The 140,180-nt window shown below is 42.6% G+C and overlaps 3 protein-coding genes and 1 long non-coding RNA gene across 5 annotated transcripts; 3 read left to right on the top strand and 1 right to left on the bottom strand.

The window, feature by feature from the left end:
* The first annotated feature begins 1,787 nt into the window (after positions 1-1,787).
* On the top strand, positions 1,788-33,665 carry LOC145860342 (uncharacterized). Its single transcript, XR_014380346.1, has 2 exons — positions 1,788-2,036; positions 28,685-33,665. It is a non-coding gene; the product is annotated as an uncharacterized LOC145860342 (long non-coding RNA).
* A 7,136-nt stretch (positions 33,666-40,801) lies between these two features.
* On the top strand, positions 40,802-76,149 carry LOC106569312 (epidermal growth factor receptor). The gene is made up of 27 exons (XM_082960930.1): positions 40,802-41,412; positions 43,320-43,471; positions 45,356-45,542; positions 46,561-46,692; positions 46,946-47,014; positions 47,860-47,978; positions 50,242-50,383; positions 53,497-53,613; positions 53,956-54,082; positions 54,207-54,280; positions 54,363-54,450; positions 54,598-54,797; positions 55,669-55,801; positions 56,818-56,908; positions 58,621-58,778; positions 65,085-65,123; positions 65,280-65,424; positions 65,538-65,660; positions 66,004-66,102; positions 67,175-67,360; positions 67,814-67,969; positions 68,268-68,343; positions 69,560-69,804; positions 69,973-70,140; positions 73,487-73,540; positions 73,695-73,788; positions 74,083-76,149. Exons 1-27 carry the CDS (start codon positions 41,316-41,318, stop codon positions 74,478-74,480), a joined length of 3,669 nt encoding a protein of 1,222 aa, XP_082817056.1. The 5' UTR covers positions 40,802-41,315; the 3' UTR covers positions 74,481-76,149.
* A 229-nt stretch (positions 76,150-76,378) lies between these two features.
* Positions 76,379-107,089, top strand: npc1 (Niemann-Pick disease, type C1). Its single transcript, XM_014140538.3, has 25 exons — positions 76,379-76,578; positions 84,535-84,663; positions 84,821-84,927; positions 85,137-85,300; positions 86,974-87,141; positions 88,177-88,426; positions 88,532-88,614; positions 88,755-89,125; positions 89,394-89,620; positions 89,893-89,993; positions 90,409-90,511; positions 90,664-90,853; positions 91,201-91,383; positions 91,522-91,636; positions 93,511-93,638; positions 98,159-98,293; positions 98,504-98,593; positions 98,722-98,912; positions 99,199-99,314; positions 99,973-100,102; positions 100,358-100,543; positions 103,564-103,795; positions 103,986-104,099; positions 104,659-104,821; positions 105,127-107,089. Exons 1-25 carry the CDS (start codon positions 76,507-76,509, stop codon positions 105,207-105,209), a joined length of 3,831 nt encoding a protein of 1,276 aa, XP_013996013.2. The 5' UTR covers positions 76,379-76,506; the 3' UTR covers positions 105,210-107,089.
* Positions 107,090-110,624: 3,535 nt separating this feature from the next.
* Positions 110,625-138,529, bottom strand: LOC106569315 (CDK5 and ABL1 enzyme substrate 1). 2 transcript variants are annotated; one of them, XM_014140540.3, is made up of 10 exons: positions 137,778-138,529; positions 126,223-126,294; positions 125,755-125,847; positions 124,302-124,379; positions 122,599-122,704; positions 122,269-122,428; positions 121,967-122,073; positions 115,306-115,412; positions 114,893-115,100; positions 110,625-114,356 (listed from the first exon to the last, which is right to left on the bottom strand). In XM_014140540.3, exons 1-10 carry the CDS (start codon positions 138,344-138,346, stop codon positions 114,216-114,218), a joined length of 1,641 nt encoding a protein of 546 aa, XP_013996015.1. In that variant the 5' UTR covers positions 138,347-138,529; the 3' UTR covers positions 110,625-114,215. The 2 variants fall into 2 exon arrangements, with proteins under 2 accessions (XP_013996015.1, XP_013996016.1); XM_014140541.3 differs by lacking the exon at positions 124,302-124,379.
* Positions 138,530-140,180: the final 1,651 nt, after the last annotated feature.

Raw genomic sequence — 140,180 nt, 5'->3', positions numbered from 1 at the left:
GAGAAAGAGGTCAGTGAGTGTTAAAGACAAGACAAACCATCTGGGAGAAAGAGGTCAGTGAGTGTTAAAGACAAACCATCTGGGAGAAAGAGGTCAGTGAGTGTTAAAGACAAGACAAACCATCTGGGAGAAAGAGGTCAGTGAGTGTTAAAGACAAGACAAACCATCTGGGAGAAAGAGGTCAGTGAGGGATAAAGACAAACCATCTGGGAGAAAGAGGTCAGTGAGTGTTAAAGACAAACCATCTGGGAGAAAGAGGTCAGTGAGTGTTAAAGACAAACCATCTGGGAGAAAGAGGTCAGTGAGTGTTAAAGACAAACCATCTGGGAGACTGGATATATAAGGCACAACAATACAGTGGAGGCTGCTGAGGGGAGGACGGCTCATAATAATGGCTGGAACGGAGCATATGGAATGGCATCAAACCATGTGTTTGATGTATTTGATATCATTCCACTGATTCCACGCCAGCCATTACCACAAGCCCCTCCTCCCAAACTAAGGTGCCACCAATCTCCTGTGCAACAATAACTACCTTCCTTTAAAACGGGCAGTTGGAGTCTAGTCCACTTGAAAGAGTATTGATGTTCCTCTCTGTCCACAGCTGAAGAATGCTAAGGCAACATCAGATCCAGGAGAAATGTCAGGTTACGGAGGTCCAACACAGCAAGGTGAGTCCTGACCTCTCATATCAGGTTCAATTGTGTTCAGGGTAGGCTGCCATAAACTACAAACCCCAGATGCCATAGATCAGCCATACTCAACAGACGGACCGTGGTCTGGATCTGGACCCAGAACGGGGTCAATACGGACTGTGTAAAAAGAAAAGAAAAATGGATTCCTTTTTCCTAAGAAACAGTTGCAACACGTCCACATTCTCAAAATAGCATAAAAAATAAAACCCTACTGTACCTATGTCTTTAGCCAAGCACTCTGTGAGGAGAGTAGACATGGTAATAACTTCACCGATACACATGATATCCTCTTCCTCCTCTGTTCAGCAACCAAAGACAATTTGCAGAGCCATTAGATTCCAGCATAATGAGATAACGACCGATGTGACAAATGTTTTCTATCACTCCTGTCCCCATAGAGTCTGCTCTGTGTACAGAAACACACACACACACACACACACACACACACACACACACACACACACACACACACACACACACACACACACACACACACACACACACACACACACACACACACACACACACACACACACACACACACACACACACACACACACACACAGCTCTGTGTACAGCAACACAAACATCTCTGGCTCGGCGGCCATTTAGATCCCTTTGACCAGGCTGACCTTCTGTCAACAATTGTCTGCACATGCTATTAATTGCCCATTAACTTGTCAGCCCCTGACGGTGTTACTCTAATCAGTTGTTTGTTTTATGTTCAAAAAGTAAGTGAGGAATGGTTATAATGGTTATGCTATGGTTTTAGTCAGAGTAACACTTCCTATGAATACCCTCTTCATAATGCATTAGAAGAAGAACATGTATGCCTCTATTTAACTAAAGGCTTATGCATGTAAATTGTAGTTAACTATTTATATAGTCTATCAAATTAATTATGTCTTCTGTATTTTCGTTAATCATGCAAATTACATTAGAATACGTAACTTCATATAGAAAAATTGAAAAAGGACCCTTTGTAATTTCTTATCTGGTGACCTGAGAGGATGCATGAGAATTTACACCAATGGTCCTCCCTACTGATGACGTCAGAAATCCCTTCTGTTTCTCTCGCTTTCCTTCGAACGTCTCGCACTGTTGAGAAATACAGGAGGAGAAGGAGCTGTCAAACATACAAGTAAAGAAAAGTCCTTCAGTTGACGCCACCTCACAGTTTTAATGTAAAGTTAGTTGGATTTTATGCATAATTAGTATGGACTGACACGTTTTCATACATTCGGGGAGGAAGAATGAATACGACAAATACCATGGCTACACAGTTTCAAATCTGGATCATTTTCACCTCTTTGATCTCCTATGCTTTGCCGGAAAAGAAAGGTAAGACAAAGAAATATCATGTGCTTATATTCGTCTATTTTAGTGAACATTTTTGGAATCCTAGTTGCATTTCTTTAGATTGTCAACGAAAGTTCAGGCATTTCACTACCGCGAGCGTAAAACACTTTCAAGATTTAGAAACTCCAGACAACCAGCATGGGAAAGAATCCAGTAACCTTAGTGAAGAAGTCTTGCTGGTTATTACTTGTCTGGGACTATGTAGCCCACATGTAAAAAAATTGTTCACTCAAGGTATATTATGATTGCCTACATTTATAGAAAGTTCGATGATAGACTTTCATAGTAGGTACTGTTTGAGGTGCCAAGGAACACATACATGGACCAATAGACCACTACAGCGTAACTACAGTACGCATCCCATGCGAAACGAAGAACTTATGCTATGTTCATAACCAAGTGGGAAGGTGGTATTTACCATATACGAATTGGAAAAATCCACTTGAAAGCCCATCTAACTGGTAATTACTAGGTCTATCATCCCTGAGCTCCGACTTCGCCCACATGTTGACCTCTGATGTCACCTACTAAGGAAATGACATCAGTAACAGCATTTTCAGCAGTTAAATGCAACAACATGATTTATAAAAAACAATCTATTCATATGTTTATTGAACACTAATATCTTTACAAGCATGTACTTTTAGTGTATGGTTGACGCAGCTTGTTGGCCAATGAGTTCAAAGCATGTGAATGCATCCAACTGGTCTTTAAACCTTGACAACTGGTAATTACCACCTTCCTGCTTGGTTAGGAATGCAGCATTAGGCAACGCACCAGAATATTCCAGCCATTGATGATGCCCTGGAAAGGGAGGAGAGTTGTTTTGCAATGACTTCCACTGTATCACATTTTACATTGTAACATATACTACATGACCAAAAGTATGTGGACACCCGCTTGTCGAACATCTCATTCCAAAATCATGGGTATTAATATGGAGTTAATCCCTCCTTTGCTGCTTATAACAGCCTCCATTCTTCTAGGAAGGCTTTCCACTAGATGTTGGAACATTGCTGTGGGGACTTGCTTACATTCAGCCACAAAAGCATTAGTGAGGTTGGGCACTGATGTTGGGCAGTTAGGCCTGGCTCACAATTGGTGTTCCAATTCCTCCCAAAGGTGTTCGATGGGGTTGAGGTCAGGGCTCTGTGCAGGCCAGTCAAGTTCTTCCACACCGATTTCGACAAACCATATCTGTGTGGACCTCGCTCTGTGCACGGGGGCATTTTCATGCTGAAACTATAAAGGGCCTTCTCCAAACTGTTGCGACAAAGTTGGAAGCACAGAATCGTCTAGAATGTCATTGTATGCTGTATGTAGCATTAACAATTCCCTTCACTGGAATTAAGGGGCCTAGCCCGAACCATGAAAAACAGTCCCAGACCATTATTCCTCCTCCACCAAACTTTACAGTTGGCACTATGCATTGGGGCAGCTAGGGTTGGCATCCGCCAAACCCAGATTAGTCCGTCGGACTGCCAGATGGTGAAGCGTGATTTAACACTCCAGAGAGTGCGTTTCCACTGCTCCAGAGTCCAATGGTGGCAAGCTTTACACCACTCCAGCCGACGCTTGGCATTGCACATGGTGATCTTAGGCTTGTGTGCGGCTACTCGGCCATGGAAACCCGTTTCATGAAGCTCCCTAAGAACAGTTATTGTGCTGTCGTTGCTTCCAGAGGCAGTTTTGAACTCGGTGGTGAGTGTTGCAACCGAGGACAGACAATTTTTACATGCTTCAGCACCTGGCGGTCCCGTTCTGTGAGCTTGTGTGGCCTACCACTTCGCGGCTGAGCCATTGCAGCTCCTAGAGGTTTCCACTTCACAATAACAGCACTTACAGTTGACCGGGGCAGCTCTAGCAGGGCATACATTTGACGAACTGACATCCTAGGACGGTGCCACGTTGAAAGTCACTGAGCTCTTCAGAAAGACCATTCTATTGCCAATGTTTGTCTATGGAGATTACATGGCTGTGTGCTCAACTTTGTACACCTGCCAGCAACTGGTGTGGCTAAAATAGCCAAATCCACTCATTTGAAGGGGTGTCCACATACTTTTGTATATATAGTGTATGTTGGAGAATAATTTTTGTACATACTTAATTGACAGGTGTTTTATTTTCTTTGAATATGCCAGTATGCCACTCACTTTACCTGCTGGATGATTTGTGTATTAGCTTTGAGAAACTCCAGGTGGTGATTGTCCGCTTTACTTGGTCAGTTGCCATTGTCCACTCTTCTCTCCTGTTCTTTGGGACTTCATATTTTAGACTTGACGTTAACATAGTTTTCTTATCCTGGGGTGTTTTTTGCTCTCGCTACTATGTGCTTTTGACACCTCAAATGCATTTAAACCAGAGTCAACCAGGAGCCTATAAGAACAACATCCAGTGAAGTACATGTTGTCCCTCAGCTGACAAGAAGGCAAATTGATTATTTTGTGGTGGCAATATCGTGGAAAAAATCTTTATTGAGATCAAAACATTTATGTTTCATTTGAGTCATGTTGGGTAGCTTGCGGATGTTGTTATTTAGAGCGATTTACAATAAGTGCACTCAAACTAGGAGGCCAAAAACATGGTTCCTGACTAGCTCCAATTGCAACGGGTTTCATCTGCTGGTTCTATTAAGTTTAGGGCTGGGAATTGTCAGGAACCTCACGGTACGATATTATCACGATACTTGGGTGCCGATACAATATGTATTGCGATTCAAAAATGTGATTGAATTTTTTTTTTAAATATTTAAACTTCATTTTTTTTGCGATTCGATGTTTTAAACATATTGCTCACCATATGTCTGCCTCAGAGCGACGAGAGAACATGAGAAAACGAGTTTTGATCAGCCAGGGAAATAAAAGTGCTAAAAACAAATTGGCTCTCTATTTAAAAAGAAGATGGAGAACACGCTATGGAGGAAAAACACCCCCCCCATCACTAATTAAGATACGATCCTTTCCCAGTCCTAGCCGGTGTTCACAGAATCATAACAAGGCAGGCGTGTTTGTGAGCCAAAAGACAGATTTCCTAAATATTTCAGAGCAGCTAAACAAACCGGACAGCGCACATTGGCCCACTGTTGTGAAAGGACCCTAAATAAGGCTTTTAGAGAGCCAATAAAAAGAGAGGGAAGCAAAGAAATAGTCACTGGACTGGAGAATTTGTCTTTTTAAGTTTCAGTACATAGAAAATCCTGCCATATGCTTTAAGAGGACGAAGGCAAAAATGTTTTTGTTGTTTTGCCACGGGCTGTGACAGATGTTTCTTTTACTCGCAACTTTTTCATGACACACACTCACAGTTCCCAAAATATTCAAGCCAGAATGAACATGGTGCCAAATTACAGTATGTAATAGTCTGTTACTTTTACATAATTCTCCTCATTTTGGCTGATGTCAAAACAACAATCTGAAACGTTTCAGTATGTCTTATAAAAGTAGCTGAGAGGTTCGGATTGCTGAGTGTTTGTGGATACACATAAAGTGATATGAGTTACTCAGTAAAGAGAGAAGATGTCAAGAATGTCACAATATGTTAATGAGGTTCAGGTTGTGCCTTGTCTTTCCCATTCAACTCATCTTTTGAAAAGTACTCTAAACTAGTGGCTTTTTCTAGAATTCAAGAGATTATTCTATTTCTCTCCTGGGGCTAAATGTCAGTGTTGAACTGGTGGGAGAATAACACTAACAAACCTCCACAGTACTGTTCTTCCTAAATTAGTGACAACAAGAGCTGAAAGTCCTGCCTGAGTTTGCACTGGGGATCTGAACATATTTAGTAGATGTGGTTATCCTGTATGCATGGGGATGACATCAAGGCGAGGCAGTGGGCTAATGTGCTCCCTATCCCCTCTTTGAGATGAATGGGAGATTTGACAATGCATTTAGCAACAATTACCCATCTCCCACAGGAAGGAGGCCATGTCAATTATTTTTATTTATTTTTTATTTTATTGAACCTTTATTTAACTAGGCAAGTCAGTTAAGAACAAATTCTTATTTACAATGACGGCCTACCCCGGCTAAACCCTCCCGTAACCAGGACGACGCTGTCCCAATGGTGCGCTGCCCTATGGGACTCCTGATCACGGCCGGTTGTGATACAGCCCGGGATCGAACCAGGGTCTGTAGTGACGCCTCTAGCATTAGAACTCTGTGCCACTCGGGAGGTCAAAGCGTTCTGCCAGTCCTACTGTGACAGCCTGGGCCCAGCACCCCATTTAGTGCTGCTGGTGGTGGGATTTAGGTACAACTAGTGTTGAGAGATCTTCCAATGTTTATTTCTGCAAGTTGGTGCTAACCTGGTCCCAGATCTGTTTGCACTGTCTTGCCAATGCCATTGCTGTCATTGTCATTCCAAACAGACTAAGTTGGCGCAGAGTTTCCCCTAGATAGTTTTTCACTGGCGGGGTCCCTAAATCAATATCCATGGACTCTAGTCAAGGGCCTGCCTACAATATTTGGTAAAAAAATTCATCTGGGAGCTCACCTGATGTTTCTTCCTGCACGTCATTGGTATCAATGATGATAAACTGTTATTTTCTGAGAGGACGCTAATATAACCCAGATAATTATCCTCATCATCCACCCAGAAGCAATCACTCCAGCAATTATACATTACTGGGCTCGAATGCATTTCAGTCAATGTGTCTTCCAGTGGATCTCTATTTGGAGAACTCGGAGATGGTTGAGACGGTTCTTGTTGCAGTCACCCCAAAATTCCTGTTTTTGATAGGTAGAGATGACACATCGAATTTGCAGATGGCTGACATTTGTTCCTTATTGCAGGCAGTCCTAAAAATTCCTCCCATCTTTTTGATGTGTCATCTCATCACATCTCTCCCCATGCCAAGCTGTCAGAGGGAGAAGAGATATGGAGTAGGAAGAGGTCGCCTCAGGTCCTTTCTATCTGTCTCTGTGGGTCTAGAGATAATAAAAGATTACCTGTGACAGATCAGTCTAATCATAGGGACATGTTCGCAGCTAAATCCTTAATCCCCATCACCACACCAGGCTGCCTGCGAAGCAAGGCCTGGCCTGCGTGGGCACAATCTACCTAGCCCGCTTATATCAATACGCTGCAATATTCTGCTATTCCCAGTTAATAGATGACTGGAGCTCTTGTATGATGGTAGGTCTGGGTGAGTGAGAGCATGTGAGATGTGTAGGTATATGTCCAGTGAAAGTGCCACAGCCAAACTGCTATATTTTAATGAAGCTGTGTGAATAGTATCATATATTCAGACTCATGTATCTCCCCTATTCTTGTATAAGAGAATATTACATATTGGCACAGCAGGTGCTGGAGGTCAAATATTATGTTCAGGTCTGACCTGAAAACAAAGTGGAGCGAGCTTTCAGGTCGCGCGCCCCAACCACAACAGTACACTAGACTTGACCCTCGTTCTGAACAGCCATACTTCTTTATTACTCAAAAGAAAAGAAAAACATCAACCAACCAGTGGAAGCGATAGGAACTGCAAGCAAGTGCCTTAGAAATCTAGATCCACATAGAAAACCCATTGAAAACACTGTCACCTCAACAACAACAACAAAAATTCCTGGATGGTTTGTCCTCGGGGTTTCGCCTGCCAAATAAGTTATGTTATACTCACAGACATAATTCTAACAGTTTTAGAAACTTTAGAGTATTTGCTATCCAAATCTACCAATTATATGCATATCCTAGCTTCTGGACCTGAGTAGCAGGCAGTTTACTTTGGGCACGCTTTTCATCCAGACGTGAAAATACCGCCCCCTAGCCCGAAGAGGTTACATTCTTTTTTTTAAATAACAGGATATTCGGCTAATCGCTCAGCACTATCATAAGCTGAAGCTATAGGAGCCCATTGTTATTCTTGAGTTCCGTTATGTCATTAGGACACCATTAATACCAGCTTGTTATCATTAATCTTGCTTCTGTTCATGTTTGCTGTCATGGAAATGAATCAATATGTGTCATGATAAGCAGTTCTTGTGCTGTTAGGCATACTAGATGGTCAATAGTGATGGAAAGTATTGATCAGTCCCTATCTCACACAGAAAGACACACTTACAGTTGATTATCAATAAACACACTGTTTGTATCCCTAGGTAGACTACTGTGTCATCACCAATGCAGAATCCTGAAGATATGCATGGGAAAAGTGACTTTGTCGGCATGTAGTTACTCATTGAGCTTATTTCTTTGTTTGTGGTAACAGAGTCATGGAGTTCTTTTTTAGCCTTTCCATGATCCAGTGGGTCACCTGTGGCTGTGTGAGAGGCTCCAGTGGAAAGAGACGCATTAATTTTGTCTGGAAAAACTAGCTAAAGGTCCTGCTGTTATCTTACCATCTCAACAGGTGCAGCCAATCTGGTGTACCAGGAAAACAGCCCACTGTTCACTTGAATTCTTTGACCCCCTCCCCCCTTATAATTACTGCACTCAAGCCATATTTTACCAATAACAAAGTTTATCAGTTAATACAGATTGTGAACTGAATGTTGTCTTCCACATAACCAAAATCACTCCCAATATCCATTAATACAACACACAGATAACTTGTATATGTTGTTGCATGATTTATAAATGTACCATATTCGGTAACAGTAGGCCTGCATCAATATACAGCAGCAACCAGCTATTCAAATATTGAACAGTAATAATGGCACAAACATCGGCAGTTGTTCCTCCGTGTTGTAAAAGAGACAAGACCAGAGCCATAAGTGCAAAAGGAGTTGTATGTCAATAAAACCATATTGATGACAGCTAATTGAAAAAGCCACTTCTAGTTTCCAAGCTTGGTTTTTGTCTGCTTGGTTGGCTGAAAGGACTGAAATAGTTTATGCAAACAGAAGTAGTACGTAAAGATGGAAAGTGGCAAATAAATGCATTTTCCATCGTGGCTTAGGCCTATCCTGTGGGTCTCTCACCCTCTCTTTCTCTCTGTCCCTCTCTCGCTCTTTCTCGTCTTGACTCGTCTTGACTCTCACTGCTAAACCGTGGTCTTCAGCAGATAAGTGACTCATATTTCTTCTCTTGTGACCAAAAAGGAAGATCTGATCACCTAAAAACAATGCATATTTTCCTGACAGTGGCTTGCAAAGGATATGCATTTTCATACCTTTTTTGTTATTGTGCATATTAATTTGAACATGGTTATACAAATTATAGGTCGACCGATTATGATTTTTCAACGTCGATACCGATTATTGGAGGACCAAAAAAAGCCGATGCCGATTAATCGGCCGATTTTTATATATATATATTTTTGCAACAATGACAATTACAACAATACTGAATTAACACTTTTATTTTAACTTAATACATCAAGAAAATCTATTTAGTCTCAAATAAATAATGAAACATGTTCAATTTGGTTGAAATAATGCAAAAACACAGTGTTGGAGAAGAAAGTAAAAGTGCAATATGTGCCATGTAAGAAAGCTAACGTTTAAGTTCCTTGCTCAGAACATGAGAACATATGAAAGCTGGTGGTTCCTTTTAACATGAGTCTTCAATATTCCCAGGTAAGAAGTTTTAGGTTGTAGTTATTATAGGACTATTTCTCTCTATACCATTTGTATTTCATATACCTTTGACTATTGGATGTTCTTATAGGCACTATAGTATTGCCAGCCTAATCTCGGGAGTTGATAGGCCTGAAGTCATAAACAGCGCAATGCTTGAAGCACAGCGAAGAGCTGCTGGCAAATGCAGGAAAGTGCTGTTTGAATGAATGCTTACGAGCCTGGTGCTGCCTACCACTGCTCAGTCAGACTGCTCTATCAAATCATAGACTTAATTATAATATAATAAACACACAGAAATACGAGCCTTAGGTCATTTAATATGGTCAAATCCGGAAACTATCATTTCGAAAACAAAATGTTTATTATTTTAGTGAAATACGGAACCGTTACGTATTTTATCTAATGGGTGGCATCCCTAAGTCTAAATATTGCTGTTACATTGCACAACCTTCAACGTTATGTCATAATTATGTACAATTACGGCAAATGAATTACGGTCTTTGTTAGGAAGAAATGGTCTTCACACAGTTCACTACGAGCCAGGCAGCCCCAAACTGCTGCATATACCCTAACTCTGCTTGCACAGAACGCAAGAGAAGTGACACAATATTCCTAGTTAAAAAAAAATCATGTTAGCAGGCAATATTAACTAAATATGCAGGTTTAAAAATATATACATGTGTATTGATTTTAAGAAAGGCAGTGATGTTTATGGTTAGGTACACATTGGTGCAACGACAGTGCTTTTTTTGCGAATGCACTTGTTAAATCATCACCCGTTTGGCGAAGTAGGCTGTGATTCGATGATAAATTAACAGATACCGCATCGATTATATGCAATGCAGGACAAGCTAGATAAACTAGTAATATCATCAACCATGTGTAGTTAACTAGTGATTATGTTAAGATTGATTGATTGTTTTTTATAAGATAAGTTTAATGCTAGCTAGCAACTTACCTTGGCTCTTGCTGCACTCGCATAAAAGGTAGTCAGCCTGCCACGCAGTCTCCTCGTGGAGTGCAATGTAATCGGCCATAATCGGTGTAAAAATATGCTGATTACCGATTGTTATGAAAACTTGAAATCGGCCCTAATTAATCGGCCATTCCGATTAATCGGCCATTCCGATTAATCAGTCGCCCTCTAATACAAATGATGTGTGTTGTTGACAGATGACAGAGAGATAGACAAGATGAACAGGTCAAGGAGAGAATCATGATCATAGAATACAAACATGAAAATCAAAGATGCACAAATTTCAGAAAGACAGGGTCAGATTTTTTTGTCTTGCGAACACCAGCCTCTCTACGTGGGTTGCGTATCAGCCAGGCTACATATTCTTGACTTTATGTTTGGAACATTTCAATATCCTTGCCATTCCACAGTTGCCTATCATAGTCAGTAAACCATATCACATTTCGATACCACAGTCTGGAATTTCTAATTTTCTCATCAGTCTGGAATTTGTAATTTTATCATCACTCTAGGTGGCAACTTTAGTTACAAGCCTACTCTTGGGTCTTTAACCAGAACATTTTTGTTCAATATGGCTTGCACAAAAAGGGAATCCCCCACTGGGAAGAGAACAATGGCTCCACAAACCAAACAAAGTGGTTGGTGGTTGTTTGATTTCAATAATGGGTGCGCTTTCCTAATACCATTTAGTGTGTTCCTGTGTAGTCCTGCCATCGGTCTAATAAACTACATGGTTATATGAAATCTCTAAATGAATCTCATGTTTGTCATTCATTTTTCATGTTTGTGATGGGTCCTATCATGCCTGCTCCATTAGTTCACATAGCCTACAGTGCATTTGGAAAGTATTCAGACCCCCTGACTTTTTCCACGTAATGACAAAGCAAAAACACGTTTTTTTGAAATTTTTGCACAGCTATTTTCAGGTCTCTCCAGAGCTGTTTGATCGGGTTCAAGTCCGGGCTCTGGCTGGGCCACTCAAGGACATTGAGTCGTTGTCCTGTTGGAAGGTGAACCTTCACCCCAGTCTGAGGTCCTGAGCGCTCTAGAGCAGGTTTTCATCAAGGATCTTTGTACTTTGCTCCGTTCATCTTTCCCTCGATCCTGACTAGTCTCCCAGTCGCTGCTGCTGAAAAACATCCCCACAGCATGATGCTGCCACTACCATGCTTCACCGCAGGGATCGTACCAGGTTTCTTCCAGATGTGACGCTTGGCATTCAGGCCAAAGAGTTCAATCTTGGTTTCCTCAGACCAGAGAATCTCTTTTCTCATAGTCTGAGAGTCCTTTAGGTTCCTTTTGGCAAACTCCAAGCGGGCTGTCATGTGCCTTTTACTGAGGAGTGGATTCCGTCTGTCCACTCAACCATAAAGGCCTGATTGGTGGAGGGCTGCAGAGATGGTTGTCCTTCTGGAAGCTTCTCCCATCACCACAGAGGAACTCTGGAGCTCTGTCAGAGTGACCATTTGGTTCTTGGTCACCTCCCTGACCAAGGCCCTTCTCCCCCGATTGCTCAGTTTGGCCTGGCGGTCAGCTCTAGGAAGAGTCTTGGCGGTTCCAAACTTCTTCCATTTAAGAATGATGGAGGCCACTGTGTTCTTGGGGACCTTCAATGCTGCAGACATTTTTTTGTACCCGTCCCCAATCTGGACCCTCTCTTCCTAAAATTATCCGCCAAAATTGTTGCAACCCCTATTACTAGCTTGTTCAACCTCTCTTTCGTATCGTCTGAGATCCCCAAAGATTGGAAAGCTGCCAGGGTCATCCCCCTCTTCAAAGGGAGAGACACTCTAGACCCAAACTGCTACAGACCTATATCCATCCTGCCCTGCCTTTCTAAAGTCTTCTAAAGCCAAGTTAGCAAACAGATCACCGACCATTTCGAATCCCACCGAACCTTCTCCGCTATGCAATCTGGTTTCAGATCTGGTCACGGGTGCACCTCAGCCACGCTCAAGGTCCTAAACGATATCATAACCGCCATCGATAAGAGACAATACTGTGCAGCTGTATTCATCGACCTGGCCAAGGCTTTCGACTCTGTCAATCACCATATTCTTATCGGCAGACTCAACAGCCTTGGTTTCTCAAATGTCTGTCTCGCCTGTTTCACCAACTACTTCTCTGACCGAGTTCAGTGTGTCAAATCGGAGGGCCTGTTGTCCGGACCTCTGGTAGTCTCTATGGGGATGCCACAGGGTTCAATTCTCGGGCGGACTCTTTTCTCTGCATACATCAATGATGTCGCTCTTGCTGCTGGTGATTCTCTGATCCACCTCTACGCAGACGACACCATTCTGTATACTTCTGTCCTTTCTTTGGACACTGTGTTAACTAACCTCCAGACGAGCTTCAATGCCATACAACTCTCCTTCCGTGGCCTCCAACTGCTCTTAAATGCAAGCAAAACTAAATGCATGCTCTTCAACTGATCGCTGCCTACACCTACCCACCCGTCCAGCATCACTACTCTGGACGGTTCTGACTTAGAATATATGGACAACTACAAATACCTAGGTGTCTGGTTAGACTGTAAACTCTCCATCCAGACTCACATTAAGCATCTCCAATCCAAAATTAAATCTAGAATCGGCTTCCTATTTCGCAGCAAAGCATCTTTCACTCATGCTGCCAAACATACCCTAGTAAAACGGACTATTCTACTGATCCTTGACTTCAGTGATGTAATTTACAAAATAGCTTCCCAACACTCTACTCAGCAAACTGGATGCAGTCTATCACAGTGCCATCCGTTTTGTCACCAAAGCCCCATATACTACCCACCACTGCGACCTGTATCCTCTCGTTGGCTGGCCCTCGCTTCATATTCGTCGCCAAACCCACTGGCTCCAGGTCATCTATAAGTCTTTGCTAGGTAAAGCCCCACCTTATCTCAGCTCACTGATCACCATAGCAGAACCCACCAGCAGCACGCACTCCAGTAGGTATTTTTCACTAGTCACCCCCAAAGCGAATTCCTTCTTCGGCCGCCTTTCCTCCCAGTTCTGTGCAGCCAATGACTGGAACGAACTGCAAAAATCACTGAAGCTGGAGACTCATATCTCCCTCACTAGCTTTAAGCACCAGCTGTCATAGCAGCTCACAGATCACTGTACCTGTACATAGCCAATCTGTAAATAGCCTATCCAACTACCTCATCACCATATTGTTATTTATTTTTCTCCTTTGCACCCCAGTACCGCTACTTGCACACTCATCTTCTGCACATCTATCACCCCAGTGTTTAATTTGCCATACTGTAATAATTTCGCCACTGTGGCCTATTTATTGCCTCACCCCCCTTATCCTACCTCATTTGCAAACACTGTATTTAGACTTTCTCTATTGTATTATTGACTGTATGTTTGTTTATTCCATGTGTAACTCTGTGTTGTTGTTTGTGTCGCACTGCTTTGCTTTATCATGGCCAGGTCGCAGTTGTAAATGAGAACTTGTTCTCAACTAGCCTACCTGGTTAAATAAAGGTGAAAAAATATAAATTCACATAACTGGGAATATAGATATGAATCTGTTGGTCACAGATACCTTAAAAAAAAGGTAGGAGCGTGGATCAGAAAACCAGTTGGTATCTGGTGTGACCACCATTTGCCTCATGCAGCTTGACACAAACCTCCTTCACATAGAGCTTTATCAGGATGTTGATTGTGTGGCCTGTGGAATGTTGTCCCACTCTTCAATAGCTGTGCGAAGTTACTGGATATTTGCGGGAACTGGAACACACTGTCGTACACATTGACCCAGAGCCTCCCAAACTTGCTCAATGGGTGATATGTCTGGTGAGTATGCAGGCCATGATAGAACTCCGCTTCCAGGAATTGTGTACAGATCTTTGCGACATGATGCTGTGTATTTTCATGCTGCAACATGAGGTGATGGCAGCGGATGAATGGCATGACAAGGCCTCAGGATCTTGTCACGTTATCCCTGTGTATTCAAATGTGTTCATTGTCCGTAGCTTATGCCTGCCCATACCATAACCCCACCGCCACCATGGGGCACTCTGTTCACAAAGTTGACATCAGCAAACAGCTCGCCCACACAACTCCAGCTGTCTGCGGTTGTGAGGCCAGTTGGACGTACTGCCAAATTGTCTAAAAGGACCTTGATGGCGGCTTATGGTAGAGAAATTAACATTCCATTCAAAATTGCACATTTTAGAGTGGCCTTTTATTGTCCCCAGCACAAGGTGCACCTGTGTAATGATCATGCTGTTTAATCCGCTTCTTGATATGCCACACCTGTCAGGTGGATGGATTATCTTGGTAAAGGAGAAATGCTCGCTAACAGGGATGTAAACAAATTTGTGCACAACAATTTCAAGAAATAAACTTTTGTGCATGTGGAAGATCACATTTCTGTGATCTTTTATTTCAGTTCATGAAACATGGGACCAACACTTCACTTGTTGCATTTCTATTTTTGTTCTGTATTGATAGTTAGTTGAAATGTTACTGATAGTACGTAGAGCATCCACAGATGGACTGTCCAAATAGTGTTACAGAAATATTTTATGGAGTAATCTGAGATTTTCCCCAGGTGTCAGATATATATCCTACGACAGACACCAACAGGTATCTATGTGACCTCTGAATTGTCGGCCTGAGTCTGACTGCTGTAAAAATGGATTTTCCACACGACACTTTCACGCTTATGCTGTCTCCCGGAGAGAAAACATTTCCTCTAAACCTCATGTAAGGCTAGTCCTAAAACATATCCTATATTATTTATGTGAAGATGTGTGTGTATATGAGATAGAAGAACAACATTTAAAAACCTGAAGTAGGACTCAATATTAGGAAGATGTTCTTAATATTTTGTACACTCGATGTATATACGAATGTACAACTTGCCTGTATTGCCTCAACTTGGTAAGGAGAACTCAAATGTCTTACAAAACCGAGCGAGCAAACAATTGATTCAGATGTCATGGCTTGTCTGTGACTTTTCATCACTTGACTGCATGTAATTGCAGTACGGCATGTTATCTTTCCCCATGATGACATTGCATGCTCTCTTTCAATGGGTGTGGTAAAAATGTTGATCAAAGCCTATATAGCTTTCCATTATCTACTTTAATGTTACTTACAGTGCATAGAGACTGTTTACAGATGAACAGCCATTGTTTGGTCTAAACATGCCACCATTTTAAGTACAACTGATTGTGCTTCCTGCAAGGCCATGGCCGAAGAGTCCGTAATGTGATATTATTGATCTCAGAAATTAGACTGTTTCTACTGCAAATATATTTTTCTTTCCAGGATACCAACACTAACAGAACAGGAGTTGTGGAGACTTTCAGCAGGGCAACTTTGTATTTTGTACCCCCATCTATCTGCCTAATCAGTCAGAAAATCCCTTTAATTTATTTTCACAGTGCAGTCAGTGTTCATGTGACAGTTCCTGTGACAGACAGTTCCTCTGACAGTTCCTGGGATAGTTCCTCTAATGACAAGAGATGAGCCTAAACAGAACAACCATCAAGTGATACATTTATCTCCCCAAATCAGCATCATTCAGTCAAATCCTTCTGTCAATAAATACAGGTCTGAATAATGTTGACAATTTAATTTGTATTTATTTCACCTTTATTTAACTAAGCAAGTCAGTTAAGAACAAATTCTTATTTAAATTGACGACCTACCAAAAGGCAAAAGGCCTCCTGTGGGGACGGGGGCTGGGATAAAAAAAATAAATATATATATATATATTATATAATGATCACCCGATTTATGATTTATCATTGCCGATACCGATTATTGGAGGACCAAAAAAAGCCGATACCGATTAATCGGCCAATTTTTTTTATTTATATATAAAAATAATATGTGTGTGTATATTTGTTTATATATTTGTAATAATCTCAATTACAACAATACTGAATGAACACTTATTTTAACTTACTATAAAACAAAATCTATTTAGTCTCAAATAAATAATGAAACATGCTCAATTTGGTTTAAATAATGCAAAAACATAGTGTAGGAGAAGAAAGTAAAAGTGCAATATGTGCCATGTAAAAAAGCTAACGTTTAAGTTCCTTGCTCAGAACATGAGAACATATGAAAGCTGGTGGTTCAATATTCCCAGTTCTTCAATATTCCCAGTTAAGAAGTTTTAGGTTGTAGTTATCATAGGAATTATGACGCGTCGACTATTTCTCTATACCATTTGTATTTCATATACCTTTGACTATTGGATGTTCTGATAGGCACTTTAGTGTTGCCAGCCTAATCTCAGGCTTGAAGTCATAAACAGCGCTGTGCTTCAAGCATTGCTAAGAGCTGCTGGCAAACGCAGTAAAGTTTGAATGAATGCTTACGAGCCTGCTGCTGCCTACCACCGCTCAGTCAGACTGCTCTATCAAATATCAAATCATAGACTTAATTATAATATAATAAACACAGAAATACGAGCCTTTGGTCATTAATATGGTCAAATCTGGAAACTATCATTTCGGAGAAAAAAATAAGTTTATTCTTTCAGTGAAATACGGAAATGTTCCGTATTTTATCAAACGGGTGGCAACCATAAGTCTAAATATTGCTGTTACATTGCACAACATTCGGTGTTATGTCATAATTATGTCAAATTCTGGCAAATTAGTTCGCAACGAGCCAGGCAGCCCAAACTGGTGCATATACCCTGACTCTGCATGCAATGAATGCAAGAGAAGTGACACAATTTCCCTACTTAATATTTCCTGCTAACATGAATTTCTTTTAACTAAATATGAAGGTTTAAAAAAATATACTTCTGTGTATTGATTATAAGAAAGGCATTAATGTTTATGGTTAGGTACATTCGTGCAACGATTGTGCTTTTGTTAAATCATCACCCGTTTGGCGAAGTAGGCTGTGATTCAATGATAAATTAACAGGCACCGCATTGATTTTATGCAACACAGGACAAGCTAGATAAACTAGTAATATCATCAACCATGTGTAGTTAACTAGTGATTTATGTGAAGATTGTTTTTTTTATGAGAAGTTTAATGCTAGCTAGCGACTTACCTTGGCTCCTTGCTGCACTCGCGTAACAGGTGGTCGGCCTGCCACGCCGTCTCCTCCTGGAATGCAATGTAATCGGCCATAATCGGCTTCCAACAATGCAGATTATCGATTGTTATGAAAACTTGAAATAGGCCCTAATTATTTGGCCTTGCCGATAAATCAATCAATCTCTAATAAATATAGGACAAACCCACATCACAACAATCTTAGACAACACTACATAAAGAGAGACCCAAGACAACAACATAGCAAGGCAGCAACACATGACAACACAGCATGGTAGGAACACAACATGGTAGAAGCACAAAACATGGTACAAACATTATTGGTCACAGACAACAGCACAAAGGGCAAGAAGGTAGAGACAACAATACATCATGCAAAGCAGCCACAACTGTCAGTAAGAGTGTCCATGATTGAGTCTTTGAATGAAGAGATTGCGATAAAACTGTCCAGTTTGAGTGTTTGTTGCAGCTCATTCCAGTCGCTAGCTGCAGCGAACTGAAAAGAGGAGTGACCCAGGGATGTGTGTGCTTTGGGGACCTTTAACAGAATGTGACTGGCAGAACGGATGTTGTATGTGGAGGATGAGGGCTGCGTAGATATCTCAGATAGGGGGGACTGAGGTCTAAGAGGGTTTTATAAATAAGCATCAACCAGTCGGTCTTGCAACAGGTATACAGAGATGAGGAGTATAGAGTGCAGTGATGTGTCCTATAAGGAGCATTGGTGGCAAATCTGATGGCCGAATTGTAAAGAACATCTAGCCGCTCGAGAGCACCCTCACCTGCTGATCTATAAATTACATCTCCGTAGTCTAGCATGGGTAGGATGGTCATCTGAATCAGGTTTAGTTTGGCAGCTGGGGTGAAAAAGGAGCGATTACGATAGAGGAAACCAAGTCTAGATTTAACTGTGCTGAGAGAAGGACAGTGTACCGTCTAGCCATACTCCCAAGTACTTATATGAGGTGACTACCTCAAGCTCTAAACCCTCAGAGGTAGTAATCACACCTGTGGGGAGAGGGACATTCTTCTTACCAAACCACATGACCGTTGTTTTGGAGGTGTTCAGAACAAGGTTAAGGGTAGAGAAAGCTTGTTGGACACTAAGAAAGCTTTGTTGTAGAGCATTTAACACAAAAATCGGAAAACATGGGCCTTTGACTACATTGTGAAGTCATGCATGCTTTAGGCCTACAGACAGAGCAATGCCGATGTGTGTGTGTGTGTGTAGGCTATGTGTGTTATCCCCCTGGCTCCTGATCAACAGCCTCTTTTGACATGACTCGTTCTGAGGGCTGGATTAACTAAACACACACAAGGTACCAAGAGCTTTACTCAACGGGCCGGCTGGTCTGTCTGTAACATCTAAATTCTTTACTCAACGGGCCGGCTGGTCTGTCTGTAACATCTAAATTCTTTACTCAACGGGCCGGCTGGTCTGTCTAACATCTAAATTCTTTACTCAACGGGCCGGCTGGTCTGTCTGTAACATCTAAATTCTTTACTCAACGGGCCGGCTGGTCTGTCTGTAACATCTAAATTCTTTACTCAACGGGCCGGCTGGTCTGTCTGTAACATCTACAGACATCTACAGAGTGCTGTCTTGTTTGGTTGTTACAAGTTCCGATGCAGTTATTATATGCTAGAGGGAGCAATTTAGTGAGAGAGTGAGTGCAGAGAGTAAGAGACAGCGGGAGATAGAGAGAAGGGGGAGGAAAGAGAGGGAAGCTAAATGCATCTAGCCTCTGATCCATAAACACAGACAGACCCTGAATGTATAGCTCTATCTCTGTGGAAAGCACAACCTCGTTGGACAAAAGGTTCTTTCTCCACCACTTTGGTGTCTGCTGTGACACTGGCTTGTCTTCTGGAGTGTTAATGGGCTATGTAGACATAACTTTTAGACACATTGGGATTTAGCCCTATGTCAACAGGGGGAGAAAGGCCAGTTCCTTAACTGATATTTATGGGCACCAGAGAATGCACTTAGATGGGTCAATGTTTCAGATAATAAGGGTGAAATATCCCGATTTTTAACTGATGTACCTGTCTGATAAAACATTTTGGCATAAAGCAAGCAACTGGTCCAACATTACATAGTGTCACTAAAGCTTTGTATTAACAGCCTACACTATAACTCATATAAATACTAACTAATGTGCACGTACATGATGTTAAAACTATAATATGAGTACAACATTTGTTGGTGGGAGCTGGTAAACTCTTACTTAGGTGTACTGTATGTTACTGGGGAGGAAATGACAGACATTGCACCTGATGACATAGTGCCTAGCCCTGTATGAGTTCCAGACATGATTGTAGGGTAGCAGGCAACACTAGGCAGGCTAGCAGCACGTCATCGCCAGGCTGGACAGACAAGCATTTCAGGCCTCGCTGTCTCACCCTCCAGTCTAGCCTTAGAATCTGACAGTGAAATACTTACACTCTTGTCTCTAACATGTAGGCTCAGCATTCCCGAATATTCCCATTACAGAATGTTGACAAAATGTCATTTCAACGTACTTTCCCTGTTTTTGTCCTTATGTCGGAGGTAATCTGAGACAAAATATTCACAGGGAAGCGATATAACCCAACCTTCAGTATATAGTTTTTTTCACCGCGTCAAACACTTGCACAATACAGCCAAGCCTAACTGAACCACAAACTGAACATTGTCCCAGGCAATCAGCTGGCAAATTTCACAAACACTTCCAGCTGATTGCGAGGAAGCGTGCTTCAGTCGACTACGTTCAGTTACATTCGGGTATTGTTGAAATATTTTGCATCACGTACAATGTGACAGAAATTACCGGCGCCGCAAAAAGTAACAGTATCCACAGGAAAGTGTTGTTTACCTATCTCCACCTCCTACCGTCAAATGGACCAACAGCACAGACACCCGGTAAAGTAAATCTAAATATAATTTTATTCAACATTCTGGCTTGTAGAGCAGGGGACTCCAACAGGTCGATCGGGAGCTACCAGTACCTCACAGACCACCTATGGATAGCTCGCCAAACAATTCTGAATGTACATGTCATTTTCAAGTGTTCCACCGCAAACTATCATAAACAAATCTCTTAAGTATCAGACACCGCAAGTTCCCAGCTACTATTTATCAAACGCAACATTGCCATTATCCCACCCCTGGTTAGCCAGTAGTGATAGGTTGTTTGTGAACGAACAGCTCTTTTTGAAAGGCTCTTTTTGGTGACAGTCGAGAACCGAATCGCATATGTGAAAGAGCCGTTCATTTGGCTCCCTGATTTGCATGCTTTTACTAGTGCTTTATGAGCTCGAGACATCGATTATTTGGAGATAAGTTCTAAAAACATTGTCTGAAGATGTGCAGGAACAACATAGTGAGGAGAGAGCCTCATTCAGTCTTCATCTTTTTTTTGCAGGCCATCTAATAATTTGGTCAGGTAAAAATGTATTTCAACTCACATTTCACCATCTGACATAGGCAACATTTTAGGCTTTACATTTTTTCATGCTTTTAGGTCAATTTCGAAGCATTACTAAACAAAGAGTCGTTTGGGGGCCAAATGAACGTCTTTTTTAGGTGAACGGAGCAAAATGATCCGGCTCACAGAAAATACTCGGAATGCCCATCACTAGTAGCCAGTTGATGTGATAACCGTCTTGTGGGTTGACAGAAATGCTTTCCCCAAAACCTTCACAATTAAATGCTACTGCAAAGTAGGCTTACCTGGCAGACGTATATCATAAGTAAGTATATTATTTGCTATTTGCAAACTTTGCCATGAAATGAGCAGCAGCAATACAGAACCATAACTAGACCGGCACATTAGACGGCACACTACAAGCACAATTAATAGGCCAGATGCGCAATTAAAGGGGAATTACACAAACAAATCAATCTTCCAGACCAATTCAGAACATTTCATTTCGTTGTTTCTGTATGAACAGTTGTAATTTTGAGAGTGAAAAACCCTAAAAATCTTAAACCAGGAAAAATAAACTCCAGTTCAGCCTTTACAAGCTCACATCAATGTTGTTTCCACATCATTTCAATTAACCAACAAGGAATAGGCGTTGAATTGACGTCTGTGCCCAGTGGGGAGGCATCTCGGCTATGGAACAATGTTTTATCATCCATAGTTCTTTACTACAGGAAGGATCTGCTTGTTGATATTTAGTGGGTATCATCGTTCACTATCAGTAGCATAGAGATGATCTGGTATTTGTTTGTTTAACTTGAGATACTGGTATTGCATTAACTATCAATAGCATGGTGAAGTTTCTCTTGATGTCTCTAACTTGATGTTAGAGAATAGATACCGGTCAGTGTCATTACGATTACCCGTCTCCTACCTTTTTAACTGTCTTGTTGATTCAACCAACTGAGGCCTCATTGCACTTCAAATTCATTTCCTGGTGGGAGACCGAGAGAGGGGGGTCTTTTTAAAAAGCGGAACGACTTAATAACCACATGTTGTCATAATAGGACCCAGAAGGCTGTAAAAATAACAATTTCTCCATCTTGACCGTACAATGCTAGGCTACTTCCAATTCAACCTTCATTTATCCAGGTTAGTTTTGTTGAGATGATAAAATCTATTTGAGAGAGACCTGGTTTACATTCGCATATTAGGCCATGTGTATTTCATCCCATGCATTGCATGACGTTATAGCATAATGAGTCATCTAGAGCAGAGGTATTGTCGAAATATTATTGAAAAATGTGCTCTCGGATCTAGTAGAAAGGATTCGTTCTAGGTTTATGGTGGTTTCAATGATAGATAGAAATACCCTAGAGTGCAAGTTGGACTGATTCCAGTAGGATGAGCCCAGTAGACTTCTGTTCACTGTACCGACCGTCTCACTCTGAACTGATTATGCTAGAGAGTCTCTGATTTTTAATATGGATGCACTTGTCACGCTGGGTATTATTAAGGTATTATCCACCGTGGGCATACACAGTAATAATCACCCACGTAGAATATTGCCCCAAAGATTAGAATAAGCTTAAATTGGTTTAGGAGGTCAATGAGCAACACAACAAGTTAGATTGCTTTCAAATAGTCAAGCATGAGGCATGTGAAGAAAGCCAAGCAGCTATCTCAGTTGGCAGCGAAGGGAGAACACTCTGTTGGGTCATGGTAATATGTGAGTCATTTTTCTCTGTTTCGTTTTCAACTCTGTATGATGCAAACACTGACGTTTGTTGTTTTGCAAGCAATGGATAGTCTTTAGATCGCAGGCATTTAGAGAAAGGATGTGATGTTCTCCCAGGTCAAATTACCCCTAGTTCTGTGTTGTGAAGTTTTGGCACAAACAATACCTAGAACTGGAAAAGACATGGATAGTTAGACATCCAACATTTTTAGCAAGAAACATCATTGCATCTGCTGAGAGGAGTTAGATCCAATAGTCCCATCTTTCAACAAGAATGCTGTGATGCTATTGGTTGGATGCGTGTTAGCCATTTTAGCCAAACAATTGTGACATAGGACCAAGTTCTTCATATCTTCTCCCTAGCTACCCACTCCTATAATTGGTCTGTGTGTATGTCTGTAGTATAGAGCATGTCTCACCCATTCTGACTGTGAGCCAGGGCCCTAGTGCTCAGAAGTGAGTGCAGTGCACTCTGATAGGAGAGAGATTCCCTGGCCGCCAAGCCCCAGACCCTTTGACTGATGCAAGACAGCCAGCGCTCAGCACTGAGGTCCTGAGGTGCCTGCCAATAGCACTGTTTTGTATCCAGTGAGATGAGGGGTCGGCTTTGAAACAACTGTCACACAGATGATCATCACACGCCACCGGATCTAACATTAGAAGACATACGAGCTGCCGTTTCTGTAGAGAGAGGCTTTTCACATTAAGGAAGTGTTACGGCGTTTAATGTCAGTCAGGTTTCATGTTATATTGTTCACCCCATTTCCAGAGAGGGGATTGTTTTCTAAATACTCTAAGGATTATTAACAAGCTGAATACTTTTTGTTATTATACCCCAAGCTCCAGCTCTTGGAGTCTCTCTCTCCCTATCACCAGTAGGAGGTTATAGGAGAAGCCCTCAGTCCGCCTAATGCCTTAACCAGGGGGGAAACTGACAGTGAGTAAGAGCTGAGCAACAGAATGCTACTGAAGAACTAAAACCTCAGTCTCTTTTAGAAAAGGCCTATGACTTTTTATGGGAACCCTTGTAGGGCAACTGACTGATGTGTGAGTCCAGGCATAGGGTGAGTTAATAGGGAAATTACTAAGGCATTAGCTGGGAAGTGGTTGGAATCACACACTGGGAGAAATGCAGTGGGATCCCTGATATCGCCTCCCTCCAAGCATCCCTGGTATAGACTGTTTTCATACTACTCTGTCCCATTTAAAAGTTGAGAAAGTTTAGGTTCTACTCATGACAGATGATGTAGGATCTTCATTTGATCACCCTGTTGCAGGAGACCTTTCCTGCACTGCAGGACATTTTAAAACCTATAGTGTATTTGAGGTTTAAAAAGGCTTCTAAAGTTTGTAATTTCCACTTTGAAATGTCAGACTTGATCTTCCCTTTCACAAAATGTATCAACCTGTCACGTCCTGACCCTTGTAAGAGGTCATTTGCCATAGTAGAGTGGTCAGGGCGTGACAGGTGGTTGTTTTGGGTGGTTTTGGGTTTTATATGTGGGGTTTTTCTAGATTTCTATTTCTATGTTTTGTTTTCTATGTTTTGGCCGGGTATGGTTTCCAATCAGAGGCAGGTGTCTTTCGTTGTCTCTGATTGGAAGCCATACTTAGGCAGCCTGTTTTTCCTTTGGGTTTTGTGGGTAGTTGTTTTCTGTTTTGTCAGTGTACCTTACGGAACTGTTGTCAGTCATTTTATTGTTTTGGTTCGAGTATCTTCATTAAAAGTTTAAATATGAGCACTATACACGCTGCGCCTTGGTCTACTCATTTCGACGCTTGTGACACAACCCCTACAAAACTGTAAATTTTTAATTATAATCCACATAATAATGAACATTTCCTGTTGCTGCAAGATTATTTTCCTGCTGTAGCAAACTGGCTCAAATGAAGATCCTACACCTGTAGCACTGACTGACTACCTTGACTTAACTGTAGCTTTCAGTGTAGGTTTGATAAGTGGCAGTGATTATGTTGAGGGAGAGCTCCGCCTCCTTATCTGTGCTGTGAACTGCTCCACTCTGAGCCGGGACGGCTTTGGGAATGCTGCTCAAACCAACCTGAATTACTGCGCCTTTTTCCTGCTGGAATGATGTGTGAAATGTGTCGTTTTTACTGCCTGTGGTTGTCCTTTTCCCCCTCCTTTAACAGGCATGATTCTCTAAGAGCTTTGGTAAATAAAAGGAGACCTACCTCTTTGTGTGTGTGTGTGTGTGTGTGTGTGTGTGTGTGTGTGTGTGTGTGTGTGTGTGTGTGTGTGTGTGTGTGTGTGTGTGTGTGTGTGTGTGTGTGTGTGTGTGTGTGTGTGTCAGTGAGTTAGCAGGCAGCAGTGTGTTTGTCTTGCCGGCCTCTCTGCCAGCTGACCCTCCCACTCTCTCCAGTCTTCCTCTAACTGACTTCCTGTGGGATTGCTGAAGAGGAGGATAGTGTTAGCAGTGGATGGGGGAAGAGTAGGGGGGAGACGGGGTAAAATGTCTTGCGTTTAAAGTGGGACAATGGGGAGAATGTCTGGAGTGAAAGAAGTAAAGGAGGAAGTGGGTAGACTGTTGAATGTTTAAGGAGGCTGGTGGGTAGATTATTGGACGTTAAAGGGGACAGAGGATAGGAGGTTGGGGAATAGGAGTGTTGGGTGACTGGTGGGATGCTGTGAGATTTAAAAACGGTCAACAGATAAATTGATAGCACAGAGATAGTGCCAAGCATGGTTTTGTTTATGACGGGTGTGTTTAATGATTATAAGGCCCAGTTTCTATAGTGCTGTTCTACTGTATATTGGACAGCTGTGTGGAGTGACACTGGTGCAGATATGTATGGAAGCAAGCCAAAATACATTGTTTCGGTGTTAAATTGACACTTTTACTTGATTATTTACAGATCTATAATACCTCTTTCTGTGACCACAAAAGGGAATCATTAGGAGCAGTGAATGCACCATTGATCGTTCAAATAAATGAATAACAAGTGTCTGTTGTGTGACCAGGGATCACCGACTTGACTGCCATGAAAAGAGTTTCTTGTATGTTCAGTCGTTACATGATTGATACAGGCTTATTCAATATCAAACTGCAGCTCTGTATAAGCCAAACCTACATGTCTATTGGCAAGCTTCCCCAGTTAACTTCTATGGGCTACGTGGGACGCTAGCGTCCCACCTGCGGGACACAGCCAGTGAAATATCAGGGCGGCAAATTCAAAAACAACAAAATGTCATAATTCAACTTTCTCAAACATACAACTATTTTACACCATTTTAAAGATCCACTTATCCTTGATGTAACCACATTGTCCGATTTCAAAAAGGCTTTACAGCAAAAGAAAAACATTAGATTATGTTAGGAGAGTACGTAGACAAAAATAATCACACAGCCATTTTCCAAGCAAGGACATGTGTCAATAAAACCCAAAACACAGCGAAATGAAGCACTAACCTTTTGACGATCTTCACCAGATGACACTCCTAGGACATTATGTTACACAATACATGTATGTTTTGTTCGATGAAGTTCATATTTATATCCAAAAACAGCATTTTACATTGGCGCGTGATGTTCAGAAAATGTATTCCCACCAAAACTTCCGGTGAATGTGCACATCAATTTACAAAAATACTCATCATAAACGTTGACAAAATATATAACAATTATTTAAAGAATTATAGATAGACTACTCCTGAATGCAACCGCTGTGTCAGATTTTAAAATAGCTTTACGGAGAAAGCACATTTTTCAATATTCTGAGTACATAGCTCGCCATCACAGAAAGCTATACAGACACCTGCCAAGTTCGGGGTCACCTAAACTCAGAATTAGTATTAGAAATATTGTCTTACCTTTGCTGATCTTCGTCAGAATGCACTCCCAGGACTGCTACTTCCACAAGAAATGTGGTTTTTGTTCGAAATACTCCATATTTATGTCCAAATACCTCCGTTTTGTTCGTGCGTTCAGATCACCTATCCAAAGGCATAACGCGTGAGTGCGGTACCAGAGACGAAAAGTCAAAATGTTCCATTACCGTACTTAGAAGCATGTTAAACGCTGTTTAAAATCAATCTTTATGGTATTTTTAACGTAAAATTGCGATTAATATTCCAACCGGACAATAGCGTATTCATTCAAGGAGAAAAAGAAGGAACAGTGCGCTCGCGGTATCGAGTATATCCAATCCCTTTGTTGCCAGGCAGTCCACTCAGTACCTGAGCTCCTATTATCTGCCCAGTGACAGGAGAATGCTCAAACCACTTTCTGAAGGCTTTTGACAGCCAATGGAAGCCTTAGGAAGTGCAACGTAACCCCACAGATACTGTAGTTTCGAAAGGGACTAGAAAGAAGAACTACAATTCTCAGATCCTCCACTTCCTGGTTGACTTTTTCTTAGGTTTTTGCCTGCCATATGAGTTCTGTTATACTCAGACACCATTCAAACAGTTTTAGTAACTTCAGAGTGTTTTCTATCCAAATCTACTAATAATATGCATATTCATATTTCTGGGCCAGAGTAGTAACCTGTTTAAATTGGGAACGTTTTTCATCCGGCCGTGAATATACTGCCCCCTAGCCCAGACAGGTTAAGTCATAGCCAAGAGAGACACTGACATGACTGAAACTATCTGATGTGGCATCGTTGGGAGAATGTTTGGGGGGAGGGGGGTAGATATACAATATCAGGAGCCCCTTGGTTAGTGTTGCGACTTACGAGCAACGTTGTGTTTACTGTGTGCCGGAGTGCAGAGTGACTGGGTCTATTCCTGTGTGTTTGTAAGGAACTTACATCCAGCATTCCACCACAAGGTCACAGAATAAACACACGACTGACCCTTTTTGCTGCAGATATCTGGAGTGTCTCAGTTATGTTAGAGAACACTCTGTTAGCACAGAAACCCTGTCCAACTGGGATAAACATGAGCCTTTTGGCCTTTATTTGGTCTCTTTTCCTTCAGCTTCTAAAGGACCAAGCCGCTAAGAAGACTCCATTTTCAAAGGCGTTTACTTTCAGCTCAAACTGTTACAGCTCTCCCGGTGAGAAGTCATGGAGTTGTGTTCTGACAGAGGACTCAATGTGCTCTCCAGATAGACGTACGTCATTTAAAGTGAACACAGTTTGGAAGGATTATCGGTCATTCATAGCAATCACTGGTGTTTGCTTGTCTTGTGCGCCATAGCTGGGCTGGTGTTTTGTCCTCTATGCAACCCTGAGGGATACAGGCAGATATCCCGCTCTCTCCTTACAGTATGCAACACAGCTTCAGGCTCAGTGGCTCTTCAACATCTGGCTGGGTTGGTTAAATCACCTTCCTTTCTCTATAGCTCAGAACTAGAACATTCTCCTGGCCCCCTTGAGACAACAACCCAGGCAGCATCTGGGTTAGCATAGCATTGTAGCTCATATCTCAGCATAGCGCTCTCTGACGGGACTGACCCCATGCAAAGAAGACATTTCCTGAGACAATTCAGAGGGTCCTGCTGTGCAGTTGCAGCCATCCATTGTGTGTGTGTGTGTGTGTGTGTGTGTGTGTGTGTGTGTGTGTGTGTTTGTGGGGGTACGCACGCACGCGTGTGGGAGTGCTTGCGTGTGTATGGAGGAGGGATATCCGTCCCCCTCCACTCCCCTTGTGGGCCCTTTTCTTCTGAGAGAAGTTGTTTTCTCAAAGGAATTGATGCTGCATGCATTTCTCACGTAGAGGAAAATGGAGTGTAGGAGGAGGGTTTCTCCAACTGTCTTTACTCATGCACAGTAGGCCTGCGTAGGGTACTTCTCAGAATTAAGGTTTTAAATGATGATCCCACAACTGCATTGGTAACTGGTAAACCAAAGTATTATCTTTTAGAATCATATCGGGACTTCTCTCACCCCCTCGTCAACATCAGCCAATCAGAAAGGAGGAGAGGAGGAAGTGTGTGTGCTCAATGCACAGGAAGTATGGAGGAAGTGCTTTATTTTTTTCCTCCCTCTCTGATAGGGGGCCTTTGAGATTATGCTCCATTGAATCTGGGGATCTGGATGGAAACCTGAGGCAGTGCACTGCACCCGCCAGGAGCCGATACTGCACCCGCCAGGAGACGATACTGCACCCGCCAGGAGACGATACTGCACCCGCCAGGAGCCGATACTGCACCCGCCAGGAGCCGATACTGCACCCGCCAGGAGCCGATACTGCACCCGCCAGGAGCCGATACTGCACCCGCCAGGAGCCGATACTGCACCCGCCAGGAGACGATACTGCACCCGCCAGGAGAAGATACTGCACCCGCCAGGAGCCGATACTAAGGACATTAGTTTGGCAGTGATTTGTAATGAAGAGAGGAAGGCACTGGTGGTTGGGCTATACAAAATGCTTTGCTGGGATTCTTTCTTCATGGAGGAATATAAACAAGAGTATCAATTAACATTGCCACTTCCCTTTAATGATGAGTAAAAGTTAACTAATATAATTATCAGACTCTGGCTGCAGTGTAATTGAATTGCAGGTAGTAAATGAGGGGAAGGGAACAAGGTTGTTGGATCATTTCTATTGTCCCCAGTAGAATGGGCTTTCAATCATCATGACCTTTAATGAAGATAGGTTATAGATACATTAGTACAAATCAGTTGGCATAATATGTATATTGTTTACAGTTTGCTTTGGTAAAATGAGAGTAATTATTGATACAAAATTAAACGTGGACAAATCCCTCACCCTGACAGGCATACAGAGGTTCCCTGCAAACACACTTTAGTAACGGCTTTTAATGACAATGTAATATATATGCTCACTTTTGGAGATGAAGTAGGGACCTCATTCCATTTCCTGCAGCTTAAAGATCTGATGCCTCCAGAAGCAAAAACCTGTTCTCACACCCTTGAGTTCTAACACCAGTCCAGTGAGCAAACATCAAAAGCCACATTTCTGACTGCACATTGCAAGAAGCTCAGATGACTAATGATTAGGTTAGTGTGGGTGTGTGTGTGTGTGTGTGTGTGTGCAGGCATGCACCTGCATTAATTGCAATACAGGGCGCTCCAGGGAATGTTCTGTACACCTGGGTCTATGAAACAGGGTGTTACCTACCTCATTGCATCTCTCTCACACACACACAAACACAAACAAAGAGGTAGAGGTTGTGGAGACTTGCCAGAGCCGCCACACCCTGCATGCTTCTCCTTGGCTCCTGTACATACTTAGTGACACCACCACAGCTGGGAGAGAGGAAGTGAAGCAATCACTGAAGCGTTTTAACAATCTCACAAACTCTCCTCACTCGTCCCATTGACTTACTCAACCACTCCCTGTGTACCTTATATAGAGTGACAGTACTGTCTTTCTTGATGAGTCAAAAGTGCATCAGGTGTGACTGAAGACATGGACTATCAGGTTTGAGTTGTAGTTTCCGTTGACATTTCCCTTCAGGTTTTTTTTATGGGGAACCTCATTGCTACTTGTAGATTCTTGATAAGCTAATTCGTCAATCAGTTCTCATGAAGGATTGGAATGGAATAATATCTAACTAGGGCTGTGTCCAAGGGATTTTAATGGTTCTCAGATGCGTGTACAAAAAGCACTTGCACAAACCCAATTTTTCAATGAAGGATCTGTTATTCATTATAAATGGTTGGATCGCTGTTAAATATGAGTGTGTGCGTGCCGGTTCTGTCTTGCTGTTATTCTAACCTCAGCAGCCAGGCCACTAAAAGGACTAAGGCTACGTCTGAAAGGGCATTATATTCCTATAAAGTACACTACTTTTAACCAGGGCTACTCCCTATAGTGCACTACTTTTGACCAGAACCCTGTAGACCCTGGTCAAAGGAAGTGCTCTATATAGGGGATAGGGTGCCATTTCAGATGCACCTTAGTTTTTGTTTCTCATTGTCGTGGCACAGTGTAATATCAGGTCTTTTAGAGCACCGCTGAGCCCTGGGTCTGACTGCCATAAAACTGTTGATTTAAATCAAATACAGTGCAATGTTTACAATGGCTTGTACACACAAACACACACACACACACGCATACATATATAGATTACAGCCTTATTCTAAAATAGTTTTTTCCCTCAATCTAAACACAATACCCCATCATGACAAAGCAAAACCAGTATTTTAGAAATATCACATTTACATAAGTATTCAGACCCTTTACTCAGTACTTTGTTGAAGCATCTTTGGCAGTGATTACAGCCTCGAGTCTTCTTGGGTATCACGCTACAAGCTTGGCACACCTGTATTTGGGGAGTTTCTCCCATTCTTCTCTGCAGATCCTCTCAAGCTCTGTCAGGTTGGATGGGGAGTGTTGCTGTACAGCTATTTTCAGGTCTCTCCAGAGATGTTTGATCGGGTTCATGTCCGGGCTCTGGCTGAGCCACTCAAGTACATTGAGACTAGTCCCGAAGGGACTCGTGCGTTGTCTTGGCTGTGTGCTTATTAGGGTTGTTGTCCTGTTGGAATGTGAGAATTCTCCCCAGTCTGAGGTCCTGAGCGCTCTGGAGCAGGTTTTCATCAAGGATCTCTCTGTACTTTGCTCCGCTAATCTTTGCCTCGATCCTGACAAGTCTCCCAGTCCCTGCCACTGAAAAACATCCCCACAGCATGATGCTGCCACCACCATGCTTCACCGTAGGGATGGTGCCAGGTTTCCTCCAGACGTGACGCTTGGCATTCAGGCCAAAGAGTTCAATCTTAGTTTCATCAGACCAGAGAATCTTGTTTCTTTGCCTTTTGGCAAACTCCAAGCTGACTGTCATGTGCCTTTTACTGAGGACTGGTTTCCATCTGGCCACTTCCCCATAAAGGCCTGATTGGTAGAGTGCTATCGAGATGGTTGGCCTTCTGGAAGGTTCTCCCATCTCCACAGAGGAACTCTGGAGCTCTGTCAGAGTGACCATTGGGTTCTTGGTCACCTCCCTGACCAAGGCCCTTCTCCCCCGATTGCTCAGTTTGGCAGAGCAGCCAGCTCTAGAAAGAGTCTTGGCAGTTCCAAAATTCTTCAATTTAAGAATGATTGAGGCTACTGTGTTCTTGGGAACCTTCAATGGTGCATAAATGTTTTGTTACCCTTCCCCATATCTGTGCCTCGACACCATCCTGTCTCTGAGCTCTACGGACAATTCCTTCAACCTCATGGCTTGGTTTTTGCTCTGACATGCACTGTCCACTGTGGCACCTTATATATATATATATAGACAGGTGTGTGCCTTTCCAAATCATGTCCAATCAATTGAATTTACCACAGGTGGACTCCAATCAAGTTGTAGAAACATCTCAAGGATGATCAATGGAAACAGGATGCACTTGAGCTCAATTTCAAGTCTCATAGCAAAGGGTCTGAATACTTATGTAAATAAGGTATCTGTTATTTATTTTTAATACGTTTGCTGAGGATTTTTATTTTTTAATCCATTTTAGAATAAGGCTGTAACGTAACAAAATGTGGAAAAGGTCAAGGGGTCTGAATACTTTTCCGAAGGCACTGTGTAATATTATACACACACACAACCAGATACAGTAGAATGTTTAACATGGCTTATTGTGCAACTGCCTTGTGTAGTGTTTTCTTTAGACTGAATGTGCCACTTTACAGCCAACCAGGCCTCAGATGTTTTATTGTAAACAATAACTTTTGACCTTTGCTCATATTTCATTTTAATTCTCCAATAGATAATCTCTCACTGAAAGAAAGGTTACATTGATAAGACACAGGGTCATGTTTTAGGCCTGATTGTAGCTGAATGCTTAGTTTGATATAGTAAATAATGCTTATGCCACGTGACTGGGATCAATATGTTATCTCTCCTTATGACGATATATGATGTCAAGATAATGTTTATACAATTTCCTCTTACTGTGTATAGACAGGTTGTGATGATATCTTTTGTTTATTCCTTTTTGGCCTTTACGTCAGTCTTAATTGAGTTAATGAAATTAATTAAATCTCACATCATGCCTCTCCTAATTATAAAAGAAGAGGCAGCTTGCTGCAGTAGCATTGTAAGTCTGCCTCTGTTGCTAGGCGTTAGGGTGTTTAGGTTCTGCCTCTGTTGCCACGGTGTCAGGGCCTTAATTAGTGTGCGTACCAAATTACAACCTATTCCCTATATTTAGTGCACTACTTTTGACCAGATTAGTGCCCTATAAAGGGAATAGGGTGCATTTTGGGTGGCATCCTTAGCCAGGCCAGTGGCGTGGATGGTAAGGGTACATGTCAGGGTGTCCCTTCAGGGACATGTTAATGAGGACTAGAACTTAACGTCTTCTCAGAAGAACACAGCTGTTCATGTCCTATACGCTTTCTCTGATTGGGCCCATCTCTAGCCCAGATCTGTTTGTGCTGTCTTGCCAGCGCTTATGTTTTTGGTGAGACAATGACCAGATGAATTGTCAGGACAGCATAAACAGATCTGGGACCAGGCTAGCCCATCTCAACTGATCACGACAGGGAGCAATAACAAACAAGTGAGGTGTACCATAAATAAACAGACTTCAATTGTACTTTAACATTTGTGTTGCCAGTTTCATTATCAAGTTCAATGGCATCATACCCAGAATATTGTCAGTCTTTACAGCTACAGTATAGAATCTACTTCACTTATTTGTTTAAAATATTTCATCACTTATTTTATTTTATTGTTCAATAAAACAATATTCTGGGTATGATGCCATTGAACAAAGATCACCAAAAAAATGACTAAATAAAAAAATGGAAAGAGGACAGGCGTTGATAAGAAAATAATCCTGATGATATGTTTATTTCCTCCATTCTTGGAAATGAAAAGGTCTCTCACTGAAAGACAGCAAAGTGTTGTGCTAGTAAGATGTGTTTTATGCTGAGGTTACTGCTTGAGTTGTGGAGCTGTTCTGGCTTTGCTGTCTAGACCAGGCATGTTTAGGAATGTACTGTATTCCTAGGAACATTACAACAACAAGACTGACTGAAATAGGAGAAAAATAAATCCCCTCTTTGTCCCAAAGCTCATATTCTGACACCAGGGACAAAATCACCAGAATTTAAAGTGAGTCAGTGTCACTGTTGCTCAATCAAGACCATAGTTTTGGCAGAGCGATTTGTTAGGTAATTTATTAGGATCCCCATTAGCTGTTGCAAAAGCAGCAGCCACTCTTCCTGGGGTCCACACAAAACATGAAACATAATATAGAATGACATAATACAGAACACCATTAGACAAGAACAGCTCAAGGACAGAACTACATACATTTTTAAAAAGGCACACGTAGCCTACATATCAATGCATATACACAAACTATCTCGGTCAAATAGGGGAGAGGCGTTGTGCCGCAAGGTGTTGCTTTATCTGTTTTTTGAAACCAGGTTTGCTATTTATTTGAGCAATATAAGATGGAAGGAAGTTCCATGCAATAAGGGCTCTATATAATATTGTACGTTTTCTTGAATTTGTTCTGGATTTAGGGGCTATGAAAAGACCCCTGGTGGCATGTCTGGTGGGATAAGTGGGTGTGTCAGAGCTGTGTGTTGACTATGCAAACAATTTGGGATTTTCAACACATTAATGTTTCTTATAAAAAGAAGTGCTGCAGTCAGTCTCTCCTCAACTCTAAGCCAAGAGAGACTGGCATGCATAGTATTTATATCAGCCCTCTAATTACAATGAAGAGCAAGACGTGCCGCTCTGTTCTGGGCCAGCTGCAGCTTAACTAGGTCTTTCCTTGCAGCACTGGACCACACGACTGGACAATAATCAAGATTAGGCAAAACTAGAGCCTGCAGAACTTGCTTTGTGGAGTGTGGTGTCAAAAAAGCAGAGCATCTCTTCATTATGGCTAGACCTCTCCCCATCTTTGCAACCATTGAATCTACAGTTCAAGTCGGAAGTTTACATACACTTAGGTTGGAGTCATTCAAACTCATTTTTCAACCACTCCACCAATTTCTTGTTAACCTCTCTGGTATCATTGGGACGCTAGTGTCCCACCTCGACAACAGCCAGTGAAATTGCAGGGCGCCAAATTCAAACAACAGAAATCCCATAATTAAAATTCCTCAAACATACAACTATTATACACCATTTTAAAGATAAACTTCTTGTTAATCCAACCACAGTGTCCGATTTCAAAAATGCTTTACGGCGAAAGCACACCATGCGATTATGTTAGGACAGCGCCTAGCCACAAGAAACCATACAGACATTTTCCAGCCAAGGAGAGGACTCACAAAAGTCAGAAATAGCGATTAAATGAATCACTAACCTTTGATCTTCATCTGGTGGGACTCCCAGCACTCCATGTTACACAATAAATGTTTGTTTTGTTCAATAAAATCCCTCTTTATGTCCAAAAACCTCAGTTTTGTTGGTGCATTTAGTTCAGTAATCCAAAGGCACAAAGCGCGATCTCAACATCCAGACGAAAAGTCAAAGTACAATAAAAAGTTTGTAGAAACATGTCAAACGATGTTTCAAATCAATCCTCAGGTTGTTTTTGTCATAAATAATAAATAATATTTCATCCGGACAAAAGCTTTGTCAATAGAAAAGGAGAAACAAGAAAGGCGCGCTCCCGATCACGCGCTGCACTCATGTCTGGAAATTTCCACTGTCCACTCATTGAAAGTGCTGTATCTCCCTCATTTTTTCAGAGTAAAAGCCTGAAACAATGCCTAAAGACTGGCCACATGTAGAAGAAGCCATAGAGATCGTGAACTGGGTCCTAAGTCTTTGTATGGTGGATAGGCTTTCAATGGAAAAACAGCCTTTCAAAATAATAGTATACTGTTATACTCACAGACATTATTTTAACAGTTTTGGAAACTTTAGTGTTTTCTATCCAAATCTACCAATTATATGCATATCCTAGCTTCTGGGCCTGAGTAGCAGGCAGTTTAATTTGGGCACGCTTTTCATCCAAAATTCCGAATGCTGCCCCCTACCCTAGTGAAGTTAACAAACTATAGTTTTGGCAAGTCGGTTAGGGAAAGTTGGTTAGGACAAGTCGACTACTTTGTGCATGACACAAGTAATTTTTCCTACAATTGTTTACAGAAAGATTATTTCACTTATAATTCACTGTATCACAATTCCAGTTGGTCAGAAGTTTACATACATTAAGTTGACTGTGCCTTTAAACAGCTTGGAAAATTCCAGAAAATGATGTCATGGCTTTAGAAGCTTCTGATAGGCTAATTTACATAATTTGAGTCAATTGGAGGTGTACCTGTGGATGTATTTCAAGGCCTACCTTCAAACTCAGTGCCTCTTTGCTTGACATCATGGGAAAATCAACAGAAATCAGCCAAGACCTCAGAAAAATAATTGTAGACCTCCACAAGTCTGGTTCATCCTTGGGAGCAATTTTCAAACGCCTGAAGGTACCACGTTCATCTGTACAAACAATAGTACGCAAGTATAAACACCATGGGACCACACAGCCGTCATACCGCTCAGGAAGGAGACGCGTTCTGTCTCCTAGAGATGAACGTACTTTGGTGTGAAAAGTGCAAATCAATCCCAGAACAACAGCAAAGGACCCTGTGAAGATGCTGGAGGAAACAGGTACAAAAGTATCTATATCCACAGTAAAACAAGTCCTATGTCGACATAACCTGAAAGGCCGCTCAGCAAGGAAGAAGCCCCTGCTCCAAAACCGCCATAAAATAGGCAGACTACGGTTTGCAACTGCACATGGGGACAAATATCGTACTTTTTGGAGAAATGTCCTCTGGTCTGATGAAACAAAAATAGAACTGTTTGGCCATAATGACCATTCTTATGTTTAGCGGAAAAATGGGTAGGCTTGCAAGCCAAAGAACACCATCCCAACCGTGAAGCACGGGGGTGGTAGCATCATGTTGTGGGGGTGCTTTGCTGCAGGAGGGACTGCTGCACTTCGCAAAATAGATGGCATCATGAGGCAGGAAAATTATGTGGATATATTGAAGCAACGTCTCAAGACATCAGTCAGGAAGTTAAAGCTTGGTCGCAAATGGGTCTTCCAAATGGACAATGACCCCAAGCATACTTCCAAAGTTGTGGCAAAATGGCTTAAGAACAACAAAGTCAAGGTAATGGAGTGGCCATCACAAAGCCCTGACCTCAATCCTATAGAAAATTTGTGGGCAGGACTGAAAAAGCGTGTGCGAGCAAGGAGGTCTACAAACCTGACTTAGTTACACCAGCTCTGTCAGGAGGAATGGGCCATAATTCACCCAACTTATTGTGGGAAGCTTGTGGATGGCTACCCGAAATGTTTGACCCAAGTTAAACAATTTAAAGGCAATGCTACCAAATACTAATTGAGTGTATGTAAACTTCTAACCCACTGGGAATGTGATGAAAGAAATAAAAGCTGAAATAAATCATTCTCTCTATTATTATTCTGACATTTCACATTCTTAAAATAAAGTGGTGATCTTAACTGATCTAAGACAGGAAATTTGTACTAGGATTAAATGTCAGGAATTGTGAGAAACTGAGTTTAAATGTATTTGGCGTATGTATGTAGGTGTATGTAAACTTCCGACTTCAACTGTATATGTTTTGACCATGACAGTTTACTATCTAAGGTAACGCCAAGTAATTTAGTCTCCTCAACTTGTTCAACAGCCACACCATTCATTACCAGATTCAGCTGAGGTATAGCAATTAAGGAATGATTTGTACCAAATACAATGCTCTTAGTTTTAGAGATGTTCAGGACCAGTTTATTACTGGCCACCCATTCCAAAACAGACTGCAACTCTTTGTTAAGGGTTTCAGTGACTTCATTAGCTTTGGTTGCTGTTGCGAATATGGTTGACTCATCAGAATACATGGACACACATGCTTTGTTTAATGCCAGTGGCAGGTCATTGGTAAAAATAGAAAAGAGGAGAGGGCCTAGAGACCTGCCCTGCAGTACACCACACTTTACATGTTTGACATTAGAGACGCTTCCATTAAAGAAAACCCTTTGAGTTCTATTAGACAGATATTCATATTGTGGATTCAGAGCTGAGGTTGAAAAACCATAGCACTTAAGTTTTTTCAACAACAGGTTATGGTCAATAATATCAAAGGCTGCACTGAAATCTAACAGTACAGCTCCCACAATCTTCTTATCAGTTTCTTTCAACCAATCATCAGTCATCTGTGTCACATGTTGAGTGCCCTTCTCTATAAGCATGCTGAAAGTATGTTGTTAATTTGTTTACAGAGAAATAGCAGTGTATTTGGTCAAACACCATTTTTTTCCAACAGTTTGCTAAGAGCTGGCAGCAAGCTTATAGGTCTGCTGTTAGAAGCAGTAAAGGCTGCTTTACCACTCTTGGATAGCGGAATTACTTTGGCTTCCTTCCAGGCCTGAGGACAAATACTTTCCTCTAGGCTCAGATTAAAAATATGACACATAGGAGTGGCTATAGAGTCAGCTACCATCCTCAGTAGCTTTCCATCTAAGTTTTAATGCCAGGAGGTTTGTTATTATTGATCGTTAACAATCATTTTCCCACCTCTCCCACACTAACTTAACAAAATTCAAACTTGCACTGCTTTTCTTTCATTATTTGTTTTTTCTATGCATGAATATAATTGCTCACTGTTTGTCGTGGGCATTTTCTGCCTAAGTCTGCCCACTTTGCCAATGAAATAATAATTCAAATATTTGGCAACATCAAATGGTTTTGTGATGAATAAGACATCAGATTCGATGAAAGATGGAGCTGAATTTGTCTTTCTACCCATAATTTCATTTAAATTACTCAAGTTTTTTCCCATCCATTCTTTATATCATTGATCTTGGCTTCATAATAAAGTTTGTTCTTCTTTTTGTTGAGTTTAGTCACATAATTTCTCAATTTGTAGTAAGTAAGCCAATCGGATGTGCAGCCAGACTTATTAGCCACTCCTTTTGCCCCATCTTTTTCAACCATAGTTTTTCAATTCCTCATCAATCCATGGAGCCTTAACAGTTCTAACAGTCAGTTTCTTAACAGGTGCATGTTTATCAATAATTGGAAGAAGCAATTTCATAAATTCATCAAGTGCAGCGTCTGGATACTCCTCATTAATCACATCAGACCAACAAATATTTTTAACATCATCCACATAAGAGTCACAGCAAAATCTTTTGTAGGATCTCTTATATACTATTTTAGGCCCAGATGTTGGAACTTTGGCTTTCCTGGATATAGCCACTATATTGTGATCACTGCATCCAATGGGTAAGGATTTAGCTTTAGAACAAAGTTCTACAGTATTAGTAAAAATGTGATCGATACATGTGGATGATCTTGTTCCTGTAGTGTTTGTAAACACCCTTGTAGTTTGATTAATAGCCTGAACCAGATTACAGGCACTGGTTACAGTAAGAAGCGGACAGCTTGATGAAAACCAGTCATTATTCAGGTCCCCAAGAAAGTAGACCTCTCTGTTTACATCACATACACAATCAAGCATTTCACACATATGATTTAGATACTGACTGTTAGCACTTGGTGGCCTATAGCTACACCCCCAAAAGAAAAGGCTTTAGATGTGCCAAGTGAACCTGCAACCACAACACTTCAATAACACTTGACATAAGATCTTCTCTAAACATTACATGTTCCACTGGTTCACAGTATCACATTGTCAGTCACAACAGCCTGTCAGACCAGCTCAAGGGACAGACAGACTGAACCTGTTTCCTCCAGGTCTCCTCAGTCAGCTTCTGCTACTCTGTAAAGGATCCTCTTGTCTTCCTCTGTATCTTCAATAGTGTCTCACAGCATTGGCTTATTCAAACACGTTTTTGTAATCGTACATTAGAGCAGGGGTTTTCAAACTTTTCTTGCCCAGGGACCCCTGCTCAGGAAAACCAGGTCCTCCCATCATATGTTAGCAAAAAATCATATTTATCACATCTCGTCTTATCAGGTGAATGATAATGGCAAGTAGAAGTAGTCAACATTTTAAAATGAATAGATTTTGTTGATTATTTTGAACTGCCAACAGTTCGTTGGAAGAGGAAGTGTAAACTCTAACATAGCCTATAAGCTAAAAGGTATCTTGGTGGTGTAGAGAAAATGTTGCTGTTGTAAAGCTTATTAAAAAATATATATTGTTCCTTTCTGCATGCTCTCTATCTGGTTTTGGTCGTTTAAGTTGACACAAACGGTTTTTCCATCCCGCCTATACAGAAAAAACCCTGTAATTAGCTCCAATGACTGTAATTTCTTCCATATTAAAGGGATAGTTCGAGATTTTGGCCATGAAGCCATTTATCTACTTCCCCAGAGTTGGATGAACCGGAACAGCTAGCATGCCAACTGTTCCTGTAAACTTCACTGACGCTAGTTAGTATTGGCTTTTGAAACTACCTCTAACTTCCTTCATACTGGATGCGGAGACATAATGGTATCCACGATGCTATTCTGTTGCAGCCAGGGGCGGAAATCCCGGGGGAGACGGGGGGCACACGACCCCCCCATCCTGGGAAAAATATGATTTGTCCCCCCCCAATATATCACTGAAACATAACTATGTAATTTAAATAATATTAATAATACGCAATGAAAGCAATTGTGCTGATTATAGACTCTTAATAGCTCGTTTTTAAGTTTCAAAAGATTGCGACCCCCCCCCCACCCTTTGCCTCACAATGGTTTGATCCACTGCCAGTTCCTTAGCTTGCGAGGTAACGTAGAGGTCGTATCTACTGTCTGAAAGGCACTCAATGCACGTAACTGACGTGAGGTTAATCCAGTCAATCGCGCACACACACTAGCTGAATATGCAGAGCTAGCGCGCAAATATGAACTATTAAGCTAGCTAGTACATATTCCATTTATGTGACATCGTCAAAGATGGAATCTTTGCTATCGTCAATTTATTCCAAGATAAGCATGCATGTAAGTTAGTGCTTCAAAGTCCCTGTGATAAGGTTAGCGATAAACTGAACAGAACTACACTCTCTTCTACCATTGTTTTAAATATATTTAATGGTCTCGTTGCAAAAGCTAAATTGTCGCAAGGGAACTTTTATTTATATATTTTATTTCACCTTTATTTAACCCGGGTAGCAAAGATTATAGCAAACACCACTGAATTGGTGCTCGCTAGCTTTGCAAATTCAGCTATTGTTAGAAGCCAGCCAATATGAAACAAACGATTAAAATTACAAAAGGTTGCAGCATATGTTGTGTAAATGGTGAACTCATACAGCTGTCAACTCTTGTCACTGCAATCTGTTTCACATTTGCTAGCTACCTTTTAGATCGAAGCCCATATAGAATGATAGAAGATAAGATGATAGAAGCCCATCTCCTACTGTAAAATGCCTTCCCTGTAGCTCAGTTGGTAGAGCATGGTGTTTGCAACGCCAGGGTTGTGGGTTCAATTCCCACAGGGGGCCAGCACAGAAGAAAAAAAAAAAAAAAAAATGTATGCATTTACTACTGTAAGTCGCTCTAAGAGCGTCTGCTAAATGACTAAAATGTAAATGTAAATAACCTACATACTGTGTGTGTGTGTAGCCAACCAGGCAGAAAAATGGCAGAAAAAAGACGGACATCAGAGTATTTTTCAGTACACCAAAACGCAAAGTAAGAACCCTAGTAGCCTAATATCTCAAAGACTAGTTGATAAAATGTTCATAAGAAAGAAATGAAATTCTAATGGAAATGTTTTACAATGATGTCATTAGGCAGAGCAGGCAACAGATGGCACACAGACAGCAGAGTTGGGGACAGATATGCAGGGACAGACTGGCAGAGACAGGGAGTCTCAGGTAAGTTTGTTGAGTCTTTGTTTGGCAACATTATGAAAGGTTCTCAATTTTTTTGACTTGTAAAATAGGAACATAATTGGAAAATGCCATGGATACCCCCACTCTCAACTTAAACTGGTGACTGAACTAAGATTTGTTAAAGGCAATGGTATTGCTGTTGTGATTAGTTGTGTAGTTTTGGGTACCGGTAGTTAGGAGTACGGCAAACACCTTATTTCTTTGGTTCCTCAATATACATTTACCATATTAAACGTAGGCTATGTGTTACAGCACTACTTTTGGTGTCCCCCTCAGGAATTGCTCTTGAGAAAATGTAATGTAATTGTCCCTTCCAAAGTTGATATCAGATTTTCGCCCCTGGTTGCAGCTAGTGATATTCCTAAAATAATTATTGTTGACATAAAGTCACAATTTTTTATTAAAATAAATAATAATAATTTGCGGACCAACTGCAGTACCCCAGTTTGAAAACCCTGGATTAGAGCATTATAATCCTTTTATCGTAGGCTTTTGTTGTAGTAGCTCGCTCAAAGGCTTTATAGTTGTTGTTGCATCAACAACACTTGGAAGATCCTGAGAAGTTTGTTGATTCGTGCCAAGAATGGGAGTTATCATGCAAAATGGCTCCGGCTTTAATTTCCAGGAATTCCTTAAATAATCCTTGTTATCTAACTGGAAAACCTGTCTAAACTTCAGAAGATGCCGTATTCGTGGACCGATTTAACGTTAATGCTGCCATTATTTTTCCTAGTGACAGGGAGATGAGTGGAATAGATAATAGACCCCATGAATAACGTGTGTGTGTGTGAATATTAACTCCAACATTTCTGCAGAGATGACATGGCGCAGAGTCGTTATGCGTTTGTTTTAACTAGCCTGAATAGCAGTGGAAAGAGTCTGAGCCAAGATAAATACAGCCAGCCAGCTCAGAGCTCACTGCGACTCATGAGTAAGCACTAGCATTGTAGGGATTGAGTTCCCGTAGTAGATTGAATCCAGATCAGCTATTTAATGCATCTGAATGAGCCAAATGATGACTCTGCACACTTACAAACAAATATACTAAACATCTGTGATACCTATGTGAAGTGAAGCCAAAGAGAAACAGAGTGGGTGTCCTTTGTTGTGTTGGGTATGCCAATATGAATTTGAGCAGAGACTGCATGATGATGAGCACTATCCATGTATGTGGGCTTGGTAGCTTAGATATTTCCTGTCTACACTGAGTGTACAAAACATTAGGAACACCTTCCTAATATTGGGGTGCACCCCTTTTGCCCTCATAACAGACTCAAGTCGTCTGGGCATGGACTCTACAAGGTGTCAAACGTTCCACAGGGATGCTGGCCCATGTTGACTCTAATGCTTCACACAGTTGTCAAGTTGGCTGGATGTCCTTTGGGTAGTAGACCATTCTTGAAACACACGGAAAACTGTTGAGTGTGAAAAACCCAGCAGCTTTTCAGTTCTTGACACACTCAAACCGGTGCGCCTGGCACCTACTACCATACCCGGTTCAAAGGCACTTCAATATTTTGTCTTTCCCATTTAGCCTCTGAATGGCACACATACACAATCCATGTCTCAATTGTCTCAAAAATCCTTCTTTAACCTGTCTTCTTCCCTTCACTGATTTGAAGTGGATTTAACAAGTGACATCAATAAGGGATCATAACTTTCACCTGGATTCATCTGTCATGGAAAGAGCAGGTGTTCCTAATGTTTTGTACACTGTGTAGATCAAGGCAGCAATATTTTGACAAGGGCATATTTGTTCTGGCCACCTCATCAAGTTTTTTTTATGAGTGGGCCTACTATCTCTAAATGTTCCTTGTGAAATTCAAGTTTACGCTCTGATGCTCTCGTCTACTTTCCTGGATCATCATCTCCTCACTCTTCATCCACAGTGTGCCAGGGCGTCACTAACCGGTTCAGCCTGCTTGGGTCAAAAGAGGACCACTACCTGAACATGGTCAAGACCTACAGCAACTGCACTGTGGTCCTTGAGAACCTGGAGGTCACATACATGGAGGACTACCATGATCTATCTTTCCTCAGGGTAAGATAAAGGAATGCTAGCCTGGTACCAGATCTGTTTGTGCTGTCTTGCCAAGTCCCATGGACAATGACCATAAGAGATACCAGGCTACAGGTCAGGAACACATTTGTCTGGAGAAAGCAATACTGGATAAAAACATGTACATAACAGCTGCTTAAAACACCTTACAAGCTTGCTTTAAACTACAGACATTAGTGATGCACCGATATTTCATTTTTGGCTGATACCGATATCCGATATTTTCCTTGCTAAAACCCCCCCCCCCCCCCCCCCCCCGAAACCGATAACCGATATTAAACATTTTTGCGGCCTTTTAAGCATTCTAGTACAGTTAAATAGTTAACACACACACACACACGGACACAGTGGTCTAAGGCACTGCATCTCAGTACAAGAGGCATCACTACAGTCCCTGGTTCGAATCCAGGCTGTATTACATTGGCCGTGATTGGGAGTCCCATAGGGCCTTGCACAATTTGCCCAGCGTCGTCCTGGTTTGGCAGGGGTAGGCCGTCATTATAAATACGATTTTTTCTTAGCTGACTTGCCTAGTAAAGGTTACACACACACACACACACAACACACTGACCAAAAAGTTATTTTGTTGTCATTTACATATGACCCCATTACCAGTAAAACATAATCAAAACCTATTTATTTCACTTACTTGCTGTGCTGTTTTATTGTTCATTTGTTTCATTCTCAACCAGGATTTCATCATACTTGTGAAGTTTCAACTCTGTCTGCCCGTGGCCTCTCTTCCTCAGTGCACACTGTCACTGTGTCTGTTTCCATCTTGTCCAGCTGTATATGTAACATTTCACGTAAATCCTGTTTCTTGTCTGCATCGAAGTAGCGGTCCTTGTACATAGCATCGACCATGGTGGCGACACAGTAGAGAGAATGCCACCGAATCTGCTGCAGGTGCAGTTGATGAGCTTATTTCTCGAGTCAGTTGTTCGAATGGAGCTAGCTAGTGTGTTCATGTTGTCAAATGGCAGCAGCTGTATGAGAACCAGCACATTCTTGAGCATGCAATACTACTTTTCTCAGTAGGAAATCCTCGTGGACCCACTGTGCTGTCAGACTCAGCATGCTCATTGGGGCTGATATCGCTGGTCCAAATGTCAGTCATGAAGCGAATAGCAGTGACACTATTACTGTGTAACTCCGGTAGGGCAACATCTGAAAAATAGCGCACTTGGTAGTGTGTACCGGTGCTTGACCAGTCATCACCCACGACAGAACGGTTGATTGTCAATGGTAATGAATTCCATTATCTTGGCATTAATGGATTTCTCCTTTGAGTTGTCTCGCTGAAATGTTCTTACTCTTTCAAATGACTGCTCGACTTGTTGACTGCTCGATCCACACAGCAAACATTGTAGGCTAGGTTAGGAATGCTGTGTTGCACGTGTAGCGCTATATTTTCCGTGGCGTCATTACATCATGTACCTACATTATATAGGTATGCACGTCAGCTTTGACATCGGTTTTGCACATCGGTGTTAAACTAGACATCGGGCCGATACCGATGTTGGCCTTTTTAGCTAATATCGTCCAATTCCGATATGGTCACCGATATATCGTGCCTCCCTAACGGACATGGTCCAATGTCATTGAAAACGAGCAAGCTGTCAAACACTTGAAGCCTCATTAGAACCTTGTTGCTTCAGTTGAAATTGTCTTAGGTTGAGTTTATAATGCTGAATAGCATCAGTGCGTTACTGGATGTACCCTTGTGTGAACCTTGTCTAGCTATGAGGATATAGACAGGCTGATGCGAAAGCCAGCAGGACTGGAGCTGGACCCTGTAGGTGTGGAGTTGTTCACCCCTGGCATAGCGTGTGAAGTCCAGTTAAACCTTTCCTTGTTTGCCTCCAGTCCATCCAGGAGGTGGGTGGCTACGTTCTGATCGCCCTCAACACAGCCAACAGGATTCCCCTGGACAGCCTGCGCATCATCCGAGGCCACACTCTCTATGACAGTGGCTTTGCCCTGGCTGTGGTGCTGAACTATAACAAGTCCATGCGAGCAGGCACCACTGAGCTGCCTCTGACCAGCCTCACAGGTCAGTCTATAGGCCTGTCCCTGCTCTGTCCAGGCAGGTCTATACCCAGCCTCATAATGACTAGTCACTGTGGGACTTCTCACATACTAGAGCCAAACCAGGGAAACTCTAAGCCCTAGTTATAAGCTATGAAATAGGGTTAGGGTTGAGGATTAGGGTTAACCCGGGATGTGGACACAAAGCTAAGGTTATGGTTAAAGCTAAGGTTAGGGTTGAACCCGGATGTGGACACGAAGCTAGGGTTATGGTTAAGGCTACTGTTGGGGTTGAACCAGGATGTGGACATGAAGCTAGGGTTAGGGTTGAACCAGGATATGGACATGAAGCTAGGATTAGAGTAGAGGGTTAGAGTTGAACCAGGATGTGGACATGAAGCTAGGGTTAGGGTTGAGGGTTAGGGTTGAACCAGGATGTGGACATGAAGCTAGGGTTATGGTTGAGGCTACTGTTAGTGTTGAACCAGGATGTGGACATGAAGCTAGGGTTAGGGTTGAACCAGGATATGGACATGAAGCTAGGGTTAGGGTTGAGGCTACAGTTAGACTTGAACCAGGATGTGGACATGAAGCTAGGGTTGAGGCTACAGTTAGGCTTGAACTAGGATGTGGACATGAAGCTAGGGTTAGGGTTGAGGCTACAGTTAGACTTGAACCAGGATGTGGACATGAAGCTAGGGTTGAGGCTACAGTTAGGCATGAACTAGGATGTGGACATGAAGCTAGGGTTAGGGTTGAGGGTTAGGGTTGAACCAGGATGTGAACATGAAGCTAGGTTTAGGGTTGAACCAGGATGTGGTCACAAAGTTGAGGTTAAGGTTGAAGCTAGGGTTAGGGTTGAACCAGGATGTGGACATGAAGCTGAGGTTAGGCTTGAGGTTAGGGTTGAAGTTAGGCTTGCATCTGGATCTGAAGATTCAGTAGTTTGTTGTATTTCATCTACACAGCTTTATTACATTGATTAATTCACACCAATATTTAGCTTCCACCTGAAAATAAACAAGTCTCTCTCCAATTTCCAGAGATCCTGAAAGGAGGAGTGAAGTTCTCAGACAACCAGCTGTGTAACGTGGAGACCATCCAGTGGTTGGACATTGTAAACAGTAACAGCAAACCCAACATGCAGTTACCTGAACCCAGCAACAATCGGCTCTGTAAGGAGCTCCTGTTACAACACAAACATTGCATCACATAAATGTACCTACCATAATCCCATTCAAGGTTTTGTGTTTTTATACACCCTTGAGGCTAGACTGGTTCATGTTGTAAGATATTAACAGGAAGCTGCTTCAACAAGTTTGGCCAACAGTTTCGTAATGTTTCACTTTCAACTGTCAAATATTCCAACTTTATTTGCTTAAACATTAATCTTTTGCTAAACTTTTATTTGTATCTATGTTTTTGTAGGTAAAAGATGTGATCCTGGATGCTTCAATGGTTCCTGTTGGGCGCCCGGCCCAGAACACTGCCAGACGTGTAAGTCTCAAGTTTAAACCATACACAACTGCAAGGCGCTACAGAGTGTAGTGCATAAAGTCCATTACATCACTGGGGCTGAGCTCCCTGCCATCCAGGATCTCTATACCAGGCGGTGTCAGAGGAAGGCCAGAAAAATGTTCAAAGACTCCAGCCACTCAAGTCATAGACTGTTCTCTCTGCTACCGCACGGCAAGCAGTACCGATGCACCAACTCTGGAACCAACAGCTTCTAACCCCAAAATAATTGAGTTAAATAATTAACTAAATACCTACCCAGACTATTTTATGTTTGAGTTGTTCAGCAGGCGCTCTTATCCAGAGTGACTTATAGGAGCAATTAGGGTTAAATGCCTTGCTCAAGGGCACATTGACAGACTTTTCACCTAGTTGGCTCGGGGATTCAAACAGAAACCTTTTGGGTACTGCCCTAACGCTATTAACCGCTAGGCTACCCTGCAACTATCTGCATTGACCCTTTTTGCACAATTTTTTTGGACCAATCACAAATGCTTCTGCTACCGTTTATTATCTATCCTGTTGCCTAGTTACTTAATTCCTAGTTACTGTATATGTACATATTTATCTCAATTACCTCTTACTCCGGCACATCGACTCGGGACTGGTACCTTGTGTATATACCCAAGTTATCATTTCTCATTGTGTATTTATTTGTACTTTTACAGTATTATTACGTGTTTTACTTTTCTATTATTTTTCTATTTTCTTTCTCTCTGCATTGTTGGGAAGGGCCGTAGCTCAGCATTTCACTGTTAGTCTACACTTGTTGTTTACGAAGCATGTGACAAATAACATTTGATTTGGCATTTCTAATCCCTTTATAGTGACGAAGCTGAACTGTGCCCAGCAGTGCTCTAAGAGATGTCAGGGTCCGTCCCCCATCGACTGCTGCAACGAACACTGTGCTGCAGGCTGCACTGGACCCAGACCTACAGACTGTCTGGTGAGAGACACTAACCATAACCCACCTTCACACTGTACTGGACGCAGACCTAGACATAACCCTAACTATAACCCACCTTCACACTGTACTGGACCCAGACTGTCTGGTGAGAGACACTAACCCTAACCCACCTTCACACTGTACTGGACCCAGACTGTCTGGTGAGAGACGCTAACCATAACCCACCTTCACACTGTACTGGACCCAGACTGTCTGGTGAGAGACACTAACCATAACCCACCTTCACACTGTACTGGACCCAGACTGTCTGGTGAGAGACGCTAACCATAACCCACCTTCACACTGTACTGGACCCAGACTGTCTGGTGAGAGACACTAACCATAACCCACCTTCACACTGTACTGGACCCAGACTGTCTGGTGAGAGACGCTAACCATAACTCACCTTCACACTGTACTGGACCCAGACTGTCTGGTGAGAGACACTAACCATAACCCACCTTCACACTGTACTGGACCCAGACTGTCTGGTGAGAGACGCTAACCATAACCCACCTTCACACTGTACTGGACCCAGACTGTCTGGTGAGAGACACTAACCATAACCCACCTTCACACTGTACTGGACCCAGACTGTCTGGTGAGAGACGCTAACCATAACCCACTTTCACACTGTACTGGACCCAGACTGTCTGGTGAGAGACGCTAACCATAACTCACCTTCACACTGTACTGGACCCAGACTGTCTGGTGAGAGACGCTAACCATAACCCACCTTCACACTGTACTGGACCCAGACTGTCTGGTGAGAGACACTAACCATAACCCACCTTCACACTGTACTGGACCCAGACTGTCTGGTGAGAGACACTAACCATAACCCACCTTCACACTGTACTGGACGCAGACCTAGACATAACCCTAACTATAACCCACCTTCACACTGTACTGGACCCAGACTGTCTGGTGAGAGACACTAACCCTAACCCACCTTCACACTGTACTGGACCCAGACTGTCTGGTGAGAGACACTAACCATAACCCACCTTCACACTGTACTGGACCCAGACTGTCTGGTGAGAGACGCTAACCACAACCCACCTTCACACTGTACTGGACCCAGACTGTCTGGTGAGAGACACTAACCATAACCCACCTTCACACTGTACTGGACCCAGACTGTCTGGTGAGAGACGCTAACCATAACCCACCTTCACACTGTACTGGACCCAGACTGTCTGGTGAGAGACACTAACCATAACCCACCTTCACACTGTACTGGACGCAGACCTAGACATAACCCTAACTATAACCCACCTTCACACTGTACTGGACCCAGACTGTCTGGTGAGAGACTGACAGACACACCACCTTCACACACTGTACTGGGGTCAGGATTATTACCTTACCATGTCATGTGATTTTACCAGGAAGAGAGAGACTTAAGCCACCTTCACATTGTACTGGGGTCAGAGGTTATAGGGAGAGAGGCCATGAGTGACTCCAAAAGGGAGGACACTGGCATCTCTCACAAGCTATTATGTATTATTTCAAGTTATTTCTTAACCCAATAACAGTGTCGTCACTCAAGAGTCAAGGGTTTGAGGAAACAGACCCACATTGCATTTCACACATTATTATTTATCTCTTATAAGGCTCCCTTGTGACTTACTGGTCACGACCCACCATACACCGACCCGTAACAGTGTTTTCTTTCCACTTTATGATTGAAACCACATTGTGTTGCTCTTGCATCCAGTGACCCATTCTATCACTGGTTAAACCCTGCTTTTGACAGTGCCTTGAGAATCAGGCTGGGTCCCCAGCTGGGAACTAAGCCAGTGTCACCTATTCCTCTCTGGCTAAGCTAAGGCATGAAATACAAATGCAGTGTTATCATCTGAGTATATATGGCTTTGTTATATGGTCTTAGTGCTCTCTGTCAGTGAAGGCTGGGTCGTATTGGCGATTAGGCAGTACTTGACTTGGGCAGGAGCTCACAGGAGCTGAGTACCGGCACCTCAAATGTTCTACTGTTTGAGCTCCTGTTCCTCTTTGTAGAATAGTAGCTCAAAAGTATTGCGGAGCTCCTGCACCTAAATATAAACAGTACCGGCACCCAAAATGAGTACCCAAACCTATTTGTCCAAGTCATGCACTGTGATTAGGACATTTAAAACATTTTGCAATGGAAAGTGAAAACAAGCATTTTTTATTGGACAAGTTCAGGTTGTCCTTCCCGGTGTCAGTCTGTTTTCTTCCGTTTGGTGCCTAATAAACACAACCCTCTTTGATGTCGTAGGCTTGCCGTGACTTTCAGGATGATGGGATGTGTAAAGACTCGTGTCCCCGCCTCCTGCTCTACGACCGCAACCTTCACCAATTGGTCAACAACCCAGACGGGAAGTACAACTTCGGGGCCACCTGCGTCAAGACTTGTCCTCGTAAGAAAACCCCCATGGCCCTCCTTGTCCCCTCCATGTCCCCCCATTACCTCTTCTATGAGGCTACAGTATAGTATAAATGATATAAGGATTGTTTAGAACATGGCTGCCCCATCCTGGTGCTGGAGGGCCGAAACACTTCTGGTTTTCATCCTCTCCTAATCACGGACTAATTCAGACCTGGGACCAGGGGAGAACGACTCCCCCGTCTCATTGAAGCCACAGAAGTTCAAAGCTGACTGTGGTACAGCAGGCATCGTTAGTAGAAAACAGGTTCCCCCATTATAATGAATGGAAAATTGTCAATCTTTGTGGTCAATCTTCGTGTAAATAAATAAAATATTAGAAGACAATCATGGTACCAATAATTGCTTCTAATACACCAGATGTATCTCCTTGAACTTTAAAATTACACACAAAATAAGTTATACGGATCATCATTTAGTTACTAATGGCAGCCCACAGTACCCCGGTATGTCTTCAACTTGAGTTACCCAATGAGTGCAATTAACTACCTGGTAGAAACAAAAACCAGAAGTGTTTTGGCCCTCCAGGACCAGGACTGGGAAGCCCTGCTTTATAAACTTTGTACACATAGGGGGCTTCAACCGAGTCTACAGACAACACATACAGTACCAGTCAAAAGTTTGGACACACCTACTCATTCAAGGGTTTTTCTTTATTTTTACTATTTTCTACATTGTAGAATAATAGTGATGACATCAAAACTATGAAATAATACATTTGGAATCATGTAGTAACCAAAAAAAGTGTTAAACAAATCAAAATATATTTTATATTTGCGATTCTTCAAAGTATCTACCCTTTGCCTTGATGACAGCTTTGCACACTCTTGGCATTCTCTCAACCAGCTTCATGAATCCATTTCAATTAACAGGTGTGCCTTATTTAAAAGTTAATTTGTGGAATTTCTGTCCTTAATGCATTTGAGGCAATCAGTTGTGTTGTGACAAGGTAGGGGTGGTAAACAGAAGATAGCCCTATTTGGTAAAAGTCCATATTATGGCAAGGACAGCTCAAATAAGCAAAGAAAAATGACAGTCCATCATTACTTTAAGAAATGAAGGTCAGTCAATCTGGAAAATTTCTAGAACTTTGAACGTTTCTTCAAGTGCAGTCGCAAAAAAACAGTGGTGGAAAAAGTACTCAATTCTCATACTTGAGTAAAAGTAAAGATACCTGCATAGAAAATGACTCAAGTAAAAGTGAAAGTCACCCAGTAAAATACTACTTGAGTAAAAGTCTAAAAGTATTTGGTTTTAAATATACTTAAGTATCAAAAGTAAATGTAGTTGCTAAAATATACTTACAGTTGAAGTCGGTAGTTTACATACACTTAGGTTGGAGTCATTAAAACTAGTTTTTCAACCACTCAACAAATTTCTTCTTAACAAACTATAGTTTTGGCAAGTCAGTTAGGACATCTACTTTGTGCATGACATGAGTATTTTTTCCAACAATTGTTTACAGACAGATTATTTCACTGTATCACAATGTCTTCTTCTTCTTCAGTCTCCTTTCTCCTCTCAATTATCTTGTTTGTCTATCAACTGGCTCCACTCCTCTTTATGGTATTATAAAGCATAAAAACCCAAAATGCAACACAATTAAAAGTAGTCAAAATATAAATAGTACAGATACCCCAAAAAACTACTAAAGTAGTACTTTTTAAAGTATTTTTATTTAAGTACTTTACAACACTGGCAAAAACCATCAAGCGCTATGATGAAACTGGCTCTCAAGAGAACCCCACAGGAAAGGAAGACCCAGAATTCATTACAGTTACCAGCCACAGAAATTGCATGCCAAATAAATGCTTCAAAGTTCAAGTAACAGACATATCAACATCAACTGTTCAGAGGAGACTGCGTTAATCAGGCCTTCATGGTTGAATTGCTGCAAAGAAACCACTACTAAAGGACACCAATAAGAAGAAGAGACTTGCTTGGGCCAAGAAACATGAGCAATGGACATTAGACTGGTGGAAATCTGTCCTTTGGTCTGATGAGTCCAAATTTGAGATTTTTGCTTCCAACCGCCATGTCTTTGTGAGATGGAGAGTAGGTGAACGGATGATCTCCGCATGTGTGGTTCCCACCGTGAAGCATGGAGGGAGATGTGTGATGGTGTGGGGGTGCTTTGCTGGTGACACTGTCAATGATTTATTTAGAATTCAAGGCACACTTGACCAGCATGGCTACCACAGCATTCTGCAGCGATACGCCATCCCATCTGGTTTGCGCTTAGTGGGACTATCATTTGTTTTTCAACAGGAAAATGACCCAACATACCTCCAGGCTGTGTAAGGGCTATTTGACCAAGAAGGAGAGTGATGGAGTGCTGCATCAGATGACCTGGCCTCCACAATCACACAACCTCAACCCAATTGAGATGGTTTGGGATGAGTTGGACTGCAGAGTGAAGGAAAAGCAGCCAACAAGTGCTCAGCATATGTGGGAACTCCTTCAAGACTGTTGGAAAAGCAGTCCAGGTGAAGCTGGTTGAGAGAATGCCAAGAGTGTGCAAAGCTGTCATCATGGCAATGGGTGGCTACTTTTAAGAATCTAAAAACTAAAGTATATTTTCATTTGTTTTCCTCACTATTATTATACAATGTAGAAAATAGTAAAAAGAAAGAAAAACCCTTGAATGAGTAGGTGTGTCCAAACTTTTGACTGGTACTGTATGAGTCTCAGTGATGTGAAACGTTCAGATCTGGTATTTTGAACAAGGGGCCACATGGTCCCTCTAGCCTGGTGTTAGTGTCAGTCAGACTGAGTTTGATCATAAACTGCATAAGCGAGGAAAGAGAATGATGTAGTTTTAGTGTGTGCTAATGCAGCAGCCTCCACTTTCTGTTAGAATCAGCACTCAAACTCTGGCATGCATACAATACTGTCCTGCAGTATTGCATTATATAGGTTTATTATAAATTCTCTTAGTTTTATTCCTTTGAAGAAAACATCCTCTTGGTAGATTTTTTTTAATCGTTTCTAATTTGACTTGATTTTAGAACCATATGTATATGATTAATGAGTGCTGATTGTGTACTCTTAGAATATAATCATATTGGATGTTTTTTTCCCCCTCAGATAACTATGTGGTGACGGACCATGGAGCGTGCGTTCGGACGTGCAGTGGTGACACATACGAGGTGGACGAGGGAGGGGTCAGGAAGTGCAAGAAGTGTGATGGACTGTGCCCCAAAGGTAGTTGATACTGCTACAACTCCTACTATACATTCTGATGGCAGGGACTGTAGCGTTCACGATGATACTGCATGAATGTGCCTCTCTGTAACATGTAAAGTTCACCCCAGTGTTATTCCCCAAAGATGCACTGCACGGTTGTGTTCAATACCATATTATTTCCAATAGAGGATTTTCCGATTTTTGAATTTTACTTAATACATAAAAATGTATTTTAACCTGATGTACTGCACTAGTCTTCTGTTTTTTTGGGGGCTTGTGATTTCTCAAACTAACATTTCTGTGTGGCAAGAAATTAGTAGCCACGTTTTGTTTTTATTAATATGTTACTAATTTTCACAGTTTGCAATGGACTTGGAATGGGGAAACTTGCCAATATTCTGTCAATTAATGCCACCAACATTGACACATTTAAAAACTGTACCAAAATCAATGGGAACATTGCTATTATCTACACATCTATCCATGGGTAAGTAGTGAGCGCATTAAGGTTTTTTGAAATTGTAGAAACATCATAGATCATTTATAACCTTTGTATTGTGCAATTCACGAGTACGACAGATTCATGCCACAGTTGTTATTGCTATTCACAGGGACACGTTCACCAAAGCACCTAAGATGGATCCGGCCAAGCTAGAAGTTTTCAAGACGGTCAGAGAAATTACCGGTAAGAATAGAGCCATGGCAGTTCAAATCAGACAAAAGTGCACTTTTCACGATTATTACAAAAAAATCTATTCATCTTCCAGGGTACTTGCTGATTCAGAACTGGCCTGAGAACATGACGTCCCTCAGTCCATTTGAGAACCTGGAGATCATCCGTGGACGGACCAAGCGGTAAGATTACTGTCCCTGGCCTCTCTCTAAACCTCAGCTTCTACTACAGGGTGCCATTGACAGTGAATGAGAGGATGTGACTCATTCAATATCCCTTTAACTCCTCTCTCTCTCCCCCCATTTCCCCTCCCCTCTCTCTGTTCTCAGTGTTCTGTTGAGCTTGGCCATAACCCAGTTAACCATCACCCACCTGGGGCTGCGTAACCTGAAGGAGATCAGTGACGGAGACGTGGTCATTGCAAAAAACCCCAACCTCTGCTACACCAAGAATCACCACTGGAAGCAGTTGTTCAAGTCCGACACTCAGACCGCCCGGCTGGAGAACAACGCCGACGGAGCCGACTGCGGTAAATCATTCAGTCATTTTTTTATGATTAACATTTTTATAGATTTTTGTGGTCACATAACAGAAAAAAAGGAACACTAACAAACAGGAGATACACAACAAACACCAGGAGTCAACACCATAATATCAGCTCAAGCCCATGACAAATTAGCGATAACATGTTCGGTGCTTACTAAACGAAAGGTTACACTGGGATATGAGTGGCTCCGAGATAATATTTACCCTCTATTGTTGTGGTCATAAAACTGTGATAGATACAGAATGCAATGATGATGGAGTGTTATTGTGGGAGAAAGGAAATGAACGCTAGCCGGTTGCTTGTGCCGGGTTGTGTGAAAAGAGAAAAGGGTAAAAACTATTCTTTTGTATTGATATCAAATTTGATTTGATACAACAGGTGAAATGCTTACTTACAAGCCCTTCACCAACATTGCAGTTCAAGAAATAGAGTTAAGAAAACATTTACTAAATAAAGTCATTTAAAAAAATAAAAGTAGCCCAATAAAATAACAATAGCGAGGCTATATACAGGGGGTACCGGTACCGAGTCAATGTGCTGGGGTACAGGTTAGTTGAGATAGGTAGAGAAAGTGACTATGCATACTGTAGATAATAAACATCGAGTAGCAGCAGTGTAAAATCAAAGGGGGGGGGGGGGGGGTCAATGTAAATAGTCCAGGTGGCCATTTAATGAGATGTTCAGCAGTTTTATGGCTTGGGGGTAGAAGCTGTTAAGGAGCCTTTTGGACCTAGACTTGGCACTCCGGTACCGCTTGACGTGCGGTAGAGAACAGTCTATGACTTGGGTGACTGGAGTCTTTGACAATTTTTTGGGGCCTATCTATAGTATGTGTCTGTATGTGTGTTTGCAGGGATGCAGAACAACACGTGTGACAGGATGTGTACCAGAGATGGCTGCTGGGGCCCTGGACCCACCATGTGTTTCGCCTGTCAGGACTACAGCCGAGCAGGAAGCTGTGTCGACTCCTGCAACCTACTGGAGGGGTGAGAGGAGCCCCTTTCTGTTCCCCATTGTAACCTACTGGAGGGGTGAGAGGAGCCCCTTTCTGTTCCCCATTGTAACCTACTGGAGGGGTGAGAGGAGCCCCTTTCTGTTCCCCATTGTAACCTACTGGAGGGGTGAGAGGAGCCCCTTTCTGTTCCCCATTGTAACCTACTGGAGGGGTGAGAGGAGCCCCTTTCTGTTCCCCATTGTAACCTACTGGAGGGGTGAGATAGGAGCCATTGTAACCTTCTGGAGGGGTGAGATAGGAGCCATTGTAACCTACTGGAGGGGTGAGAGAGGAGCCATTGTAACCTATTGGAGGGGTGAGAGAGGAGCCATTGCAACCTACTGGAGGGGTGAGATAGGAGCCATTGTAACCTACTGGAGGGGTGAGAGAGGAGCCATTGTAACCTACTGGAGGGGTGAGAGAGGAGCCATTGTAACCTACTGGAGGGGTGAGAGAGGAGCCATTGGAACCTACTGGAGGGGTGAGAGAGGAGCCATTGGAACCTGATTCTGTAGCTGAAGCGGGGAAGAAGAGTGAAAGTAACTTGTACACTTGGCAAAGAAAAACGTGTATTTTGCAAGAAACGATGTTGCATGGAATTTAACAGTAAAAACAAATGGAGTATATCTAAGAAAGGTAGTAAGACAGTTACTATACAGTAGAATTGTTCACTTTTGGTAATGAGCTCAATTCATGAGAAGAAAGTTCTCTCAGCTGGAATAGAATCACTTAACTCAGCTGTTTAACTTTGGGAGTCCTCCTCTGTCAAACATTCAGCATCAACCTTGCTTACAATTTAACTACTGCTATGAGGAACGGGATCAAGTATTTCACTGCAAATGCAACCATCTGAAATTAAATGTTCAACCAATAGAAATATAGCCTGGTCCCTATCTTACCAACTCCTATGGGACAATGACTAGAGGAGTTGGCAAGATGGCACAAACAGATATGGGATCAGACTAGTGGAAATATGCGTCATGCTAACATGTGTCCTAATTGTTGCAGGGAGCCACGTGAGACTGAAGTGAATAAGACGTGTGTAGAGTGTCACCTTGAGTGTCAGCTCCTCAACGGGACCCAGACCTGCTCTGGACCAGTATGTGTGTCTCTTACATACTGTACTTAGGACGTAGCATATATGTCTCTATAATATACACTACCGTTCAAAGGTTTGGGGTCACAAAGAAATGTCCTTGTTTTTGAAAGAAAAGCACATTTTTTGACCATTAAAATAACATAAAATTGATCAGAAATACAGTGTAGACATTGTTAATGTTGTAAATTACTGTTGTAGCTGGAAAGGGCAGATTTTGTATGGAATATCTACATAGGCGTACAGAGGCCCATTATCAGCAACCATCACTCCTGTGTTCCAATGGCACGTTGTGATAGCTAATCCAAGTTGATCATTTTAAAAGGCTAATTGATCATTAGAAAACCCTTTCGCAATTATGTTAGCACAGCTGAAAACGATTGTGCTGATTAAAGAAGCAATAAAACTTCTTTAGACTAGTTGAGTATCTGGAGCGTCAGCATTTGTGGGTTCGATTACAGGCTCAAAATAGCCAGAAACAAAGTACTTTCGTCTGAAACTCGTCAGTCTATTCTTGTTCTGAGAAATGAAGACTATTCCATGCGAGAAATTGCCAAGAAACTGAAGATCTCGTACAACGCTGTGTACTACTCCCTTCACAGAACAACGCAAACTGGCTCTAACCAGAATAGAAAGAGGAGTGGGAGGCCCCGGTGCACAACTGAGCAAGAGGACAAGTACATTAGAGTGTCTCGTTTGAGAAACAGACGCCTCACAAGTCCTTAACAGGCAGCTTCATTAAATAGTACCTGCAAAACACCAGTCTCAACGTCAACTGGGAAGAGGCGACTCCGGGAGGCTGGCCTTTTAGGCAGAGTTGCAAAGAAAAAGCCATATCTCAGACTGGCCAATAAAAATAAAATATTAAGATGGGCAAAAGAACACACACTGGACAGAGGAACTCTGCCTAGAAGGCCAGCATCCTGGAGTCACCTCTTCACTGTTGACGTTGAGACTGGTGTTTTGTGGGTACTATTTAATGAAGCTGCCAGTTGAGGACTTGAGGCCATTTCTAAGTGACCCCAAACTTCTGAACTGTAGTGTACTATGTAGTAGTATGTGTCACTATAATATACTATGTCTCAGCATGTGTCACTATAATATACTATGTCTCAGCATGTGTCTCTATAATATACTATGTCGCAGTATGTGTCTCTATAATATACTATGAAGTAGTATCCCCCTGGGCACAGATGTCTTTTCAACGTCTAGTTTTGATTTACATTTGGTTGAGTTGTTAACTAACGGGAAATCAACATGAACAAAAAATGTCAACATGTCATTGGATTTTGTTTTTTTTATTCCCTTACATTGATGACTTTTTGCAAATCCAATCAGTTTTCCAAGTTGATTCAACATCATCACACAGAACTGTGTTGTTGAAATGAGGTGGAAACAACGTTGATTCAGCCAGTTTTTGCCCAGTGGGATGTCTCTCGCCCTATAATAAAATATGTAGCAGTATGTGTCTCTCTCCATGCTATATCCCAGAACAATAGGCACAATGTATTTCTCTGGCATTCTATTGCAGAGTCATTTGCTTACCCATGTGAGCACCCCGGGACACAGTTGTCGCCATCTTTGAAGTTGGCACACTGGGTACACTGCTTGTGTGGTTGTGTCAGTTAATTATTCTACGTCTCAGCACAGTAGGGCTGTTTCCTTAGAATGTTTCTTTAGATGTGTATGTAATACATTTTCCTCCTCTCTTTCAGGGCCATGAGCAGTGTACCCGGTGTGCCAACTTCAAAGATGGCGACAACTGTGTCCCGTGGTGCCCTAGAGGGGTGGCTGGGGGCAAGAACACCTTCATCTGGAAATACGCAGATAAGATGAAGGTGTGCCAGCTGTGCCACCAGAACTGTACCGAGGGGTAAGTAAGGGCATCTGTCACAACCGCATAAATACATGAATAATTCACAAATACACAAATGGCGCCGGAGAAGAAGGCAGAGGTTTTATGTGCCCCCAGCCGATTGTTTTTGTTTGTTTGTTTATTTGCGTTGTTTGTAACTTATTTTTTTTAACTTATTTTGTACATAATGTTGCCGCTACCGTCTCTTATGACCAAAAATAACTTCTAGACATCAGGACTGTGATTACTCACCATGGACTAGCAGAATCCTTTTTTTCCCTTTCAATACTCTGACGAGCCCGACACAAAGGATATACTGCTTCCTCGGGAACAAGCCCCGATTCCCGTGATCTGCGTGAAGAGGAGGCGGAGAAAGAGGGGCCGAAGGGCGGTTGCCTTCTGAGAATTCGAAGGCGATCGAATAAGCCCCCACTTCCCTCTATTCTGCTAGCAAACGTGCAATCCTTGGAGAATAAAATCAACGAGATATGCGGAAGATTAAACTACTGTAACATCAAGCTACTGTAACATCTAATGCTTCACGGAGTCGTGGCTGAACGGTGACAATATCAACATTCAGCTGGCTGGTTATACGCTGTACCGTCAGGATTGAACAGCAGCGTCTGGTAAGACAAGGGGCGGCGGACTATGTATTTTTGTAAATAACAGCTGGTGCACGATATCTAAGGAAGTCTCGAGCTATTGCTCGCCTTAGGTAGAGTATCTCATGATAAGCTGTAGACCACACTACCTACTGAGAGAGTTTTAATCTGTATTCTTCGTAGCTGTTTACATACCACCACAGACTGAGGCTGGCACTAAGACAGCATTGAATGAGCTGTATTCCGCCATAAGCAAACAAGAAAACGCTCACCCAGAGTGTGGGTGAGTTGCAGGGGACTTAAAGTCCCCTGCACTCCTAGTTGCAGGGGACTTTAATGCAGGGAACATAATTACTTTTCACCAAATTTCTATCAGCATGTTAAATGTGCAACTAGAGGGAAAAAAACCCTGGACCACCTTTACTCCACACACAGAGACGCATAAAAATCTCTCCCTCGCCCTCCATTTGGCAAATCTGACCATAATTCTATCTTCATGATTCCTGCTTAAAAGATAAAATTAAAGCAGGAAGCACCAGTGACTAGATCAATAAAAAAGTGGTCAGATGAAGCAGATGCTAAGCTACAGGACTGTTTTACTAGACCAGACTGAAATATGTTCCGGGATTCCTCCGATGGCATTGAGGAGTACACCACATTAGTCATTGGCTTTATCAATAAGTGCATCGATGACGTCGTCCCCACAGTGACCATACGTACATACCCCAACCAGAAGTCATGGATTACAGGCAGCATCCGCACTGAGCTAAAGGCTAGAGCTGCCGCTTTCAATGAGCGGGACTCTAACCCAGAAGCTTATAAGAAATTCCGCTATGCCCTCCGACGATACAGGACCAAGATTCAAATCGTACTACACCGGCTCTGACGCTCGTCAGATGTGGCAGGGCTTGCAAACCATTACAGACTACAAAGGGAAGCACAGCCGAGAGCTGCCCAGTGACACAAACGTACCAGACGAGCTAAACTACTTCTATGCTCGCTTCGAGGCAAGTAACACTGAAACATGCATGAGAGCACCAGCTGTTCCGGAAGACTGTGGGATCACGCTCTCCACAAGCCGATGTGAGTAAGACCTTTAAACAGGTCAACATTCACAAGGCTGCAGGGCCAGACGGATTACCAGGATGTGTACTGCGAGCATGCGCAGACCAACTGGCAAGTGTCTTCACTGACATTTTCAACCTCTCCCTGTCCGAGTCTGTAATACCAACATGTTTTAAGCAGACTACCATAGTGCCTGTGCCCAAGAACACTATGGTAACCTGCCTAAATGACTACCGACCCGTAGCACTCACGTCTGTAGCCATGAAGTGCTTTGAAAGGCTGGTCATGGCTCACATCAACACCATCATCCCAGAAACCCTAGACCCACTCCAATTTGCATACCGCCCCAATGATGCAATCTCTATTGCACTCCACACTCCCCTTTCCCACCTGGACAAAAATAACACCTATGTGAGAATGCTACTCATTGACTACAGCTCAGCGTTCAAGACATTTTACATTTACATTTTAGTCATTTAGCAGACGCTCTTATCCAGAGCGACTTACAGTAGTGAATGCATACATTTCATAAACATTTTTTTCCCATACTGGTCCCCCGTGGGAATCGAACCCACAACCCTGGCGTTGCAAACACCGTGCTCTACCAACTGAGCCACACGGGTCGATTGTGCCTTCTAAGCTCATCACTAAGCTAAGGACCCTGGCACTAAACACCTCCCTCTGCAACTGGATCCTGGACTTCCTGACGGGCCGCCCCCAGGTGGTAAGGGTAGGTAACAACACATCCGCCATGCTGATCCTCAACACAGGGGCCCCTCAGGGGTGCGTGCTCAGTCCCCTCCTGTACTCCCTGTTCACTCATGACTGCACGGCCAGGCACGACTCCAACACCATCATTACATTTGCAGATGACACAGCAGTGGTAGGCCTGATCACCGACAACGACGAGACAGCCTATAGGGAGGAGGTCAGAGACCTGGCCGTGTGGTGCCAGGACAACAACCTCTCCCTCAACGTGATCAAGACAAAGGTGATGATTGTGGACTACAAGAAAAAGAGGACCGAGCACGCTGCCATTCTCATCGACGGGGCTGCAGTGAAGCAGGTTGAGAGCTTCAAGTTCCTTGGTGTCCACATCACCAACAAACTAACATGGTCCAAGCACACCAAGACAGTCGTGAAGAGGGCACAACAAAACCTATTCAAATCAAATGTATTTGTCACATACACATGGTTAGCAGGTGTTAATGCAAGTGTAGCGAAATGCTTGTTCTTCTAGTTCCGACCATGCAGTAATATCTAACAAGTAATCTACCAATTTCACAACAACTACCTTGTACACACAAGTGTAAAGGAATGAATACGAATATGTACATAAAAATATATAAATGAGTGATGGCCGAACGGCATAGGCAAGATGTAATAGATGGTATGGAGTACAGTATATACATATGAGATGAGTATTGTAGGGTATGAAAACATATAAAGCAGCATTGTTTAAGGTGGCTAGTGATACATGACATCAGGATGGCAAGATGCAGTAGATGGTATAGAGTACAGTATATACATATGAGATGAGTAATGTAGGTTATGAAAACATTATATAAAGTGGCATTGTTTAAAGTGGCTAGTGATACATCTAATTACATCAAGATGCAGTAATATGGTATGGCGTACAGTGTATACATATGAGATGAATAATGTAGGTTATGTAAACATTATCTAATATAAATAATATAAAGTGGCAAGTGATAAATTGATTACATCAATTTTCCCATTATTAAAGTGGTTTGAGTTGAGTCAGTGTGTTGGCAGCAGCCACTCAATGTTAGTGATGGCTGTTTAACAGTCTGATGGCCTTGAGATAGAAGCTGTTTTTCCGTCTCTCGGTTCCAGCTTTGATGCACCTGTACTGACCTCGCCTTCTGGATGTTAGCGGGGTGAACAGGCAGTGGCTCGGGTGGTTGCTGTCCTTGATGATCTTTTTGGCCTTCCTGTGACATCGGGTGGTGTAGGTGTCCTGGAGGGCAGGTATTTTTCCCCCAGTGATGCGTTGTGCAGACCTCACTACCCTCTGGAGAGCCTTGCAGTTGTGGGTGGAGCAGTTGCCTTACCAGGCGGTGATACAGCCCGACAGGATGCTCTCGATTGTGCATCTGTAAAAGTTTGTGAGTGTATTTGGTGACAAGCCAAATTTCTTCAGCCTCCTGAGGTTGAAGAGGCGCTGCTGCGCCTTCTTCACCACGCTGTCTGTGTGGGTGGACCATTTCAGTTTGTCCGTGATGTGTACGCCGAGGAACATAAAACTCTCCACCCTCTCCACTACTGTCCCGTCAATGTAGATAGGGGGCTGCTCCCTCTGCTGTTTCCTGAAGTCCACGATCATCTCTTTTGTTTAGTTGACATTGAGTGCGAGGTTATTTTCCTGACACCACACTCCGAGGGCCCTCACCTCCTCCCCGTAGGCCGTCTCGTCGTTGTTGGTAATCAAGCCTACCACTGTAGTGTCGTCTGCAAACTTGATGATTGAGTTGGATGCGTGCATGGCCACGCAGTCGTGGGTGAACAGGGAGCACAGGAGAGGGCTGAGAACGCACCCTTGTGGGGCCCCAGTGTTGAGGATCAGCGGGGTGGAAATGTTGTTACCTACCCTCACCACCTGGGGGCGGCCCATCAGGAAGTCCAGGACCCAGTTGCACAGGTCGGGGTCGAGACCCAGGGTCTCGAGCTTAATGACGAGTTTGGAGTGTACTATGGTGTTAAATGCTGAGCTGTAATCGATGAACAGCATTCTTACATATGTATTCCTCTTGTCCAGATGGGTTAGGGCAGTGTGCAGTGTGATGGCGATTGCGTCGTCTTTGGACCTATTGGGTCGGTAAGCAAATTGGAGTGGGTCTAGGGTGTCAGGTAGGGTGGAGGTGATATGGTCCTTGACTAGTCTCTCAAAGCACTTCAAGTGCGTGCTACAGGGCGGTAGTCATTTAGCTCAGTTAGCTTTCTTGGGAACAGGAACAATGGTGGCCCTCTTGAAGCATGTGGGGACAGCAGACTGGGATAAGGATTGATTGAATATGTCTGTAAACACACCAGCCAGCTGGTCTGCGCATGCTCTGAGGACGCGGCCGGGGATGCCGTCTGGGCCTGCAGCCTTGCGAGGGTTAACACGTTTAAATGTTTTACTCACGTTGGCTGCAGTGAAGGAGAGCCCGCAGGTTTTGGTAGTAGGCCGTGTTAGTGGCACTGTATTGTCCTCAAAGCGAGCAAAACACTTGTTTAGTCTGTCTGGGAGCAAGGCATCGTGATCCACGATGGGGCTGATTTTTCTTTTGTAGTCCGTGATTGACTGTAGACCCTGCCACATACCTCTCGTGTCTGAGCCGTTGAATTGCGACACCACTTTGTCTCTGTACTGACGCTTAGCTTGTTTGATTGCCTTGCGGAGGGAATAGCTACACTGTTTATATTCGGTCATGTTTCCGGTCACTTTACCCTGATTAAAAGCAGTGGTTCGCGCAAATGCTGCCATCAATCCACGGTTTCTGGTTGGGGAATGTTTTCATAGACGCTGTTGGTACGACATCACCGAAGCACTTGTTAATGAACTCGCACACCGAGTCAGCGTATTCGTCAATGTTGTTGTTCGCAGCAATGCGGAACATATCCCAGTCCACGTGATCGAAGCAGTCTTGAAGCGTGGAATCCGATTGGTCGGACCAGCGTTGAACAGACCTGAGGGCGGGAGCTTCCTGTTTTAGTTTCTATCTATAGGCTGGGAGCAACAAAATGGAGTCGTGGTCAGCTTTTCCAAAGGGAGGGCAGGGGAGGGCCTTATATGCGTCGCGGAAGTTAGAATAACAGTGGTCTAGGGTTTTGCCCGCCCTGGTAGCACAACCGATATGCTGATAGAATTTTGGGAGCCTTGTTTTCAGATTAGCCTCAGGAGACTGAAAAGATTTGGCATGGGTCCTCAGATCCTCAAAAGGTTCTACAGCTGCACCACCGAGAGCATCCTGACTGGTTGCATCACCGCCTGGTATGGCAACTGTTCGGCCTCCGACCGCAAGGCACTACAGAGGATAGTGCGAACGGCCCAGTACATCACTGTGGCCAAGCTTCCTGCCATCTAGGACCTCTATTCCAGGCAGTGTCAGAGGAAGGCCCTAAAAATAGCCAAAGACTCCAGCCACCCTCGTCATAGACTGTTCTCTCGGTTACTGCATGGCAAGCGGTACCGGCGCCAAGTCTAGGTCCAAGAGGCTTCTAAACAGCTTCAACCCCCAAGCCATAAGCCTCTTGAACATCTAGTCAAATGGCTACCCAGACTATTTGCAGTGCTCCCCCCCCACCCCTCTTTACACCACTGCTACTCTCTGTTGTCATCTATGCATAGTTACTTTAATAACTCTACCTTCATGTACATTCTACCTCAACTAACTGGTGCCCCCACACATTTACTCAGTATCGGTACCCCCCTGTATATAGTCTCGCTATTGTTATTTTACTGCTGCTCTTTAATTACTTGTTACTTTTATCTCTTATTCCTATCTGTATTTTTTTGAAACTGCTTTGTTGGTTAGGGGTTCGTAAGTAAGCATTTCACTTGTATTCGGCGCATGTGACTAATGAAATTTGATTTGATTAGAATAAAAAAAACAATAAGAGATCAAGTATATATGTGCTAATATGTTTACAGATGTACTGGTCCTGGTCTGAAAGGCTGTCAGTCTAAAGGGTAAGCAAGTGACTCTAGTCATGTATAGTAACTTACAAACATACTGTTCAAATTCAACATAAACTTAAACACTAAACTCACTAAGCTAATGAACATTTGATTTTTTGTGTAAGTATTTTCTCTGCATTGATTGGTTACCATCTGTTCCCCTTTCAGTAACTCTGGCCTGTCAGTGATTGCAGCTGGTGTGGTGGGCGGGATGCTGGCCTTTCTCATCATGGGCCTGTCTGTCTTCGTGTTGCTACGACGACGCCACATCAAGAAGAAGAGGACCCTGCGAAGACTCCTCCAGGAGAGAGAGGTGAGAGGCAGAAACTGAACTGCTGAGCCACAAGGGCTTGCTAGGGCTGGAATTCAATCAGCTTAGTGCATCAAAGTGAACAGAAAGTAAACCTTCCATATCTGCATCTACAGTTAGTTGAACCGCTGACCCCCAGTGGTGAGGCGCCCAACCAGGCTCTGCTCCGTATCCTGAAGGAGACAGAGTTTAAGAAGATCAAAGTTTTGGGATCAGGGGCCTTCGGCACTGTCTACAAGGTAAATACAAACGCTCACAATACTAGATTTCATTCTGGAAACTCCAGTTTCATGGATTGTACTGTGGTACTGTACCTAAGGAGCTTATGGGAATGTGTGTTCAGACTGAATATAAACCAACACTTTTAGACACATCTACATCTGTTTTTCAATGAACAGCCTGATATTTAATGCACCATATCATGCATCAATCCACTCTCACCCTCCTGTCACCTTATTAGTCATTTTACCATTCCCACATTCTACTAACGACTAAAGATTGAAAGAAATGATCAAAGTACACACACTGACACAGATTTCTCCTGTTACCATGTTAAATAACCCTACTGTCTGTCCAATCCAGGGTCTGTGGGTCCCTGAAGGAGAGGATGTGAAGATCTCTGTGGCCATCAAGGTTTTAAGAGAGGCCACATCACCTAAAGCCAACAAGGAGATCTTGGACGTGAGTTATATCACTCTATATCACTTTACTCTAAGATGTTTCTTCATGGGAGTTAGACTCTTTATATTTGGAGGATAACAGTTTCTATCTAATTTACAGTAGAATCTGTATGGTATTATACAGTCTAGGTTAGTGCTGTTAGGCACACTCTGGTATCATACAGTCATTGATGGTCATCCATACCATGCACTTTCAAAAAAAATATGTTTTGACATTAGTATTTTGACCTAATTTAGCGGCATAATACACTCAGTATTATTGCATGTTACTGGCCAATTTAGGTGTCACGTTTCCTCTAATAGTCTAATTCCAAGCACATGCTCTTCCATTTAGGTAGTTGCTGAAATAATGACAACATTTAGCTTGAAAATGGAGTCAGGTTTCGAGTCAGGGACCTCAATGGAGGCGTAGGAAATGGGATTAACTCATTGAGAAGCTTTGGTCCAGGGTGGGCGTGGGAGGAGGATACTAATTCAAGGTTAAGGTGTTCTGGAAATGAATTTAGAATCTCTTCCAGTAACCACAGTTAAAAAACACATTCCACACCTGGGTTCAAATATTATTGGAAATCTTTCAAATACTTTAGCTGGGCTTGATTTAGCTTTCCTGGCATTGTTGAACCAATAGAATAACTCCACCCACCTGGCACTCCAGGCAGGCTCAAGTATTTGAAAGATTTAAAATGCTATTTGAAACCCGGTCTGACACAGTTGTGAAAATTCAGTGTCAGACTTCATGGAGTGCATGGACAGCTGAGGTTTTGCAGTGATGTTGCTCTTGACCTCTTGTAATGAGGTCAAGAGCTCTCTTAAAAGTATTCACTAAGTTGACGTATTTTTCTGACCAGTGTCATTGTCTTCAAGCTGTCAGTTGTTATGAAATGTTCATGTTGTGTGGGTTTCATAGACTCACAGTAGAATGATGCCACCATCCCTAGCCCTAAATGCTGTATACTGTACTGTTTGTGTGTTTTGTAGAATGCCTATAATGTGATTACTAGTGTGGAGCAGAGTACTGATGCCCTCCTTCTTGGCCTGTAGTAAATGTTGGTACTGTATCTATCTGACTGTAGGAGGCCTATGTGATGGCCAGTGTGGACCACCCCCATGTTTGTCGTCTACTGGGCATCTGCCTGACCTCCACAGTCCAGCTGGTCACCCAGCTCATGCCCTACGGCTGTCTGCTGGACTATGTCAAGGAGAACAAGGACAACATTGGATCCCAGTACCTCCTCAACTGGTGTGTACAGATAGCCAAGGTAAGCCTAAGCTGCATTTAAACAGTCATCGACCGGAAAGTGTTTTTTTTTAATTGCAGTGATTTTCCAATACTTCCTCATCCTCCTTTTCAAACTGCTCCAACGCTAATGGAACTTGACAGCTCCCACTACGAAGGACACATCCAACTTACTGATGAATGGCACCCAGACTATGATGAGGCCCTGAGTTTTCCTGACCCTAATTTCTGGTATTTAATCAAACAGGAGTCAGTGGAACGTCTGGTATAACCATGCATGGCCATGTATAGACTTCTAATAGACCCCTACAGTTCAACCCTCATTTGACGTCTTGTTGACCTCTTTAAAACCTAATCAAACAATGAGTCATGAAAAATGTGAATACTGTTAGAATGCTTCCTTCATTTTCATTGGTAATCGAACAGGCCCCATGTATACCAGACCATTTGACCTTTCACCTGTGGTTGATCCCAGGGGATGAGCTACCTGGAGGAGCATCACCTGGTGCATCGTGACCTGGCAGCGAGGAACGTCCTGGTGAAGACCCCTCAGCATGTCAAGATCACTGACTTCGGCCTGGCCAAACTCCTCAACTCTGACGAGAAGGAGTACCATGCAGACGGAGGAAAGGTCTGCTCAATCTCCTCATGTCATTACTATAAAGAAAATAGTGTGATTTTAATTGAATTACTGTGTAGTAATGTAACAGAAAACATTTTTTGGAGTGTAAATATAATATTATAATCCCCTTTTACTTTGATTGTATGATAGTGATAATGTATGTTGTTGTTACTATTTCCATCCCTTACCCAACCTATTATAGTCTATCGATAACACAATACTTTACCTACATACTTAATGTTGTATTAGCTACCTCAGGTTGGTCTTGCACAGTGAGCCCTATGTCATGAGAACCCTTTCTCTGCAGGTACCAATCAAATGGATGGCACTGGAGTCCATCCTCTACCGGACATATACACATCAAAGTGACGTGTGGAGCTATGGTAAGTCAGGAGAACATACATCCTGTGGAGCTATGGTAAGTCAGGAGAACATACATCCTGTGGAGCTATGGTAAGTCAGGAGAACATACATCCTGTGGAGCTATGGTAAGTCAGGAGAACATACATCCTGTGGAGCTATGGTAAGTCAGGAGAACATACATCCTGTGGAGCTATGGTAAGTCAGGAGAACATACATCCTGTGGAGCTATGGTAAGTCAGGAGAACATACATCCTGTGGAGCTATGGTAAGTCAGGAGAACATACATCCTGTGGAGCTATGGTAAGTCAGGAGAACATACATCCTGTGGAGCTATGGTAAGTCAGGAGAACATACATCCTGTGGAGCTATGGTAAGTCAGGAGAACATACATCCTGTGGAGCTATGGTAAGTCAGGAGAACATACATCCTGTGGAGCTATGGTAAGTCAGGAGAACATACATCCTGTGGAGTCAGGAGAACATGCATATACACTATTTAATAGGTTTAACCTTTATAAAACACTAACATGCCAATGCTGCATCGTGTCAGAATGAACTACATTGCTTGTGTAACTCCAGATACATAAATATTGATTCTGGATAATGTACTTATGCAAATCTGTTAGAGTCAGGTCCAAATAGGGATGGCAGATGAGAGAAACAGGTAACTGGTATCGGTGATATGCAGCGCAGGTCCCAGAGGCCCAATGTCTTGTCAAAAAAACGTTGAAACCTCAACTTTCTCAAGCCAACAACACACACACACCACCCCCGGTTTGGACACACGCAAGCATGCACACACACACGCACACAGACACACATGCTCAGCGGGCCAGTCTCCAGATCCTGTCCTCTGAGGTTGGATTGTTTCTTCCGCTCTACAAGGCAAAGACATCAGTAGCAGCAGCCAGCCCTCCTCCTCCCTTCTTTCCATCCTCTTCTCCTTTTTCTCATCCTCCTTTTCCCTTTCAAACTGCTCCAACACCAACGGAACATGACAACTCCCACTCCTAAGGACACATCCAACTTACTGATGTTGACTGTGGAATGTTTTGAAAACTAACTTAGGCAGATATCAACACAATGCTATCTGCTTTTCTGGAATGAAAACAGTCATCTTCCCTAGTGATTGAACTTTATCTGAGATTGTGCCACCATCATTAAGTGTGACAGTAATGAAAGTTTTTAACTGAGATTATGTCATTGATTGTGACTGTTTCACTGTACCTCTGTTTAGGTGTGACCGTGTGGGAGCTGATGACATTTGGGACCAAGCCCTATGACGGCATCCCAGCCAGTGAGGTAGCAGGGGTGCTGGAGAAAGGGGAGCGGCTGCCCCAGCCTCCCATCTGTACCATAGACGTCTACATGATCATGGTCAAATGTTGGATGATCGACGCAGACAGCAGGCCTCGTTTCCGGGAGCTGATAGCTGAGTTTTCCAAGATGGCGCGGGATCCCCCACGTTACCTTGTCATCCAGGTAAGCATTTTAACTCCTTGTCAAGAATAACTGTAGAGTCTCTCACACTCACACACACACTAGGCTCCCTCAGCCACTGTAAAGCTAGTGAACAACCACCTAGCTACTCTATTATTCTTTCTGCCTGTTTTTTGGGTACTGATGGTGAGTTGTATGTGTCTCTTCCAGGGTGACGACCGGATGCACCTCCCCAGCCCCACCGACACCAAGTTCTACCGCAGTCTGATCAGTGGAGAGGACATGGAAGATGCTGTGGACGCAGACGAGTACCTAGTGCCTCAGCACGGCTTCTTCAGTAGCTCCAGTACCTCCCGCACCCAGCTCCTACACTCTACGGTACAATAATAATAATAATATATACCTCAGGACCTTCAGCACCCTGCTCCTACATTATATGGTACAATAATAGTAATATATACCTCAGCACCTTCAGCACCCAGCTCCTACACTCTACGGTACAATAATAATAATAATAATATATACCTCAGGACCTTCAGCACCCAGCTCCTACATTATATGGTACAATAATAATAATATATACCTCAGGACCTTCAGCACCCTGCTCCTACATTATATGGTACAATAATAATAATATATACCTCAGGACCTTCAGCACCCAGCTCCTACATTATATGGTACAATAATAATAATATATACCTCAGGACCTTCAGCACCCAGCTCCTACACTCTACGGTACAATAATAATAATAATATATACCTCAGGACCTTCAGCACCCTGCTCCTACATTATATGGTACAATAATAGTAATATATACCTCAGCACCTTCAGCACCCAGCTCCTACACCTCCTACATTATATGGTACAATAATAATAATAATATATACCTCAGGACCTTCAGCACCCAGCTCCTACATTATATGGTACAATAATAATAATAATATATACCTCACTACCTTCAGCACCCAGCTCCTACATTATATGGTACAATAATAATAATAATATATACCTCAGCAACTTCAGCACCCAGCTCCTACATTATATGGTACAATAATAGTAATATATACCTCAGCACCTTCAGCACCCAGCTCCTACATTATATGGTACAATAATAATAATAATATATACCTCACTACCTTCAGCACCCAGCTCCTACACTCTACGGTACAATAATAATAATAATAATAATATATACCTCAGCACCTTCAGCACCCAGCTCCTACATTATATGGTACAATAATAGTAATATATACCTCAGCACCTTCAGCACCCAGCTCCTACATTATATGGTACAATAATAATAATAATATATACCTCACTACCTTCAGCACCCAGCTCCTACATTATATGGTACAATAATAATAATAATATATACCTCAGCAACTTCAGCACCCAGCTCCTACATTATATGGTACAATAATAGTAATATATACCTCAGCACCTTCAGCACCCAGCTCCTACATTATATGGTACAATAATAATAATAATATATACCTCAGCACCTTCAGCACCCAGCTCCTACATTATATGGTACAATAATAATAATATATACCTCAGGACCTTCAGCACCCTGCTCCTACATTATATGGTACAATAATAGTAATATATACCTCAGCACCTTCAGCACCCAGCTCCTACACTCTACGGTACAATAATAATAATAATATATACCTCAGGACCTTCAGCACCCTGCTCCTACATTATATGGTACAATAATAGTAATATATACCTCAGCACCTTCAGCACCCAGCTCCTACACTCTACGGTACAATAATAATAATAATATATACCTCAGGACCTTCAGCACCCTGCTCCTACATTATATGGTACAATAATAATAATATATACCTCAGCACCTTCAGCACCCAGCTCCTACACTCTACGGTACAATAATAATAATAATATATACCACAGGACCTTCAGCACCCTGCTCCTACATTATATGGTACAATAATAGTAATATATACCTCAGCACCTTCAGCACCCAGCTCCTACATTATATGGTACAATAATAGTAATATATACCTCAGCACCTTCAGCACCCAGCTACTACACTCTACGGTACAATAATAGTAATATATACCTCAGCACCTTCAGCACCCAGCTCCTACATTATATGGTACAATAATAATAATATATACCTCAGGACCTTCAGCACCCTGCTCCTACATTATATGGTACAATAATAGTAATATATACCTCAGCACCTTCAGCACCCTGCTCCTACATTATATGGTACAATAATAATAATAATATATACCTCAGCACCTTCAGCACCCTGCTCCTACATTATATGGTACAATAATAGTAATATATACCTCAGCACCTTCAGCACCCAGCTCCTACACTCTACGGTACAATAATAGTAATATATATCTCAGCACCCAGCTCCTACATTATATGGTACAATAACACATCAACTTGGCTAGCCATCATCTTCTGCTATGTAGTAGGTAACCTAGAGGCGATTTCCCGGACACTAAAATGCATGTTCAATGGGGATGTCCAGGAGTTCATCTGAATCTGGTAAACCTGTCAAAAGAAAAGGTTTCCACCAGCCCCTGGCTCTGTCTCTGCTCTAATTTCTAACACAGAGAATAGTTTTTTTTTTGTGTATTACAGGAACTGGATAATATGACATCCTTGCATAGAATCAAAGAAAAGTGATTCCATTATGTCTCACTTCATGCTCACAGCTCTTCTCTGTTGTTTTATAAAGAAGGGTCTGCAGAAAGTTGTTATCCACCTCCAAAATGGACGTAATTTGGCAATTTAGACTACTGGAGGCAATTTAGGTTTCCCTTCTACACTCAGGATTAGAACCAACAACCTTGTGGTGAATTGTTTCTGCAAAGGCTAGAACATTCTCTTTATTTATGTATTTATCCTGTATTTAACAAGATGAAACCAGGTCAGGTCATGTTGATACTGAGATTGAGTCTCCCAGTTCAAGTTAATAGTTAGCCCCTTTTGACATTGTGGTGAAATTGAATCATGGTGTACATAGGCTGGGTATGAAACAGAGTAAATTACATTGACGTGGGCATTCATACCGGGTCATACCTGGCTTGAACCAGACTGTCCTCAGTCACCCAATCGTTCCTGTTAAATTGTCATCAGGGGTAGTCTTCTTCCCCCATACTATTTCTGTTCCCACCCCTACTCCCCCCTTACCCCTGCTTCCTCCCAGGTGCACCTTGATTAATGGTATTTAAGATGAGAAGTCATCTCTCTCTCTCCTTCTCTGTCTGTCTTAAGACTCATCTCCAAGTGCAGTGTTGGCCGTATATCTAAGCTGTATGCCTGCTACTGAAAGCCGGCTGGTTACTCCATAAGCTTTCAACTTTGATTACCTTTGCAGGCAGCACTACTTGTTAAATATATTTCTAGCAGAATACAAGTGCAGGAACCTGATTATATAATTGCAGCGTTTGGTTCACTATACAGCAATTCTGACAGATGTCGCCCGTTTAACTTATTCCTATTTCCTCTTATTCAGCCCGTCGAAAATATTTACATTTGTCTGAGCTGTTTTGTCACTCTTATTTCTTCCTTGTGTTTTCTTTTATTTGAACATCTTCTTCATACACATTAATGAAATGAAAAGGTTTGACCTTTCGAAACATTACTGTGAAGAACTACTAAGAGCTTATAAGAAGTAAGCCTACAGTAATGTTGAGATGTAAAAGGAAGTGTTAACCTGAGTGTGACTATGTGTTTCAGAGCCAGAACAGCACGTTGAACAGCAGCATTGGAATGTGCCACAGCAGAAATGGGGTCAGTAACCATCACAAATGCACATTGAGGTGTACTGAAAAGGAAACTTTGCAGTATTGACTTGTCTCACCATACAAAACAACTGACCTCTAATTCATTGGATACTTGCAGTTAAGGTGTGGGTTTGGGCCAACAACATTTGTATTTTAACTAGAACGGGTTCCCAGTCAGAGAAGGAAGCATGGTTCTCCGGTACATTGCTGACCCCACAGACAGGTTCTTGGACCATGCCTTCCAGCCATCTCCAGGCAAGTATCCTCATTGACTTCCCAAAGGGTCATAACCCCAGAACATGGCTAATTCATTAGATATAGTGATACACCTTCCTTTCAAAATAAACAGTCATGTATCATTTTGAAAGGAAGAATGACCTCTGCTGGGCAATAGCTGTAGTTCATATGCCAAGTAGAGCACCTCTGTCAGAGCACCTGTCATTGCTTACAAAACTACAATTGAACGTTTCAGTCACTGTATGTCCACCTAGTACACAGAGGACTTGTTTTTCTGCTGTAGTAAGTAACTCCTGTAATTTTGCCCCACAGACTACATTAACCAGGACGGAGTTTCGGACATGATGAACCCTGTATACCAGCACCCTGGTCCCCCTCGCACCCTCCTCCCCACCATATCCTCAGACGACACAGAGGCAGAGTACCTGAACTGCTATAAGAACGGGGCAGTGGGGCCTGAGTACCTCAACACCCTCCAGCCCTCCCTCCTCTCCCCCACCACCTCCAATGGCCTCAACCCCACTGCTAACGGCCATTCCCCCATATCCAATGGTCTCCTCTCCCCCACCTCCAATGGTGGTCTCCACCGCGTCCAGAAAAACCAGCCCCAAAACAGTATAGATAACCCAGACTACCAGCAGGACTTCACCCCCTCCATCAAGACGCACATCCCAGCCGCAGAGAACGCAGAGTACGTGGGTCCAAACTGAGTCCTGTTACCCCCCTACTCCCACTGTGGAGGGAACAAGACACCAGGGAATAAGGTTCTCTATCCTACTGAGAGAAGACATGAGGTCTTTGTTAAGGAGGGGTAGCGGTACCATGGATTGTATTGTACTTTGCATTGTATTTATCCCTGCCTAAAGAAGCCAGAAGTGAGATAAGTGCAGCTTTCCATTTTGTTTCACCAGTTGTAGTATTGTATAGTACTATGAAACTCCTCATTCCAAAACCTCTTCCATTTCAAACTGTGTCTGAACAGATAGAGATGTGAATCATGTGATAGAAATTAGGGTCTGGGTGTATTCCACTCCATTGTGTTCAACAGACCAACAGAAAACCTTAGGGGCTACAGTATCTTATAGGCCTATCAAAAACCCATAAGAGTTGCCATGTTGCACAATGAAAAGTTGTGATCAGAATGTATAAGTGGAGAAACACTATTACTAGACAAAATAGTGTATCCTTCAATCCTTGATGTCAGATGCTCCAGAAATACTATTATATGTGGCAGCTCACCCTTTTCTTGCCAACACAAACAGTACTTAAAGATGTCACTCATACTGGATTGGTGTATTGAGTTTATAGTATTGTTGGGTATTTACCTTCCACGGCTTAAGGGCTTGAAACTGTTAGAACAACAGTTAGATGTCTCGGCTCTTCTGTGTGGAACCTGCAGTTTGAGACCCACTGGAGTCAAATGTTGCTGAACGTTGGTTTTAGAAGTGGGAAGGAGGAGGCTCTCATCACTGATGGTGGCTGGTCCATGGAGTTCATTGATGGAGGAACTTCTGAATCATGACGGCACTCTTTCTGAAGGAGGGTTTCATGAGGACACAACCATGTCAAATGTTGCTATTGATGACTCTGCTGAAGGCTCTATAGCAGGGGTATTCAAATCTTACACTATGAGGTCTGGAACCTGCTGGTTTTCTGCTCTACCTGATAATTCATTGCATCCACCTGGTGTCCCTGGTCCAAATCAGTCTCTGATTAGAGGGGAATAATGAAAAATTGGCTTTGAGGTCCAGATTTTAATTTGAGGGCTCTATAGCCTTTATTATATGGCCAGATGGGAGACACACTGACCCCTGTTGGTGCCCCAGTGTAAAAGCATCAATATTAGTACATCTCTGTGTTGTTGCTTATTGTCGTGAACAGTTGGGTCTTTAGTTCTGACATTACATCTGTAAGTCTTCTAACCGTTTTGAAGGAATATATGAAATAGTTACTTGACATTTGAGAGCCTGCTGTTCGACAGAGGTACATGTACAGATAATTTGTATTTTACTAGGACAAATCCTTATTTACAATGAAAGCCTACCCCGGCCAAACCCTAACAGCGCTGGGCCAATTGTGCGCCGCCCTATGGGACTCCCGAACACAGCCGGTTGTGATACAGCCTGGAATTGAATCAGGTCTGTAGTGACGTCTCTAACACTGAGATGCAGTGCCTTAGACCGCTGCGCCGCTCCGGAGCCCCAAGATAAGTGTGAGATTATGCTGTGTACAATATACTCAATATGGTCACCTATAAATTATCCTATCAACATTCCTCATCTAAATGGTCTTGTCCCTTTATATATAAATATACACTTATTCATGAACTGTAATTATTTCATTTCAAAGTGAAAATGAATAAAACGTTTTTATATTTAACTATTTCTTGTTTTCTTTAAAGACATTTACACTGTTCAACAGCAGATCTGAGTGTGTTTTATTTTAAGCTGAACATACAAGATTATTAAAGGATCTCCTGTTAAAAAACAATGTTTTGTGTGTCAAAAGTTTTTTTTTTTTTACATTTCACGATGTTGCTAGTGCTCGTACTTTCCAATCCGGTAGGTCGCAGCAGTGTGCCAAACGGTTGTTCTCCAGTCACCAATGTCGTAAGGAAGAAGACTTGAGCAATAACAGGAAACGCCGAAGTTTTTGGGGGGGATTCATATAGCTAGTTATAACGTCAGTCTTTACTGTAGTTGGAATGCCAGTGAAGTATTTGTGACAGTAAGAGGGATGGGGCTTTTATCAGAAATAAGCTATTTATTTTTCCTCTTCATCATTTTGACAGAGGGACATTATAAATGGGTAAGTCCACCTACGTATTAAATAGCTTTCTATAGACTTCTTTAGCTAGCTAGCTAGCTAATCTCTTGTTGCGTATAGTTAGTAAGCTGCCGGTTGCTTGTAGTAACCGTTTGCTAACTTGTTTTGTTGATTCAATCATCAGAAAGGCTAACGCTATTACGGCACACTCCTACTAACTTGCTAAAGTGTGTCAAACGACCTACATCGGTGTCAAAAAGCTAGCAAGTTTGCTTAACCAAATCAAGTCCTGTTCATTCTTACAAGGTGGTGTGTTCGTTTAACGTAAAGTATCTTGCTAAAGTAACTAGATCGTTAGCGTTAGTTGGCATCAATAAACTAGAATCGGCTGCCAGCTACAAATTGTACTAGTAACTAGTTTTGACCATTATCAACTAGATTCAGCCGCTGGACGATTTCTTATTGAGCGGGTGGTCAGGGGACCGGAACATGACTACAAATAATTTGTAGACTGCAAGACCAAACAGATTTGACAAAACATAATTTCAAACCTTGCTTATATTTGTATACGATCACATATCTATTGTTTGGCAATACTTTGGAACTGATTTCCAAAATGTAAATCACTTGGAGCTGATTTGATGGTGTTTTTACAGTCTAATGTCCAACAATAAAAACAAAAACAAATTCGTCCGGTTTCAGGCCGCCAGTTGGGGAAGCCTGGTTTAGGAGACTGACAGCTAAAATAAATATTTCTCTATGAGCTAGCTAGTAAGCAAACGGCCCAGACATGACCAAATAGTGTGCGTCACTGTCACGCGAGTGTCATGTAGCTCAAAACGCATTCATCAAATGCAGCTAACGTTAGCTATTCAGCAAGGTAAAGTAAATAACCACCTTTGTTTATGTCAAATCAAATATTTGCGTGACATGGGTTTACATGTAAATGACTGTACTTTGATTCAAGTGAGATTGAGACCTCTTCAAAGCCACTGATGTGCGGCGTCCGTCTCCTGCTCCAATATAAAACACATTTTGCTAAAAATACATGAATCCAACAAACGACCCAAAGCAACTCATGTTTTGATCAGATTTTCTCTCGTGGAATGGAATTCAATAGCCCATTGTTAAAATTGACAAGCGCTATCTTTGTACTCGCGCAATCATTTGCATTCCTAAAATAAATTGATCAGTCAAATCATTTCCAATACACTTCACGACAACACACAGCAAAAGGGCAATGCACTTTAAGATACAGTATGTATGGCTGTATGGAGTAGCAATAAACAAATGTTGGATACTGAAAACGACTGTAAAGGAAGACCTGTATCATCAAGGAAGTAACTGGAGTTGCTCTTCGGGATTCCCCTGCTTGAACCAGACATGTCTTTATATTTTTGGGATTTGTGAATTGTTTTGTATTGCTAGGTATTACCGCACTGTTGGAGCTAGAAACACAAGTATTTAGCTGCACCTGCGATAACATTTTCGCATGTATACACTACCAATAAAATTGATTTGACATTACTTAGCCTGTTAGGTGTGCCATACTCCTCCTAGGCAGCTGATTCAGTGGTTTGGTGGTGGATGGTGAGTGCCTTTTGAATATGCCCCACATAGAAACACAATATCTCGGTCAGACTCAGAACAGACAAAGGCTTAAGCCTTGTTCATATTGGCAGTTTGATGTGACTCAAATAAAAATCTATAATCCTGGTTCCTGGCCATGTGACTTGTCTCAAATCAAATTTTATTGGTCACATGCAGATGTTAATGCGAGTGTTGCGAAATAATTGTGCTTCTAGTTCTAACAGTGCAGTAATATCTAACAATTTCCCAACAACTACCTAATACACACAAATCTAAAGGGGTGAATGAGAATATGTACATGTAAATATATAGATGAGCGATGGCCGAGCGGCATAGACGAGGTGCAATAGATAGTATAAAATACAGTTGAAGTCGGAAGTTTACATACACTTTAGCCAAACACATTTAAACTCAGTTTTTCACAATTCCTGACATTTAATCATAGTAAAAATTCCCTGTCTTAGGTCAGTTAGAATCACCACTTTTATTTTAAGAATGTGAAATGTCAGAATAATAGTAGTGATTTTATTTCAGATTTTATTTCTTTCATCACATTCCCAGTGGGTCATAAGTTTACATACACTCAATTAGTTTTTGGTAGCATTGCCTTTAAATTGTTTAACTTGGGTCAAACGTTACGGGTAGCCTTCCACAAGCTTCCCACAATAAGTTGGGTGAATTTTGGCCCATTCCTCCTGACAGAGCTGGTGTAACTGAGTCAGGTTTGTAGGCCTCCTTGCACGCACACGCTTTCTCAGTTCTGCCCACAAATTTTCTATAGGATTGAGGTCAGGTCTTTGTGATGGCCACTCCAATACCTTGACTTTGTTGTCCTTAAAGAATTTTGCCACAACTTTGGAAGTATGCTTGGGGTCATTGTCCATTTGGAAGACCCATTTGCGACCAAGCTTTAACTTCCTGACTGATTTCTTGAGATGTTGCTTCAATATATCCACATAGTTTTCCTGCCTCATGATGCCATCTATTTTGTGAAGTGCACCAGTCCCTCCTGCAGAAAAGCACCCCCACAACATAATGCTGCCACCACCGTGCTTCACGGTTGGGATGGTGTTCTTTGGCTTGCAAGCCTCCCCCTTTTTCCTCCAAACATAACGATGGTCATTATGGCCAAACAGTTCTATTTTTGTTTCATTAGATCTGGGGAAGGGTACCAAAACATTTCTGCAGCTTTGGTCATTTCTCCAAAAAGTACGATATTTGTCCCCATCTGCAGTTGCAAACCGAAGTCTGGCTTTTTTTATGGCCGTTTTGGAGCAGTGGCTTCTTCCTTGCTGAGTGGCCTTTAAGGTAATGTCGATATAGGACTCGTTTTACAGTGAATATAGATACTTTTGTAACTGTTTCCTCCAGCATCTTCACAAGGTCCTTTGCTGTTGTTCTGGGATTGATTTGCACTTTTCGCACCAAAGTACGTTCATCTCTAGGAGACAGAACACGTCTCCTTCCTGAGCGGTATGACGGCTGCGTGGTCCCATGGTGTTTATACTTGCGTACTACTGTTTGTACAGATTCATGTTCTACCTTCAGGCATTTGGAAATTGCTCCCAAGGATGAACCAGACTGGTGGAGGTCTACAATTATTTTTCTGAGGTCTTGGCTGATTTCTTTTGATTTTCCCATGATGTCAAGCAAAGAGGCACTGAGTTTGAAGTTCGGGCCTTGAAATACATCCACAGGTACACCTCCAATTGACTCAAATTATGTCAATTAGCCTATCAGAAGCTTCTAAAGCCATGACATAATTTTCTGGAATTTTCCAAGCTGTTTAAAGGCACAGTCAACTTAGTGTATGTAAACTTCTGACCAACTGGAATTGTCATACAGTGAATTATTAGTGAAATAATCTGTCTGTAAGCAATTGTTGGAAAGATTACTTGTGTAATGCACAAAGTAGATGTCCTAACCGACTTGCCAAAACTATAGTTGAACAAGAAATTTGTGGAGTGGTTGAAAAACCTAACCTAAGTGTACTTCCGAATTAGATCGAGATTAACTTTTCACGCTAGCCAGCTAACTAGCTAAAAGCTTATCTCCGATCTAATTTGCAGGTCTTAGATATGTTGTTACTACTTCCGGTCTTTGCTTGCCCTTGAACGGTCTAGGTATTTAGAAAAGTTGATTGTTGTTGGCTTGCCTAAATGTCCTTTCAACTTGCCGGAGACCAGCTGGAGAGACAACCCTGCCCAATGGCCCAAAGTAGCCTATGGCGACATATACACATACTTGGTGGAATCTCCAGGTTTGCATAAATATCCACATGCAGAAGAATACTATAGCTGTTATTTGGATAGACACAGCTCACTAGTCCATCTTTATTACAAGGTAACTAGCAAGCATTATGCAATACACATAGCTTGTTAGATACAAATAAGTGTTGGCGACATACTGTTGATACAGTGCTTTGATCACTAATACAGTGCATTTGGAAAGTATTCAAACCCCTTGACTTTTTCCACATTTTGTTACGTTACAGCCTTATTCTAAAATGGATTAAATTAATGTTTATCAATAAACACACAATACTCCATAATGACAATGCGAAAACAGATACCTTATTTACATAAGTATTCAGACCCTTTGTTTATGAGACTCGAAATTGAGCTCAGGCGCATCCCGTTTCCATTGATCATCCTTGATATGTTTCTACAACTTCATTGGAGACCACCTGTGGTAAATTCAAATGATTGGACATTATTTGGAAAGGCACACACCTGTCTATATAACGTCCCACAGTTGACAGTGCATGTCAGAGCAAAAACCAAGCCATGAGGTCGGAGGAATTGTCTGTAGAGCTCCGAGACAGGATTTTGTCGAGGCACAGATCTGGGGAAGGGTACCAAAACATTTCTGCAGCATTGAAGGTCCCCAAGAACACCGTGGCCTTCATCATTCTTAAATGGAAGAAGTTTGGAACCACCAAGACTCTTCATAGAGCTGGCCCCCGGCCAAACTGAGCAATCAGAGAGGTGACCAAGAACCCGATGGTTACTCTGACAGAGCTCCAGAGTTCCGATTCTGTTGCAAAGCGTTTCTTAAACTGAAGCAAATGGAACGAAACGGGGAAGGACCTACCTGCATTTCCAATAGAAACTTTAGTTTAGCTGTATTTGCTTCCATTTTGTTCTGAAATGGTAAACTGTTTCTGTAATGAATACACCCCGGCTTTTTGGCTCTTTGGCTGATAATTGTGATGTACTTTCCATGCGACGGTCTCTGATCATGCTGTTTGTGATTAAGACGACATGGAAGAATGTTAAAAATTACCAACCAAGCATATGTACATTTTGTAGTAATAATAATAATAATAATTTAAAAAAAGAGTACTGCCGGTTATGAGTAAAGTAGGCAAATTAACATGGGTGTAACGGGAGTACCCTACGGCTGTACCCTACTTGGAGACGTGTTCACGCTGTATCTATCTATGGCTACATTAGTTGTCTCATTAACAACGGGTGTGTATGCAGTGGAGTAGGCTCAGCAGTGTGAACAAGGCTTTAGACTAGGAGGAGCACAGCCAAGGTCTGGTCACAGAAAAGGCACAAAATACGTGCATTAATGTCTTCAAACACACCCCTCCTTTAAATGCAAGTGTAATAACTCATAAGAGACATGTTGGAAGTAATTTAACAGTAGCAACACATAATTAGTGAGTTCAGTCTAGTCGTAGAGTGCATCTTACTGTGATTTACTTGAAACCCCTGACAGTGACAATAAGGGAACCAACCAAGTCTGTCGAGGGACCTATGCAAAACAACAGGGCGCAGTGTGTACTGTGAGAAACTTGTTAGGAAGTCAACCATCGAAAGAGTAGATTAAAAGTGGAACGCGGAAGACCACAGCACATGTGATTTGCAGAAGTGAAGGTTTTATTTTAGAATCTGAAACGCAGGGCCTTTCGAGGTGGATAGTAGGCTAATATTACACTCAGACGTGGTATAGAGAAACAAGTGAAAATAACCCCAAGGTGCACAAGATGCCAGCTCACTTCTGCTTTAATTTAGCAAGAATATAATTTGGGTAAATCATTTGAATTCTATCACTTTTTGACAGCAACGTTTTGTATTCGAACGAAACCTTCCATACATATTTGTCCATAGTAGAAGTGCTCAGAATGTGACTTTTTGGACCTGAATGCCAAAACATTCAAGAGATAAAGGTGCTCAAAGGTGACTCCTTTTGCATACCCCACCATACCATGAGACATCCATGTCTTCATCACTGGAACAGATAAACGGTTGAAATTGATATCATTTAAAAGCTTACAAACAGGGTTGTCAAACTGTTTCATTTCTAGATTTAAAAAAAAAAGTACGACACATTTAATTTTTTAACCTTTTTAATGTCAATTATCAAAAAATGTATGAACTCAGATTATTTTCATATTCATATATGTTGTAGCGAAGACCCTATTTTATATCTGAGGTTTTTGTGTTGTGACCGCCATTGGTTGAGACAACATGCTCTTGAATACAGGGTGTCACGTTTTGGCTGATAAATGTACTAAAATGGGAATGTATTTTTAATTTCAACTTTCAAATGGTACCACACAGATGGTTGGAACTCCAGACATCAGAGAATGTTGACTTGAATGGGAATATCTGTTTTAAATTATACTGTCAATCTTCCATAGGAAAACCTATGTAATTTGACGGTGGGTGGACCGGCAACCATCTTTGAATCCATGAATTCTATTTGTATGATTTGAAATGACACTCACCCTGTATTCAAGAGCATGTTGTGTCTCAACCAATGGCGGGCACAACACAAACTCCGATGGCGTAAAACGTGATATATGCACAAAGAATGCTAAAATGAATTTTAAGTATACAGTGCTTTCGGGAAAGTATTCAGAACCCTTCCCTTTTCCACATTTTGTTAGGTAACAGCCTTATTCTAAAATTGATTCCATTTTAAAAAATGACCTCGTCAATCTACACACAATACCGCATAATGACAAAGCAAAAACAGTTTTTTTTTAGAAATGTGGAGATGGGAGAACCTTCCAGAAGGACAACCGTCTCTGCAGCACTCCACCAATCAGGCCTTTATGGTAGAGTGGCCAGACACAGGACCTCAGGCTGGGGCAAAGGTTCACCTTCCAACAGGACAATGGCCCTAAGCACAGAGCCAAGACAATGCAGGAGTGGCTTCGGGACAAGTCTCTGAATGTCCTTGAGGGGCCCTGCCAGAGCCCGGACTTGAACCCGATCTAACATCTCTGGAGAGACCTGAAAATAGCTGTGCAGCGATGCTCCCCATCCAACCTGACAGAGCTTGCGAGGATCTGCAGAGAACAATGGGAGAAACTCCCCAAATACAGGTGTGCCAAGCCTGTAGTGTCATACCCAAGAAGACTTGAGGCTGTAATCACTGCCAGAGGTGCTTCAACAGAGTACTGAGTAAAGAGTCTGAATGCTTATGTAAATGTGATATTTCAGGTTTATATTTGATACATTTGCAAAAAAGAAATAGTTTTTACTTTGTCATTAAGGGGTATTATGTGCAGATTGAGAGGGGAAAAGTATTTTTATCAATTTTAGAATAAGTCTAACGTAACAAAATGCGGAAAAAGTCAAGGGGTCTGAATACAAAAAAAGGGCATCCATTTAAAAAAAAAAAAATCAATAAATTATCAGATAGTTTGACAACCCTGTTTGTAAGCTTTTAAATTATATCAATTTCAACCGTTTATCTTTTCCAGTGATGAAGACACGATGTCTCATGGTATGGTGGGGTATGCAAAGGGAGTCACCTTTGAGCACCTTTTATCTCTTGAATGTTTTGGCATTCAGGTCCAAAAAGTCACATTCTGAGCACTTCTACTATGGACAAATATGTATGGAAGGTTTCGTTCGAATCAAAAGCGTTGCTGTCAAAAAGTGATAGAATTGAAATGATTTACCCAAATTATATTCTTGCTAAATTAAAGCAGAAGTGAGCTGACATCTTGTGCACCTTGGGGTTATTTTCACTAGTTTCTCTATACCACGTCTGAGTGTAATATTATCCTTCTATGCGCCTCGAAAGGCCCTGTCTTTTGGCATTCAGGTCCAGAAACTCACTTTCTGACTTCTTCCATTGACCAACATGTATGGAAAGTTTTGTTTAAATGAAATCCTGTCAAAAAGTGATTGAATTCAAATTGATTTACCCGTTTGTCTTTAGCGTTCAAACACAGTGCCTACGTGCCTTTTTGACTTTTACACAGTAGCAACTGATCTCACCAATTCAAATGAACAGAAGGAAACTCGACTAACACTTTCTTTCTCGAGGGCCTTCAATGACCGCAACAAAAGCATTGTAAAATGTGCATCCATGGTGCAGCATATGTAGCCTACAGAACAGCAAATTTAAGTTCTGATAAGTAGCCTACCTATCTTCTCTCAGGTTCAAGCCCAGCACTGTGTGTGGTACGGTGAGTGTGGTGACTCCGACAAGGTCCCGGGGAAGAAGTACAACTGCAACTATACAGGACCACCTATCCCACTTCCAGCAGAGGGCCATGAGCTGCTCACGGTAAGGTTGACCATGGACGCTTTCTTTGAACTGGTTCTCAAGATGCCTTCTGAAATGACAGTTGACTTGCATTGAAATGTGTTCTGTCTCACATGTTTTACTTTCGCAAAACCAAGTTAGGTCATGGAAATTATACCGTGTGTCTGTTTGTGTGTAGGAGCTGTGTCCAGGCTATGACTATGGGAACCAGAGTCTGTGCTGTGATGTCGAGCAGCTCCAGACTCTGAAAGGGAGCCTTCAGTTGCCCCTACAGTTCCTCTCTCGGTACGTACCAAAAGGGACTTTGATGTTACGTGTGCCATACTTGGACAGACCACCGTTATAGCTATAGTTTAGCAAGATGCCTTGGCAGTAAGGTAGCCTTGTTGGCATCTTATCATTGTCACCCGTTTCCTTCTAAAGGTCTCTTTATATGTTGATGATGATGATGATGATGATAATAATAAGCTTTATCCTGACTCTATGTTCTCCAGATGCCCAGCCTGTTTCTTCAACCTGATGAACCTGTTCTGTGAGCTAACCTGCAGCCCCCTCCAGAGTCTCTTTATGAATGGAACCCAGTTCACTAATGACACAGCTGCCAACAAGACCAATGTGGTGGAAGTCCAGTACTACATTGGACAGACATTTGCCAATGGTGAGGGGGCACATTTCCTGGTCTCAGCTCTGTTTGTGCTGTCAGAGCCAACTCCTATGGTCATTATCCAGCTAGTGGGCGCAGTCTTTATATCACAGTTTGAGACACACTATATACACAAAAGTATATGTGGACACCCCTTCAAATGAGTGGATTTGGCTTTTTCAGCCATTCCCGTTGCTTACAGGTGTATAAAATCGAGCACACAGCCGTGCAATCTCCATAGACAAACATTGGCAGTAGAATGGTCTTACTGAAGAGCTCAGTGACTTTAAATGTGGCACCGTCATAGGATGCCACCTTTCCAACAAGTCAGTTCGTCAAATGTATGCCCTGGTAGAGCTGCCCCGGTCAACTGTAAGTGCTGTTATTGTGAAGTGGAAACTCTAGGAGCTGCAACGGCTCAGCCGTGAAGTGGTAGGCCACACAAGCTCACAGAACGGGACCGCTGAAACGCGTAGCGCGTAAAAATCGTCTGTCCTCAGTTGCAACACTCCCCACTGAGTTCCAAACTGCCTCTGGAAGCAACGTCCGCACAATAACTTGGTCGTGAGATTCATGAAATGGGTTTCAATGGCAGAGCAGCCGCACACAAGCCTAAGATCTGAATTTTGCTACACCTTCAATAACATGCTAAATATGTGTATGTGACCAATAACATTTTATTTAAGATCACCATGCTCAATGCCAAGCGTCAGCTGGAGTGGTGTAAAGCTCGCCTCCATTGGACTCTGGAACAGTGGAAACGCGTTCTCTGGAGTGATGAATCACGCTTCACCATCTGGCAGTCTGACGGATGAATCTGGGTTTGGTGGATGCCAGGAGAACGCTACCTGCCCCAATGTATAGTGCCAACTGTAAAGTTTGGTGGAGGAGGAATAATGGTCTGGGGCTGTTTTTCATGGTTTGGGGCTAGGCCCCTTAGTTTCAGTGACGGGAAGTCTTAATGCTACTGCATACAATGACATTCTAGACGATTCTGTGCTTCCAACTTTGTGGCAACAGTTTGGGGAAGGCCCTTTCCTGTTTCACCATGACAATGCCCCACTGCACAAAGCAAGGTCCACACAGAAATGGTTTATTGAGATCGGTGTGGAAGAACTTGACTGGCTTGCACAGAGCCCTGACCTCAACCCCATCGATAACCTCTGGGATGAATTGGAAGGCCGACTGCGAGCCAGGCCTAATCGGCCAACATCAGTGCCCGACCTCACTAATGTACTTGTGGCTGAATGGAAGCAAGTTCCCGCAGCAATGTTCCAACATCTAGTGGAAAGCCAGAAGAGTGGAGGCTATTATAGAAGCAAATGGGGAACCAACTCCATATTTTAATGCCCGTTATTTTGGAATGAGATGCTCGACGAGCAGGTGTCTACATACTTTTGGGCATGTAGTATATGCTGACCGAGTAGCGGTGCCAGTGAACATCTTGATAAGTAGATTTCTACAAACTAATTCATTTCCTTGTATTATGCAATTAGTTGGGGAGATAAGGGTCAGATTAACACCCCTGTGTTGAGCTGCATTTGGCAAAATGCAGTTGAAGGTCACAGCTTGAAGAGTGGAAAAATGCAATCTCTTCCTTTGGCTAGCATAACTATTGTTGACCTAATGCTACAGATGTTGGTCTGTGCCAAGGTGTTTCATGTAATTCTGGTCCTCTTTCTTGGCAGCCATGTATAATGCTTGTCAGGATGTGCAGGCTCCCTCCAGTAATGTGAAGGCCTTGTCACTGCTCTGTGGGAAAGATGCCAGTGACTGCAACGCCACCAACTGGATCGAGTACATGTTCGACATCAACAACGGACAGAGTCCCTTCACCATCATCCCTATATTCTCAGGTGAAATTATGTTAAATGGACAAACACAGAATATTTGCACTTTGCACATGCAAGGTTTGGATGTCCCAACAAGGGTAATCAGATATGTAATTTCACTGTTTGAAAATGTCGCTGGTCTCTGTGAAATTACACTGAACAAAAATAGAAATGCAACATGCAACAATTTCATTGGTTTTACTGAGTTACAGTTCATATGAGGAAATCAGTCATTTGAAATAAATGAATTAGGCCCTAATCTATGAATTTCACATGACTGGGAATACAGATACCTTTTTAAAAAAAAAAATGGGTCTCACAATGGGCCTCAGGATCTCGTTACTGCATTTTTGTGCATTCAAATTGCCATTGATAAAATGCTATTGTGTTTGTTGTGCGTAGCTTATGCCTGCCCATACCATAACCCCACTGCCACCATGGCCTCACAACGTTGACATCAGCAAACTGCTCGCCCACATGACACCATACACGTGGTCTGCGGTTGTGAGGCCGGTTAGACGTACTGCCAAATTTTCTTAAACGACATTGGTAGAGAAATGAACATAAAATTATCTGGCAACAGTTCTGGTGGACATTCCTGCAGTCAGCATGCCAGTTGCACGCTCCCTCAACTTGAGACATCTGTGGCTTTGTTGTGTGACACAACTGCACATTTTTGTGGCCTTTTATTGTCCCCAGCACAAGGTTCACCTGTGTAATGATCATACTGTTTAATCAGCTTCTTGATATGCCACACCTGTCAGGTGGATAGATTGTCTTGGTGAAGAGAAATATTCACTAACGGGGATGTAAACAAATTTGTTCACAACATTTGAGAGAAATAAGCTTTTTGTACATATGGACTATTTCAGGGATCTTTTATTTCAGCTCATGAAACATGGGACCAACACTTTACATGTTGTGTTTTATATTTTTGTTCAGTGTATGTAATGCGTACATAAACACAATATTGAGTACTTATGCCTAATGCTTTCTTCTTTTGTTTTTAATGATCACAACAAATCACTCAACATCCTCGTACCACCCCCACCTCTTCAGACGTGTCAGTATCCGGTATGACCCCCATGAACAACAAGACATACGACTGTACGGAGGGTCTGGAGGATGGCTCTGGTCCCTGCTCCTGCCAGGACTGTAGCCAGGCCTGTGGCCCCCAGCCTGTCCCCCCTCCCCTGCCCCCACCATGGACCATCTTGGGCATTGGCGCTATGGTCCTCATCATGTGGATCTCCTACATGGCCTTCCTCCTTGTCTTCATGGGAACCGTGATCGGCACCTGGTGCTACAGGTGATAACTGAGGGGCACTGATGCAGAGATTTCAGTCACACTTTTAATCAGTGCCATTTTGGAGCAGTATGTAATGCTTGTCTATTTCTCTTATTTCTTATTCAGAAAAAGGAGAATTGAGTCTGAGTATGGCCCAATATTGGACAGCAAAAACCCTCACTCTCTGAAAAAAGACAGCATTGATCAAGGTACTTTTGTTTGGCATGAGATCTGACTCTGTCTCATTTTGGAAAAATAACCAAGCACAATATTCAGTAAGATACACCTACAAACCTGTTCTTGCTACGATCTGACCTGTAACCTCCTGTCTTCCCTCTCTCTATCTCAGTGGATGCGTCATGTGGCGAGACGTTGGGCGAGCGCTTCGAGAATGCCCTGCGTTACCTCTTTACCCGCTGGGGCTCGTTTTGCGTACGGCAGCCCCTCATGGTCATCCTGGGCAGCCTGATCATAGTGGCCGTCTGCTCAGGGGGCCTGGTCTTCATGAAGATCACCACGGACCCTGTGGAGCTGTGGTCCTCGCCCAGCAGCCAGGCCAGGCAGGAGAAGGACTACTTTGACAGCCACTTTGGACCCTTCTTCAGGGCAGAGCAGCTCATCATCACCACCACATTGCAGTCAGAATCTATCTACTCCCCGTACCCCGCGGGGGCTGCCGTGCCCTTCGGAGCCCCCCTGGACAAGGACGTCCTCCACCAGGTGGGTTAGGTAGAGGAAAAAAATGGGCTGGGTGGTGATTGATTGATTGATACTTTCAGATGGAATTGTTGTAGCATTTTCAATGGGATTATTGGTTGTGGGCATTTGGTTCAAGCTATCTGCGAGCCAATAATATATTCGCTCTCTTGTAGACCAATTGTGGAGGCTCTTCTCTTCAGGAAGACGTCCTTGCTTTAGTTCTGATGTGACATTTTATAGCTTTAGTTTGTTTTTCTCTGTCAATTTTCCACAATCTCTCATCTCTCAGGTGTTGGATCTCCAGACGGACATAGAGAACATAGTGGCCTCATACGGGGACCAGAACGTGACCCTAAAGGATATCTGCTTGGCCCCACTGGCCCCATACAACGACAACTGTACCATCCTCAGTGTTCTCAACTACTTCCAGAACAGCCACAAACAGCTGGACCATAGCATAGGAGATGACTTCTACGTCTACGCAGACTACCACACACACTTCCTCTACTGTGTCAGGTGAGTGGCCCTCGGAACACATTCTCTAGTAACATCTGCATCTGGGGAATGCTGCTGAATTCATGAGGTTATACTAGTTGGAGTTCCTCTCCAACTCTCAACTCATTCACATTGAGATATTGGTTCTGATATGGCATATTTAAAAATGCCTTTCTTGCTCCTCACTTCCCTTCAGCAAGTATATACTCAAAGCTGTAAATGGTGAATAGTAGTCATAGATGTATATTACCTCAGAGTTCTTAAAGCATTCGCTCTGTCTCTCCTGTGTGTAGTGCCCCAGCGTCCCTCAACGACACCAGTCTGCTCCACGATCCCTGCCTGGGCACCTACGGAGGCCCCATCTTCCCCTGGCTGGTCCTGGGAGGCTATGATGGTGAGTGGGGTTACATGTACATCATCACACAAAGAAATATAATGTACTAGTCAGTGTGCAATATACCTTTCTATTTTGTCCTGCTTTTTCTGTGGGTATGTTTATTTGTATGTTTGAGTTGGGAAAACTTGTCAGTGCTAAAATTGCTTAACTTTATTGCATAACTCCTTTTATATAGTCAGTTTAAGCACAAATTGTTTATTTTATAGTTTTTATTATGCAGAGAGACCACATTTTTGGGGGTAATTGGCCTGTGTAGAATTGGGTGTAATTAGCTGTCTCGGACTGTTTGCAGCTTTGAATCTCTTGGATATGCTATCCTTCAGTATCTTCTGTATTGATTTACTATAGTTTGTCTACTGTCAACACAAATTCCCTGACCATGACATATTTGCATCTTTCTTCCCCACTGTAGCAACCAACTACAACAACGCCACAGCTCTAGTGATCACGTTTCCTGTCAACAACTACCATAATGACACTGTCAAGCTGGGGAAAGCTCTGGCCTGGGAGAAAGAGTGAGCAATAATCTCATACTTTGTCAGCTATCAACCTTCAGATTCTAGTGTATAGACTAAATTCATTTCATATTTCACAAGTCAAAAATGGTTTGGTTTTGTGCCATGAGTTGCCATTGCACTAACACAACCCTCCATGTCTCTGTTTCCAGATTCATCAGCTTCCTGAAGAACTATTCAAACCCCAACCTGACCATCTCCTTCAACTCTGAGAGGAGCATCGAGGACGAGATCAACCGTGAGAGCGAAAGTGACCTCAGCACCGTCGTGGTCAGCTATGCGATAATGTTCGTCTACATCTCCCTGGCGTTAGGACATATCCACAGCTTCAGGAGAGTATTGGTTAGTGGTAACTAACTTCAGACATGATAATAGTTGATTTAATTTAGTAAGATGATGTTGGTCTACATCTCCCTGGCTCTGGGGCATATCCACAGCTTCAGACGAATACAGGTGAGACAACTAACTCACTTTACAATAGTGTATTGTCCAGCTGTTCACCTTGTCACCATTTCATTTAGTAACATGATATCTGTTTCATTTGCAAAGATCATATCGTTTGCGGTGTGAGTTTGTAAAACTAATTTCGAAAGCATTGAGAATGAATGAATAATGCATCCAGTAAATCAAACGTCAGAAAAATAACACATTTTAAATGTGAGCAACTCATTGTCTTTGTCCCTTCCCAGGTGGACTCTAAGATCTCCCTGGGCATAGCAGGCATTGTGATCGTGCTGAGCTCAGTGGCCTGTTCTCTGGGCATCTTCAGCTACGCTGGCGTCCCTCTCACACTCATCGTCATCGAGGTCATCCCCTTCCTGGTGTTGGCCGTGGGCGTCGACAACATCTTCATCATTGTACAGACATACCAGGTAGGCATTATGCTCGCGTGATGCTTGTCTGACTACACTAACCATGATTTATTGGACATAGTTTTGAATACCAGTGTTGACTCTGTTTTTACACACACACACACTGTATTTACCTCCTGTGTGTGTTGTGTTGTACAGAGGGATGAGCGGATGACTCATGAAGAGCTGCACCAGCAGATAGGCCGTATCCTAGGAGACGTGGCTCCAAGCATGTTCCTCTCCTCCTTCTCTGAGACCGTGGCTTTCTTCCTGGGTATGAGAATGACCTGTAACTAGGGCTGTTACGGTGACCATATTACCGCCACACTAGTGGTCATGAAGGCAGTCAAATTCCACTTGACCGTTTAGTTTTGATAATTTAGGCTTCTTCAAGTTCTGCTGCTGATGGTCATTAGTAGCCTACCAAACTTGCTAACTGCCTGGTACTCAGCACTCTATTGTCCCTCTAATCACTCTGACATCAATGCAAATGTAATCAAAAATCGAATCAAACACTTCATAAAAGCCCATGAGCTCATGTTGCGCAACATTTTCATAGGCTATGCAATTGAGTGATGGCCTCTACTAAAAATAGGGGATCCCATCAGCTTTCTATAGGCTAGGCCTTGCTGGCATGAAAATTAACCATGGGAAAGCGTCCTCCATTCGCTATTTAAGTGCAGAGATTGTTCAAAATAGCCACCTTGATGACAGCTTTGCACACTCTTGGCATTCTCTCAACCAGCTTCACCTGGAATGCTTTTCTAACAGTCTTGAAGGAGTTCCCACATATGCTGTGCACTTGTTGGCTGCTTTTCCTTCACTCTGTGGTCCAACTCATCCCAAACCATCTCAATTGGTTTGAAGTCAGGTCTTTGTTGAGACCAGGTCATAATTCATCACTCCATCGCTCTCCTTCTTGATCAAATAGCCCTTACACAGCCTGAAGGTGTGTTGGCTCATAGTCCTGTTGAAAAACAAATGATAGTCCCACTAAGCGCAAACCAGATGGGGTGGTGCATTGCTGCAGAATGCTGTGATACCCATGCTGGTTTAGTGTGCCCTGAATTCTAAATAAATCAGACCGTGTCACCATCAAAGCACTATCATACCACCTCCATGCTTCACGGTGGGAACCACACAGGCAGAGATCATCCATTCACCTGCTCTGCGTCTCACAAAGACACGGCGATTGGAAGCAAAAATCTCAAATTTGGACTCATCAGACCGAAAGACAGATTTCCACCGGTCTAATGTCCATTGCTCATGTTTCTTGGCCCAAGCAAGTCTCATCTTCTTATTGGTGTCCTTTAGTAGTGGTTTCTTTGCAGCAATTTGACCATGAAGGCCTGATTCACATGGTCTCCTCTGAACAGTTGATGTTGAGATGTCTGTTACTTGAACTCTGTGAAGCATTTATTTGGGCTTCAATTTCTGAGGCTGGTAACTCTAATGAACGTATCCTCTGCAGCAGAGGTAACTCTGGGTCTTCCTTTCCTGTGGCGGTCCTCATGAGAGCCAGTTTCACCATAGTGCTTGATGCTTTTTGCGACTGCACTTGAAGAACTTTCAAAGTTCTTGAAATGTTCCGGATTGACGACCTTCATGTCTCAAAGTAATGATGGACTGTCGTTTCTCTTTGCTTATTTGAGCTACTTGGCATACTGAGGACGGCAGGTAGTCTGGAGTTAGTATGATGGGCCAGTAACCGAAAGGTTACTGGTTCGAATCCCTGAGCTGACAAGGTGCAAAATCTGTTGATGTGCCATTGAGCAAGGCACTTAACCCATGGTCGCCGTTGATAATGGCAGATCCTGGCTCTGACGCCACTCTGAGGGTTTCTCAGGGAGAGTTGGGATATAAAAAAATTAACAAAAAAACATTTCCAATTCACACGTGTATTAATACACACGTGTACATGTCTACAATAGGACAAATATAAGCAACCATCAAATTACAATTATTATACAACAATCAAACATATTGTATAATGTAGCCAAATAGTATGTCCCAACACACTAGATGTAGATAATTGAAGATGTCAGCTAGGTCCTTTCTATGGATTTCAGTATTGACTGCAAATGTTTTGTAACTACAATCTTTAGTCTGGAGCTCTGTCAATGAGTTAACTATTATTTTCTTCTCCAGGGGCCCTGTCCACTATGCCAGCGGTGCGGACCTTCTCCCTGTTTGCTGGGTTAGCTGTGTTCATTGACTTTCTGCTACAGATCAGCTGCTTCATCAGCCTGCTGGGCCTGGACGCCAAGAGGCAGGAGGTGAGGAGCATGGACATTACAACCAGTATATTGTGATAGTGCTGACGTGACTATGGAAAACTCCCGATGGCGCATGAAGCCGGAGGTATTTGAATTTGAAGCGTGCCATTTTGCTGAATAGGGCTAAATGGCACGAAGAAATCACTAAGGGGCATGGTGAAAGTGGCAGTAACTAGCAAAGGATCATGGTCGACGTAGTCATTTTCATCCTGCCTGAGAGTCAACCTAGTTTTAATGTATATGAACCTGATGCTAGCCTACTGTTAAACCTTTACGTCCAAAGATTCATTTGAAAGTTCACCGTTACCTAGAACTTAGCCAGGTTAACATTGGAAAACAAAACAGACAGCAAATACTAACTATGATAATCAGAATTACGGTTGACTTATTGGAAGAAATGAAGATTAGACTCTTTCGAGTGACGATTAGTACAGTTAAATACAGAACATGCCGGCATGGTGACTCGCATTGTAAAATCAAACTCAAATTTGCGCAAAGTTAATAAGTACCCTATCTAGTCTAGGTATCATGTGGCCATGGGCCTTCCACCAGAAAATTGAAAGTGAATGGGCTACCATCACAACCCATCCCAACTCGGTTAGGCTAGATTGGATTACCCCATGAGAAAAGAGTGGACTACACATACATTATCTCGATTCTGTATTTTTATATGATTGTAGACTTTTATATGATTGTAGACTTCTTTATCATTTGTGCAACTGCATCATTATGTCATCATAAAGAATGACCTCAGACATACGATCCACACTGAGTTGTCAAAAACATTAAGAACACCTTCCTAGTATTGAGTTGCACACCCCCCTTTTTGCCCTCAGAACAGCCTACATTTTTAGGGGCATGAACTCTCCAAGGTGTCGAAAGCGTTCGACGGGGATGCTGACCCATGTTGACTCCAATACTTCCCATAGTTGTGTCAAGTTGGCTGGATGTCCTTTGGGTGGTGGACCATTCTTGATACACACAGGAAACTGTGCGCCTGGCACCTACTACCATACCCCGTTCAAAGGCTCTTAAACCCTGTCATGCTGTCATCCTCATAGACGTTGGTCAGCACCTCCATCTCCACTTGACAGGCTTGTTGACTCTGCTCTCATCTGGATAATAATACATTTGATTTTAAGAGCTTTTCACGACATCCAATGTCACTTTACATGCACAAGAAAATCAGCAGGATAAAAAGCAATAATCACACATTATAATAGGTATATACAACTACACTAACCATGATGACAGACTAACCATGATGACAGACTAACCATGGAGAACACTAACCATGATGACGGACTAACCATGATGACAGACTAACCATGGAGAACACTAACCATGATGACGGACTAACCATGATGACAGACTAACCATGATGACAGACTAACCATGATGACGGACTAACCATGGAGAACACTAACCATGGAGAACACTAACCATGATGACGGACTAACCATGGAGAACACTAACCATGGAGAACACTAACCATGATGACAGACTAACCATGATGACAGACTAACCATGATGACAGACTAACCATGATGACAGACTAACCATGATGACAGACTAACCATGATGACAGACTAACCATGGAGAACACTAACCATGGAGAACAGACTAACCATGATGACAGACTAACCATGGAGAACACTAACCATGGAGAACACTAACCATGATGACAGACTAACCATGATGACAGACTAACCATGGAGAACACTAACCATGATGACGGACTAACCATGGAGAACACTAACCATGATGACGGACTAACCATGATGACAGACTAACCATGGAGAACACTAAACTTGATAACATTTGAACTAGACAGAGGATAAAAGCACAGCACAAAACACACCCTTAGGTGCACATGCATAAGGGCAGGAGCCTCGTCGTAGCCTGCCGGCCCGTGATTGGTCTGTGTCAGCACATGATCCTCTGTGAACTTTAAAATAATTCACTGTGGGGATCAAACATGATTGTAATAAATACATTTTAGAGCCCAAAATGTCAGTCTAAAAGTTTTTTTTAGTCGTTCTGGCGATTGTAATTTACATAGGCTTTCTAGGGCAGACCAGGGCTTTCAGCACCACTAAGTTGCTATGCTGTAGCCGACCAGTAGAGCTCATGACTTCACGCTCCAGGCCGGACACGGAGGGCCTGGTGAGGAGGGTTGGGGAATGACTTAAAAGCAGAAGGTGTGCTAAGAGGTGAGTTTGGCTGGGGATTAAAAAACAGAAATGCTTACACACTATTTGCTGCTCCTCTGAGAGGACTGGTGAGCACGGTGGTGAGGACTGGTGATGACTCACAGGACTAGGGTAGGGTTGGCTTGTTAGAGTATCTGTCAGCTTTCTCTGTCACTATTAACTCCCAGGTTCATTATTACCATGTCATGCCCAGCTAAGCATGAACATCACAGCCTACTAAATAATGAGCAGTGCACTGATGTCACTTTAATTTAATTTCACCTTTATTTAACCAGGTAGGCCAGTTGAGAACAAGTTCTCATTTACAACTGCGACCTGGCCATGATAAAGCAAAGCAGTGCGTTAAAAGCAACAACACAGAGTTACACATAAACAAACGTACAGTCAATAACACAATAGAAAAATCTATATACAGTGTGTACAAATGAAGTAAGGAGGTAAGGCAATAAATAGGCCAATAGTGGCGAAGTAATTACAATTTAGCAATTTACACAAGTGATATATGTGCAGATGAGGATGTGCAAGTAGAAATACTGGTGTGCAAAAGAGAAGAAAAACAAATATGAGGTAGGTGGTTGGATGGGCTATTTACAGATGCGCTGTGTACAGCTGCAGCGATCGGTAAGCTACTCTGACAGCTGACACTTAAAGTTAGTGAGGAAGATATAAGTCTCCAACTTCAGTGATTTATTTTTTATTTAATTTTTTTGCAATTTGTTCCAGTCATTGGCAGCAGAGAACATGGTGACCAGTGAGCTGAGATAAGGCGGAGCTATACCTAGCAAAGACTTATAGATGACCTGGAGCCAGTGGGTTTGGTGACGAATATGTAGTGAGGACCAGCCAACGAGAGCATACAGGTCGCAGTGGTAGGTAGTATATGGGGCTTTGGTGACAAAACGGATGGCACTGTGATAGACTGCATCGAATTTACTGAGTAGAGTGTTGGAGGCTAATTTGTAAATGATATTGCCGAAGTCAAGGATCGGAAGGATAGTCAGTTTTATCTGGGTGTGTTTGGCAGCATGAGTGAAGGAGGCTTTGTTACGAAATAGGAAGCCGATTCTGGATTTAAGGAGAGTTTACAGTCTAACCAGACACCTAGGTATTTATTGTTGTCCACATATTCTAAGTCCTAACCGTCCAGAGTAGTGATGCTAGTCGGGCGGGCGGGTGCAGGCAGCGATCGGTTGAAGAGCATGCATTTTAGTTTTACTAGCATTTAAGAGCAGTTGGAGGCCACGGAAGGAGTGTTGTATGGCGTTGAAGCTCGTTTGGAGGTTTGTTAAGTGTCCAAAGAAGGGCCAGATGTATACAGAATGGTGTCGTCTGCGTAGAGGTGGATCAGAGTCACCCGCAGCAAGAGCGACATCATTGATATATAGAGAGAAAAGAGTCGGCCCGAGAATTGAACCCTGTGACACCCCCATAGAGACTGTCAGAGGTCCGGACAACAGGCCCTCCAATTTGACACACTGAACTCTGTCTGAGAAGTAGTTGGTGAACAAGGCGAGGCAGTCATTTGAGAAACCAAGGCTGTTGAGTCTGCCGATAAGAATGTGGTGATTGACAGGTTGATGAGTCTGCCGATAAGAATACAGTGAGTCGAAAGCCTTACCCAGGTTGATGAAGACAGCAGCACAGTACTGTCCTTTATTGATGGCGGTTATGATATCGTTTAGGACTTTGAGCGTGGCTGAGGTGCACCCATGACCAGTTCGGAAACTAGATTGCATAGTGGAGAAGGTACGGTGGGATTTGAAATGGTCGGTGATCTGTTTGTTCACTTGTCTTTAGAAAGGCAGGGCAGGATGGCTATAGGTCTATAACAGTTTGGGTCTAGAGTGTCTCCCCCTTTGAATAGGGGGATGACTGCGGCCGCTTTCCAATCTTTAGGAATCTGAGACGATACGAAAGAGAGGTTGAACAGACTAGTAATAGGGAAGAGGAAGAGAGGGTCGAGATTGTCTAGTCCATCTGATTTGTAGGGATCCAGATTTTTCAGCTCTTTCAGATAGAGACACTGGAGTTGTCTAATATGGAAGTAAATTGTCAATACCTGTTTTACTAATTGGGTCCTTGGGGCCTTCTCTTGCATTCGTAACCACGTGGGAGGTTGGAATTTACCAGTTGTATGCATTCACATGTTTTCAACTGGTTGAGAAACTCATGGATACAATTTGTATGTCTCTGTGTGCAGTTTGAAGGAAGTTGAAGGTAATTTTTGGACCCATTGTTGACTAGCGTTAGCGCAATAACTGGACATCATTCTCTTGTGCTTCAAGAATGAACGTGTTGTGTTGCCAGGAGAATCGTCTGGACATTATGTGCTGTGTGAAGCTGCCAGAGGGCAATGAGGGGAAGACTGATGGCTTCCTCTTCCGCTTCTTCAAGAATATCTACGCCCCCTTCATCCTCAAGGAGTGGGTCAGACCCATAGTGGTGAGTAGATCTACGCCCTTTTCATCCTCAAGGAGTGGGTCAGACCCATAGTGGTGAGTAGATCTACGCCCTTTTCATCCTCAAGGAGTGCTGGTACTCAGATTTGAATGTAAATGTACAATAGAGCCAGCATTTAAGCCAACAATTGATGTAAACATTTAGCTACTAAACGTCCATAGTTTGTCTTTAATGTCTCCTCTTCTTGGACAGGTGGCTGTGTTTGTGGGGCTGCTGTCCTTCAGTATTGCTGTCACCAATAAGGTAGAGATTGGACTAGACCAGAAGCTCTCCATGCCTGATGTAAGTATGTCTATTACGTCTAACTCCACCAGCCCCACTCAGTGGGCTAATGACGTTTGGTTTTGTGCTTAGTTTTTGATACATTGGCTCATGCTGGACATCTCTCTATTGAATCTCCCATCCTATAGGACTCGTACGTGCTGGACTACTTTAAGAACCTGAGTACGTACCTCCACACGGGTCCTCCGGTCTACTTCGTGGTGGAGGACGGCCATGACTACCTGAGTCTGGAGGGCCAGAACTCTGTGTGTGGAGGGGTGGGCTGCAACAATAACTCTCTGATCCAACAGGTCTACACAGCATCTCTCATTAGCAACTAGTGAGTGACACACACACTCACACACCCGCCTCCCTTTCAGCAACTAGTGAGTGAAGCAACAGCAAGCCCCCCCACTCTTTTTACCTTTGGACTGCATGTTAACATCAGTATTATGCTGTGAAGTCAGTCTAGCTCAAACAGGGTGACTAGAACTCTGGGTTTAGCTGCTGTTGTTATAGCAGTGAACTCATTGACAAATACCTTCTTGTTTGAAGGAATTATGAGACTTTCTTGAATATCTTCCAATAGAAAAGGATCAAATACTCTCCATGTTATTGTCCCCCAGCACCACTATAGGATTCAACCCGTCGTCGTGGCTGGATGATTACTTTGACTGGGTCAAGCCTCAGTCCACCTGTTGTAGATATTACAACTCCTCTGGGGCCTTCTGCAATGCCTCAGGTAACACACACACACACACACACACACACACACACACACACACACACACACACACACACACACACTGTAGATATTACAACTCCTCTGGGGCCTTCTGCAATGCCTCAGGTAACACACACACACACACACACACACACTGTAGATATTACAACTCCTCTGGGACCTTCTGCAATGCCTCAGGTAACACACACACACACACACACACACACACACACACACACACACTGTAGATATTACAACTCCTCTGGGACCTTCTGCAATGCCTCAGGTAACACACACACACACACACACACACACACACACACACACACACACACACACACACACACACACACACACTGTAGATATTACAACTCCTCTGGGACCTTCTGCAATGCCTCAGGTAACACACACACACACACTGTAGATATTACAACTCCTCTGGGGCCTTCTGCAATGCCTCAGGTAACACACACACACACACACACACACACACACACACACACACACACACACACTGTAGATATTACAACTCCTCTGGGACCTTCTGCAATGCCTCAGGTAACACACACACACACACACATACACACTGTAGATATTACAACTCCCCTGGGGCATTCTGCAATTTTCTTTGTAATTTGATATTGTATTAAAGTACCTATTTGTCTACTCTCATCAGTGGTGGACACGTTGTGCGTGCATTGCCGCTCCATGACCCCCAGTGAGAAGCTGAGGCCTACGGAACAGGACTTCATGAAGTTCCTACCCATGTTCCTGTCAGATAATCCCAATGTCAAGTGTGGGAAAGGGTAATTATTATGTCTCTGGCAATCCAGGTAGTGCTCATAATGGATTGTGTATTGAGAAATATTGGATGTGGGGTTTGAGTTGATGGTAAACCACTCGTCTGAATCTTTACTTTTCACTTTTGCTTTTCACCACAGCTGATAGAATTGTCTATGAACGTTTACATTTGCAAATTAATCATTCAGTTTAAGGGAATTGAAATTCCTTTTAACTGAATGACTCTTTCTGTCTCTAACTTGGTCTTTGTGGTCCTGTAGTGGTCACGCGGCCTACAGTTCAGCGGTGGTTCTAAAGGGGAACGACACGTCTGTGGGGGCCACCTACTTCATGACCTACCACACCATCCTCAAGGACTCACCTGACTTTATAGATGCCATGAAGATGGCCCGCGTGCTGGCTGACAACATCACAACTGCCATGGGACACAAAGTCTTCCCTTACAGGTAAACTAGGCTAACTCCTATGTTAGTTAAGGATTCTTGTTATCTCACTCAAATAGGAGTTATTATCTGCTCCAGTGTTGTTTCCATATCACCCTCATGCTCACTGTTTTTGAGTTCCTGATTTTATCTGGCTAAATGAACCGGCTCTGAAAGCTGTTAAATTTTGTGGTCTTTTAGGACTCAAAAACCAGGGTCTTTGTTCCTTAAAATAACCATAAAAGGTGAAGTTAGTCAGTCCTAGATAATTCATAACATGTTGTTATGGCTGCCATTGTAACACAGTTTTTCTCTTGTTTGACCTTGACATCCAAGTTTTATGGCCACTGCTGTTTACATTTACTACACTTCCTGTTTTAAGGGTTAGAGAGGGGTTGTATAGTGCGTTTAAACACAGCATCTACCTAGAGAGTTTTCATCTGTGTTCTTCGTAGCTGGTTACATACCACCACAGGCTGGCACTAAGACGGCATTGAATGAGCTGTTTTCCGCCATAAGCAAACAAGAAAATGCTCACCCAGAGGTGGCGCTCCTAGTAGCCGGGGACTTTAATGCAGGCCAACTTTAATCAGTTTTACCAAATTTCTATCAGCATGTTAAATGTGCAACCAGAGGGAAAAAAAACTCTAGACCACCTTTACTCCACACACAGAGACGCATACAAAGCTCTCCCTCGCCCTCCATTTGGCAAATCTGACCATAATTCTATCCTCCTGATTCCTGCTTACAAGCAAAAAGGCAGGAAGCACCAGTGACTACATCAATAAAAAAAAGTGGTCAGATGAAGCAGATGCTAAACTATAGGACTGTTTTGCTAGCACAGAATGGAATAATTTCTGGGATTCCTCCGATGGCATGCCCTCCGACGAACTATCAAACAGGCAAAGAGTCAATACAGGACTAAGATCGAATCGTACTACACCGGCTCTGACGCTCGTCGGATGTGGCAGGGCTTGCAAACCATTACAGACAACACAGGGAAGCACAGCCGAGAGCTGCCCAGTGACACGAGCATAAAAGACGAGCTAAACTACTTCTATGCTCGCTTCGAGGCAAATAACACTAAAGCATGCATGAGAGCACCAGCTGTTCTGGAAGACTGTGTGATCATGCTCTTCGCAGCCGATGTGAGTAAGACTTTAACAGGTCAACATTCACAAGGTCGCAGGGCCAGACAGATTACCAGGACGTGTACTGCGAGCATGCGCTGACCAACTGGCAAGTGTCTTCACTGATATTTTCAACCTTTCCCTGTCCGAGTCTGTAATACCAACATGTTTTAAGCAGACCACCATAGTGCCTGTGCCCAAGAACACTAAGGTAACCTGCCTAAATAACTACTGACCCGTAGCACTCACGTCTGTAGCCATGAAGTGCTTTGAAAGGCTGGTCATGTCTCACATCAACACATTATCCCATAAACCCTAGACCCACTCCAATTTACATACCGCCCCAACACATCCACAGATGGATGCAATCTCTATTGTATTCCACACTGCCCTTTCCCACCTGGACAAAAGGAACACCTATGTGAGAATGCTATTCATTGACTACAGCTCAGCGTTCAACACCATAGTGTCCTCAAAGCTCATCAATAAGCTAAGGACCCTGGGACTGAACACCTCCCTCTGCAACTGGATCCTGGACTTCCTGACGGGCCGCCCCCAGGTGGTAAGGGTAGGGAACAACACATCTGCCACGCTGATCCTCAACACAGGGTCCCCTCCTGTACTCCCTGTTCACTCATGACTGCACGGCCAGGCATGACTCCAACACCATCATTAAGTTTGCCGATGATACAACAGTGGTAGGCCTGCTCACCGACAAAGATGAGAGAGCCTATAGGGAGAAGGTCATAGACCTGGTTGTGTGGTGCCAGGACAACAACCTCTCCCTCAACGTGATCAAGACAAAGGAGGTGATTGGGGACTACAGGAAAAGGAGGACCGAGCACGCCCCCATTCTCATCGACAGGGCTGCAGTGGAGCAGGTTGAGCGCTTCAATTTCCTTGGTGTCCACATCAACAACAAACTAACATGGTCCAAGCACACTAAGACAGTTGTGAAGAGGGCACGACAAAACCTATTTCCCCTCAGGAGACTGAAAAGATTTGGCATGGGTCCTCCGATTCTCAAAAGGTTCTACAGCTTCAACATCGAGAGCATCCTGACTGGTTGCATCACTGCCTGGTATGGCAACTACTCGGCCTCCAACCGCAAGGCACTACAGAGGGCCCAGTACATCACTGGGGCCAAGCTTCCTGCCATCCAGGACCTCTATACCAGGTGGTGTCAGAGGAAGGCCCTAAAAATTGTCAGACTCCATCCACCCTAGGTCTTAGACTGTTCTCTCTGCTCCCGCACGGCAAGCGGTACCGGAGCGCCAAGTCTAGGGCCAAGAGGCTTCTAAACAGCTTCTACCCCCAAGCTGTAAGACTCCAGAACAGCTAATGAAGTGGCTACCCAGACTATTTGCATTGCCCCCCCGCTTTTACACCACTGCTACTCTCTGTTGTTATCATCTATGCATAGTCACTTTAACTCTACCTACATGTACATATTACCTCAACTAACCGGGGCCCCTGCATATTGACTCTGTACTGGTACCCCCCTGTATATAGTCTCGCTATTGTTATTTTACTGCTGCTCTTTAATTATTTGTTACTTTTATTTGTTATTCTTATCCCAATTTTTTTTTAAACTGCATTGTTGGTTAGGGGCTCGTAAGTAAGCATTTCACTGTAAAGTCTACACCTGTTGTATTCGGCGCATGTGACTAATACAATTTGATTTGAAGGTCAGTCTAAAAGATGAAATCTGTATGTATTCTGGCCAGTCAAAAGTGTTGCCCTGTTTTGCTTCTTGGTCAAATCTTTTTTTAGTGTCCTGAGTGGCCACAACTAGGGCAATGAATGTTGCACCTTTTTAAATACACACTTCACAACATGTAGCTTTCTACATCCTGTAATACAGTCATGTTGAATTAGTTTAGTCCTCAATTGTAACCGTTGTTTTCCCTCCAGTGTGTTCTACGTGTTCTATGAGCAGTACCTGACCATAGCCTACGACACGGTCTTCCAGCTGGGCGTGTCGCTGGCGGCCATCTTTGTGGTTACCACAGTGCTGCTGGGCTTTGAGCTGTGGTCAGGAGTGCTGGTCAGCATCACCATCGCCATGATCCTGGTCAATATGTTTGGGGTCATGTGGCTCTGGGACATCAGCCTCAACGCTGTGTCCCTCGTCAACCTTGTCATGGTGAGTGAAGAAACGGGCTGATAGCAGCTGATTTTAAAATCATGTCTTCCTATAAATTGTCTTATCTGGGTTGTTTTGGTAGTTATTTCTTGCCACATTTTGACACCAAGAGGATGAAGAAAACTCCTTGTTGTGAACACAGCACACAGCCCAGTATTCCTAGTCTATTAATTGTTTGTGTGTGTTGCAGAGCTGTGGTATCTCTGTGGAGTTCTGCAGTCACATAGTGAGGGCCTTCTCCATCAGTGTGAAGGGTACCAGGGTGGAGAGGGCTGAGGAGGCTCTGGCCCACATGGGCAGCTCAGTAAGTACAGGGGTGTATTCATTAGTTGGATTGCATTGCAAAATGTTTAGTCTGTAAAACGGTTTGCAACTAAACCGATTGTTTCAATAGGACAAATTCCGGTAGGTCCCTCCATGTTGTGTTCTGTTTGCTTCCGTGTAGTATCTGGAATAAACGGTCAACTGTTTAGGTTGCAAAACAATTTGCACCAGACAAAATGTTTTGCAATGGAATAGGACTAATGAATACACCCCAGCTCTACTCTTGTTTTTCACCACAGACTGGCACGCTGATTCTGTCCATAGAAATGGCACACTGTCTGAATATTTTTTTTAAGAAAAAGCATTTAGTTCATCCTTTGCCCAATGATTCTGAAATATCAGTATATCTGACATGCAAAAATAGTATCGCAAAATGAACTGTGGAGTAAAATTGAATTCTTGGCTTGAATGGAATATCTAGAAAAGTAGAAATGACTTGTTTTACTCAGGTTTTTAGAAACTGGTTATTTGACTCATTATTGACTGGAGGGAATGCTGACCAGCAGAATGGAACTAAACCATGTCTCCTCTTCTCCCAGGTGTTCAGTGGCATCACTCTGACTAAGTTTGGAGGCATCCTGATCCTGGCTCTGTCCAAGTCCCAGATCTTCCAGATCTTCTACTTCCGCATGTACCTGGCGATGGTGCTGCTGGGGGCCACGCACGGACTCATCTTCCTCCCTGTGCTGCTCAGCTACGCAGGTACGCATGGTGTGTGTAGGGTGTGGTTTGTGTCTAAATGTGTGGCCTTTCACCTCACATATAATTCCCCTTCCTAACAGCACACTATAGCACTTCTCTGTAAGCTCACTAGCACCCTCTATCAACAAAAGGAAGTGTGCCCTGAAATTCATATTTGCTTAACACCTGAGTATGTTGTGCCTCATCACAGTAAGTACCAGTTTGTTTGTATGTTTACACTGCATGGAATAGGGGGGAGGTTGCCTCCCAAAAGTCCTTAACCATTATGCCTTTGAAAAAATGACACCATCTGTCTCTCGCCTCAGGTCCTTCGGTGAACAAGGCCAAGGTGTTTGCAGCCAACAAACGCTACGCCGGCACAGAAAGGGAACACCTCCTCAACTTCTAGAGACAGGACAATGGTATGAACCAACTAACCAGTCTGTCTGGTCTGGGAGAGACTGTGTGGGGTGACTCAGTGCGACAGGAGCAGCTGTTTCTATGATTATTGACACACTCATCAACCATTCACTACGCAGCGTAACGTAGGGATGCAACTCAGGAATAACAGTGTGAGGCGTCTGTCAGAGGCCAAATCAAGTGCTTCTTTTCACTTATTTAATTCTCAAGGGCAATTCTGGGTGATATGCAATAGTGCACACGGTGGCAAATGTTTTGCAACTGAAGTCCAGGGCCTGTATTCACAAAGCATCTCAGAGTAGCAGTACTGATTTAGGATCAGTTTTGTCTTTTAGTTCACCATGAATAGGATTACGTTGACAGGTGGGAGCTGGTCCTAGATCAAAATCATCAAATGTTATTAGTCACATGCTCCGAATACAACAGGTAGACCTTACCGTGAAACGCTTACTTACAAGCCCTTCACCAACAATGCAGTGTTAAAAAAAATATTTACTAAATAAACTAAAGTAAAAACACACTAAAATAACAATACTGAGGGGGTACCGCTACCGATTCAATGTACAGGTTAATCGAGGTAATTTGTACATGTAGGTAGGGGTAAAGTGACTATGCATAGATAATAAACAGAGAGTAGCAGCAGCGTAAAAACAAAATAATCACTTCCTACTCTGAAGACGCTTTGTCAATATGGGTCCAGGTAGTCCCTCCCTGTTTTTGTCCCTTTTTTCCGTTTGGTGCCAAATGAACACAACTCGTTTCAGTAACCTAGAATATCCCCCTAAATCAACATAAACAGCAATACAATGATGTATACTGTTTTCTCTCTCAACACAGGAAGTCAGCAGTGTGACATTAGGAGAAACTTCAACTCCCACAACCTTCTAGTTTAGATAATAAAACCAATTCTACCCGTTAGTTTCTTTTGGGGTTCAATAGTTGTGAAACCAGCCAGTGTTTTTTCTATTGGGATTAGCTAAGTACAATGTGTAAAGAGTGATAATATATGCAAAGGTTGACTTCTCTGAGAATAGCTATTTGATATGACGAATCATTGATGTATACTGTACCGATTTACACTGTAATGTAACTAATAATGAAAAAATGTACCTTTTGGGATGTGTTGGTAATCCTCACACAGAAACACAATAACTATAATTCTGTAATTATATTTCTATTGTTCCACAGTTACTGAACACTTTACCAGTTGGACTGAGGTCATTTTATTCATGTTATAACAATATTGTGTGATATTATGTATTCCTATAGCCTGGGGTCCGTATTCACAAAGCGACTCAGAGTAAGAGTGCTGATCTCGGATCAGGTTCCCCTTGTCTATTTAATTATGATCGAAAAAGCAGAACTGATCCTAGATCAGTGAATACGGGCCCAGAGCTCAGTCTAAGTACGGAGGTTTTCTAGGCCAAGGAGTACAGTAGTAATTCTTTCTTTTTTTTTGCCATTGTAGTGAGCTTGGGCTGACTCCCTGTTTTGAAGTGATGTTTTTGCTTACAGTTTAGGGTAGTGTCCAGTTGTCTGTAGTATTTCAGAATGTAAGGTTGAGCCTAGATATTAACATAATGGTTATTATGGGGCAACTCGTGGCTCTAGCTGTTTGTAACAGACAGACATGCTTTTTGACAATGCTGCGCATTGGTGCTGGAAAGAAAATGCACAATGTTGTAATATTGTAACCAGTCTTGAATGAAAATCTAAATTTTTAACCATTTTAATGTGTGGGCTGCATTGCAACTCGGTGTTGACAGATGAAATGTAATGTGCAGTAGAACCTCCTAGTGGTGTTGCGGAAAAGATGCACCACTATAGATTTCTCTGATTTTGTGGGGGGAAATAAATCACTTACTAATATCTCATGTGTGCCTGATTTGAGTAACCTCACACAATAGAATAGATGTTCACAACAAACAGCCTGGTTGATGGTTGTTATGTACAAAGTGACCACATTGTGGAGCCAGATATCATGGTATCTGTCTGCTGTGTCTGGAACTACCTCTCCCGACTAATGGTGTTGACCTATTTTTCATCAGTCTGTAAGGCTACAGTGGTTGTTATGCAGTATTTCCTCACTTCAGGTGGATGTGGTCTAACATGGTAGTTTCAATGCTTTACGTTTACTGCCAATTTGAGAGCTCACGTTTATATTTTTTCTGTCTTGTGGTTGTGAGACATGAGTATTTTTAAAGATTTATTCATATTTTTCCTGTATTTTAAAACCCAACAACCATTTCTAACAATATGAACTTCGGACTTCACCCACAGTGTGTCTACTTCCATGTCCCACATTGAACATAATATCCTAACTGGAATCGGCTGCCAAACCGAGGACTGATGGTTTGCAACAGTGTCAACTCCCTTTCTGTCTTGACTTGGCAAGTGCTTTAACAGCCTTGTCATACAAACTGCCACTTCATAATTTATTCATCCATTTTCTCTCTCATCGTTTGGGCTGTCCATTGAATCTGGCAGAGATTAAAATATGAATTTCCCCCTGGCTGGGGCTGTGGGGGGCAGGAGAGGGTCGGAGGTGAACACATATTATATTAGTCTATGTAGGAGAGTGGAACAGAGGGAGGGGAGAACTGGGGATTGAGGGGGGTTTATGTAAGCCCTGTGTGGCTCTCCTCTCCCTGGACCCCTCACCTGACCCACACACTGCTGTTATATGAATAACAATATGGCTGTCATGTACAGATGATTTGCCATTGCTGACATTTCAGCAGCTGTTTTTCTCCAGGTTGCAAATCACATGCCAGAGATTAAGTTTAGCATTATTTTATGTCAACTGTTTATTTGAATAGAGACAGCTCCACTGAATTATTGAATGTCAGATACTGTACATTACACCATCATGCTTTTGCTTATTTTTAGCATCAGTCCCTCAATCAGCTTAATAAATGAGAATATGAATATAGCCGTGAAACATCAAGGTAAGGTTTATGAACGGCAACCATACTATACTGTAGTTTACTATCTATCAGGTGCAAGGCTGCTGTATCTTGCAGGTATTCAAGTACAGCATTTTTCATCCATTCAGTTTGTACTGGGGAGCCAGGCAGGCTGAGTTCTGGCTGTGGCCTCTGTCTGTCTGGTCTGGATGACTGTGACTTTGGATTATCAATCCCTGGAAAAACTGTCCATTCCCCCTCTGAGGCCTCATATCATCATTAACCGAAACATAAAATAATCAATATGGTTTTATGAGTGAATGAGCTCATTAATTGGTCACCAGCTCTAGATAGATGATGAAATATGATTTGTTGACCTCAATGTTCATTATGCACTTTGGAATAAGAGTCATTATTCTAAGGAAAGAGAGTCAACCCATATTACACCACTTTGTTTTTAACAGCACAAAATGGTTAATAAAAGGCAGAGTAGAAATGTGGGCTAAAATGGCAGCAGCCCACTAAACTAAAGCGTGTGATGTAAATGTCCTACTGGCACAAAGAGTAAGAAGGCTAACTGTACAGTACCAGTTACCATACTGGCATGGTACATTATTACATTCCTCAAGTTGAATAGGTTATTATAAAAAAACACCAGTCATTTTGCATTTCTTGCAGCAGCGGAAATATTTAATGTGAAATAATGTAGAGATTGAAGTTGTGACTTTAAGAGAAGGCATACTGTAAATTGACACATTATCAGGCAGCTCCTGCCGCCATGTGAGGTCACTTTGCTTTGCATGCGTTGCCATGACGCCTTACTGTCACAACGACATATGCTTTCTAAAATACATAGTCAAGCAACGCCCACCACATGATTATAAGGGCATACAGAGGACCATCTCCTGCTCTCTTGCTAGTCGCCTACCAGGAATCCAAAGCAAATTCTCTAACACCTCCACACCTCTCAAAGCTGGTTCATGAAAATACACATACTTCTTGTCAACACCTTGGCTTTCTCCAAAGTACCCCTAATAAGTCATTGAGTGCCCTTAATTGCTGCCAACACTTTCCTTGGGGTTCAATTTCCGGCCATGTTTTCCACTTGACTGAATACATTAATAAGTAAGGTGAGAGAGATTAATACCCTGTTGTTTTGCGTCACTGGTTTTCTGTTACAGCCGGGCTCAGTTGACGCCAAACTAGACTGAGTGGAACAGTGGGACTAGAGAGTAATCTCAAATCAAATGTTATTGGTCACATACGTGTTTAGCAGATGTGATTGTGCGTATAGTGAAATGCCTGTGGAGAGGATTAGATTCACACACAGGTCCACCTGCAGTGCTGTCTGGGGTCTGTTACACAACATTCACATTGATATGATTCCTTATATCTATTTCTATCTGCAACATTTCACATCGCTGAATATACACCACCCCCCCCCCCTTGCTGACCAGACAAACAGCCAACTAGGGAGTCCCTCTCCCACTGACAGCCACAACAGTCACCATTTACTTCCCAACATTCACTTCCTTGTTTACAAAAGTCCAGGCCATAATGGTGGTGGCCCCAGCAGCGGCCAGGGTCTGACCTAGGGTGAAAAACCCTGTGTCACTGCATCACTCACAGCATCAGGAAGGGGAGGAAAGGCCTGGGGGACAAACTGCCATTTCAGCCAAATGTTATTTTAATAGCGGGAAGGGCAATAGACTAGGCCAGGGGGCTTGCCCCCCAAACGATGGAACACATATTTGGTACAATGGCAGTGGCTGATGTGTGAGCCAACCCCAGGAAGGGCAGTCAATTGTCCTTTTATGAGGCTCTGAGAGGGGTATTAGGGGTATCAATGAAGAGGGCTAAGCCATATAGGCCATGTGGCTGTGGCCAGGCCTGGAACTGTTTGTTTTGATGGTAGCACAAGACTGGGACTGGCGTGACTGCCCGCCCGCCTTGTTTACCTTGGATGTGTGTTAGACGGTACTAGGAGAGCCCATTTGTTCCCTCCCTTTCTCTATCTTTCCCTCCCATTCGCTACATTTTCCTTCCTCCCTCTCACTGAGAAACTGTCCTCTCAGATTGCATCAGAGCCATAGCCGGGCACAACATGTTCCCTGAGCTCCATGTAGGAGAGCCACAACTCACTAGCACTGGCTGGCCTTCTCAACTCGCACTGACTTGGAGTTGTTTCTGATGCTCTTATGCAAAGGGATATGTGAGACATACTTTAATATTCAGGCTAAATTACAACCGGTTGGGTGACAGACTCATCACAGTGCTGATGTGTCACAGGCTTTTTAACATTTGGGCTAAACCTCACGTTCAAGGGTTTAGAATGTGTATAATGAGAAACATGCACTGCATCATGCATGGTTGAATTGTAATAAATGTATTGGTTTTCTGCAACTCATTTTAAGAGTGAAACCAGATATGTCATGTTATGGTAGTAAATAAATTCAGCAACATCAGGAAAGAAACAAAATTAAGCGAAGCCACTCACATTTCAGGAATCTTGTTTTTAATTTAACAAGCAAAGCAGTATATTTACAAACACGTGTACTTGGATGTTGTTGACCATCAGCTTTCTGGCAAAGCCTAAAAGTGGAAATCCTATGGCAAAAACTTTTGTGCTTACAAATAGAAGCAGAACTTCTCCCAAAAGTATTTCACCCCAATTTCAGCACTATCCATCTTTTCTGATTACTCAATCACAGCAATCAGATTAAAGTCAAATACATCTTGTTTTATCCAACCCTTCTGTGTTGTATAGAAAAGGCCTGATTCAAACACATGGCAATTCACACATTGTCTATTTTTACTTGAACAATGTATCCATGTTTCTCAGTGACATAGTTCAGTATCAACCTACATTGTTATATCAAAGTTTCTATAGTCAATTTCAGATTGAGAGAATATATACCCAACATTACAGGTCAACATTACAGCTACACACATTTGAAAAGGGTAATTTAATAAGCATTGCACTTAGGGCGTGGCTGAGGTGCATGACAAAAAGATTTTCACCATCCTAAACTTTCTGATCAGACATGGATATGTGCATGTAGCATAAAGCTTGTTTCTGTAAGGCCTATGTTTGATTTGTCCATTCAAACCAAAGAAAAAGATAAGTGTTCAAAAGACTAAAGTTGGATCTAATAAAATAAGAGAAACTCTTGGTAACACTGCTATGATGTCACAACAATATCATTAGCATACCATTCCAAAGGTGACTTTCGAGCTTGAACTACTCGTCATAAAATATTGGTGGCACAACAATATTGCGATCATGACAGATACCATGCCATTTAAACACTTGGTCCGGTCATGACAGATACCATGCCATTTAAACACTTGCTGTGGTCATGACAGATATTGTGATTAAGAAGTTCAGTTTCAATACCAGACCTGTATCATTGGTCATTGGCATCATCATGACTTGCTTCCAATACCTTTCCACCGACTCCAGTATAGCACGAGAAACGCACTGATAACACACTCTAACATAGAGCACAGGAGACTACACACTGATAAGAGTAGGCCCAGTCACCGACTGTCCAAAGCAAGCACTCCACAGGTAGAAAACAAGAAGAGTACTTAAATGTACCGAATACTATACAGTATAAAATCCCATTAAATCTGTGTATTTTACCAATTTTTTATAAATTGTCATGCTGATAGTGGGATTGGTGGCTAGAAAATAGAAAAGGGAAAATGGATGAGAAAATAAATGGAGAACCATTTACATCAACTTGCCCTTTTGTGGTTTGAGTCAACTGAGTCATTCTCAAATCACATCCATCCATATCTGCATTATTCAAAAGTATACTTCTAGTGAGGAGAGACTGGAAAATGTCTTTCAAAAAGCACATTCACTTTGATAACAGTCCTGTCAAAATATGCAGCGCAATTAATTCTTATGATAATCATAAGGCCACCAAAACAAGCCAAGGAAGGATTAGGAAATAGTTGTGAACAACTTTAGCTAATTTTGGGCTACCAAGTACAACATAGGAAGGTGGGACCAAGGAAATCAATCATCTCTCTCTCAAAAAAATTAAGATGGGATCTAAAAATAAAAATGTGATGAGTGAAAATGTAACAATCACAAAGCAATAATTTGCTCTGACAAAAAAAAAAATCTTCTTGCAATGCTCTTTAACCAGAAAGATGACATGAAACCTCAAAGAAAAAAGCAGAGGATGTAAAAAGTGTTGATATTTTTTAGAGTTTGTTTTTCAAAGTGGAGGAAGATCGGATTCCCTCTTTCATATGCTACCGTTAAAGTTTGGGGTCACTTAGAAATGTCCTTGTTTTCCATGAAATGAGTTGCAAAATGAATAGAAAATGTTGACAAGGTTAGAAATAATAATTGTGTCCTTCAAAAATTTGCTTTCGTCAAAAAATCCTCCATTTGCAGCAATTAGCCTTGCAGACCTTTGGCATTCTAGTTGTCAATTTGTTGAGGTAATCTGAAGTGATTTCACCCCATGCTTCCTGAAGCACCTCCCACGAGTTGGATTGGCTTGATGGGCACTTCTTACGTATAGGGTTGAAATCCGGTGACTGTGCTGGCCACTCCATTATAGACAGAATACCAGCTGACTGCTTCTTCCCTAAATAGTTCTTGCATAGTTTGGAGCTGTGCTTTGGGTCATTGTCCTGTTGTAGGAGGAAATTGGCTCCAATTAACCGCCATCCACAGGGTATGGCATGGTGTTGCAAAATGGAGTGATAGCCTTCCTTCTTCAAGAGCCCTTTTACCCTGTACAAATCTCCCACTTTACCACCACCAAAGCACCCCCAGACCATCACATTGCCTCCACCATGCTTGACAGATGGTGTCAGGCACTCCAGCATCTTTTCATTTTGTCTGCGTCTCACGAATGTTATTCTTTGCGATCCGAACACCTCAAACATAGATTCCTCTGTCCATAACACTTTTTTCCAAGCTTCCTCTGTCCAGTATCTGTGTTCTTTTGCCCATCTTAATCTTTTATTTTTATTGGCCAGTCTGAGATATGGCTTTTTCTTTGCAACTCTGCCTAGAAAGCCAGCATCCCAGAGTCGCCTCTTCACTGTTGACGTTGAGACTGGTGTTAGCCGGGTACTATTTAATGAAGCTGCCAGTTGAGGACTTGTGAGGCGTATGTTTATCAAACTAGACTCTAATGTACTTGTCCTCTTGCTCAGTTGTGCACCGGGCCCTCCCATTCCTCTTTCTATTCTGGTTAGAGCCAGTTTGCGCTGTTCTGTGAAGGGAGTAGTACACAGCGTTGTACGAGATCTTCAGTTTCTTGGCAATTTCTCGCATGGAATAGCCTTAATTTCTCAGAACAAGAATAGACAGACGAGTTTCAGCAGAACGTTTTGTTTCTGGCCATTTTGAGCCTGTAATCGAACCCACAAATGCTGATGCTCCAGATACTCAACTAGTCTAAAGAAGGCCAGTGTTATTGCTTCTAAAACAGTTTTCAGCTGTGCTAACATAATTGCAAAAGGGTTTTCTAATGATCAATAAGCCTTTTAACACAATGTGCCATTGGAACACAGGAGTGATGGTTGCTGATAATGGGCCTCTGTACGCCTATGTAGATATTCCATTTTCATTTTTTTTTTATCTGTCATTTCCAGCTACAATAGTACAATAGACAACATTAACAATGTCTACACTGTATTTCTGATCAATTTAATGTTATTTTAAATGGACCAAAAAATTAGCTTTTCTTTCAAAAACAAGGAAATTTGTAAGTGACCCCAAACTTTTGAATGGTAGTGTAAGTCTTTTGAAGATGTAGCTAGTGTCGAATGTAGGAGTAAAAGTCTGAGAAAAATGTTGAAGTAAGAATACGTGTATGGAAATACGTGTCACTTTGGCTGCTTTCAAGTCTTGATCTGAAAATGAACATTTGAATGTGGCCTGCAGTGGAGTGTAGTGGAGCTCCAACATCACGGTCCATAATGGATCCCCAGGCTGCAGAGAGGAGACATGGTCGTGGCACCCAGTGGCGGGGTGGGGAGGAGGGTGTGGTGTAGATTCTGGTCCTGGATCAGAAGGGCATGGTCTAGGTGCTCCTCCTGACGGGTCACTAATGCTAGGAGGTCTGGATGAGGCGTCTGTAGTGGGGCATGACCTCGTGCTCAGGCAGGTACAGGTTGAACTCCAGGGCTACAAGCACAGGGAACTCAAAGGCTATCAGCTCTCTCCTGTTCACACGAAACCTCTCCTCCAGTTTCTACAAATTAGAAAAAAAGAGAGAGGAGAGGTGATGTAGTAACTAAACCACTGTACTACTTAATATATTAGGTGAATAATATGTAGTGACTGAAAATACTTTTGTCAACGATCCGTGAGCTAGCCACTTTGCTATCTGTCATGTGGTGCTTTCCTGTCACGCAGATATTTATAATGCTTGAAAAATAACTATATCAATATTATATAACCATCCTATCATATTTTTATTACATTTTTATAAAAGTTTAACATTAAAGCTGGGATCCACAAAAGGTGAAACAGCCGCCACTGGTCGCCCCAGACGCATTTGTCATTGTTTTTGTGGATGGGGGGAAAAAAGTGTTTGTTGTTGTAATATCGCAAACGGATACGGCAGTTTCACCGCTAGGGAAACACGTCTAATGAATTCATAGATATAACAATCCTATAATCCGTGCAGGATCGCTGTTTGTCTGCGTGACAGGAAAGCACTCATGGTTTCCACCAGGCTGCTCAGAGCCGAAGCCCAGTGCACAATGAGAAAAGTACGACACTTACGTCTATGAGCTGCTTGACCTCGTGCTTCTTGAGGTCTCCGCCAATCTTGGCAGCAAGCAGGACGCAGGCACCGGCGCAGAGTTTGCGGTTCTGCTTGTTGAGTTTCCCCTGGAGGACCAGCTTCTCGAAGTAGACGAAGGCCATGGCTACGGTGGGTTCCTCATAGCCACACTCTTCCTGGGCCAATTTACGGATCTCTCTCTTCAGACTGGGGTTGAAGGTGGTGAAAGCAGGGAGATAAGACAAACGCTAAAAGGTCAAAGCTAAAAAGAAGAACCCAGACGGTATCATAGTGTGGCCAATCTCAGTAAACCAATTTTGATACGATTAACCACGAGGGATTAAATACTGCTGCACCAAACTGATCATTTCAACATCATACTCCAATATATGTTTGGATTAGATGTCCCCACCTCCTGATTTTGCTGAGGGTCAACCGTATGTAGGGGAACTTCTCCTTGAACGTCTCATTCATGTCCTTCTTGAGGTCAGAAGGCTTGACGTACTCTATGACTGTAGTCTGAAAGGAAGATGAAAGTATTGGTGTCAGACAGACAGCACTGGCGTTAGGCTCTGTTATTGAATTTGTGCGAGTGTTATAGGTTATTGTATACATATGTGGAAGAGGAAACAGCGGCATCATTCTCACTATGGAAGGTGTTGGGTTCCATTTAGAGCTAGGCAGTATACAGTTTTTATGATATTGGTATTGATGCACAGATCGGTTTGGATTTTTACTTGACCTTTTATAACAGTATTTTAGTTTTTGGTTTGTTAAATGTGATACGCTGTGTGTAACGTCCATTTTTATAGTTTACTTCGCAACTTGAGTCATTTCTCTCCGCACTCAATTTCTATTTAAGGAGCTTTATTGGCATGGGAAACATGTCGACATTGCCAAAGTGCAATAAATAAAAAAATGTAACAGTAAACATTACACTTACAAATGTTCCAAAAGAATAAAGACATTTCAAATGTCATATGTCTATATACAGTGTTGAAATGAGGTGCAAATAGTTAAAGTACAAAAGGGAAAATAAATAAACATATGGGTTGTATTTACAATGGTGGTTCTTCACTGGTTGCCCTTTTCTTGTGGCAACAGGTCACACATCTTGCTGCTGTGATGGCACAGTGGTATTTCACCCAATAGAGTTTATCATAATTAGATTTGTTTTTGAATTCTTTGTGGGTTTGTGTAATCTGAGGGAAATGTGTGTCTCTAATAGGGTCATACATTTGGCAGGAGGTTAGGAAGTGCAGCTCAGTTTCCACCTCATTTTGTGGGCAGTGTGCACATAGCCCCTCTTCTCTTGAGAGCCAGGTCCGCCTTCTGGGGCCTTTCCCAATAGCAATGCTATGCTCACGGAGTCTGTACATAGTCAAAGATTTCCTTAATTTTGGGTCAGTCCCAGTGGTCAGGTATTCTGCCACTGTGTACTCTCTGTTTAGGGCCAAATAGCATTCTAGTTTGCTCTGTTTTTTTGGTCAATTCTTTCCAATGTGTCAAGTAATTATCTTTTTGCTCTCTCTCTCCATGCCGCTTTCCACAGACCTAGCCCCGTCCCCTGTCACTTAAGGAACGCATTTGTTCCTCCACCACGATACACTTGCATGTGCTGCCTTGACAATGCGGTCTGAATGCAACAATGTTGATGACAACGATGCTGTTTTCAGTTTGCTTCTTAATAGCAATCCACTAGCGTTTTATAATTACATGATTCGTTTGTGTTTCCTACATCTGCAAACAGCTAGTTTGTCTTTTCTTAGCAAGTTAGGACTAATTCGTGTTAGCCGCTAATGCTAATTACTAGTTAGCTGATTATTAGCTAGCTAACGTTAGCTAATACATGTACTGAGTCAGAGCAAACGTAATTAGCTACACAGCCTCATAATACCAGTGATGGTGTAGACCTAAAAATCAGCATGTTGTTTGTGCAACAGTATCTTCTCAAACAACGAGGAATACGCAAATCATGAATATGTTAGCTACATGAAGTAACTAAGAAAAAACATTATGTATCTAAAGATTGTAGGGTCCCCCTAGGAAACGCACTAACCCTCCCTGGCATTTTCATTTGTTGTCATGTCAAACAAGACTGTATTTAAAGTGCATACTATTATATTTAACTATATAATTAGAATACTCTTTATATTTCCAGGATTCCAAGTGTTTTGCTAAATAATCACAACATTTACCAAAAAGACCTAGATTGTTTGCCCATATTGTGCTGCCCTAAGTGGCAGTGTGGAAATGATCTCAAGTTAGTGAGGAAAATGCTGAAAATTATTTCTGGTTGAAGTTGAATTGAACAGTATAAAACAAATCAGAATGGAGAAAGACCCATTGAAGTCACATAATGTATGTGTTGCCACCCTAGGGTCACGCTCTATTCAAAGAAAATGTGGAACTTTTATTATTCCAAAAATAATAACAGCGCCATATCGCTCAGCCCTAGTTCCATTGGGTGGTTGAGTGTCGGAGCATGAGACATTGGAGTTGGGTGGCACACCATACACGGACCACGGAAAGACAGAATAATTTAATATAGAATGTTTGATGCTTTTCATTTCCAAGCTCAGTATATTCTGTTGATGTAGGGGAGAGTGGGGTAAGTTGAACCGCCCTTGTTTCTAGGAAACTATACACAAAATTAATAATTTCACCAAATATTTAGGAAGAGGTCATCATTTCATGGAGTCTAATGGAAGAAACCACGTGGTAAGCAAGTTAAGTCCAAAAAACAGATATTTACCAGTCAAATTAATTTGTGTAAAAAGTTTTGTGATGCTTGTATCTAAACCAATGTATACTGCTCAAAAAAATAAAGGGAACACTTAAACAACACATCCTAGATCTGAATGAAAGAAATAATCTTATTAAATACTTTTTTCTTTACATAGTTGAATGTGCTGACAACAAAATCACACAAAAATAATCATTGGAAATCCAATTTATCAACCCATGGGGGTCTGGATTTGGAGTCACACTCAAAATTAAAGTGGAAAACCACACTACAGGCTGATCCAACTTTGATGTAATGTCCTTAAAACAAGTCAAAATGAGGCTCAGTAGTGTGTGTGGCCTCCACGTGCCTGTATGACCTCCCTACAACGCCTGGGCATGCTCCTAACGAGGTGGCGGATGGTCTCCTGAGGGATCTCCTCCCAGACCTGGACTAAAGCATCCGCCAACTCCTGGACAGTCTGTGGTGCAACGTGGCGTTGGTGGATGTAGCGAGACATGATGTCCCAGATGTGCTCAATTGGATTCAGGTCTGGGGAACGTGCGGGCCAGTCCATAGCATCAATGCCTTCCTCTTGCAGGAACTGCTGACACACTCCAGCCACATGAGGTCTAGCATTGTCTTGCATTAGGAGGAACCCAGGGCCAACCGCACCAGCATATGGTCTCACAAGGGGTCTGAGGATCTCATCTCGGTACCTAATGGCAGTCAGGCTACCTCTGGCGAGCCCATGGAGGGCTGTGTGGCCCCCCAAAGAAATGCCACCCCACACCATGACTGACCCACCGCCAAACCGGTCATGCTGGAGGATGTTGCAGGCAGCAGAACGTTCTCCACGGCGTCTCCAGACTCTGTCACGTCTGTCACGTGCTCAGTGTGAACCTGCTTTCATCTGTGAAGAGCACAGGGCGCCAGTGGCGAATTTGCCAATCTTGGTGTTCTCTGGCAAATGCCAAACGTCCTGCACGGTGTTGGGCTGTAAGCACAACCCCCACCTGTGGATGTCGGGCCCTCATACCACCCTCATGGAGTCTGTTTCTGACCGTTTGAGCAGACACATGCACGTTTGTGGCCTGCTGGAGGTCATTTTGTAGGGCTCTGGCAGTGCTTCTCCTGCTCCTCCTTGCACAAAGGCGGAGGTAGCGGTCTTGTTGCTGGGTTGTTGCCCTCCTACAGCCTCCTCCACGTATCCTGATGTACTGGCCTGTCTCCTGGTAGCGCCTCCATGCTCTGGACACTACGCTGACAGACACAGCAAACCTTCTTGCCACAGCTCGCATTGATGTGCCATCCTGGATGAGCTGCACTACCTGAGCCACTTGTGTGGGTTGTAGACTCCGTCTCATGCTACCACTAGAGTGAAAGCACCGCCAGCATTCAAAAGTGACCAAAACATCAGCCAGGAAGCATAGGAACTGAGAAGTGGTCTGTGGTCCCCACCTGCAGAACCACTCCTTTATTGGGGGTGTCTTGCTAATTGCCTATAATTTCCACCTGTTGTCTATTCCATTTGCACAACAGCATGTGAAATGTATTGTCAATCAGTGTTGCTTCCTAAGTGGACAGTTTGATTTCACAGAAGTGTGATTGACTTGGAGTTACATTGTGTTGTTTAAGTGTTCCCTTTATTTTTTTGAGCAGTGTATATTTTAAGATTTGTTCTATACATCAGTTGGGCTCTCGATAAGCTTCAATATGAGATCCTAAACCTAGTATTAAAGTGCATCCTTGGAAGCTGTGTGGGCTAATAGTCAAAATGTTTGCCTTGGGGTAAGTTGAGCCAATGGAAAGTTGAAGTGTTTTCTTCACAGGTGTTTTGCAAGGCATTAGCTGTGGGACATGAGGTAACAACAGGACCTGGCCTATGTAAAAAAAAAAATACAAAAATAAAAGTACAAAGTGTTTGTTAGGTGTTAAGCCTGTTAAAATATGCTTAAAATAATTAAGAGACAAGTGACAAGCTGTACTGTTTACATGAATACTGGTTATTTCCAGGGATACACAACATCCTGAAATATATGTAGATATCTTTGTTAGAAAGAATACTATTTCCCTTGACGGAATGAAAAAAGAACATGGCTCAACTTACCCGACTCTCCCCTACTGTAATTTAGCCATTGAACTTTATTTCAGGTCAGAGGCTCAACTGTTATCTAGGAAGATAGAAGGAGCACTGCAGTTGACCCACACTCAATCTGGGTATGTGATAAGAGAGAGAGAGATAACAATTATGAAATTACAGCATATTGCCCAAATTAGCTCATGCCAAGTAATTTGCTTTGCGCAAGCTTGCAGTAATACAACTTATCAAACTAGTATTTTTAACTTGATATTTTTGGTCATGGATTGTATTCCTCCATGCAGCTCCCCATCAGAGTTCAAAATATACCATCAGCTATTTGTAACTATACTTCGACTACTGCAGCAAACGTGTGGCTACTATGGGAAACCTCGCATTTCTAACTAAAATGAATGTAATTTATAGATATTTACCTGATCACAAAGGAATCTAAAATATACAAAAATGATTTGTATATCATGACACAGTTAGTAGTAGAACCTGAAAAATCTGTTAAAGAAAAAAGTAGGGCTGTCAAAGTTAACATGTTTCTCGGCAAACCAAAAATGATAACGTTAAATCGAGTCGTTCTTCACCGCACGGAAATTTTTAAGCGCACATGTTTCCGCACGGACCTTTTTATGAGCAGAACACAACACGGAACACAGCTATAGTCAATGCTTGTGCTTTTACAGCGCTGAAGACCGTGTGGCTAGCTAGCAGATTACTTGACCACTGACTAGACTATGCACACATGTGGATGGCACAGGTTAGAACTGAAAAGGAATAGGCTACTCAAATACATTTTTCAAAAGGTAGGCTGCATATGCAAGATGAGGGGTGTGAAGCGGATGTGTGAGAGCGGGAGTAAGTGCATAAGAAACTCCCTGTGAGAGCGAGAGGATGTGGGAGGGTGGGAAAGTGTGAAGGCCTATGTGTGTAATGTTATCTGAACAGTACAGATGGTTACAGTGTTTTCATAACATTGTTGGACAAGTTCTTTGTATCCATATCCAGTTCTATTTCTCTTTTGTCACACTCATTTAGAATGCCTGAACATAACTTAAAGCTGTGTGTGTGTTGTGCTTAAGTGTTCAATTTCAAGAACATTGATAAGAGGGAGTAGACCTACCTAAACATTGGGAGCATTAATAGCTGTAGTGAATTTGGTGTTGTTTATGGTGAAAATTATATTATAAACTGGGTGGTTTGAGTCCTGAATGCTGATTGTCTGACAGCCGTGGTATATCGAGGGTATGACAAAACATGTATTTTTACTGCTCTAATTGGTTACCAGTTTATAATAGCAATAAGACATTGGGGTTTTGTGGTATATGGCCACTATACCACGGCTAAGGGCTGTATCCAGGCACTCTGCGTTGTTTCGTGCGTAAGAACAGCCCTTAGCCGTGGTATATTGGTTATATGCCACACCCCCTCGTGCCTTACTGCTTAATTAAAACATTCTGATGTAGATCATTTGAGTTTCAAAGCAGTGTAACTCAATAACTAATGCCATTAACTAATTTAAATATTTGGGCCCTGGTCAAAAGTTTTGCGCTATACAGGGAATAGGGTGCCATTTTGGAAGCAACCTAGCTGTTATGATGGTGGCTGTTCAAAGACCTACAGGGTAGAGAGACGGGAGTGTATTCACACACCACAGACTCTAGTGGGAGCAGAGCCAGGGATTGGGCCAATGACCTTGCTGATTAGAATGAATGGTCAGTCAAACAGACTCTTGTGGCTTACAGTGAGTTGATACAGTATATTATTATATATAGGAGTTGGTTGTGTTTCGTAGTTATTTTTCTGACAAAATATTTTTGGGGGAATACTTTTTTTTCTTCAGGAAAAACAAGGAAGATATCTCATGACTTGATACAAATGAACAGGAGAAATACCACTGATAGTGGATCCATTCAGCAATACAATGTCCTTGACCACAAATAGCCTAAGTCCCATTGCTCTTACTTACATAAGGTGGACTCTTGACAGGCCGGAATAAATAAAAACATCCCTGGGTTGTGAAGAGAGCAACATGCAGGGCCATAGTAAACAGCACACCTGTGTTCAAAAAGTATTTGAATTCGTTCAAATACTTTAGCTGTGCTAGATTGAGTTGTCTGGCGCAATGGAACCAATGGAATTGTCTCAAGAACAAACCCTGTCCCTGTGGCATAAAGGCAGGCTCAATAAAGAACGAAGTACTTGAAAGGAAACAAATACTGTTTGAAACCATTTCTGGTAAGCAGAGTAGTCTCTTACCATGTAGGAGGGGAAGATGAGGACTCTCTTGTGCTTCCCACACGGCCATTGGGGATCGTCCAACAGATTGGGGTCATACTCCCGGATCAAGTCCCCCAGATCATTCCCTGCAGAGGACAAAAGGACAGTCCCGGGACCACCTGTATGTAAAATCTATACACAAATTACTAAAAGCGTCTGCTAAATGGCATATTATTATATATTAGTCACACAATGAGCCAGGATAAACAAACACTGGGGCCGAGAAATACATTGTGAATGCCACAACTACTCCGGAGAATCCACACACTCATATGACTGACCTGTGTCGATGCTGCTCTGATTGCTGTTGGCCCGGCCTAAGCTGAGGCTGCGGTGGCTGGCGTTACGAGACTGAGAGATGGATGAAGTGGAGTCGATGGTGTTCCTGCGTCCGCTGCCCAGGGCGTTGGTGGGGTACAGGAACTGGGTGTATGATACAGTCTGTGGAGAGAGACATGCTCACATTTTATCAGCATGTTATTGGACCACTGTCTGCGCTGTTTGGACCGCTGTTACATACTCCAAAAATCCTTCCCTATTCTCTTCCTCGAGGTGATAACTGATCTGTAACAAAGTAGGGAGGAAAGGATATGTCTCCCATCCTCTCTCACCTTTCCATAGGCCCCCAGCTCCACTCCCTCCAGCCCGATCACCATCTCCTTGGCACTGACCCCGCCTGAGGGGTGACGCTGCCGCCCGCTTTCCAGTTTCACATCCCTGCCGGGGCACAAAACCTTTAGACACCCCTTCCCCTAAAACCCACAGCCCCTGCCAAACAGTCTTCTGTCTAGGGTCTAGTCTCCGCCTCAGCATCTCTCTCACCATCTATCACACAGAAAATAAATGGGAGCTCTAAAAAAGGAATGTGGAATTAGACCAGGTAGAGAACCTAAGAGAAGCTATCATTCCATGTTCCCAGAATTCCACAGTGCCATAATGCCCCAGTGAGGACTGAGCTAATTAACAAGGCAATTGAATTACCCAGTTATTATAAACACTGGGGTAAATCAACAAAAACACTAATTGGGGCAAGAAAGGAAAGCAATGCAGGGAAAAGTCTTAAAAGACAGAAGCTTGGGCTTGTGGACGTCATTTAGATAATTATTATTTTAGGCCTATATGGTCTGAGTATAAGACAGGGCATGGGATTTTAGCTTGGTCAGTTCTCTACATAGTCAAAGTGCATTTTGCTGCAATGACACTCAGCCAAGCAATCTCAACTGCCAATTAGCAGCATTAGGCAGTCAGGAATGAGGCTATTGAATTCATTAGGGGCTTCATTAGCTCATTTACCCTTCGTTGTATGGCTAGGCTTAGGAAGATTAGGCTGCATAAATTACCCTGTTATGCTCCTCACTAAGCCCCCTAAATGGTGCTTACTTTCTCTCTGTCCATTGTATTATCTGTGTTAATCAGTTATTTTTCTTTCTTACTTCCTCCAAAACAAGCTATTTCATTGGGGGGCACCAGGACCCAGGTCAAACCAACACTGCCTCTTTCCCCAGGCAGGAAGCTATATACCAGGCCGGAGAGAGTTCAAGACTACCATGGGTCCCCATAACACAAAGGAGTCTGAACCTCGTGTTGCAATAAGAAAAAACAACAGTATGACTACTGGTCAGCCAGGCTTTCTCTTCCAAGGGCCAAGAAATATAATCTCTAACCGCACAGGGAGAACAATATGATCAACAACAAACTGAGATGTCATGTGTAAACTCCAAACAGAAAGTACATAATGCTGTTATGGATGGATCATTTGGGACCACTCCGAAATGTAAATGTGTGTGTTATGCAATCGCAGCAAAGCGCATGCAAAGTTAAGAGTTAAAGTTCTGAGATAAAAACATGCTACGGAATCTTTGAGGGCAGCAACGAATTGAGGAAAAGTGCAGCCTAAATGATAACAGCAAAGCCAGAGACGGTTGCAATGGGCAAAACGAAGTCGTATTAGAATGAATCTAAACAACTTCATGATGTCTTCCAAAGACAAATAGTCTAGATACAGCAAACTACAGGCCTACATGGAAACATAGTGACATGGATACAATCCTTAAATGGGTGTGATTCATTACTTTTAAGTTAATTCAGTAGATTACTTGTTCCATCTCCTTACAAACATTTATTTTGTTGTAGTAAAAATGCATCCACCAAAACCAACCCATCTAGAACACTGTTCATTGTAATAATGTTATCCCCTTCCCAATGTAATAAAGTACCAGTTCTATATCGGCAGAAACAAAAGGGATGTGAGAACGGGGGAAAGCAGGGAACGAAGGATGGAAAAATGGAGGTTGGCATGCTGTAGGATACATACCCTGCTTGGCTACAATCTCGATAGGGCAGGACAGAAAATACACTATACAAGGATCTTCTGCCACTGATTAGGACTATCCTATAAAAACAAAAATGAATGAACTATGTGAAAAAGACACTCAGATTTACAGGTTAAGATGGAGGAAAAAGTGAGCAGTAAAACAATCAAGATTTAGAAAACTAAATGAAATACTGTTTTTTTTGTGTGTTCTGTGAGTGTATTGTGGAGTATGTAATATGTAGTCAGAGGTTTGGGAACAAAATTATGCAGATCTTTTCAAATGATGCTACTAGCCATGTCTTGCTTTGGAGACTAAACAAGACCAAACTTGTTTATCGTACAATATCAGAATAGCAGCTGCACGCGAGGTAAAAAACCCTATAGTACAGTCAAATTGAACCACTCCTGAAATTCATTGAGAAATTGCTTCATAAAACTTTGTCACTGATCATTTTTGAGTTATGGACATACAATAACAGGCCAACTCACTGATCAATATCAATGTCACAGGCAGAATGGGACGTATGGCAATTCATTACTGCTGTATATGGCACACTGATTAGCTAGATAAGAGTAAATAAAAACAACAGCAACTGCATAGAGATTGAATGTAAAGCACAACAGTTGCTGTCCCAATTCAACCACCTAAAATCCAGAAATAAGCTTTATTAAAAGCTACTATGAAGACAGAATGTATCAGCACACTCCTTTTTCTTCCTGGGCCAAAAAGAAAGGCTTTGCACCCATTCAAATACCTGTCAAGACAGACATCAAAATAAATAGGTCCGGTACACACCCAAGTGTAAAAGAAGCTTGAGGCTTGTAGTTCAAAACATCCAGAATAAAAAAAAAGATACTTGAATAATCTGTGTAAAACAAAATTAAGTCCTGTGGAAATAGTTTCTGTCCAATTCCTTTTAGATTCCAGGAAATATCCATAAAAGGCTATAGTATTTATTACTGAGAGAAGCTGCTGAACACTAGCTACATACAGTATCACTGTGTTATATATCAATTAAGTCATTGTAACATCTGTGTGACCACATTTCTTCAGTCCTCTGGAATGTCCAAGTGAAAGTGCATGTATCATTGTTTATAAAAGTGAGACAGTGTGATGCGTTTCATGATTCAAGGGTGTGGTCCTCAATGTATAACTTTGACAATGTATACAATATGAACTCAATTTGAGAGAATTTCTGTGAAAATTAACCTTTCAATGATCTGCTGATCAGTCTGATAAATTATCCTATTGAATTATAAATGTATCAATCAATAGTAAATTGATTGATACTACTAAGCAATAAGGAATAGCTTAGAATAAGTGACCTACATCTCTAGTAGATTTCATTAACCTGAGGGGTATTCAAACTGCTATGCGTTCATTGGGGGGCATTCTGCCATTTTCTATTGAAGGTTTGTATTGAATTAGGGATGGGGTTGTTTTCATTCATACCTTCCATTGCGCATATCATGTTGCCTCATGTTCTTGATGAAGTGGACCTTTTTGAAGCTCTTTGGTCGGGGTGAACCTGAGAGGGTTCTGCATCTAAAAACACACATTTTATTCAAGACAGATCAAAACAAACGTGATTGATTGAGATCCATTTGGAGCAGTTTAAGACCACAACATATCTTTAACAACCGTAAACAGAGAGACTGAGCCAGACCAAGACATTACAGTGTAGCCTGATGTTCCCACCACCACCACCCCAAAGGACATAAAATAGCTCCATATAGCAAACTGAAGTGAAACTACAGTTCCCCCAATGTCATCATCTATCAAAATACTTCCCAGGCCAAAGCTGTTATTGACTTCTCGAGTACCGCTCTAAAACGAGAGGAAAATATGAGCAAACCAAATGTATGTTTCTGGGTGGTGTGCCGAGTTGTGCGGTCTGTGACAGTTGTTGCTATACAGTACCTGCGTAGAGGGGCGTTCTCCTCAATGTCTTCCAGTGTCTCCAAGGAGGATCGCTGAGAGATGAGCCTCCGTCTGGGGAGAAAAGCGAAATAAGGAGCTGGTATTGAGTTTACAAGCAACTTGTGTTGCTGCTAAACAGCTCTACCTGGCCCTGGAAGAGAAAAGACTGAACACTATGTATTAGACCCATTTAGAATCATTCATTCTGCATTGCATGATATTTGCTAAATGATGGTCATTTATTTGGTGATGATTATGCAGGTTAAAACCCTTGGCTTACCATAACAGAGAAAGAAATGTGTTGATGTAATGAAATGGTCAAAGCACTCTTAATCATGGGCTTTCGCAAAGAGGCCTAAATGTCAATAGAGTGAGGTTCCTTGTTCATGATAAACCCTGAACACATTTCTTCATAATTGATGGTGTTAACCACATGATTCCTTATCTAACAGCAAGCAACGTAGTTCTACCCAAATCCACTGGTTGACCTCCATTATATCAGTATTGGGAAACCTTAGAAAAAATCTTCAACATTGTACTGTTTTGAACCCAAATCTTAAATCATTGACGATCTAAAATCAACAATGATCATCCATAAATCATTTTCATATTTCTTTATCGGTCTGAAGAATGAATGAGTAGCCTAAACTAACTGGACCTCTTAGTCTGGCCCATGTACATTACCTTCACGTTTGATGTGAAGCATAGCTAAAGTTTCTATGGCTTTGTACTGTGCTGTCTTGTCAGGCACAGTGGCTTATTTACAAAGCAAAGCTGTAATCATTGACACCAGCACTGTGTGACTGGCTGGCTGCTGTGGTCAATGATCACTGTTGTGTTCTACATTCTGACCAGTAGCCTCTGTGTGAGATCATGTAGAATGGTTAGAACATTCTAATCTAGAGTAAGGAACTGGTTTAGTTGGTAATTAATGCTGCTTTTCTACTAACATCAGTGTATACATACATGTTATACTAAGGAAATTGTTTCCATAGCTAGCAGAATCAACAACCTCTGCATAATCAAAACAGTTGCTTTGAGAAGGTGTTAAATTTCACAGTTAGCCATTGGTATGTAAATGCTGGCTGAAAAGTACCAGTGGCCCATTGAGACACGGGTGCCGGCCCGTGTAGATGTAAACAGAAAAGTCTGAGCCTTTTGGGTAAAAGACTGAGGTAAATCCTGTATGGAAATATGCCATAAGAGGATAAAGACATTGGCTGGTTCATTTTGTTGTAACACTGTTTCCTCACAGACAGGCCTTTCTTTCACACTTGGGTTGCATGACTTAGCCAGGGCAAAATCTATTAGCCCATTAAAATTCAAATAAAAAACATATTGCACAACTCCTGCCAGCCTGCTTGTCAGTTGTCACCAAGCTTTCAGGTTCCACTAAACGTGTGGTACTTATTTAAATATACTCAATGACACTCAACTTGACTTGTCACCTCTTCAATGACCAATTCAGCGAGAGAGAAAGAATGAGCTGATGATAAGAGTATGCCCTCTGGCTGGTTAATCAACTACAGAACAGCAGAACAAATTAACAAAAAATGACTGTCCTTGACAAACTCCAAGCAGTAAGCAAGCCTAAACCAACAAAGGATGATTAAACAGTCTTTATACCACATAGGTGAGACTACATCATGTTTACAGGGGACTGTGGTTAGAAACAGCAATTGGAAAGGAAACAAGTTCTAAAATGTCTAGCACTGAGATGTGCCAGAAATTGTAAACATGGTCAACTACATGGCACTGAGATGGAGGAATTTATTTATTTACTTACATCTTCATATTTAACAAGGATGATCTCTTGAAGTTGAGAACCTCTCTTTTGAGAGAAACCTGGCAAGAAAGTAATGAAGGGAAGCATGTAGCCTACATGTTATGAATTCTCATCACATCCCCTCTGTGAAGGTCAAAGAGATGGATCATTGACATTTACTCCGGAGGTGTTGAACTGCTGCACCCTCTGTAACCACTGTGGTTATTATGTGACCCTGCTGTTCATCTATGAACGTCTTGATGAACGATCTGGCCTTAATGGCCATGTACTCTTATCTCCACCCGGCACAGCAAGAGTATCTGTATAGCACTTTGTGACAACTGCTGATGTAAAAAGGACTTTATAAAACACATTGGATTGATTGATTGATCATGGTTCATCAAGGTATTTATGGCCGTCAGGCCCGGCGACATCCTCCAGTGAGAATGCTGAGTGATGGATAGGATGGCTACCATCATGCTAGCCTAAAGGCTTACATTCCTAGCCTGCTAGCTGCGCTAACATGCTAAGGTTAGCATTCCAGATGAGGTGACACATTCATCGGTTGCACAGAGCAGAGCAACTGCAATGAAACCTATGTCTTAGCTACAGTGCATTCGGAAAGTATTCAGAGCCCTTCCTTTTTTCCACATTTTGTTACGTTACAGCCTTATTCTAAAATTGATTAAATCATTCCCCCCTCAATCTACACACAATACCCCATAATGACAAAGCGAAAACAGGTTTTGAGCTAAGGTGCATCCTGTTTCTATTGACCATCCTTGAGATGTTTCTACAATTTGATTGGAGTCCACCTGTGTTAAATTCAATTGGACATGATTTGGAAAGGCACACACCTGTCTATATAAAAGGTCCCACTGTTGACAGTGCATGTCAGAGCAAAAACCAAGCCATGAGGTCGAAGTAATTGTCCGTAGAGCTCAAAGACAGGGTTGAGTCGAGGCACAGATCTGGGGAAGGGTACCAAAAAACTTCTGCAGCATTAAAGGTCCCCAAGAACACAGTGGCTTCCATCATTCTTAAATGGAAGAAGTTTGGAACCACCAAGACTCTTCCCAGAGCTGGCCGCCCAGCCAAACTGAGCAATCGGGGCGGTCTAAAAATTAACACCCTTGATAAAGATAATTAAAATACCCAGCTATATTGTAAGTGAGGGAGGTGACCAAGAACCCGATGGTCACTCTCACAGAGCTCCAGAGTTCCTCTGTGGAGGTGAGAGAACCTTCCAGAAGGACAACCATCTCTGCAGCACTCCACCAATCAGGCCTTTATGGTAGAGTGGCTAGACGGAAGCCACTCCTGAGTAAAAGGCACATGACAGCTGGCTTGGAGTTTGCCAAAAGGCCCCTAAAGACTCTCAGACCATGAGAAACAAGATTCTCATTCAAAGTACAGAGATCCTTGAAGAAGAGCGCTCAGGACCTCAGACTGGGGTGAAGGTTCACCTTCCAACAGGACAATGACCCTAAGCACACAGCCAATACAACACAGGAGTGTTTTCGGGACAAGTCTCTGAATGTCCTTGAGTGGCTCAACCAGACCCCGGACTTGAACCCGATCTAAACTCTCAGGAGAGAGACCTGAAAATATCTGTGCAGCGATGCTCCCCATCCAACTTGACAGAGTTTGAGAGGATCTGCAGAGAAGAATTGAAGAAACTCCCCAAACACAGATGTGCCAGGCTTGTAGCGTGATACCCAAGAAGACATGAGGCTGTAATCTCTGCCAAAGGTGATTTAACAAAGTACTGAGAGAAGGGTCTGAATACTTATGTAAATGTTAGATTATTTTTTTATATAAATTTGCAAAAAAATCAAAACCTGTTTTTGCTCTGTCATTATGGGGTATTGTGTGTAGATTGAGGGGGGAAAACAATTTCATCAATTTTAGAATAAGGCTTTAACGTAACAATGTGGAAAAAGTCAAGGCTTCTGAATACTTTCCGAATGCACTGTATGTCTCTCCACCTTCACCCTGGAGAACATGTTAACCAGAATAGCTAGGCTGTAGCAGTCAGCAGAGCAAATACAGCCCTCACGGTCTGTTAGAAACATAACAGTGACCATGACCTCATCCCAGGTACTCTAATCTATCTATTGCCATGACAAATTATTAGGTTCACTCAATTACAGATGGCTTGCTGTGCCAGATGTCATTGGGTCAAAATCTGATCACTGCTGCAAATTTCATTTTTGGACAGAATATTTTATTTTTATTTTGACTACTAGGTTTTTCCTTCACAGTTTGTACAGTACACATCTGATGAACTGAACCCATGCAAACGAGTTTCCACTGTTCAGCGGGACGCTCAGACTGATCCAGCTACTGTAGATGAACAACAGCAGGCCAGCCAGGAGGTGGACGTGCAAAGGATGTTTTCCACACCTGTGCAAACAATAACACATGGACCAGACTACTCATTCACTTCAAACAAGACTGATACAACCAGCTATTGATGTTTAACTGCAGGTCAAATCAAAGTTTAGGAATCTGTGTATGAATTTCATACACACATTTTCAGATGTTATTGTAGGTGAAGCGAAATGCTTCTGTTTCTAGCTCCCACAGTGCAGTAATAATACCTAGAAATACACACATAATCCAACAAGAAAGATATATTTTTTTAAATATCAGAATGAGCAATGTAAGAGTGCGGAATATACATGACCAAAAGTATGCTCCTCAACAAACATCTGCTTCCAAAATCATGGGCATTAATATGGAGTTGCTGCGGGAACCTGCTTCCATTCAGCCACAATAGCATTAGTGAAGTCGGGCACTGATGTTGGGCAGTTAGGCCTGGCTCGCAGTCGGAGTTCCAATTCATCCCAGAGGTGGTCAATGGGGTTGAGGTCAGGGCTCTGTGCAGGCCAGTCTAGTTCTTCCACACTGATCTCAACAAACCATTTCTGTGAGGACCTTGCTTTGTGCAGTGGGGCATTGTCATGTTGAAACAGGAAAGGGCCTTCCCCAAACTGTTGCCACAAAGTTGGAAGCACAGAATCGTCTAGAATGTCCTTGTATGTAGCGTTAAGAATTCCCTTCACTGGAATTAAGGGGCCAAGCCCGAACCATGAAAAACAGCCCCAGACCATTATTCCTCCACCACCAAACTTTACAGTTGGCACTATGCATTGGGGCAGCTAGGGTTGTCCTGGCATTGCCCCAAACCCAGATTCATCCGTCGGACTGCCAGATGGTGAAGCGTGATTCATCACTCCAGAGAACGCGTTTCCACTGCTCCAGAGTCCAATGGCAGCGACATTTACACCACTCCAGCCGACGCTTGGCATTGCGCATGGTGATCTTAGGCTTGCGTGCAGCTGCTCGGACATGGAAACCCATTTCATGAGGCTCTCGACGAAGAGTTATTGTGCTGACGTTGCTTCCAGAGGCAGTTTGGAAATCGGTAGTGAGTGTTACAACCGAGGACAAACTATTTTTACGTGCTTCAGCACTCCCGATCCCATTCTGTGAGCTTGTGTGGCCTACCACTTTGTGGCTTAGCCATTGTTGCTCCTAGATGTTTCCACTTCAAAATAACAGCACTTATAGTTGCCCGGGGCAGCTGTAACAGGGCAGACATTTGACGAACTGACTGGTTGGAAAGGTGGCATCCTATGACGGTGCCACGTTGAAAGTCACTGAGCTCTTCAGTAAGGCCATTCTACTGCCAATGTTTGTCTATGGATGTGCATGGCTGTGTGCTCGATGTTATACACCTGTCAGTAACGGGTGTGGCAATAGCCGAATCAACTAATTTGAAGGGGTGTCCACATACGTGTGTGTGTGATTTTATATATATATATGTGTGTGTGTGTGTGTGTGTGTGTGTGTGTGTGTGTGTGTGTGTGTGTGTGTGTGTGTGTGTGTGTGTGTGTGTGTGTGTGTGTATATATGTGTATGTGTATGTATATATGTGTGTATATATATATATATATATGTGTGTGTATATATATATATATATATGTGTATGTGTGTATATAGACAGTATCTTAATAGAAAAGGTGTGTACAGCAGTGACCAGCTTTCAATGACTCTGTACATAGGGCAAAGCAGTCTCTAAGCTGCAGGGTAGAGTACCGGGTGGTAGCTAGTAACAGTGACTAAGGTTCAGGGCAGGTTACTGGGCGGAGGCCGGCTAGTGGTGACTGTTTAACAGTCTGATGGCCTGGAGATAGAAGCTGTTTATCAGTCTCTAGGTCCCAGCTTTGATGCACCTGTACTGTCACCTCCTTCTAGATTAACGGGGTGAACAGTCTGTTGCTCGTGTGGCTGAGGTCCTTGATAAATCAACTCCATTCCAACAGTAGCATTCTGACGTTAACAAGGACTGGTCAAACTCCGAAGCTTTAAGGTAGAGCCCAGGCTTCTTCCAATTATCGCCTCCTTCAATATTGACAGAACAACAATGGGCATCTGTAAGTAGAGCTGCCCATGAGTCACCATTTGTCTGTGTTTTTGTTGCCTCAAATGGTTGTTTTATTTATGGAGTTATTTTTTTTTTCTTCTTAAAACTATATTGTTGTTTAAGAACTTGTAAGTAAGCATGTCACTCACTAAGGTCTACAGCTGTTGTATTTGGCGCATGTGACAAATAACACTTGAATTGATTTGATTTTCAAGCACTGTTCACATTCAATGAATTTCAAGCATGGTCCATTTAATCAATCTTAACAACATTCCTATAGACATCCTATCAGGACATTCAAAAACAATTGGTATGTAACCTGACAGCTATGCTTGTCGCTTTTTAGGATAAGGAGCTGTAGTGCCCAACATAAAAGATTAAATAGTTTCACACGCACGCCCATTGGCAGCCTGCCATGGACATTGTCTTCCCGTTCCACTGTCGGGTGACAGAGTGGAAGTCAATCTAATGTTCTAGCCTTCTTACAATTACAGGCCAAAGAAAATTGAATCATTTGGGGAAAAATCCAATCAACAAAGGCTATTCTCAGCCCCGTCGGTCTTTCTTCTCCAACACATTTACAACAATGCTGCAACAACAGTGAATTCCTTCCTGCTACTGTAGCAGTGTTTGGCAAGGGGGGGCTCTAACGTCTCGGCAGAAATATGTCCCAACGCTGCTAAATTCTTGCCACTGCTGTAAAAAACGATATATGAATATAGGGGAAACACTGCTGCAGACATGGAAAGGACAAGAACACATATACCTAGATTGTTCAAGACACACAGAACCTTGTGGGTAGTTGCTCTGGTTGCTTGACATACAGTAAAACCACTCTGAATCCATCCTTCCCCCTTCCCTTTAAATAGCATGTGTTTTAGGGTGAACAACAGTGCTACTAGCATTGTGGAACTTGAACTAGTGAACTTGTACTCCAAGTTCCGTTTTGGAACTAAAGTAACCCATCATGTCTATTTTTCTTATCAAGACTCATTACTAGTAATGATTTAATTAAGGTGGCCGTTTTAACCATAAAGGCCTATCCTGCAGCTGCTTTGGAGATTTCGCTTACAGTTCAAGCCACAAGGGTTTCAGAGGCAAACTAGCCTAAGATTGCTGCTTACATAATCATGTAATTTTGCCAACCATTACTTCACCAAACAACAATCAACCTCGGAACCAAAAGGATATGACTCAATTGCACAAAACTGCAAAGGACCATTGTAATGGTTTATACTGCATGTGGTTTCTCTGCTATGGCTTCCCTTGGCTTCATAGTCTCCCTGTAGTAAGCTTTCGAGCACAATGAGGACTTCTGAAAAATGGTTTAAAACATGGGGAGACGTTGGAATGCAGAATATAATTTACTGCATTAACTGTCAATCCATACAATTTTATAGGAATTTGATTATTTTGGCAACAACATTCACTAAGCTAAATGTGGTTTTTCATTTTAAAGCGGTTTAAACAGATCCACACCTCGGGCTGACACCTTTACAGTAGCAGCAAGACAGAGTGGGCGCCTTAAATTATGCTACAATGTAAAAGGCCATTGTCTATGAGTCTAGCTTGAGCAGTAGAATACTGCAGCCTATGTAAACCCAACCATCATTTGCATGCATTAGAATCAATGCACACCGAATAAGATGGTTTTAAGCAGCTCTGAGCGCTGATCTCAGAGTATCTTTTGGCAGCTGATCTGAGGGTTGGGGATTCCTGGCTGGGAGCAGGACTGGAGGCCATGAGAGAGGGAAGGGAGGAAGATGGAGAGCGAGGAAAGAGAGAGAGAGAGAGAGAGAAATAAAGACAAATAAAAAGTATCTGGTACAGTGCCCTTGGGAGGAAGTGGAGTGAAGGACAGAAGATGGAGGTAAACAGAGAGAAAGGAGAGTCTGGCCGGGCAGCGTCTCTGAAAGCCTGGGCGTCCAGCCTTTCCCTTCCCAGCCAAGGTTCTCTCTCTGGATCTGGCCACTTTTCCACCAAGCTGCTGCCCTGGGAAAACAGACCAGGCACTGTGTGAGACGCCCATCTATGATGTGTCTGTGGAATATGGCCGGGGTCCCTCAACAGGTCGCCTTAGTTATTACTCAACAGCTTATAATTCAGTTTACATGGGCAACCTCCTTTGACCGACCGCATTCCATAACCTGGGGGGGTTTAACTACTGAATCATTGTAATGTACAGTGCCTTCAGACAGTATTCAAATCAAAGTGTATTTGTCACGTCTACACCTGTTGTATTCGGCGCACCTTACAGTGAAATGCTTACTTACAGGCTCTAACCAATAGTGCAAAAAAGGTATTAGGTGAACAATAGGTAAGTAAAGAAATAAAAACAACAGTAAAAACAGTGAAAAACAGTAGCGAGGCTGTATACAATAGCGGGGCTATAAAAGTAGTGAGGCTACATACAGACACAGGTTAGTCAGGCTGATTGAGGTAGTAGTATGTACATGTAGATATGGTTAAAGTGACAATGCATATATGATGAACAGAGAGTAGCAGTAGCGTAAAGAGGGGTTTGCAGGTGGTGGGTGGCGGGACACAATGCAGATAGCCCGGTTAGCCAATGTATGGGAGCACTGGTTGGTCGGGCCAATTGAGGTAGTATGTACATGAATGTATAGTTAATGTATAGTTCACGCCCCTTCACTTTGTGGGATTAAAATGGATTTAATTGTAATTTTGTCAACAATCTACACAAAATACTATGTTCAAAATACTGTAATGTTAGTGGATTTTTAAAAAAACATTAAAAAAAATATATATATAGATATATATATATATATATATATATTGATTAGATAAGTATTCAACCCCCTGAGTCAATACATGTTAGAATCACCTTTAGCAGCAATTACAGCTGTGAGGCTTTCTGGGTAAGTCTCTAGGAGCTTTCCACACCTGGATTGTGCAACATTTGCCCATTATTATTTAAAAAATGCTTCAAGCTCTGTCAAATTGGTTGTTGATCATTGCTAGGTCTTGCCATGGATTTAGGTGCACTTTGCAAGGCATTGGAAAACCTCCCTGGTCTTTGTGTTTGAAATTCTTTGCTCGACTGAGGGACCTTACAGATAATTGTGTGTGTGGGGTATAGGCAGGGACAGTGTGTCAGGCAGCCTCAGATTTTCCCTGTGCTCTGGTCCACTCTACAGAGTAAACAAAGGTATAAAAGGTTTCCGTGGTCCGATGTGTTGAGGAGTATTGGGTTACAGGTTGTTTATATTGCATAGGAGAGGGCAAGGCAGCAGGTGTAGGGCAGCTTTGTAAAGTCCTCCCAACGGGTTTTGGGATAAATCTGCATGGGGGACCGTATCTGCACGGGGAAAAAACAAGTCCACCTTCCTGCTGGACATGCCTTGTCTGATCTCTCATATGGTTTCAGTGCCACCATGAATATAACTGTATACATCGATGTCGCTCTTGCTGCCGGTGAGTCTCTGATCCACCTGTACGCAGACGACACCATTCTGTATACTTCTGGCCCTTCTTTGGACACTGTGTTAACAATCCTCCAGACGAGCTTCAATGCCATACAACTCTCCTTCCGTGGTCTCCAACTGCTCTTAAATACTAGTAAAACTAAATGCATGCTCTTCAACCGATCGCTGCCTGCACCTGCCCGCCTGTCCAGCATCACTACTCTGGACGGTTCTGACTTAGAATATGTGGACAACTACAAATACCTAGGTGTCTGGTTAGACTGTAAACTCTCCTTCCAGACTCACATTAAGCATCTCCAATCCAAAGTTAAATCTAGGATTGGCTTCCTATTTCGCAACAAAGCATCCTTCACTCATGCTGCCAAACATACCCTCGTAAAACTGACCATCCTACCGATCCTCGACTTCGGCGATGTCATTTACAAAATAGCCTCCAATACCCTGCTCAATAAATTGGATGCAGTCTATCACAGTGCCATCCGTTTTGTCACCAAAGCCCCATATACTACCCACCACTGCGACCTGTACGCTCTCGTTGGCTGGCCCTCGCTTCATACTCGTCGCCAAACCCACTGGCTCCAGGTTATCTACAAGACCCTGTTAGGTAAAGTCCCCCCCTTATCTCAGCTCGCTGGTCACCATAGCAGCTCCCACCTGTAGCACGCGCTCCAGCAGGTAGATCTCTCTGGTCACCCCCAAAGCAAATTCCTCCTTCGGCCGCCTTTCCTTCCAGTTCTCTGCTGCCAATGACTGGAACGAACTACAAAAATCTCTGAAACTGGAAACACTTATCTCCCTCACTAGCTTTAAACACCAGCTGTCAGAGAAGCTCACAGATTACTGCACCTGTACATAGCCCATCTATAATTTAGCCCAAACAACTACCCCTTCCCCTACTGTATTTATTTATTTTGCTCCTTTGCACCCCATTATTTCTATTTCTACTTTGCACTTTCTTCCACTGCAAATCTACCATTCCAATGTTTGAATTGCTATATTGTATTTACTTTGCCACCATGGCCTTTTTTTTTGCCTTTACCTCCCTTATCTCACCTCATTTGCTCACATTGTATATAGACTTATTTTTCTACTGTATTATTGACTGTATGTTTGTTTTACGCCATGTGTAACTCTGTGCTGTTGTATGTGTCGAACTGCTTTGCTTTATCTTGGCCAGGTCGCAGTTGTAAATGAGAATTTGTTCTCAACTTGCCTACCTGGTTAAATAAAGGTGAAATCATTATTATTATTTTTTTAAATAACATGTTTGACAAATTCTGTTATTTGAGGGCACATGCATCATACTGGTTAATAGGCAGGCTAATCAAAATGATTCCACAATGGTTGACCCTTTCAACCTAATCATGCTGATTCCACCTAAATCAATGGACCACTGCATGTGCACAGTTGTAAGGAGCATATTAATGAATATGTGTAAGTTGCTTATTGATCAGATAGATACAGTTTCACATATCTGAGAGAAAGCCAGGGCTCTTGCTCTTGGCTGTAATCTGTCTCTTTGTATAAACTTGTCTTTAGCAGTACACTGGCTAAGACTGATGATGCCCTTTGAGCAGCCCTAGTACAAAATGTGACTGGAGAAACCTGTGCTATTGTTGAGATGATAACTGATGATACACATTAGTCTAGCCCAGGTCTGTGTGGATCCTGTTTGGTGGCTTCACTCAACAAAGACCTTCCTGAAGATAACTCTTACCTTACTTTCAGTGACTATTGCAATATGAGTGTTGCAATACTGTAGCCAGCCTGTATTGTTGACACTATTGGGTTGCAATACTGTAGCCTATGACATGCATAATTTGTGAGAGTGCGGTGTGGGCACCCAGTAATCTCCTTCACACATGTCATGAATGTAAACACTACATGATGGAGATATCTTCAATTGCCCTACCTTGATCTCTGCAGCTCCAGGACAGAGTTGGCTATCTGTCCTCCCTCCAAACAGAAGCCTTGGGAAGCCTGCCTGGAGTAGGCAGCAGGCACAACTCCCTGAGTGTAGGTCTGAAGCCTGCCTCTAATCGCGGCTGGTACTGCAGAGAAAGGCGAACTGAAAATCGAAGGGCCGAAAGCATCCCCTTCCGGATCTGTACACGCTTGAGCTGCAGCGGCGGGACCAATCCCAAAACTATCTCGTGCGTTAGCAATCAGAGCCTGGTTTGCAATAGCGAGCGCCTGGGTGGCGGTGGGGGTCGCTACCCCTGTGCCACTGCCAGCCGCGTACAGCGGACGCTCTGCTGCAGAAACCAGGCTCTGTCTAGTCCTCGACTCAATTGAATTATCCTCTTCGATCTGATTGTCGGCATCATCTTGCACCGGTCGACCATCCAAAGAAATGTTACTGAGAAAAGAGAGTGCGGCTTGTCTCCTCCGAGGGTCTATGCGTTTCCGCGTATGCTCGATACTGGAATGCTTTATCTGAAGCGTGGTTGTGGATGTATTGCTGCTCGTGGCAGCCGCCATGGTCAACTTCCAGCGATTCGAATCGGCGAGCAGAGGTTTTGTCAAGATGACATTAAAAGTGTGCTTATGTAGGTAGCAAATATCAAAGCTTTGTATTTTAAGTGCAAGCTTAAACTGACTAAAAACAGGATGGTTACGTGTCTGCAGTATTGTGGCAGCAGGGGAAAAATTGGACCAATAGGCTTTCAGGGACACACGAAAGGGTTATTTTTTTCATCTTCCTCCCGTGCCCTCCCTCTTCAGACTTCTGGACTGGTTATCCAAAATTACATAAAAATGTCATCAGGTATAGCAGATTTGGGCCATATTCAGAAATAACTAATGGATAACCATGTGTTATATTTGCATGTCAAAGAAGTTAAATTGATTGGAAATATGCATTTTTGGAAATTGTGCTTTGGGGTTCATATTACGGAAGTAATTGGTAACCCTAATAGTCCTAGGCTATTTACCAAGGACTCAAAACATAAACTATTTCATCTTCACTGTACGTCTCTAAAATAATTTGGGAATCTTTAGAAGAACATCCCATGATATTGAAAACAAAAGTGGGCTGTGTACCTTTTGAGGAATGGAACATGCTGTATTTCCAAAAGTGGGCTGTGTACCATTTGAGGAATGGGACATGCTGTATTTCCAAAATATGCAATTCTGCATTTCTGCAACATTTGCGCCATCTGTCTGTTTTACATGGTTTAGTCTGGTTTAGTAGTCAGGTTTGGACATTGACTAAATATGCCATCTAGTGGTGTTAGATAAATATCACAACACTGCAGATATACACCAATGCAAAATAGCGCTATTTGGTGGCGAGTCTGCACTGACCACCAATGTGTAGTAATCCACCTGGGTGGCATTAGCTGTTTATGTGAATACTTTTTCACTAGTTTTCCCTTTCATTTATATAGTCCGCTTATAAGAGGACATCTAGGAAGCTATGTTAATCAGACCGTTTAGGACGACAACAAGACATCTGCTCACCACTGGATGTCCCTGTGGCTCTCTCCTTGTGTTTCTTCAAAATCCTTCCATGCTTCCATGGTGGATTCTATCAGAAAGCATCCTAAAACTCCTGCAGTTTAGGAGTAAGTGAGGAGGGTTGTTCTTTAGGTCAAGTTGAATATTCTTTAGCGAAGACAAGCTGCAAAAAGCATTGGGGTGAATGACTACTCAGATCTCTGGCGAGTCAACCACACTGTCCTACAAATACATATTCCAATGGAGTTTTAGACAGACTATTGAATAATACATTCAGAGGGAAATTAGGGTATGCTTTAGATCCCTCCAACTCAACTCTGGACCTCGAAGCCAGTTCCACTGCATTTTTTCATTGTTCCCCTCTATTCAGGGAAGAATTTCGACCTGGGACATCAGGTGGGTGAAATGTATTATCAGGTAGAACAGAAAACCAGCAGGCTCCGGACCTCATATGGTAAGAGTTGAATACCACTGCTTTCGATTAATCTCTATAATTGGAGCCAGGAGTTTTTCCAATCCTGGTCAGGTCATATGCTAATGTTTAACTCTGGCCTTAGCTATAGTAACTTCTCAGTTGTGTTGGTTTTGAGTAACTCTTGACACAGATCCAGCGCCATGCCCATTTGTTTTTATTACTTCCTATTAAAAAAAGTTTACCTTCATTTCACCCCAGTAGCAGAACACTACTGTGCAGTGCCATACATTACAATGATGTAAAATGAAACCAGTGTGCACTGCAGACCTTGGGCTCAGGTTAGGTTGTTTCTGGACTGCAACAATAAGGTGTATGAGCTGCAGGTTTACCACCCAGTGTTAATCTGAGCTGCCCATCAGAGGAAAGAGAGAGAGACGCAGG

This window comes from Salmo salar, chromosome 14 (assembly GCF_965601325.2).
Source record: "Salmo salar chromosome 14, fSalSal1, whole genome shotgun sequence".
In the NCBI taxonomy this organism is placed as follows: Eukaryota; Metazoa; Chordata; class Actinopteri; order Salmoniformes; family Salmonidae; genus Salmo; species Salmo salar.
This window is presented reverse-complemented; position numbering and strand designations above follow the sequence as displayed.

Excerpts from the sequence above, each read along its gene's own strand:
- LOC106569312 (XM_082960930.1), top strand. The coding sequence starts at position 41,316 with ATGATGTCATTAGGCAGAGCAGGCAACAGATGGCACACAGACAGCAGA. Across the intron at positions 65,425-65,537 it reads GACTCCTCCAGGAGAGAGAG|TTAGTTGAACCGCTGACCCC; the intron begins GTGAGAGGCAGA and ends CTGCATCTACAG. Across the intron at positions 67,970-68,267 it reads ACCATGCAGACGGAGGAAAG|GTACCAATCAAATGGATGGC; the intron begins GTCTGCTCAATC and ends CTTTCTCTGCAG.
- npc1 (XM_014140538.3), top strand. The coding sequence starts at position 76,507 with ATGGGGCTTTTATCAGAAATAAGCTATTTATTTTTCCTCTTCATCATT. Across the intron at positions 90,512-90,663 it reads GCTCTGGCCTGGGAGAAAGA|ATTCATCAGCTTCCTGAAGA; the intron begins GTGAGCAATAAT and ends CTCTGTTTCCAG. Across the intron at positions 91,384-91,521 it reads TCATTGTACAGACATACCAG|AGGGATGAGCGGATGACTCA; the intron begins GTAGGCATTATG and ends TGTGTTGTACAG.
- LOC106569315 (XM_014140540.3), bottom strand. The coding sequence starts at position 138,346 with ATGGCGGCTGCCACGAGCAGCAATACATCCACAACCACGCTTCAGATA. Across the intron at positions 124,380-125,754 it reads CATGATATGCGCAATGGAAG|GATAGTCCTAATCAGTGGCA; the intron begins GTATGAATGAAA and ends TTGTTTTTATAG. Across the intron at positions 115,413-121,966 it reads TCATCTTCCCCTCCTACATG|ACTACAGTCATAGAGTACGT; the intron begins GTAAGAGACTAC and ends TCTTCCTTTCAG.